This window comes from Petromyzon marinus, chromosome 43, assembly GCF_048934315.1.
Source record: "Petromyzon marinus isolate PM22_M1 ecotype Great Lakes invasive population chromosome 43, UKy_Petmar_22M1.pri1.0, whole genome shotgun sequence".
NCBI lineage: Eukaryota > Metazoa > Chordata > Hyperoartia > Petromyzontiformes > Petromyzontidae > Petromyzon > Petromyzon marinus.
In genome coordinates this window covers 558,005-671,952 of record NC_133709.1, presented here as the reverse complement: position 1 = coordinate 671,952, position 113,948 = coordinate 558,005, and the positions used below count along the sequence as shown (strand labels likewise).

At 45.8% G+C, this 113,948-nt stretch overlaps 4 protein-coding genes across 4 annotated transcripts; 1 reads left to right on the top strand and 3 right to left on the bottom strand.

Moving 5' to 3' along the window:
* Positions 1 to 26,728: 26,728 nt before the first annotated feature.
* Positions 26,729 to 58,517, bottom strand: XPO6 (exportin 6). The gene is made up of 25 exons (XM_032970073.2): positions 58,035 to 58,517; positions 55,276 to 55,366; positions 50,321 to 50,433; positions 48,824 to 49,021; positions 48,489 to 48,648; positions 45,615 to 45,692; positions 43,966 to 44,264; positions 43,338 to 43,516; positions 42,024 to 42,150; positions 41,145 to 41,254; positions 40,457 to 40,565; positions 39,578 to 39,670; positions 38,773 to 38,842; positions 38,056 to 38,215; positions 37,322 to 37,414; positions 36,354 to 36,504; positions 35,383 to 35,529; positions 34,644 to 34,827; positions 34,263 to 34,418; positions 33,581 to 33,695; positions 32,797 to 32,968; positions 31,710 to 31,871; positions 31,338 to 31,436; positions 30,867 to 31,097; positions 26,729 to 29,563 (listed from the first exon to the last, which is right to left on the bottom strand). The coding sequence occupies exons 1-25, from the start codon at positions 58,035 to 58,037 to the stop codon at positions 29,462 to 29,464; spliced, it is 3,402 nt and encodes a 1,133-aa protein (XP_032825964.1). The 5' UTR covers positions 58,038 to 58,517; the 3' UTR covers positions 26,729 to 29,461.
* A 778-nt stretch (positions 58,518 to 59,295) lies between these two features.
* Positions 59,296 to 61,725, top strand: NDUFA6 (NADH:ubiquinone oxidoreductase subunit A6). Its single transcript, XM_032970074.2, has 3 exons — positions 59,296 to 59,459; positions 60,525 to 60,640; positions 61,059 to 61,725. Exons 1-3 carry the CDS (start codon positions 59,327 to 59,329, stop codon positions 61,188 to 61,190), a joined length of 381 nt encoding a protein of 126 aa, XP_032825965.1. The 5' UTR covers positions 59,296 to 59,326; the 3' UTR covers positions 61,191 to 61,725.
* Positions 61,726 to 61,885: 160 nt separating this feature from the next.
* Positions 61,886 to 64,975, bottom strand: SMDT1 (single-pass membrane protein with aspartate rich tail 1). Its single transcript, XM_032970075.2, has 3 exons — positions 64,715 to 64,975; positions 62,966 to 63,104; positions 61,886 to 62,777 (listed from the first exon to the last, which is right to left on the bottom strand). Exons 1-2 carry the CDS (start codon positions 64,922 to 64,924, stop codon positions 62,967 to 62,969), a joined length of 348 nt encoding a protein of 115 aa, XP_032825966.1. The 5' UTR covers positions 64,925 to 64,975; the 3' UTR covers positions 61,886 to 62,777; position 62,966.
* Positions 64,976 to 78,091: 13,116 nt separating this feature from the next.
* On the bottom strand, positions 78,092 to 108,754 carry LOC116951416 (alpha-N-acetylgalactosaminide alpha-2,6-sialyltransferase 2-like). Its single transcript, XM_032969982.2, has 9 exons — positions 108,393 to 108,754; positions 99,139 to 99,382; positions 93,310 to 93,478; positions 90,208 to 90,379; positions 88,768 to 88,906; positions 85,844 to 85,947; positions 84,243 to 84,326; positions 82,684 to 82,783; positions 78,092 to 81,443 (listed from the first exon to the last, which is right to left on the bottom strand). The coding sequence occupies exons 1-9, from the start codon at positions 108,542 to 108,544 to the stop codon at positions 81,270 to 81,272; spliced, it is 1,338 nt and encodes a 445-aa protein (XP_032825873.2). The 5' UTR covers positions 108,545 to 108,754; the 3' UTR covers positions 78,092 to 81,269.
* Between the last annotated feature and the right edge of the window lie 5,194 nt (positions 108,755 to 113,948).

The following is a 113,948-nucleotide window of genomic DNA, read 5'->3' as shown; positions in this document are numbered from 1 at the left end:
TTTTAAGGGAGACCTGACATACAGTTTTTGAGGAAAATTACGATTGTTATTTTAAAATGTTTTCTCTAATATTTCTAAATTTAACAGTGAAAATTGCTTTCACCAGAGGGCTTTAAATGTTTACTCTGAAGCAAATGGCACGCTTTGGTAATCCTCTGCAGAAATTACTGGGCCGCTGTGAGAATTGGGCCATGTGCTTTGCACAAACTGACCCAGTGGTGATTTAAGCACATGCATCATAGCTCACAAGACACGTTCCACTTACGTCAATCATTCTTATCTACATTTTGATGCAGGGTAGAAGCCAACCAATGTGCTAAAAAAATATTTTTACTATAATTCGAAGAAAAAATACTGGAACAATTACATATTCTCATCGCAGATGTTAATTCATTGTGTTTAATTAAATAGATGCCACAAGTAAAACTTCACCTCTAATTTACATTCCCCAAGTGTGTGTTTGAGCGAGTCATGTGCCGCTTACATCCATTTCAAGCCAGATGCTGTTCATAAACAAAAAACAAAAATGTTGGCGCATCCCACCGAGAAATACCGGTTTCAATAACTCTGGTGTAGGTTCGCAACAAGGGCTGCTCGCCCACCAATATGCCAAGAATAACGGCGATACTTTCTCACAGAATGCCCTCAATGGTTCTGCACGCCAATTTAAGTGGCACATTGCACGCAGAAGCACTCCTCTGCACTTGTGCCTCGACAAAATTACCGCGTTTACTGAAGGAATTACATGCATCCATTGTTCCCTGAAGGAATTACATGCATCCATTGTTCACTGAAGAATTTACATGCATCCATTGTTCACTGAAGGAATTACATTCATCCATTGTTCACTGAAGGAATTACATTCATCCATTGTTCACTGAAGGAATTACATGCATCCATTTTTCACTGAAGGAATTGCATTCATCCATTGTTCACTGAAGGAATTACATTAATCCATTGTTCACTGAAGGAATTACATTAATCCATTGTTCACTGAAGGAATTACATTCCATTGTTCACTGAAGGAATTACATTTATCCATTCTTCACTGAAGGAATTACATGCATCCATTGTTCACTGAAGGAATTACATTCATCCATTGTTCTCTGAAGGATTTACATTCATCCATTGTTCACTGAAGAAATTACATTCATCCATTGTTCACTGAAGGAATTACATTCATCCATTGTTCACTGAAGGAATTACATTCATCCATTGTTCTCTGAAGGATTTACATTCATCCATTGTTCACTGAAGAAATTACATTCATCCATTGTTCACTGAAGGAATTACATTCATCCATTGTTCACTGAAGGATTTACATGCATCCATTGTTCACTGAAGGAATTACATTCATCCATTGTTCACTGAAGGAATTACATTCATCCATTGTTCACTGAAGGAATTACATTCATCCATTGTTCACTGAAGGAATTACATGCATCCATTTTTCTCGGAAGGAATAACATGCATCCATTGTTCACTGAAGGAATTGCATTCATCCATTCACTGAAGGAATTACATTCCATTGTTCACTGAAGGAATTACATTAATCCATTGTTCTCTGAAGGAATTACATTCATCCATTGTTCTCTGAAGGAATTACATTAATCCATTGTTCTCTGAAGGAATTACATTCATCCATTGTTCTCTGAAGGAATTACATTCATCCATTCACTGAAGGAATTACATTCCATTGTTCACTGAAGGAATTACATTAATCCATTGTTCTCTGAAGGAATTACATTCATCCATTGTTCTCTGAAGGAATTACATTCATCCATTGTTCACTGAAGGAATTACATTCATCCATTCACTGAAGGAATTACATTCCATTGTTCACTGAAGGAATTACATTAATCCATTGTTCTCTGAAGGAATTACATTCATCCATTGTTCTCTGAAGGAATTACATTAATCCATTGTTCTCTGAAGGAATTACATTCATCCATTGTTCACTGAAAGAATTACATGCATCCATTGTTCACTGAAGGAATTACATGCATCCATTGTTCTCTGAAGGAATTACATCAATCCATTGTTCACTGATGGAATTAAATTCATCCATTCACTGAAGGAATTACATGCATCCATTGTTCTCTGAAGGAATTACATTCATCCATTGTTCACTGAAAGAATTACATTAATCCATTGTTCACGGGCAGTTGAATTTGCACTGCTTTACCCAAACAGGAATTACAATCATCCCGTGTTCATGTACAACATCTCTCACTGTTTACTGATGACATTTTTTGTGGCAAAAAAACTATATATGTATATATTTGCTTGGATTGCTTATGTACCAGGCATAAGCAAACCACACCGATACTGAAACAACCCCAGTGCTGAAAAATGTACCTGCAGATGACTCCATTTTGGTTTACACACAGGAGCAGCATCCTCTCGAACTTTGAACACTTCACAGGACCCTTCTGAAAACAGTCCTGAGACTCGGTGAGGCTCTCCTGGGTAAACCGTAATATATAAATAAACGGATCTCCGTGAGCCATAAACTAAAACTGGCAAATTGCACATTCTACAAGGATAATAGGTATGGCATGGGCTAGACACACGAATGGCATGTTGTAGGCCGCAGGCCGAGTGCAAATGAGGGGTCACCAACAGTGGGATACACTTTTGTGATTCATTTTCTTTTTAACCCTCAACAGCTACAACCAATTCCACAGAATGCAGCGCCTTTGTACGTTTGTACTGCATGCATATGCCAGTTAAGGTCACTTCTTTCATGCACTGTATGATGATGCGTGCGCATTCATATTTCATGAATTTGTATAATTTAGACGCCAGCTCTGGTGCCATGTATAAATTAGAAGACGGTGCAAATCGTCGATGATGTTGCCACGCATGTTGTATGTATGTTGAACTTCTTTTGCACCGTACGTAGCCAAACATGCTAGTCAGAGGTGCATCGCCAACAGTGCTACCACGCTGCATTCCTGATGACGGCTGAGCAGGATGGATTAATTCAGGTGGAACACACCTTGGCCACTCGGCCTCAATGGATCAACCCTTAAAATGTAGGGGGCGGGGGGGGAGGTGACGGTGCGGCTCAGGAAGTCGGAGCACTGAGCTGGCACCCGTTGTGTAGGTCCTGGGTTGTAATCCAGGCAACCATCTACAGTTGGAGCAGGTTTGTCCAGTGCATGAAGTTGATGGTCTCAGCCTGGTCACTAATGACTGCACAATTACAGCTGCTATGTTAATTGAGTTTTGAACTTCTTTTTGTCCATAATAGAGGTTTTTTGGGTTAGATCGCATAAATATAAATGTGTTGTTAAACCCGCCAACACCCAACACAGCCAATGTTGTAAGGTTTGCCACGTAAACAGAACGTACCAATTCGTTACTAGTAACAGCACACCGGTGTGTTGGAGAGCAAATCCACAACATTTACAATTTGAGTACGACGTTTCGCCAGTAAGTAGCATCATCCAGGCGGACGGCCATATTTGTGGAGAAATCCTCCTGTTTCGTTCCTTAAATAAAGGGGTAGATGTGATGGCGTCGCTTGTGAGCCCTTCGCGTGCGATGGGGGGGGGGGGGGGTTAATTAACTTATTTTTGGTTAGATGCCTGCAGACACCGGATAGATAGATCCTTTATTGTCATTGCCACCAGTACAACGAAATTTAAAGTGCTCACCAGTCAGTGCATCATTCATGAATTTAAATAAATAAAACAAGAAATACAAATAAAAGATAATAAATTTTATATATAAAAACTGCCCAAGTATACCCACATACCCACATAAAGGTACATTTTGTCATAACACATCCCTATTTTACAGTCATTTGGTAACAGTATTACCTAATAATTAATTAGCAATATTGAGTGTGGTAATTGCTGTAGGATAAAAGATGTGTTTGAATCTGTTTGTCCTTGTTTTGACTGATCTGAATCGCCTGCCTGATGGCAACAGCTCAAACAGAGAGTGTCCAGGGTGAGAAGAGTCCTTTATAATGTTCTGCGCTTTTTTGATGCAACGGGAGCTGTGTAGTTCTTCCAGTGTGGGGAGAGGGCAGCCTGTGATTTTTTTTGGCCGTGTTGATGACCCTCTGCAGCGCTTTCCTCTGAGCCACTGTGCAGCTGGTGTACCATACACAGATGCAGTATGTAAGAATGCTCTCGATGGAGGCTCGGTAGAAGGACACCAGTAGTTTCTGTGTGATGTTATTCTTCCTGAGTATTCTCAGGAAGTAAAGTCTCTGCTGGGCCTTTTTCAGTAGCTCAGAGGTGTTGGCGCTCCAGGTCAGGCCCTCCCCAATGTGGACTCCCAGGAAGCAGAAGTCTGCCACCCTCTCCACACAGTCCCCGTTGATGGTTAGTGGTTGAGTGTCCGTTTTCTTTCTCCTGTAGTCTACTATGAGCTCCTTGGTCTTTGCGGTGTTAAGGAGCAGGTTGTTGCCCCTGCACCACGCTGTCAGCCGCTCCACCTCGTCCCTGTAGGCAAACTCATCCCCCCCAGAGATGAGCCCCACCACTGTGGTGTCATCAACAAACTTCACAATGGTGTTACTATGGTGGACGGGGGCACAGTCATGTGTGTAGAGGGAGTAGAGCAGGGGGCTCAGTACACAGCCCTGGGGGGAGCCAGTACCAAGGCTCAGGGCTGTGGATGTATGACGGCCCACTCTGACCCTTTGTCTGCGGCCCGAGAGGAAGCTACGTATCCACATGCAGGTGGAATGTGGAAGCCCCAGGTCGCCCAGTTTTACCACCAGTTTGTGTGGGAGGTTGGTGTTGAACGCGGAACTGTAATCCACGAAGAGCATCCGCACATAGCTCCCCTGCTGCTCCAGGTGTGACCGTGCAGCATGTAGTGCTGTGGCCACGGCGTCCTCCGTGGATCGGTTCGCTCTGTAGGCAAACTGGTGGGGGTCAAGGCTTCGGGGCAATGTTGCAATGATGTGACTCCGGACCAGTTTTTCAAAGCACTTCATCACCACTGGCGTCAGTGCTACTGGCCGGTAGTCGTTGAGGCTGAAAATGTGGGGTTTTTTCGGCAGGGGGACTATGGTGGAGGACTTTAGGCAGGGTGGTACCGTGGACTGTTCCAGAGACAGGTTGAAAATCCTTGTGAAGACTCCAGACAGCTCGTCAGCACAGTCCCTCAGCACACGTCCCGGGACGCCATCAGGTCCCGCAGCCTTCCTCGTGTTGACGGCCCGCAGCGTACGCCTCACCTCGTGCTCCTCTACTGTGAGGTTCAAGCTGCTGTAGACCGTGGGGTTTGGTGATGCTGTCCCTGGTGGTGTCACCTCAAAGCAGGCAAAGAAGAGGTTCAACTCCTCTGCCAGAGCGGTGTCACCATCAGCAGCTCCGAGGTTGGCCCCGTAGTTGGTGAGGCGGTGTACTCCCTGCCACACCTGCCTGCTGTCGTTACTGTCCAGGATGGTGATGATGACGACGGTGCACTGCTGTGCGACAGTTCAGAGTACCGCTTCATCTCGTGATGATGATAGCCCACAAGCAGGATTAAATTAGGGGGAAAGATACTTTGTAATGTCTTTATAAAAGCAAAGCCAGACATAAATGTAACATTAGATCAGAATAACATGATATTTTCATGTATTCCTTGCACGTCAGTTTGACGAACTGCACCGAATTTTATTAACAAAATAGGCAAGCAGATAATGTCTCCTAAACACGTCCACCTCGCCACTTAAAAAATACAATACTGGTGAACTGCCAAATGTTACACGCAAGGATCCTCTTTTTTTAGATATGCACCCTAGTTCGCAAAATAGATCAATATCTGGAAAGGCAAAGAGAGAAAAATACATAATTCATAATGACAAAGAATTTCTCAATCTCTCAAGCATTACGGATATGTAATCATTGCTCTAGGAAGCCTAAAGGAAGATTCTGTGCCGATTTCGATGAACACTGCGTACCGTGTAAATTTGTAATGAATTGAGATACCGCAGAGTACGCTTTCTGCATTTTGTAGGCACTGAAATACTTAGGCATGGTCATTATGATCTGACAGACAATATTACATGAGCATATTGAACACCTGGACATTGTAAAGTGGGTAGCCACATGTTTGAGAGTCTCATAGACAGGATTTTGGCCCGCACCATTATTACATTGACAGATTTTTATGATTAGTAGTGAAAGTTCACATTTTTGTTTTGGGATTTTTGCAATGTCACTGTGAGAGTTGCCCTTGTAAGATGTGTCAGCTGTGTAACGAGGGGAAGACCTAAAGTGGTGGTGATTATGGCACTGTAAGAGGAGTGGCCCTTTAGGGTCAGGTGTTGACTGCAACAACTGCTGGGCCTAGCGGGAGAAAGGAAGCAGTGGTGAGATGATGGAGGGGGATTCAGAACGATTGTCCATGATGATCTCTTGAGCATGACTGGGTTTTTTTTCCCCAATATAAATGTAAAATTGCAATGCATGTGGCCAATTATATTTTTGTAGGTGTGAAAACATCCCAGTTCAACACAATGAGCAAACGATTCAAAAGAGTCGCATGCAGTTTAATTAAATTAAGATTATATATCGACAAGTGGCTTCTGTAAAGAAATATAGAATGCTGCACCTAATGAGTAATGCCATTTTAGCGTAAAATGCCGGCACGAAAGAACACAGACTGTGGGCCCGCGATCGATACATCATCCTCGCCAAAATGATCTGTTGGAATTTTAATTTGTTTTGCAAAAAAAGAAAACTTTCCATGGTACATTTTAGTTGTAAATACCGCACGGTGCGTTTTATTTCTTTTGCGATGAAATCCCCTCTCGGTTTCCTCAATGTGTGCTGCGCAGCTATTACAGCTTGTATCAGATTGACACACACACTTAACCACTTTCAAAATCACATTGCAGTAGGGAATGTTCCCCATATTTTGATTTATCAAACACATCTAAAAATTGGGTCTAGATACAACATTTTTGTGAGTCTGAAATTGATTTTTTTTCGGATTGATCCGAAAACGTGACATTGAACTAGCGTCACTTCTGTGGCATTACTTTGTGATTTTCCCACCAAAAGTGATGCCACTCTTGCTTCAATTATTAACATCTCAAAATATTTACATGAAAATTAAAACATGATTTCACTGATGAACCACCTGGACAATCTACTGTGCCGATTGCTGGTGTTTCAGCCGCCCGGCGTTCCGCTCGTTGCGAGCTTCGCTCCTCCATCCTCCACCGTTGTTAGCGTGCGACTGCCTCCGACTGCTCAGTAGTAGCATGCTTCACGAGCCTCCTTCTCAGAGGTGTACCAGTCATCGGCAAGTCCTCTCAGCTTCACATCTTTCTGTACCGCATCATCTGTACCGCACCATCTCTCGAGCCCATCCTTTCCCCGTTTAGCCTCCTCTCTCCGGCCAAACAAAAACTTCTTGGGTGTTCGGTGGTTCTCTTCGGGACATGTGCAGGTGATGTAAGCAGGTGAATTTGTAGAAAAGTCACGCGGTGTGTCACGGCGTGAAATATAATGCAGGGAGAAATCCAGGACCGTACAAGCTTCATGCCCACAGCCCCTTGAGACTCCTCTGCACCTTGAGCCAAGACCCTGTATATTGAGCCAGAGCTGGAGCTGTCTCAAGCGTGAGTTGCCGCCTCCCTCGGGCCGATGTCTTGGATCCACGTTGAGTTCCGCTTTGGAGCCGGGATGTGAATGAATGGAAGAGTAAGGGGAGGAGAGTTGTGAGGCTCGGAATTGGGTTTCAACTTGATCCAGGCAGATTTTAACCCCGTACGAGCATCAATTAATGCCCAATTGATTCACTCTCCGTGTTCAGTGGATGCTCCTTGTGACGCTGAATGTCCAAACCGGTTTGGAGTTTTGCTCGTGTTGAATCAATGCTGCTGAAATGTTGCATTCCCGGAAGGCCGGGGGGTCGATAGACTGTGTAAAAAATATATATATTTTTTTTTTGCGTGGAGGGACATATATGAAGGGGACTTATTGGCTGGTAATATATGACATTAACATTGCCCGGTAAATCTGACTTCACAATCCATATTCGTATTGTGTCTGGCTTTGTCAATGCCGACGTTCCAGGGTCTTCAACATCCTCTGGACATATTCTTAGCTCTTTCGGTAAAGTCACGTTGAAGGGAAACAATAATAAAAAATATATAAAACAATAAAAATTGTCACGACGTTTCGACCATAACACAAACGGTCATCATCAGGTGAACGGTCATCATCAGGTGATGACCGTTTGTGTTATGGTCGAAACGTCGTGAGAATTTTTATTGTTTTATATATATTATTATTTTATTGTTTCCCTTCAACGTGACTTTACCGAAAGAGCTAAGAATATGAATTACTGCAGTCACGAAAGCTTTAAATCAAAATTTTAATCTTCCGGACAGCCACGCAGCCCCACCGCCGCGCTTTGGAGACGGATGAGTTGCACATGTCGCGAGTGACTCTTCTCCAAAACCAGGCCAGAGCAGTGAGCGGACGTCGGGTGACTTTGGTGACCAGCCCCAAAGTTTTGCTTTAAAATTAATGAGGAAAAAGTGTTCGTCTACCAATCCTTAGACTTGGGTTTGTTTACTACGAAGCCGACGGACAGCCCAAGCACACACACACACGTGGCCCGCCATCAATCTCTCGGCGCTCTTCTCGAGTCCTATGACGCCTCCTGCGAGTCGCGCGACGAGTTGCGCTCCGTTTATCGCACACACGAGCCGTGCCGTGCCTCGAGCATGCTTCCAGCAAATGGTGACATCTGCTGTCATGGCCTGGTTCCTGCATTCACTGTTCGTGGTTCACTGTCGCTCTGCAGCACCCAGGGCTCCGTTGATGTGTTCAATTCACTGTTTTGTCTAAATGAGAGCCGCTTATTCCGCTGACAATTTTGATGGATATTAATGTGACAGAACCATTTATATGAGCTCTTTATATTTTTAGATGCTTTTGGCACCATATCAGAAACAGCACTGCTCAGGCACAACCTTTATGTCACAAGGTTGTGCCATCTTGTCACCGTGAGGACCAAATCCAGCCACCAAATCGATCTCCCTGTACAGCAGATTCTCTAATCTCCCCTCCTGCTGTCCTCCCAGCTGGGTACATGGGTACGCTTACAGGTTCGTCGATCGGCAGGTTGCGTGTGGCGGTGGGGTAAAAAGTACAGGCTGCTTAAAAAAAAGAACACTTATATGGGACTATCGTTTTGAATAGGGGGAAAAAAAACGGATAATACACCGTAACATGATAGCAAATGTATGTTAATAGCTTCAAAAAGTCAAAGTCTCCCCTTGTTCGCCATCATTATCAACACGTGCCTGTAATCTTCTCCATCTGGAGGCAGCGGCACATTTCTCGTGGTATTGTTGCAAATTTTCGGAAGTGTGAACATTTGTTTGAAGCACCACCCTTGAACGCGTAGCCGTACCACTTCTAAGGCGTCTCCGAGCCACCGTTGAATGTTTGGCCAAATCTCCTGCGAAGGGGCCGGCCATCTTGAAGCCCCTTTTACTTGAGGCCCTTCCGCCAGCATTGACACGAGCCGGTCCAGTTGCGGGGCCGCACTTCGCCCCTCGCCGGGTGAAACGTGTCGCTGTGGCGATTGAACAATTCTCACGTCTGCCTTCTTGCCGATAGTTCATCAGCCCCTGGGTGGCAGAGTTCGTTTTAATATCATCGGCCCCCGGTGTCATCTGGCACACAGCAGGCGCAAGCTATGACCCTCATTCCAGTTCGTGTTTTTGAGCTCGTCTTTATCCAGGCTGAACTCTTAGACCCCTTTCTGCTCGAATATTGCAATGACCTACATCAATACAACACGGATAGCCAACAGCTTACAGTTCTTCGATTTCTTACGGGGACGTTAACTCCGCGTACGTGCAGTGCTTGATCGGCAGGTGCCGTTTGGAGGGGTGAGGTGTGGGTATTCCTCTTCCAAGACGGATGGGAGGGTAGGCCAGACACCATCCAGAGTGGCTCCACAGCTCCCTTGAGTGGAAGCCTTTCCGCCAGCAGTGGCCCGAGCGAGATATTGCAAGGCTGCACCTTTACCGTTACATATTTTAAACTACTATTCACAATTTTAGTTTTTACGAGGTAACGCTCGCTGAGCTATTTGTCTGAAGCGACCTGGCCACAAATGATAGCTCAACGAGAAGTGGCTTATCACGTGGAAATTTATAGCAGCGAAATACGCACGTCGATTCAAAATCTGGAGGGAAAACGGAGGACCCGGGGAAAAAGCCACGTGACCACAAGGAGAGAGACACGCAAACTCCAAATATACAGCAGGCGTCAGGGTCGGGATCTAGCCCACGACCTCCTGCACACCAGGCGAGGTAGTAAACATGTCGCCACCGCGGCACCCTATTTACTACCCGGAAGGGAGCGGTGGCGCAGTGGTCTTGCCACTGCACTATAAACCCGGTGGCCAGATTTCAAATATCAACACAAAATCGGTGGTATTGGTCCCCCCCCCTCCTCCCTTCACCACCCTGCTGCTGCAACGTGCTGAAGTGAAATCAGCCCCCCCCCCCGCCATGTTCTCCAACGTGCTGTGGGGGGGGGGGGGGGTCGAGTTCCGACAATGGGTTGAGAAAGGGTTCTGCATTGTCGCTGCTGTTATATGTATGATGCGTGTGTGTGTAAATTGTTAAATAGCTGTTTCTAGACTATTGAGTGAAAAGAAGAGAATACGCTGAGAAATGGAACCAAATAGCTTAACAGGCATGATACGTACAAGCATATACACACATCCACCAATTATACAACAACACTTAATCTTGTAAATATTCGCTTACCTTGGCGTTTCTCCCTTTCTATTCCATCAAACGTGGAAGCTGGATTTTACCATTTGCGGTCCGTGGAACTAATGTGGACACGATGGCACGCAGCCAAAGTCAAGCGGCACCCTTCATCTCTCTTGTTCAACGAAACCAGTGGAGCCATCAACCGCATCATCAGAACATCAACACACCGATCCCCACATCTCCGTCATGAATGGATCATGAAAGACAAGCCACTCTTGTAAGATTGTGGTCATGCAAACCGAAATGATGGACCATATAGTAAACCCACTGTAGTCTGTGCTCCTTCAACTGAGGAGGAGGGAGAATTGTCAAAACGACACGAACTCTCTCTGCTGAAGCCCTCTCGTCGTGGCCAGCGGCAGCACTTTACTCCTAAATGCATTGCCACCGTACGCAAGACTGGTATCTCTCGCGCTGTGTTCGACCGTGGAAGTTTTTGTGTATCTGCGTGTGCGGCACGATATAAGTAGTCCATGAGACGGGGAGTAATTATGCATGCACAAGACAAATCTAGCCGATGGGGAGCAATGCCTATTTGATAATACATCTCTCAACATTTGGTCCACGTGATAAAGAAGACTCAATTTGCCCTGGTCCTCGCACTGTCGCTGTACGTGTCTTCGTCGTCGCACAGCTCCGCCTATTGACAATTTGCCCACCTTTGGTTGCCAAATTGTCGGGATGCCTCTTAATTACGGCAGCATGCCGCTGTGACCAAGGCTCAGGTGCAGCTTGTCACTGACAATTTACCACCACTGCAACCCATGACGTTAGTTACATTACGCTACAATTTACATTGTGATGTCATGGAAATTTGTCAAGCGGCATTTATTGGGGGTTGCCCCCCTGCTGTTATAAAGAGAGTTCATATATTGAGCTGTGCAGACTCGGGCAAGAAATCTGATTTACAAAGCCCAGTGTTAATTTAGTGCAAGCTAAAAACTAATTGTCCTACTGGTACTGGCCAACACATGGCAGTGCTAAAAACAACCTTCAAATTAGTCGATGGGAATTACGCAGAGCAGTAGCATCACTCCCAACTGCGACAGACGTGGCAGGACCCTCCTGACAGAATAGTCTAGAGCCTGTGAGGCTTTCCTGGGTAAACATGTTTGGTGCCTGACAATCACAGATATCAATTTAAGAAATAAAGCTGCCAACATTTGACCACTTCAATGAATTCCCAAATAATGACGCTGGTCGAGCTTACCAGCCAGTGTCAGATACGACCACAAAGGAAGCCCCGTGGAGCGTAACTTTAGCGAAGCAGCAGCTTGCGTTCAAAGGCAGGAGGGGAGACCTTCATCTCCTGGGTAAACAAGTGTAATAATAACAACAACAACAACAACGTTAAACGTGACTTTGTTACGTAAAGAAACATGTTGCCTCCCTTCAAATGCCCTGGCACTGGCTGAGCCCTGTGTTTGTAATATTATATACTCCTCATCTCGAGGCCTGCATGTTTACCCTCATTTAAATTATTTCCCCAAAGGCAAATGCAAATCTTCTTTGAGTGGAGGATGACGGAGTCTGGCTCGGACTCATAACAGACGCATGAACACAAACCAGCACGAGACCGCTTGCCGCGATCATACCTAAACGCTTGATTGTGCCGATCATGAAATCGAGTTGTTTATGAAATTCCAACCTCCATTTGGGCTTATTGATTCTAAGGGTTCCATGCTGTACCCCAAGGCTTGCAGAGTCAGATGATTTAGGTGACTTTAGGATGAATGACTGTAAAAGTGAAAGCCATGGTGGGGAGGGAGGGCAAAGAAATCCATAGAAAAACCACTTGACTTCTTCACAAAGTGGTACCTATTTATCGACTCTGCAGGAATGATGGGCCGAGTCAACTGCCAACCAGGATGTGAACTTGCAACCTCCTGATTGCGTTCCGCTCGCTCTACTGCTGAGTCAGCTGGCCAGATAGTGTGTGGCCTGCCTGAAGGGCCTCTGGCACAGTGAAACCCTCGAATATAAATTTGAGTATTAATAACTTGCATCCCTTTTGTGTTCGTCTGCTGCTAGATGAAGGCCTCCTGCCTTTGAACACAAGCTGCTTGGCTAAAGTTTTACACTCCGTGGGTTTTCCTTGTGCTTGTAGATAACGCGCAGCAGGGCTTCCAGTGTTGGTATTTGGGAAATCCTTTTGAGCGGCCACATGTTGGCAGGCTTATTTATTTATTTAATATCTGTAAAACAACAGGTCAAATCGCCTTTGGAGCCAAACAGATTTCCCTTGGGGTTCCCCTGCATATTGGACACACAAAGTCTCATAGGCTGCACAAACATGGACAGATCTCTTTGTCCTTGCATTTATTTTAATACTCTGCAGTGCTGCCTCCCTCGCTCCGTCTCTCTCTCCCCCCCCCCCCCTCTCATTGCCACCTTGTAAGGTGCATCTGGGATCGCACTCCACTCGCAAATTTCAAATTGCTCCCCACAACAAGAGTGGCAGAGTTTTGTGTTTAATTGGTCTGAAGATTAAAACCAAACCGGAAAGCCTGCGTGAATCAAAGGCAATAACTACCTGCACTTTGAGACCTTTTCCATTCTCTTTCCCTTCTAAGTAATTATGATCAAATTTACATGACTTAATTCTTAGAGTTGTAATAATTGTAATAATGCAATTGTTGAGCCAGGATAGCTTTTCCACCTGTGCTTGACTCGGTTCAATGAAATCAAATTCCTGGACACACTTGCAAATGAGATCTTCCATGTCAAGCGATTATGCAGGTAAAATATTGTTAACAAACTATTAAATACTCTACATATTCATAATGGTTACCCTCCATGTGTACCAACATTTCCAGTGTTGATGGGGGATTGGTAATACCAAATACATGCGGGTGAGTAATAATTGTTCTTGTGTCGTTTGGTGTATATTGAATTTCTGGACCATAAAAATAATTGTTAGCATAAGAAAAGTTAAACTATCATTGCACAATCCATCCTCCCGTGTCTCTCCCTGGGAGGGAGACGGCTCATTAATTAACCATCACAGCAATAGCAGTCATCATTGCAAATTACTGTCACTATCTGATGAACCTGGGCCGCCCCCGAGTTTGAACCCCGGTCACGTGACTGACCAGCGTGGTGAAGTATGGCCCAACAAGCCCGAGAGTGGGCAGGCTTTCATTCAGGGAAGCAATATAATTTAAAATACTATAATGTGTTAAAATTAATTTTAATACGGACCAATATGATTTTAAGAACACACATAATTTGGTGATGCTGCTGCTACTCAGTATGCAAAAGCACAAATAACAAACTCCACACGTTCGTCATTAAAACTGCCTAGTGTGTAATAGCCACTTGTATGTAAAGTATATAATAGCTGATGTTTGGAGCAATTGCACTTCTTTACAGCACACAGGTAGTCCAGTGTGATGCTTCAGATTGTACCGAGTTAAGGGCGAGCGTTGCTGGAGGATTATCCTGGGGAACCCAGGACAGGGCGGCAACCCTAGCAATGAACCCAGTTTCCACAGCTGCCTCTTTCTCATTGCCATGACAGCGGCGGCTAAGGTATGACAGGTCCTGGCTTAGGGCCCAAGATGACCTCAATGCGGGCCTGATATACTCTGTATCATCAACAGGAAAATGTAAAAGGTGAGCCGTATAATCGGTCGTGATGTGCAGCTCGTGCACTCGTCTGCGATACGGTTTTTGACATTTTCTGTGTAAGCAAGGAGCGCCGCCGTACAGGCAAGTTGCTTCTGCGTCTTAAGGCCCGGGGCAAGGGAATGCTTTTGAACACCTGCAGAGGGAAGCTCCACGGATCAATGCCGAGGCCTATCAGCGGTTCGTGCACCAGCCATGGGATTGCACGCAACGGCGATCGTCACCCTCCCACTACTTGGAGACGAATGGCCCCACCGGCAGGCCGGGTACCGAGTTGGCTTGTGCCGCACAGGGACAGCTGCTACTGGGGGGTGCCCTTGAGTTCATGCGTAAAGCACCTCTGTCAAACACAAAAAATAATTTGTTGTTTTGAAGTGTATTTTGATTTCAGTAGTTGGCTCAGTGTGAAAAAGGTACTTTTTTCTCGTGATATTTGTGGTTATATCCCTCTCATGATCTCATTCCACCATGCCTGGGTTTTGTCGACTATGAAAATACTTGTTATGCATTGGAAACCGATGCAATCGAATAAGTGTTCACAAACAAAGGCCACATAAGACAATTATAGAGAAATAATGAAATAATTACTCAAGCGTGACGGCCGCAGGTGTGGGAATGATGAGATCGGCTTCATGAACGGGACCAAAACGAATTGTGGCACCCCAGAACAACGTGGGGAGAACCTTTCAGACACCATGATGGTGATGACTCAACAAGTGGTTCACTCAATTCAGCGGTCGTGCACGCAACTGTAACTCGGCGAAGACCCGGGTGATGAAGTGTGGCAGAATTGGCTGGGACGGCGTGCACTTCATTAGAAGCTCTTCCTGCGATGTTTCAATTTTATTGTTGTGTGGGCACCGGCGGTGCACTGTAAGCGGCTCTGGGAGCTAACGCTGCCGTTTGTTGATCATCAGTTTGGGAACAAACCACGGCTCCTTACACAACCAAAAATCGATAGAGTTGCACACCGGTGTGTTGGAGAGCCAAGCCACAACATTACAATCTGAGTGACGTTTCGCCAGTAATTACAACTAGCTTCATCAGGCGACAGCCAGATTTGTGGAGAAGTCTAACTGTTTCGTTCCTTACACACATTCTATTGTGGCTTGTGAGTGTACGCATGCAGACGTGCACGCACGTACACACACACATACAAAAATGTCATGAATTAAAGATGCACCCGAGTGCGATTGTAATTTAGGTCTGCTTGGCATTTCAGCCTGGGGTTCGGGAGCCCTGCCCTGGGAACCTATAAAATATACATGAGAAGGAATTGGTAATTTCTTTCGTTCTGTATTATTCCAGCATCACAAATTTCAGGAAAGAGAGAACGGTTTTAAAATGCGACATCGTTCCCAGAAACTTGCTGCACGTGGTGGGATATATCATCCATCTGGGAGCACTTGCTTAGTAAGAGCATCCGTGTTGTACATGCACACGTGGGTGAGTGCGGGCGTGTGTGGAGGAGCGGTGGCGCAATGGTAAGCGCACTGCGCTACGAACCCGGTGACCCAAGTTTGGTTACCGCTCGTGGCCAATAACAGTGATGATCATCTGAACCGGTCTTGGGCCTACCCTAGGTCTGCGCAGCCCTAAATGAGTACCTGAAGTGTGTAGTAAACCTTCGCCACTAGAGAGACAAAGACGGCCGGGCGTAGTGCTTGCCACCCACCTCGTGTGCCGTTCCGGCCTTCATTGGTGCCACTCGCTAACAGCACTTGCCCCAACAGTCTGTTAAAGGGCATATGGGGGATCTTTCTTCGGTTCCCGCGTACGGCCAACATCAAACATGCGAACTGGTCTTGGGCTACAGCAAGGACATCAAAGCCTCCTGAAGCGACCCTACATTTCAGAATCCTCCGTAACGGGTATACTTGCCCTAAGTGCACAGAATACGTTAAACAATTAATAGACGGCTCCAAAGAAGACCCCAAAAAGTGGTTGGTCCGCCTTAAGATTCCTTCGGAACTCCACCACCGAACGCGGTCCTCCTGTCCCTAGTCTGTATGTAAACGTGCGGTGCGTTTCCAGTGAGAAGAAGAACGCGCGTTGACGCTGTACGAAACCAGCGGTCTCCGTTGTCCCGCTCTCCCACACGCAGCCCTAAATGTTCCGTCCCCCTAAGCTCTTTTACTTCAGAAATTAGAGAAGGAGAAACTGTTCTTGCAATACGCAACACCTACAATGCTGCCGGACCAGGCGGCGTTGCTGCGGGATTTCTAAGCGCAGTGCCAGTGCCCTGACATCCCCAGCACGAGACTGGCTCTGTGCTCGGTCCTCATTCATTCCCAATCTACTAAAAATATACAGCATCAAATATCTCTGCAGTTCAACATTATGCCGACCGTATGATTCTCGACACCCCAGGATCTACATTAGACTCTGAACAAATACATTACGAGATTATTTTATGACCTATTCAAAAGAACGTATTAGCCTTGAATCTCTGCTTGAATGCAAGCCAGTTACAAGGTGTGGTGGCTGTCATGAGGCCCAACTCTGCTGCAGCTGAGAGCCGAAGGCACTTTGTCCAGAGCCACTCTCTCTCTGCAGCACAGCAACTGAAATGTTCCTTCGTACAAGCCTCTTGGCATCCGACTCAAGTGCCATCCCAACTTCAAAGCTCACATCGAAAATTGTAATGCTAAATGAAGAATGACGAGAGGACGTTTTACAGAAACAAATCCTGTTTCTAATCTCATCTACACGGAAACATCGGGTAGCTGCTCCCTCTTTGCCTCTGCTAGACTTTGCTGACAGGTACAAATCAACTTTCAACACCACTTGGGATTTGCTAAATCCCGTTATTCATTCCACCTTACATTTGATTTCACAAACCAACGTCTCCACTCATCACTGTCATCTTTACACCAAGACCGGTTATCACCTCCGCTGTCAACTTGGAGGGTGACTCATTGGGCCAAGTTCATCTCTAATGCACACTGACACACGTTACGAGGTCCTTCACCTATCCACAGTGTTTGTTCAGTCAGAACCAAAACTCTCAAACTCCTAGACGTGCCACACGGAGACCCACAGACTCGCACAGAGACCCACAGACTCGCACGGAGACCCACAGACTCGCACGGAGACCCACAGACTCGCACGGAGACCCACAGACTCGCACGGAGACCCACAGACTCGCACAGAGACCCACAGACTCGCACGGAGATCCACAGACTCGCACGGAGACCTACAGACTCACGCGGAGACCCACAGACTCACACGGAGACCCACAGACTCGCACGGAGACCCACAGACTCGCACGGAGACCCACAGACTCGCACGGAGACCCACAGACTCGCACGGAGACCCACAGACTCGCACGGAGACCCACAGACTCGCACGGAGACCCACAGACTCGCACGGAGATCCACAGACTCGCACGGAGACCCACAGACTCGCACGGAGACCCACAGACTCGCACGGAGACCCACAGACTCGCACGGAGACCCACAGACTCGCACGGAGACCCACAGACTCGCACGGAGACCCACAAACTCGCACGGAGACCCACAAACTCGCACGGAGACCCACAGACTCGCACGGAGACCCACAGACTCGCACGGAGACCCACAGACTGGCACGGAGACCCACAGACTCGCACGGAGACCCACAGACTCGCACAGACTCGCACAGAGACCCACAGACTCGCACGGAGACCCACAGACTCGCACGGAGACCCACAGACTCGCACGGAGACCCACGGAGACCCACAGACTCGCACAGAGACCCGCAGTGCTGGAGTGCGCTGTACCGAGTGCACTCCTCGTGTGGGTCTCACGCCGTCTGTGTGTGGATCCCCAAACTCCATCGCTCCTCGCGTCCTTGTTTCCCTCTCACATCTCAATTGCAGTTTCATGCGACGCTGTGGATATTTTTTATAGCTTCACGTGTAGTTGTATTTGACTCTCGTCGTATATCCTTGCCTGTGTACCCATCCTGGGCTACTCCTCACCAACCTGAAGTATCATGCAACAACACCCATGACAGGTCTACATCCAGCAGTGAATAGACAATGGGCTGAATATGAATTGCTGTCTAAATCTGCACGTGTGTACACTGTCACAGCATTCATTGTCTCGCGCAATGTTGCCATCAGTCTCGGCATTTACAAAGAGGCTTGAGTGTGATTAACTGTTATTCGGGAAGCATGTGTCTACACTGCACACATGTTTAAAGCATTGCCACTCTGCGCTATTTTGCATAATCGTATTTATTTTGGTCATGTCCAGCTTCTTCGTTGACCAGTTTCTCCTGGACGCCACGTGTACACGTTTGGTCTGCCAAGATAAAGGCCAGTTTGAAATATGGCTCGGCAAGAACTCTTAACAACAACAAAAAGCGCTCAAACTAACTCCACGGCGGACGTGTGATGGTGCCTTGGGGCAAAACGAAGGAGGCTTGCCACGGTTCCTCGCGAGAGCCCCCTTTTTTGAGGCACGTGGATGCGGCGCGCGTGAGACGATCAAACGTCTCGTCGACGGGGAACTCTCAGCCGGCACGCGGCACGACGAGGTTCACCGACGTTCAGCTTGGCGAGGCCAAGGTGTGGGCCGTGTCCTCGATTCGTTAGCTAGATGTGAACGGAATTGCGATGGGTGCACACAGTCTGGGTGGGCGTCGTCCGCGTGTGAATTCTGCAAAGATGAAGCAAGTTGTTCGTACGTATGTTGAACTTCTTTCGCACCGTACGTAGCCAACATGCCTCGATTGCCGACCCGTGCAATTGAGGCATCTTGTTACTCCGAACCTTGAGCTTGCACCAGGCCTGGCTGCACGTCTTGGATAGGGGTGGGGGTTAGATCCGTTGTGTGCGGGCCACCGTACACTGTCATTTTGTTTTATTTTACCAGGTGAGGCCCACTGAGCTTTTTCAGAAGTGACCTGGCCACAAATGATAGCTCAGTAGAAGTGGCGACTTATCATGTAGAAACTTACAGCAGCCAAATACTCTAAGCGCATGTTTATAAATGTGGAGGGAAAAACCAGAGGACCCGGAGGAAAATCCACACGACCGCAGGATAGAACCCACATCCTCCTGCATACCAGGCGAGGGAGTTAACATCTCGCCCCTACAGCGCCAACGAGCGTGAACCTGGGTGGGGAGCTAAAGTGACATGGTGGTGGTGCAGTTGCGTAAGCTTCATTAAACCCATATGTTCTACGGTGGCTTTAATAAGATGCGGATCACCCTGAATGAACCCGGGCTCATTGCGCTGTATGTGAGACGCTAATCAGGGTTCATAATCAAGGTGTTAGCGCTAGATCGCGTAAATATAAATGTGTCGTTAAACCCGGCCACTACCCAACAGCCAATTAGTAAAGTTTGTCACGTGAACAGAACATGCCAATTAGTTACTAGTTCAGCACACTTGTGTGTGTTGGAGAGTAAACCCACAACGTTTACAATTCGAGTACGACGTTTTGCAAGTAATTACAACTGGCAACAGCCAGAGTTGTGGAGAAATCCTCCTGTTTCGGTCTGACAATGACGGGGGATGAATGTGATGTCATCACTTGCGAACCAATCAGGTGCGAAGGCGGGTTAATGTCTGCATGTCAATCACAATGGATATCCATTACCTGTTGGGTAATTCCTGCATCATTACCAGGGCTGGAGTTCGGATTGATGGACCCAAAAGGAGTGGTCTCATGTGAGAGGAGGCGTGAGGCTCCCAGATGTGTCCGGGAGAGGGCGGTGTTGAGTGTCGACCCCTTCCTGGGGATTCACTTTATCGGAGTCCTCCCCGTGTTCCTCCTACTCGGAGCACAATTCTATCTTGGTATTGGTCAAACATCATCTGAACAAGAAAGAGTTGTTGCTCCGCGAAGCTTTCCCGGGTAAATTGTCAGTATTGTTAATAAGTTGACGATAGTAAAAACTAAAAGTTCATGCGTACTGCAATGTATGTGTAGACTCTGTCCTACACAGATAGTTAGGACAGATCTTTTGAAACAATGTCACTTGAAGACATTTCAGGAGCGGTTCTGTGCTGCGTGATGACGATGCACCACCGTGAGAGTGCTGCTGGAGGATCATTGTCACGTGACACCAACAGCGCTATTGGCATTGTTCTGGGATTGTGCACCGTTGTGTTAATAAGTTGCACTAAAGTTCACACAAACGGACATTAATTGGCTTGAAAATTACAATGTTCAGTTGTTCCGCGCTCGCACTTCTTTGATTTTCTTGACGTATTTTGTGTTTTTTTTTTAGGCTGTGGTTCTGGCTGTCATCCAAATCAAATAAAATTCCGTGCAGTCCCTGACGATGAAGACAGAACCTTGACATTCGTAGCCGGCTGCTCAGTTTGCAGATTTCGTGAACCCAAGGGGTTTCTATATCTGTCAGTCCGGCTTTTTTTTTGTAAATAGCCGGACTATCTGAGGCGTACAGTGGCCAGAACCGCCTCCTCCACTTGCTTTGCCGACATGCACTCGCAATCTTCACCAACTCTCACAGCTTCAATTCGGTTATAATAATTTACAGCGATTTGTCAATTCACTGCTGTGTAAAGGCAACATCATACCACGTTGATTTTGTGGGTTGTCTGATTACGTTTCACAACACAAACTAATAATGAGCGTCATGGCGGAGAATACCAAACAAATACACGAGCGATGGTCTCCGCATCATCTCTCTCTCTCCACGTACAACATCATCTCTCTCTCTCTCCACGTACAACAACATCTCTCTCTCTCTCCACGTACATCATCTCTCTCTCTCCACGTACAACATCGGCGCATTTCTTGCACGCACCTCCTCGCATTGGCCAAGGCAGGGTGAAAAAACGGGGGGTTGCTTCAAAAAAATGTTAACACTTCGGAGACTTTTCAATAATACCACAAGAAATGTGCTGCTGCCTCCGGGCTCTGGAGACCACCTGAGGAGGATTCCAGGCCACGTGTTAACAACGATGACGAACAAGTGGAGACTCTTTACCTTTTTGAAGCTATTAACATACATTTGTTATCATGTCACAGTGTATGATCCGTTCTTTTTCCTTTCAAAACGATAGCCCCATATAAGTGTTAAAATAAATGTTGAAGCACCCCCAGTATAATAACCCTCGCAACTCCGTTCAGGTGCGTTCTCGTTCACTCGCGGAGAACTCAAAGAGTCCAGGACGAGTTTCATTTGCACGAGTCGCCTTGGCCAGGAATCGAACTCTGATGGCCTGCAGGGTTCAAGCGTGATTGCGCAATCCACTGTCCCATGCCCGTGGTGTTGCTCGTTTGAGCTAAATAAGCCATCGTAAGCTCCATTAAAAGTTTAAACTTGCCGACTTTATTCCCAGGTGGATGCTGGCACAAATTTATTGAGCATTGTGCAATGACGTTTTTTTAGCGAATTAATATTTCAGGAAGGCCATGCCGCATGAGTACTGCAAGCGGAGCAGCTGGCCAAATGCAAACGATTCAAACGGAGTGAGACTCCAAGACTCGGCAACACACTGGGGTCGGTTTTCGTGGGGATTTTATTTGTATGTGGATGAAGGAGTCGAAGGTAAATCAGGTGAGCAGAAAAAAAATCTTAAATGTTTAGACCGCATTGGACTTCACGTGGGTCGAATAGGTTTGAGGAGAGAATTCTTGCTCGTTGTGCATATATACTGCGTACGCGGAGGAGTAGTGGCAAATTGTTTGGGCAGCGCGTGTTGAACAGCCTCGAACCTCAGCGGCGAACAATTTCTGAACCGGTCCATGGCTCCCCCCCTCCCCTGCCCCACTTCACCAACCTGCACTGGCCAAGGTGTCAAGTGTGGCTCAGCGGCATGGGATAGGCCTGCACCATGCAGCAGAGGATTGATACAAATCTGTACATTACAGGTATTTATGTGCGTGCACATAGAGCCAGTGGGCCAAATAACATTGCCCAAAATTTTGCCCGGTCTCGTATGAGAAGCTAAGCAGCTTTGAGCCCGATTCATACTTGAGTTGAACGATTACCAGCAACATTACCAGCAACAATATTACCAGCAACAACATTACCAGCAACAACATTACCAGCAAGAACATGTGTTATAGGCTGCGGGTTTTGCGGTGCTTTAGCACAGCAATGCAGCAAACCCATTGCCGAGTTGTTTATCGATACTCCCGCATCGATGCTTGCCCCCACCGTCACCGACTACAATGCCATTACTCACCAAGGCACCGTCCGACACCAACCACGACTTGCAGAGACGGCAGAACGACCTGTCCACATCGGGCTACGCCATACAGAGTCTTCTGCTGCTTGCGCTAATATCATTGCACTGCCCCCCCCCCCCCCACCTTGGATTTTTGGCTGAACTGCCAGAGCGGTGGTGGGGGCGGACTTGGCATGCGGATAGAGAACACTGTTCCAAAATGGATCGATAGTGTTTGTCGTGGTGAGTAGAGTTGCACTTTGGCTCGTGCACGTGCAGCCCTTTGTCAATGCGGGCCTCCCCATGCCATGTCCGCTACAGGGGGTTGTTTGACCATACCTCACCTTACTGGTCAGTGCCGGTTGAATGGAAGAGGGGAGGGGGTGTGTCAGTGGTGAGTTAATTTGTGCCCCGCGCTAATAATCCGGTGAAGCGAGTTTGTGCTCTGGCCACGGTTAACATCGGTGGCGAGGTGAAATCGAAAGTGGTCTGAGCTCCCTCACCATCCCGCACTGACCAGCCTGGTTCAGGAGAAGATAATCATTGCGCCTTGTGACGTGCACAGCATTCGCTCACTCTGAAAGAGAGAGGGGGAACGACTCGAGAGGCGCGAGGAACCAGACAAGCGGGAAAGGCAGCCACAAGCAGTGAGCTGGGGCTAAATTCTCCCTCCCAAACTCTGCGATCCTCTCTGTATAAGGTGTTATCGGCCTATTAATGAGTGTTCACTAGTATGAAAGACATGGGGTGGCCTTATTTCTTGATTGGATTGACATTTTGTACACGAGGCAGACTAGAGATAAAAAAGAGTAATGTACACCACATTCGTTTTTTTGTATATTAGCTGTGATAATCTGGAGTGGTGCGGAGTTAAACCTCCCTTGCGTGTGGACCACAGCATTTCGGCATTCAGTGCTCCCATCCCTAGGCGAGCCAGCAACCCCTCGTGTCGATTGTCTCAATTCCATTTGCACGCGCGCTCTCACCTGGCGGGAGAGGTCACGTTTAATAGCGTTGCTCACGTTGCTCTAATTCTTCCCCAGTGAATTATTTATGCAGTCAACCTATGCTGCCGCTCTTATTAAATAAATATATGGCGCGTCCACATTTCATAGCACATTCATTTTTTAATCCAAAGGTCTTGGGGTACAACTGCAATATTTTTTTGTTGCAAAAATTATACACGGATAATACGGGCCCACTATATATGTAGCCCATCATCCTGACACGGTCGTAGCAATTGGGATGCGGAGCAGCGGAGTGGATACGGGGTGGCTTTGAGAGCCAGAGGTTGCCACGTATTGTGTGCAGCTCTGCAATTGCCTCACAAAAATAAGCGGAGGCGAAATTGCAAAGCGTCGTCTCCCGGCTGGCTGTGTGTGCGTTCACATCGTGCACCGGGTCCAGGGAACTGGCCTCGAGGCATCATTCCGAGAATGGACAAAATTCACGAAAAGAAAATCGTGCTGTCGGCAATTGTGGTTGCGGAAAACCTCGACGTGTATCCAGAAGCCGAGCTCGGGTCCCAAGACCCCCGTTCAGGAGGGCCCTGCTCGTCTCACGTGCAAGTGGTCTGGATTCACGAAAATGTGTTGCTGGTGCGTGATGCTTAACTAAAGTACTCGCCCTGGACACGTAATGTGACAATACCGGCGTGATGGGAAGGATCTGGCGTCGCTTTGACGCTTCCTTTCAGAGTGGTGGGAACCCATTGCCAGCATGTAGTTCGGTGTCTAAGTAGTGTATTGATTACCTGCAATAAGTTAATCAGATTTTAAATGGCCATAGGGTGATTACTACGGTAATCTTCAGCATAAACAAATCAACATACTGCTGATGATACATTTAAAAATCCACGCATCAAACTGGCTTCGTATGAAAGGACTCCTTTGTAGGTCTCCATGTTTCTTCGCCCGCACCTTCCGATGAGCACGGTTGGCTCCGTACGGTGCGAAAGGTCAACATACATACAGGCTGATCTTGGGCTTGATTATCAGCAGCAATAACTCGCCTTCAAATTAGCCGAGACAAAACATGAGCAGGCCTCCTGTTCAAATGCGAATCCCCGTTCAATTGCTCCTCCTTATCGCCCGCTGCTCAATGAAGCTGAATTAACGCGATCGTTCATGTGAACCAAATACCCCTAATTGAAGAAGTGAAGCATGCCTTTGTAATCAGACCACGAGTCAATTCGAGGACATTGACTCATTAATAAACTGCTCGCGGTGGCCACGCTAGCAATGGATAAATTGCTTTATCCCAGAGCAGCTGTGTTCTCCAGTGTTCAAAAGAATGCTTTAAAAAAATACATTTGAGATGTTTTATATTAAAATAACAATAAAGTTGGTCCTGATCAGTGGTGGAGCAGCACGTGGTGAGCAACCGAAATAACCACGAGCTTCGAAGTCGAGCGGGCCACAGCACACTCAGAACCACTGTCAACGCAGCCAAAGCGACAAACCAATGGGTTTGTTGTAACCCATGTCATCCAGCTGTCTCGTTATCTGCTTTTCAATTGCATAATAATTCCCTTGCAGAGTAATAAATAAGTGAAAAATAATCCAACTTTTCTTTCTTAAGAATGAAGGCACTGTTTCAGTCTGCTAATTCTATTGGAATGTGTTGCCTGTTTAAAACACACGAAAGTGTTTTTTTATCTGTACTTTTATTTTAATTGCGAGGAGCATGCTTAAAAAAAGAACTTGCTTAAATGGCACACAGACATTTGGAAAACTCAAACTTAACCTCATATTACAAAATATTCACAGAACTATTGTGTTAGTACCTTAGGTATTTCACAACATTAAGACGTGAGATGCAAATGTCCAGCACTCGAGGGACATGTCTTCTGATTTTCAGACACAGCCGAGCATTTGCAGCAACGAGCGATTGCGGTCAATGCGATGGAGCAGTGGATATCCGAGCAAGAGAAATAGACGCTGCTGTGCAGCCTTGAGGCCAGGGGAATTATTCCCAACACCAATCACAAACCCAACATAAAAAACCAAGAGTCAAAACATGAATGTGAATGCAGGCTGCGTTACCATTGTCAGGGCCAGATTGTTTGCCCCGTTATGCCGTGAAACTTACGCACGCGATTACAGAGCTGTACATTCCGATAACTCATTTTTTTTCTACCTTACATCGTAAGCTCTTTGAACAAAAGCACTGTAATTACCATGGCATATGAAGACGGCACTTTAATATCAGGATAACTTATTTTGCGAGCTTGTTCTCAGAACTGTTTGCCGCGCGAATGCACGCGTTTCTTCACGCGTTGTGATTTGCAATGGTGTATCCTGCAACATGTCAGCAACCTTGACTCGTGTTCCACATTGTTCGTCGTCTCAACAAACAGTGAACTGGCTACACAGCCTCGTAGATTCATGGGACACATCTGGTAGGGCACTGCGGGCATTTTCCACCAACCTCGGGGACGCTGTCATGTATTTCCTGACATGCGAGCTCAACAGCTGGCATAACTCGAATTATATTTCTCGTTTTACTTCACCCGAAACCATGGAGCACTTTGTGATGACCCATTCAGCCAAATGCATGTTTGTCAAACGATCTGCAGTAGAATTTAGGATATGTTTAGTCATGTTGGCACATTCAATCGGTTTCGAAAAGCCACATCAACAGACATCCTCACGCACAACTGCAAGAGTCTTCCGTACAGCCCCGTGATTTGCTCCGAAGTGACATCAACCACTGTTATTGCTGCACGTGCACAACACTGTGCGAAGTGCCCAAGCCAATTAATGCGACAATTGTCTCGGGGAATACTGGGGATTAAAATGAGCAGATTAAAAATGCTGACTTGCATTTGGCCAATTGCATCTAAGGAAATGGAATCTGCTCAACCAACTAAGTGAACAGACCAAATATAATTTAGTATTTTAATCCTGACATCGTAAAACATTTTATGGTTTGAATGGGGATATTTTTTTCCCCATTCATACGCCTTTTAAATACCAAGTGAAAGTCAGATCCTCCCTGCCATTTCCATTGGCATTCTGCATCACAGGTGGAAAGTCCACATTAACGTAGCCAGTACATCCATATAATGACCACAGCTGACCTGCCACAATGGTACACACATTTCCTTGACCCCAGGATGAATAAGGTGGTTGACTTCCGATTGGGATGTGAACTAATAACCTTCTGATTGTGAGTCTAGCACTCGTGAAAAAAAAACTAAATATCCGAAAGTGGTGAGTTTTATTAAACACGAGCACTTGTTTCATGTACAATTTTCATCCGATTGAACACTCATATTTCCCGCACCTGATTGGCCTCTTGTCACTTAGATACAACGCAATCGAGATTCAAGTGGAACAAACCGGGAGGCGTCTTCCAAGCATAGCCGGCAAGCCATTCCACAGCCCCCTAACACAGGGGGGATCCATTTACAGCTATCCCACTAAAATAGTGAGATATATAGAACATTGATTTCACAGTCTACACATAAGCAGTCCTTAACCTCCCTCATCCATTCCTCTCTCAAAACTTAACCTGTTCTCCATTCTCTTCCCTCCCCTTTCCCAACCCCCACTACTCCACCCCCGATTGTGGTCAGCCATTCCTCATCCTTTGCACGCCCCTACCATCTCAATTTTTTATTTATACCATGTTTTATTATAATCGAATCTATAAATGGATCACCTTGTATTACAAGAATTTCCCCACAGCAACTCATTACCTGATAATACGCCGGGGGGGGGGGGGGAGGGTAGGGGGCGGCTTGATTGACCAAGACATTGAGCGTTGACGATGCGCCCTTTCCGTTCACTGCTCCGTACTCCCGTGTTTTTTGCACCAGTCTTATATTTCTCGTGGCATTTTGGCCTCACAATAACAACAATTTTATTACAGAACTTAATAATTTAAATTATTGCCCAGCTACGTATTACGCTGCAAAATGTTGCGATCGAGTCACAATAAAATATGCAGAATGTACACGTATTATACGTTAAGTGACATAGCAAGCGTAAGACACTACTCTAAATATATGGTTTACCATGGAGACCGTGCTCTTTTTTTTAAAGAAATCAAAATAGAATCCAAAAACACATTCAAACGGCTTCTCTTGGCTTAAGTAAAAAACACAAGTGATCATCGTATAGGTGGTCTGGTATTAAACGGATACACCAAGATGCTTTAGACTGGCTGCCTCTTGCTGTCAAATCCAAGGAAAGTTGCATTATCTTTAAGAATTGATTAATGGGAGAGAAACAAAAGCTCAACTGAAAAAGGGACCTCGCGTTTTAATTCACGTTCTCATTTTGGCCCTCTGCGCACAGACACAAATGACGACGTTAAAGCTAAAATGAGAGAACAAGCCTGAGCCTCGTGAAGCACGCACCGCCCCCCCCTCTCTGCACCAACTCTCCTGGATTTCTGCAAGGAAGTGCAGTGGCCGTACAGTACTTCCCAACAGAAATCGGCACAAAGTTCTTATGGCTCCTCCCGGCTTTATAAATACCTGCGCACAATACGGTCGCTTCTTACTTGGACGTGTGCGCGCAAAATAACCGATGGCCCCTGGCATGGCACACTGGGGGGGAACAGTTGGGAATCTGAGCTCAAAGCAAAGCGTGTTTGCACAACACCAACATCGTTTCCGCCAACAGCTGCATATCCTCGTGCATCATTTCAGTGCTGTTTGGTGCCTTGTGTACAAGTGCTGAACAAAAGTGAACACGTATACAATTCCTCTCAAACACAAATTGCATCACAATCAAGATAATGTTTGTTGGACCCAGTAGACGTAATAAAAAAGAAATAAGCAAACGGCGCTAATTTTACAAAAAAATAAACAATGGCCCCAGTTTGCAACTTCAAATTGTCAGGTGAACTGCTTTTGTAAAATTTTCCACTCATCGCAGTAGCAAGTCCATACAATTATTTGCTAAACTGAATTATCGAAAAATGAGGCCATTTTCATGTCACACTGCTCACTCACATTTTGTTTTCACATTGTGAAGATTTCCCTCCAAATTTTTTTTTTACTTTTTTTAATAATTTTTCCTCAAGTTATTAAAAGGGATTTTATTTTTTTCATATCTCCAGCAACCCAACACTGTCACTCATTTACATATGCTAATGCGTGATAGGCACACACGACCTGGAATGGGGTTTTAGTTTTACAAAACAAAGCGAGAATTAATCAAGTTTTGATACAGGTCTTCATAACACTGGTCTCCCACCATGAACGTAAGCGATCACAAGTTCTTGATTCAGCAAACCGTTTATAAACGCAGAAAATAAGGAATGATAGCAATTCACTGCCGTATTTTTCTGTAGAACTTCTTTTTATAACGTCGACCATCGTGAACATTAGAAGGCTGAATTCCAACGGTGGCGGCTCAGTTGGCATACACGGTGTCTACAGCTTGGTACGGCCCGCAGCACACCATGAGAAAGCGACACGTTCTCAGCGGTTTCGCGTGCAACCTCCTCCCCTCTTCACTTGCGCAGCGGCAACACGAGGAAAACGACAGCCGAAGAAAACCGGCCATGAGCAGCCCTTGCCTCTTCCTCTAACACTGCCAGTTTCTTCCTCCACGCTTGGCAGTTCAGACTTGGCAACTTTTCTGCTACCGATGATCAAAGACGGGCCACTGTCCATCACAAAACGGCACGTTTCCCATCACGAAAAAAAAATCTGTCGCCCCAAATATTTCTCTGCCGCTTTCCGTTTTCATTGTTCTTACCATGTTTTTTTTAATTAAATTTCAAAATACATTGACGAGTGTCTCACCTGCAGTCACATGCAGGGGAGGAGGGGCATTTAAGAGCTGCACCCTCGTGGGTGTTGCTGGATGACGTTCAGTTAATAGCAGGACTGCTGCTTGTGGCTTATTCTGCGCTTCAATTCAAACACATTGTTTGGACGATACTTCTAAGTTTTCATCCTCCCCCCTCGGCATTAAAACTTGACGGTTCCAGCAGGCAAGCTACTATTGCACAGCCTGTAGTAGCGAAGGTCGTTGACAAACCTGTGTACGCATTGCGTGAATGATGGCAAATCCTGCAAACGTTAAACACAGGAAAGCGTTAACATTGATTTAAAGCACCTTCCGAACTCCTAAGTTACAAACTCCTCCGTGATAATTGCCATTTCTCTGAAAGGTCAATAACAAGACAAACACAACTTTGCAAAAATAGCACTCAAAAATGTGATGGAAAATAAACTTTAAAGCCACGCGTTTAAAACTCAAACAATATTTGAAAATTTTAAATATTGTTTTAATTAAAGCAACTAGTATAATTAACACAACTTAGAATTACAATTCTTCAGCTTTATGACCAACAGAATATCCATTAATATAAAAGGCTTTCAGGACCAATATGAAAAAAAATTGTTAGATGGTGTGTGCAATGTTAATCTTCAGCTCCGACCCTCAAGCCACCTGACAAAACCAATCAAATACATATTCTTGGTTCTTTCGGTAAAGTCACGTTGAAGGGAAACAATAAAATAATAAAATATATATAAAACAATAAAATTCTCACGACGTAAATTCTCATAACGTCGTGAGAATTTTATTGTTTTATATATATTTTATTATTGTTTCCCTTCAACGTGACTTTACCGAAAAAACCAAGAATATGAATCACTGCAGTCACGAAAGCTTTAAATCAAAATTAAATCAAATACAGTTATCACGAGGGCAAATAAACCAATTGATTTGGTGTTTCAACAAACAAGAATGGTGAAAGGCAAGCAGCATTTTGCCGTTTCACTCGAGATTACACCCAGCATCAGCAGGTGTGACCAGAAGTTCAGCGCTAGCATAAATGAGCTTCCTGATCAGGGTCCTTAAGTAGGTGATATCAGCACACGCATGCATGTGATACAGTTTAATATTCACTTGTTGATTGGTTGTTTTGCAGGTTAGAATAGTTTAGTAAGCGTTATTTAATATACTCGTTTGTGAAAAGAGGCTATCAAGGGATATTCTGTTGGTCATAAAGCTGAAGAATTGTAATTCTAAGTTAAGTGTTAATTGTAGGTATGAATGTTGAACTTCTTTGGAAAATACACAACCAACCGTGCTAATCAGAGGTGCAGGGGAAGACAAGGCATTAACATAAAAAGCAGTGCTAAAGAAAAGTTTTCCATTTAGATTTAAAAAGTGCATCCTTCCAGTGGCTTCCTAATTTCAGAAGAGTGTTCCAGACGGCCACAAAAGCGCATCTCAAAGCACGCGATGCAGTGACCGTCTTTATTCGCTGATCGCCAAAAGCCGCTGCGAGTTCGGCCGGAGTTTGTCTGATGGGTTATGCTCCTCGACGAGAAAATTGGAGCTGTGCAATGCCAAATAACTCACCCTGTCCATCTTGAAGTTCCCAGCGAGCGTGCCCTTCTGTGCCATGTCCACGCCGTCGCACGTCTCCAGAAAGTGTGGCAAGAAAGAGGCGTAGAAGCCGTCAAAGTCGACCGAGGCCATGTTGTAGAGCGCCACGGCGATCTCATCCTGCAGCAGGTCGTGCGAGCGGTGCAGGAGCACCTGCAGCAGCACGTGCAGGAACTGGAAGAGCATCGACGTGCGGAATATCGTCTGTGTATGCAGGCGGGGAGGGGTAGAGAGACAGATCAGAATTTGCAGGGATACAGACATTCATGTCATAAAACTGGTACCTTCATGATGAAATGGGCCTGTGCCAGACTCAGGAATCACACACAAGCAAGCAATACATAAATAAATCATCATTACTGGTGAATAAACGTGGCTTACACCATTGAACACAGGTCAGAGTAAATGGACAGCATGCGGCTGGTAAGGGTAGAGAGTGTGCACCTTATGGTATAGTTTATGTTTGGCGTTGAGGCTTTCCAGGGCGGCCAGGTTCTGCTTAAAGATGTGGATGTCAGGCTGTAAGAAGGATTGCCCAAACGCCTGAAAAAAGCGACACACGCAAACAAGTAAATACGACTACACATTCACTACCAGTGCATTACAAATTATTTTATTTGCAGTCCACTTTCAAAAGGAAATCCATCTCTGTTAAACATGTAAATGTTTGTAAGAATTGCAAAAAATATTATGCACTGCTACTCGTAACATTTCGTCAATTGCTTTGCAAATGCCAATCGAACGAGGCTTAAAGTGCCGTAACGATGGAACCAATCACGACACCGGGAATCTGGTTGTGCTCTAGGTAGTCGGTACCTGCATGATGGCCACAAATTGTCCCTGGTTTTCCATGGATTCCTCGTGGCCGCCCCTCTGAATGGTGGCGAGCACGGCCGTCTTGAAGAAGTGGCGCCAGTTGTGGTGCAGCAGCTCGAACAGCAGCTCAAACAGCTCGGCCTTGATGTCCGGCGACGAGCGCTGTCGAGGGGGAGAGGAGGAACCACACGAGGCTGCGAGTTACACATCCACCCTGGACGGCGCACACGACGCGCTCAACCGGTCCACTCTGCTACACCAATTTAACCCTTTCCCATTCCGAGACGTCTGCAAGTTGCAGGGTGGGTCCCGTTCACCGTTGAATTCTCGGAACGTGAAAGAAGTTGAGCATTTTGATTTAAAGCTTTCGTGACTGCAGTAATTCATATTCTTAGTTTTTTCGGTAAAGTCACGTTGAAGAGAAACAACAAAATAATAAAATATATATAAAATTCTCACGACGTTTCGAAACGTGAGAATTTTTTTATTGTTTTATATATATTTTATTATTTAGTTGTTTCTCTTCAACGTGACTTTACCGAAAAAACTAAGAATAAGTTGAGCATTGCGCCATTTTTTCAAGACCGCAGAGAACTGTAGCGACACGACCGCACTATTATAACGTGCGTCAAACTGTGTCACATGCCCTCGCGCATAGCATTGTGGGAGCCTCGGTACCGATAAAGTTATTTTAGTTTTCTTCCCAATCGGAAGAAAACGTCATTGGAATGGGAAAAGGTAAAATAAGGCAGAAATAACAAAATACTCGCACGTAACATTGTGGCCTTAAGTATATAATGTGACGTTTTGGGCAGTGGCCCTTTTTTATAGCGCATAAACATTTGTTTTAAATGTACATGGTGTGAAGGACCCGAGTTATTGATTTGTGTTTTGAGTTTTACAATATTGCGCTTCTGCAACCACTGGCAATGCAGTGTCCATCATATGGTGGTGCAGCCGTGCAGAATGACACGGGACGAACTCTGCAAGCAGTGCGTAAAGCCCTGCCGCGAATGGGCCACAACCATTTGGGCTGGGAGACTAATGCAGGAAATGAATCATTTAGCGGCAGAGGAGGGTGACTCACCGCAGCCACAATAGGGTACAGCTGATCCATGCAGAGTGAGATAATGCTGGGCAGGAAGGCCTTGAAGGCAGCGCCAGGCTCCTGGGCCACCAGCTGTAGGATCTTGAGGAACTTCTCCACCACACAGCAGCCTGCGCTCCCGTCGTGCAGGATGCTGTCGGCCAGCTGATCCCTGCAGACGATGGAATAGAAATCTACAATAGTCACCTCAACTCCTCATTGGCCTCAGATTATCGGAGCAAAGCAGGGGGGGGGGTGGAGCAGTGATTGCTTTAACTGGCAACCCTCCCGGCTTTTCAGCCATCAACAACTGTTCCCTCTAAACTGAGCAACAATAATCTGGATACTTGCCAACTTGCGTGCTATTGAAAAACAGACTTAATTGTTTATTGAGCACTCTTTTTCTTTAGTTTGTTGTCCTTCCCCCGCACCTCCGATTAGCACAGTGCGAAAGAAGTTCAACATACATACGTACTCATCTGGTTATGTACAACACACTACCACTACTAAGCTGGCTGATTCATCGACACATTAAGTGCTTTCCCAGCACAAGCGTGTCACCATCTAGCTATACAGGATAGCAGCCTAAATGACTATCTAATGCAGGTGGCACTCGCCAGTTGGCAAAAACAATTAGCATCCATGAGTAGGAATCAAATCTCCGTCGCCGTTGAATGCGCTAATATCAGTGTGACAGATAGCTATACAGGCCGGTACACACAAGGTACTCTCTGTACCTGCACGGATTGTGCAAAGGTGGGGTGGGGGATGTGGGATGCTGTACCGTGTAAACATGTTGAGAAAGGTCTGGATGGTTTGTTCTGTGAAGGGCACTCCAATTTGCACCTTGAGCCCTTGGAAGAGGCTCAGGAAAAATGTCAATATATCATCCGTCACATCTGGAGACAAGAGTAGGATAAAAACACGAGTGAGGTTAATCCCATAAGGGTATAACATCGTAGCTGATATTTTCTTAGCACTGCGAAATGAATGCACAGCAAAAAATATAAAAAACGTGAATTATGTCTTTGTGTAATGTTTAACACACTGTATTTGCAATCCAGCAGTTACGGATACATTTCCCGGCATGGAAGTTGAAACAATGGACATATTTATCTTAACACCCCCCCAACCCCCGGGGGGCTCTGTCCACCAAACAGCATCAATGGGTTTAGAGCACAACCAATTGGCGGGATTGCGTGCGGTCATAGCGTGTGTAATCCCATGTCTTCCAAAGACATCTGCCCAGAATGGAAGAGTAGGCCAAAATAGCCTCTAGATGAGGAGCTGCATTTATTGGTGAACCTAGAGCTGTCTCGAGAGATGTGAACAATAAAATGCAGGGCTGCGCTTTCACCCGTAAAATGAATACCAGGACATCAACATTTATTGTTTTAAATTCCCAAATGTGTGTACCCTACCACAGTAACAAAAACCCCCACCGTCAGGACTCATCACAGCTGTACCTGGCTGGCTGATGAAGAGCGGGAAGAGCACAAGGGTGACCTGCACCGACTCCTGAATGGCTTGGTGACAAATCTGCCGAGATTTGGTCACCTCCTCCGATATGCTCTCCACCACGTCCCGCAGAATCGCTAGTGTCCGCCGCACAACCGGCTTGGCTGCACACCAGGCCACACCGACGAGACATTTCAACGGACGATATGCACTTGTAATTACACATTAGGTTGTCTTACCCACAATTGTGTCCGTCTTGGGGACTTCCATCCCAGCATCCCTTCCGTTTCCACATTCCTTTTTCTTGTTCCATACATAATATCCTTGACTCCCTTTCCCATGGTGTGCCACGGGTCAAAGTTGTTATTATATATATGTAAACATCTAACCTGGCTCCAGCAAAAGTTTGTCCTGTTGCAGGCTGTTCTTGAGTGCGCGGTACTGCTGCGTGAGCGTCTGAATCAGACCGCAGAAGTTGGAAGAGCGCACAACCCACTGCTGCTCCCCATCGCCGAGGCTGGGCCAAGGCAGCAGCAGTGCACTCACCAGCGCTCGGCACACCAGCACTTGCGCCTGAGACAACAAACACACGCACACAGAACAGATATTGGAGTCAAGCGCAGAGGCTTGTTGTCAGCTGGGTGACACGGCCCAGCAGGAGAACCGTTCATCCGCTTGCTGCAGAGGGTTCGCGATTCGAATCCAGCAGCCACCCTGGTTAACACTGCCGGTATTTTAATGGTAAAATACACGCCATCTGCTCCACAGTTGAAGTTAAAGATCCTGCGATGTCATTCGAAAAGAGTAGGCCACTGTGTGTCAGTGTGATGGTTCAAATTTGACAGTTGAAAATTCATCCCCAGCTGTGAAACACAGCGCCTTCCTTCACGGTACCCTTGCGCTATATGACACAAATATCCAATGTGCTAAATTATTAATATTCAAAATGCTTCACGACGGATTTAAAACCACCACCATTAACTCCATCCAGTATTTCCAAACAAAATTGTTTCAAATAGGTATAAATTAAACAGGTGATTTCCAAAACTACAGAATGTCAAGATAATTATTAAATACACAAACACTGATATAAAAAAGAAAATGACCTTTTGCACAAAGAATTCATACCTCAGCGTTCAGATGGTACACCGAGCCATCCGACACTTTGGCAAACATTTTCTGAACGGTGGGCAAAGTGGCGAGGAACGGGGGTCGCACGGTCGACGCGATGGACACCAGCAGATGCGCAGACGACAGGAGGATTTTCTCAGGAACCTGTAGCGCACGGTCCACGACGTCAACTGTTACAACCACCAACTACAGCAGCACTCACATTACCATAAAACAAAATGCGCACAGTATAATACTCAGGTGTGCAACATGCTATTATTCTTATTATTGTCATTTTGCTTGTTTGCCCAGGAAAGGCTCACCAAGTGGAGACTCGTTTTAAGGACTGTGGCGCCAGGTTTTCGGTGAGGTTGCGTCATCACAATTGATTAATTTGTAGGCATTTATTTTTAAACGTGCAATCCCAATTGAGTAATTTGTCAGCAAAATATCAGCATTGCGATGTTTGGCCAATACCGCTTACATTGTTTTTATCTATGGAGAAACCTGAGAACCCCGAGGGAAGCCAGGCAGAACAGGGGGAGAACATACAAACTCCAACACAGAAAGGTGCCCATGTCGGGAATCGAACCATGGAACTTCTTGCTGTGAGGCAAGAGTGTTGCCACTGCACCACCCTGCCGCTCCAAATGTTCAATGTCCAGAGTGGTTGTGCATGTGTTGAATACAGATGACTATGCATTGGAGAATCCCAACTATAAAGTGTGTACTTGAATTGGGAAAATGTAGCTCTTACATGAAGCACTCAAGGGGAAAAGCGAATTATTTGGTGATACTGCATTGGCAGTGGCGCACAAGCAAAACAAAATAACTCTACAAACTCGTCAGAGGGAAAAGTGGATTCCCACGACCGCCGACTCTTGTTTCCCGAGTGCCACAAGTGGGAATACCAAATGGGGAAATTATCTTTGAGTCGGCTGGAACGTGACGCCGTTGTGTTTCACACTGCGCAGGTGATCGGCACGCACCTTGTTTTCCAGCAGAGGAGCGACGGCCAGCATGGCGGTGGAGACGAGAGACACAAACTGCTTCTGGTCCTGCCCTTGCCGCCGGAGCTCCGTGCCAAACTGGGCCAGCCAGTGGCTGTAAGCCTGCAGTGCAGCGAGCGACTGAGCATGCCTGCAGTCATCCGACAGTCATTGCAGACGCACACAAGCCAAGGACGGGGTGGGGGGGGGGGACAAACATCAGTGAGTTCAGACCATCTCACCGGAACTGGATTCTGACTTTGTAAAAAAAAATCACAACATGCAGGAATAAAATAATAAATTGATAAAATAACACAATAATATTCTCACGACGTTTCGGCCACAACACACCTGATGAAGGCCGCTTGTGTTGTGGCCGAAACGTCGTGAGAATATTATTGTGTTATTTTATCAATTTATTATTTTATTCTCATTCTACGTGACTTTACCGAAAGAACCAAAGAAGATGATCATTGCAGTCACGAAAGCTTTCAATCGAAATTTTACATGCAGGAAATTTATTACAAACTGTGGAAATTACTGTACTTATTAAAACTGCAGGAAGGGATTTGTACAAAGTCACCGTTTGACAAGCTTTAGCAATGGTTTAGCCACCAAGTACTAAGTCATGTTTTGCAGAGGGGTCAAATACTTATTTCCCTCATTAAAATGCAAATCAATTTATAACATTTTCGTCATGCTTTTTTCTGGATTTTTTTGTTGTTATTCTTTCTCTCACTGTTCAAATAAACCTACCATTAAAATTATAGACTGATCATTTCTTTGTCAGTGGGCAAACATACAAAATCAGTAAGGGATCATTAAATACTTTTTTCCCTCACTGTATGTGATAGCAGTCTAACGAAAATAGTTATTCAAAAGGTGCAAAAGTATCGTGCGAACTGCCACGGCATATTAAGGGAGGTTCCAATACGCTGCGCCATTCACAGAATTCTAGGAGTACTCACACGTCAATGAGGTCTGGTTTAAGGACAGATGGTGCCGCAGTCTCTATGGCAAACAACTTGGTCTGTGTTCCGTACAAAGTCATTTCCACCAGCCTGTGGTAATGACAAGGAGAATAAAATGGGAAGACACACAATCATATTCGAGTTGTTAAATAAGAACCAGTAAACTCCAGCGGAATTTTAATAACGCACGCACGGATTGGCACAAGGCACATGCGACTCTGGTTCGCCGCAGCCATCTTCAAGGCTCCAGTGATGAGCCCAAATCACTGGCGCGTGATACATTTCTCGTTAAGAAAACAACTGCACGCTTGCAATTGCTTGCGCATGCCCCTGCTGGACGGGCTTCCACTAGAGGGAGCTCGAGAGGACATTTGGTCTCTCATATATACTGACCAGGTGTGAAAGGAGAGGTGGGCGTACCCACGCTTAAACCCACCACACAGCAGGACCTCGGGGAAAAGAGGCCAGGGGGGATTTTATAAATGTTCCCAACTGCCGCACCGGGAAATTAAACCGGTAGTCACTGGACTGCAAGTCCAGCGTGCTAACCATTACACCAATCGCTTCACGCGATTGGTACCACGGTCGCTCGCCAGCGAACGCCCGCCTCTGCGCTGAAAAAAAATCACAAAACGCCTCAGGGGTCAAATGCATCACGGCACTGAAATCGGAGGATGCCCTACGCCACACGCAGCTGTTTGCACCAAACGCCGACCTCGAAAGCTCCGTACCTTTCCACGATAGAGAGCGCGTCGCTGACCCTCTCGTTAAACACGTCCCCGATGAAATGCTCCGCCAGGCGGCCCACGGCCTGCAGCAGTGAGCTGAGGTCGCGCAGTGAGCAGTGCAGCCGCCGGCAGTCGTTCTCCGCCGTGATGTTTAGCCTGCCGCCTGCGGGCACAGTAGCGAGATGAGGAGCCTGGCCGAGACTGCATCGCCATCATCATCAGCCGTCATCAATCCAGTGCTGGATGATGGCCTTGCCAAGCCACTGCTATCTCTCAATATTATTGTTGCTACGCTTGTTTACCAAGGAAAGTCTCAAATTAGTCTCAAGACTCGTTTCAAATAAAAGCCAAACGAGTCTCAACTTACTTCAGGAGGTAATTTTGCAGGTATTTATTTTTGCATTGGGACGTTTGGCCAATACAAATTACATTGCGTGTTATTTTAGCCATAGAAGGAAACCGTAGAGCCTGCAGGAAACCCATGGAGAACAAGCGGTGAAGATACAAATTCCACAGAGGCACCCTAGTCTGGAATCAGACCCAGGTCCTTCTCGCTGTGAGAAACAAGGAGTTACCACTGCGCCACCCTGCCTCCCAGCAAAACATCAAGCACTTGAGAATCAAATTAATATAAACTGGAAATGCCTTTTGAAAACAGGTTATACAACCGCCCTGTGACATTGACATCTGATTATTGTAGCACGAAGTGTGATTATTTACCTGCTCCGGAATGCACGATGAACTGCTGCAGTCCCAGATATATCTCAAGATCCTCTTGAAGTATAGGTGACTGAAAAATAACAGAGTTGATGAGTTATTTGAAACCATCACCGTGTAATTGCGAAGTGGGATGAAATTTGTTTTTATCATACATGACAATAATCATGAGCATCGTTGTGGAGAAAATAAGTAACGCACATCTGTCCCTCAACATGACAAATAAAAGTATTACATGTCGATCAGCCGCACGGCCCTCTAGGAGGGCATACTTTCAGCAGCACCAATGCAATACAAGCCAACTCTGAACCGGTTTTGACATAAGTGTCTCATCAGAAGTCTGGCTTGCTTGCACGAATGCTGGTGAACTGCTAAATGTTTATAAAACAGGTGCACTCCATTGAATTTCACTTACAAAGCAAATTCAAAAGGCTGATCTGCACATATGCCTACGGCACAAAGTTCCTTTCAACTAGTGTTACGTGACAGCGATTCATTCCGTTGTAGCGGACTGAACTGCAAGTTTAACAGCCACTTGTAAACGGTACACTCGCACGCAACGCACCTGACCCATTACTCAAGAGGGGTACGAATATATTTCAAGTAATACAACTTTGCTAGCTACCTTTAAACTACACAACTTTGCTCAGCGATCTAATAAACACTACTATCAACCACTGGTATGTGTTCATTGTACTTCTGAAAAGGGTCCAAAGACATTAGCTTCATCTTGGATGAGGCCCATATCCCCCCCCCCCCCCCCCCCCCCCCGCTGCTGCTGCAGAATGCTTCGGAGCTGTGTTCATACCAAGGTACTGAAGGCGTGAGCTGGTAAGAGTTCTGCCACTTTGGCGACCACTTCCAGACTCTGGTGTAAGAAGTGCTGCCATTCAGTCTTATTCTGGAACACAAGAGTGAAAAGCAAGCGAGGAGTATGACCATAGATGTCATGATCTGACCAAATTTTTGTCATTAAGAACCCTCCAGCACCCCTCACAGCAAAACAAATCAAGTCCCACATCACACCAATTGTTATTATTTAGGCTCATCCTCCAGTGAGTTGAAGATCAATCCTCACAACTGAATTTTAGCAGCAATTAGGTACGCGACGTCTCGTTTGAGACCACGTCAAATATCACCGGCACAAGATCCAGGAGGTCAGAACCCAACTGGCTTGCGAGAGAAAAGCAATGGGGCAAGTCGGTGCGCAGAGGCTGAGATTATGTAGTACAGGACGATACGGTATCAACACGCCAAACAGCGACAACATGCTACCTACCGCAGCTCGAGAAGCTTCACCAAAGCTTTGCTTAAAACTAAAATAACAAAACATCTAAACAATGTCTATAAATACAATCATTTAAACTTCAAAAATGTCTATATTAATATGACCAGCTAGATAAATCATTTGGACCAAGTTTCTAAAATAAGAATAAAATCACTGATAGTAAAATCTACAGCATAATTATACAATTTCTAAGCAGATGTAATGCTGCTTATATATATGGAGTAAAGCAAATGTGTTAGGCATAGGAACCACATGAACAGAAAACAGCAACATGTAAATTATGTAAACACAGACTGCTAAAACCCTAAGCAACAGACACCACTGAAGACAGAGGTCAAATTCAATTTAAGAAAATTCGAATTTGACACCGACGTGTAAAATAAAGCCAAAGTCACTTACGTCGTCATCCAACGTTTCGTCATCGAGTTCCTCCAGCTGTGCCTGGTTGTAACGGAACTGCATTCGACGCAAGACTTCGGCGTTCAGCGCAACCAACGCATCCTTGTACCTGAACAGCAACAAGCCTCGTGAGGACTCGTGTACATTGAACGACTCAACACCTCTCTCTCTCTTCACACACAGCAGCAGCCGCAGTACACTTACAGGGTTGATAAGTGTATCTGACGAGAGTAAGCGCCTTTAGCGCGCAGTATTTTGGTCAGAATTAATCTGACACAGTGTTGCTTTGTCACAGAAAACAATGCCTACATTCAATTTTAATAACATTGGTAATTAAGGCAACTAACCAGCGGCAAAGAAAAGACCCCGACACCGCTGCACGTCTCCATCACTGGAACATGCTACACACAGTGGATAACGTATGCTTCGGGTGAGGTTGATTTGCAGTAATCGTCAACACGATTGCGACATAGGACCACAGAGCTTGGGCCACTGCTGGCGCCAGTTCAATTTCCCACTGGTCTGGAGTTTCCCGTTTGCAAGCCGTGCGCGCTACTTATCCTACAACATTTTGAGATGCAATTTACATGACGCTGAAGAAGAATGATTATTTCGCATTGAAACGCAACAAGACTTCCAATTGCTTTATGAGGGCTACATTTTATATGCATGAGACAAAACAACTTACCTTTCAAGAACACCTTTTTTATCGGCCATTCTACTCCGGATCTTTCCACTAAGGTAGTCCAGGAAGACTGACCAAATGTCCAAGCAAGCAAAATAACCTTCATGCGTGGGCTAAGGAAATAAATAACATTTAAAATTACAAACACATACATCGAACAACTCCGAAATGTGCGTTTGTAAGGAAATCAAATCACTATGGTAACAATGGAGGCTCATCATGCAAAAACTGCCACTTTTTAAGCATTACAGTGGAACCATATTTAAAACTATCCTGTGTCTCCAAATGTACAGAAACATTACATTACAAAATAGTATTTTTATAATAAACTTGTATACAGTACTGGTAAAATTCCTTCTCTCCAGTCACTCGCTAAAATCCATGGCACGTAGGCCGAGTGGCACGTGGGCCGAGTGGCACGTGGGCCGAGTGGCACGTGGGGTGAGTGGCACGTGGGGTGAGTGGCACGTGGGGTGAGTGGCACATAGGATGAGTGGCACGTAGGATGAGTGGCACGTAGGATGAGTGGCGTAAAGTTTGAGCGGCTTGTGGCCTTGTTGCCACATATTGAGTGGTACTTTGAGTGGCACGTACACCGGGTGAAACACTGATTAGACGCTGAGCACAATTGTAACTTGCATGTCCTGGTGCCAGGTTTCAAGCCACATGCCAGACTAATAAGACGTATCTCCAACTTTTTCTTTAAAATAACTGAAATAAAAGTGAGTCTTATAATCCGGAGAATATGTTTAGAGCTTGAATATTAATATCTTAACTACGAAATGAATACTCTATTCACACATGCATGCATGTCAAGCCAGAAACCAAATGACTTACCCATACATCCATTCGCTCTTTTACAACGGCACACAGCCCACTCACCTGGTTGAATGTATATCTGAAAAGGAGAGACAGGAACTCTACGACTGGGAAGCGGTAATTGGACTCGATTCTCCGGAGGTGCACGCTCACAAAGAGCCTCAAAAAATCTGTAAACTTCTCCAGGTAGCTGCGCGGAGTGGAGAAGGGGAGAGGCAACACAAGAAGCAGACGTTTTACCAACAGGATACATCCGTACATCAATCTTGAAATAACAATTGTTGTCTTGCAGCGCACTTTCCAAGGGGTATTGCACAACTAGAAACGGTTTGTGGTTTGTTTTCGATTGTCTTTGTTTGGACTGCCGAGCAATGCTGTGGGTAAAAAAGGTTTTTAGCGGAGTTACCTACAGGGGCTGTATGGGTTCTCTTCAGACTCTGAAACAGCAAGAAACAAGCAGTCATCCAGACCTCACGAGTGTCCCCTTGAAGCTGTGGTCAGGTTATTAAATTAAACCCCTAAGCATTGCCAATGCAGTGTGTGCCAAGACTTAGAGGGTGATGGAAAGCTTGAGCCACCACCTAAGTGCGATGTGCATTACAGCAATTATTTAAGTTATCAAACACACCGACAAAATGGAAAGTTGGCTTCAGTCTACTTTTCAACAAAGTGTCAAGAGTGCTCAGATTACTACTAAAAAATGCAACCAATTCAGCCTCGCTTGGCCCCACAAAGGGTCTTGATGGAAATTGGCAATAAGAGATTAACATATTTTTAATGAGGCTAAAACTGTCAGTAGAACGAAATCGCTGAGAATTCCTTGTTAATTTTATGAAAAACATCAAAATCATTGTGCACAGTATACATTTCTTGTGTGGGCACGAGAATTAAACCAGATGATACGATGTCCCATCTCATTTAAGATGCTTCGCCTCATGTAAGGCATTTGTGAGGTTCAATGAAAGCTGCAAAGCATCCTAATTTGAATTGAAAGCAGACTTAACATGTAAAATGTCAAGCACCAAATACTTACCTGTTATTTACACTCCAAACAGACATGTAACGTTGCATTGCACAACAGCAATGCATAACAAACGACAACTTGCCATTCGAAGGAATGTATACCACCTTATGAATTTGTGACCAATGGAATTCGAAATTTCTGCAAGAAAATAAACCTACAGCTGTGTGATTACTAACTCCATAGTACAGCCAAAAAAAGTTGGGTGCTACTTCAGTGAGCAGATACACAACAGAGAAACACAAACACAGCTGTGCTAACTGCCCGAAATGCGTCGCCCACTCCCCCAGCGCCGCGAACGTCTGCAATAGCTACGGAAGATGAGCAAAGTTCTCTGTTGAAGCGAGCGCGCGCACCTCTCGTCCAAGGCGTCGAGCCGAGCACGGACGCCGCACGCCTTATTGTCCTTGGTGATCTTCTGCAGCAGGTAGAAGGTGTGCTGGAACATGCGGAAAAGGTACTCCTCGAACTCAGCCGGCACGCAGTTTTTGGACATAAGCTCGTTGATGCAGGACATGGCCAGGACACCCAGGGACTGCGAGGGGGAAAACATTCAATGCAACGCAAACAACACAATGCATAGTGAGCACAGTAGATTTTCACATTGAGAAAATTGGCACGACGCACGTTAGAACACATTACAACCTAACACAGCAACAACATGCTAAAAATACAACAGGTGAACACATCAGTATGCAAGTGAATATTAGAAAAAAGCAAGAACTTAACAGGGCTATTCCAGTTGGTCTACTTGTGACCACTAAATGCCACACATTGTGGCTTGAATGTGCAGCAGTTTGCCAGCGAAAATTTGGATTAACCATTACTCTGCAATCGGCTCGCACAATACGGGGAATAAAGAACCTGCGAGCTTTGTTTTGGTAAGTTCTAAATTATTGCCAAACGTGGCCATAATCCACGAGCAACTCAAGGGAGCTACTCTACACAACACATGAAACATTAAAACAAAACCAGGGCCATCACCAGCGAGGCTTTTGGCTCGGGCTGATCTCGGTTGCCCTGCCGGTGCGAGCCGCCGTTGGGGGCGTCTCCGCCCGTCACCGTGGGCACGATGGCGTCGCAGCCGAAGCGGGCAAAGTGGAAGATGGTGGCGAGGAGGTGCGGCGTGATGCTCGCCGACAGCGGGATCCAGCTGAAGAGGTGCGCCAGGCACTCGAGCGCCAGCGAGCACACGTGCTCGCTCTCGCGGTCGAGCCGCGGAATGGGCTGGCTGAAGAAGCGCGCGCCGTCCGCCATGCTGAACAGGCTGCCCAGCAGCTCGCCTGCGGGCAAGGTCAGAAAAGTAACAATGGCCGTGATTCAAAAATGCCATCGTTAGAATTATGAATTGTCACATCAGGGTTATAAAATAAAGTCTTGTCCTTATGGAACTTCTTTACTAAGCAGTGCATCAAATTACATCTCAGAATGGCGCCTAGAAGACAAAACTACAAATAGTTCCAGTTTATTCAATAGGCCTGACAGTAATGCTGTGTACGACCAATGGCTTTGGTACACTCGCTGGAAGCAATGTATGTTTTTATATGGATCATAAATTAAAACTAACAATGGAAACCAAAATAATGCAATGCATTCGTCGATGATAAAACAGCACCAAATATGGAGTTGGTGGAACTGAAATTTAATTCAAATTACCAATGCTACCAATCTGTGGATTATTGGACCGGAAGTTGTGCCGCAAAAAAATATATTTAACTGCAGCTACAAGAGCAGGTTTGTGGCTTTCAGGCTAACGAATTCAGGAAGCTGATAGGTGCAAAAATGCTTTATCAGTAACACATACCCAAGGCGCACATGCAAAGTGTGTTATATATGCGCAAGGTGTTAAATTTGCACATTATACTTCAATGCGCCATATAGACATACACCATGAGTGTGGGTGTAACGGTTGTGCAGCGTTTAGCGCACTGGCCGCGGCTAAATGTGGTGGCGAGTGATATCTGGTACAGTCCTGCGGGCGTTCCCCCCTCACCAGCCTGCTCTGACCAGCGTGGTTAAGTCTGGTCAAACAACCCCTATATGCATGGCTGGCATGGCAAGGAGAGGCCTTCATCCATCAGTGGATTGACAAAGAGCTGTACATTATTTTGTACACAAGCATACAAGGTTTCTAAACATGGGCTATAAGATACAGATATATGTGCATATATACAGTAGGCTCCAAACAGGAAGTACCTGGGCAGTACAAGCTCAGTCACCGAGTAGCCAAATGACTCCCCACTCCACCCTCAAATGCCTACAATTCATTTTTATTTTATACTTTCACTTATTTATCCAGAAAATCCTGAGTGTCAAGACCCTTTATCAGGATGGTCCTGCCAATTATTAGCAGGTAAGTTTGCAGAATTGGGATGTTTTACCAACAACCAGTGAAACTGTATTGGCTTTTTTAGCGATCGGAGGAAACTGGAGAACCCAGAGGAAATTCGTGCAGAACAGTGAGAGAACATCAAAACTCCACAGATAAGCACCCGGGTTGAGAATCGAACCCAGGAATTTCTTGCTGCGAGGCACAAGTGTTAACTGCTGCAATGCCACTCCTGGCATCCCTAAATATAATTCCTCAACGCAAACGTCCACAGAAGCACAACCCTCAATGCACAGGCACTTACCCATGCTCACAGTGAATGGTGATGGGGGAGGGGCAGCATCATCTGCTGTGTTCTTATCCCAGATGATCTCCAGAATACCTATAGTATAACACACACACAAACATGTATGCTTAGGGGGGGGAGGCAGGTAGGGGAAAATCCATGGACAATATTGAAGACGGGTTTAGGACTTACAGCACCATTTGAAATAAGGACAGGATAAAACACTTTATTTTTATCTAAATAATGAAACTAAACAATTTTTTTTTAATTTAGGACTGAATTGGGCATTGCTACGGCTCACTGGATTTAAATATTTCAGATATGATAGCAGATGCCAAAAGTACTTCTATTGTTTCTTGAGTCAAATGGCCAACGGTTTGTTTGATGGCAGAGGGCAGCTGTGTATCAGCGAGACAAGGTGCTTCTACAAGAGATATGAACGCAACGCCATTGAACCTTTAAAGTTTGGTCGTGTGTACTCTTTTGTAGTCTCTCCAACAATACCAAAAACATGTTTTACAAAGCATCATAGCACAAAAACAACCAAACAAATCAACATCGTTGCAAACGAATATTTTAACACTTGTTTTGATTTAATCAGAATTATAACACTGGCTGACTATTGCTTCCTAGCTCTCTACTATACACCACAATATAAAAAGGGCAGCATGTTAAACTGTTCCTCTCTTGTTAATAAACTCGACACAGAGACCCCGTGTGTTTTGCAGGAAATGAGTTGTTAAATAGACTTTGACAGATTTAAAATTGCTAGCCCTTTAAAACTGTCATGGGACCTTGAGATCACGTCGCACAATCCGTCCAGTGCACACAAACTGGAAAGCAACTTGGCTTATGTTTTGCATGAAAACAAAGCACGTAGTGCTTCAATTAAAAAAATAAAGCGAACTTTGACGGGTGGGGCAGTGGTCACCAAAATCAAGAGCTCACCACTCCACTCGCCAGCTTTCCCTATTCTCCAAAATTACCCAAATACGAAATTTAAGATACATTGTAGTCTCGTGCTGTTTTGAGAGACCTTTAATTGTAAACCACTTGAAAAGTGCCACTAATTTAAATAATTCACTCCAATCACTTGTCCGTCGGTGGTCAGTCACCTCCTGATCACTCTTCCATCGGTACGACCACGGATGCTGCTCCCATGAACTTCACTCATCGATTCCTCCACCCACATTGAGGACTCGGGTCTACCAGACCGGCAGTTTCGTCTCATCCACACTGTACTCAGCCACCACACTACGGGCCACAAACACCACACACACTCACCCAGTGACTCAGTTAACCACTCACACACCACACTACGGGCCACGACACCACACTCACTCAGTGACTCAGTTGGCCACTCACACACCACACTACGGGCCACGACACCACACTCACCCAGTGACTCAGTTGACCACTCACACACCACACTACGGGCCACGACACCACACTTACTCACCCAGTGACTCAGTTGACCACTCACACACCACACTACGGGCCACAACGCCACACTCACTCACTCAGTGACTCAGTTGACCACTCACAAACCACACTACGGGCCACAACGCCACACTCACTCACTCAGTGACTCAGTTGACCACTCACACACCACACTACGGGTAACAAGGCCACACTCGCTCACCCAGTGACTCAGTTGACCACTCACACACCACACTACGGGCCACAACACCACACTCACTCACCCAGTGACTCAGTTGACCACTCACACACCACACTACAGGCCACGACACCACACTCGCTCACTCACTGACTCAGTTGACCACTCACACACCACACTACGGGCCACAACACCAAACTCACTCACCCAGTGACTCAGTTGACCACTCACACACCACACTACAGGCCACGACACCACACTCGCTCACCCAGTGACTCAGTTGACCACTCACACACCACACTACGGGCCACGACACCACACTCGCTCACCCAGTGACTCAGTTGACCACTCACACACCACACTACGGGCCACGACACCACACTCACTCACTCAGTGACTCAGTTGACCACTCACACACCACACTACGGGCCACAACACCACACTCACTCACCCAGTGACTCAGTTGACCACTCACACACCACACTACGGGCCACAACACCACACTCACTCACCCAGTGACTCAGTTGACCACTCACACACCACACTATGGGCCACAACGCCACACTCACTCACCCAGTGACTCAGTTGACCACTTACACTACGGGCCACAACGCCACACTCACTCACTCAGTGACTCAGTTGACCACTCACACACCACACTACGGGTAACAACGCCACACTCGCTCACCCAGTGACTCAGTTGACCACTCACACACCACACTACGGGCCACGACACCACACTCACTCACCCAGTGACTCAGTTGACCACTCACACACCACACTACGGGCCACAACGCCACACTCACTCACCCATTCACCAAACTGCAGGTCAAAACACTTATCTCTCCGCTTCTTCCCTCGCATCGTTCCACTCTAGAACTGCCCCTAGCCACCGTCTCTTTCCCAATCTCTTATGACCCCGCTCAATTCGAGAAATGAATTCACTATCTAATATAAATCTTGACTTAAAGCTTTCATGACTGCAGGAATTCATATTCTTTGGGTCTTTCGGTAAAGTTACGTAGATAGGTTCAAAGAAAATAACAAAAAACTAAGACGTTTAGATCGCAACACAAGCGGCCGTCATCAGCAAAAGGCCATTGTTATTTTCTTTGAACCTATCTACGTGACTTTACCGAAAGACCCAAAGAATATCTAATATAACTTGAATTGTGCTGTTTGTTGCCGTCTGCTTGACATTTGGGCATTTGAGCGTGTGCGCAAGCTACTGCGTGTATTTGTATATACAGTTTAAATAATAACGGTCGACTCACCAGACAGCAGATTAAGCACGGTGGGAACTTGGTCAAGCAACATCCTCCTCAGCTCTTCCTTCCGCGCCACGCTGAGGTCTTCCCGCGGACATGCCAGCTCCTCTGACGTGGTTTTCAGCATCATGAGGCCGAGCGACACCATTTCTGGCTGCTGGATCAACTACGATAACAAAAAGAGGTGCAAGTGAAATTTCCAAGTTCTCTTCATCGCCGCCACTGCCATCACCAAGACACTGCTCACGGCAATTTCAGAACACGTGACGGTTTTCTGACACCGACTGCAAAGTCATCATCGGCAAATGAACACTAACGAAAAACCCAAGCGTGCGCGGCACCTGCAAGATGTTGGAAAAGAAGTCGTGGTAGAACATTGGCCAGTCCTGCCGCCCGATATCCACGATCACCTTGGCCAGCTTGTTGCGGATGAAGGTGGGCATGCCTTTGTGCTGCGCAAGCAGCAACTTTGGTAGGGAGCTGCGTATTTCTATCTTTTCTTGCGACGGGATGCCCAACCAGAGCTTGTTGATGAGATTCTGGGGACAGGAGAGAATAACAGAGCGGCATGACTTATGGTGCATTGCTAACTGCAGCTGCATTCCTGTGGCGTGCTCCAACTCGTCAACTCGGGCAGCCGTGGCAAGGTGCGTTACAGTCATGACAAGCAAATTTAAGTGCCTATGTGAATATTTTTGTCGCGAATGTATAATATACAATGGCATTACAATTGCTTATTGTTACGGCTACTCAAAACCTTTGTATGGCAAACCACAGCTTAGGTGCAGATTTCTCAGCGCCGTTTTTCGGCTCTTTATTGCTTTAAGCCCACACAAATGTTTGGAAAGTGACTTTGTGTATTTATTTTACCCCATTACTAATCGCTGATGCTGCACAGGCCACTTTGCTTCGCTATAATAAAATATTAAATTAAGGCGAGGAGTTTGCGAGGAGTGATGTCATTGCTCGTGTAAACAAAAACGCAATCAGAGATAATGGAACCATCATCGCTTTAACGAACACACCTGTCACAGGATTAACGTGTGTGTGTGTGAAATGCAGCAGTGGATGCACGCAGTTAAGTACAGTGCCATGACGCTTTCATATTTTAATAGGCTGTTTTCCTGTAAGCGTGGCACTGTGATATGGAATAACAAATGCACTCAGATAAACGAATAACAGACCAAAACGTACAACTACCAATCAGGAGAAACTAAACTTGGTTCAAACTACAAATATGACAAAGCCTTGCCCCTTCCTCCTGCTACTGTATAAGTATACACGTGACCCGATTACAGAGATACAATATTACTACCTAACCACGGAAATATTACAAAAATGTTTAGCCCTTAGTCTATCTACAGCTGGATGAAGTCCTCCTGATGCCCTCTGATCATGGGGGGTGTTTGAACACTAAGTTAGGGTGGGAGTAGAGGTGAAGTGGAGTGCCAAGGCCCGATTAAGATGTCGCCCGCTCACCACCGATCTTAGCCATGGCTAGGAATCAAACTCAAGTCGCAGCTCCCCCCCCCCCCCCACCGTTAAAAAGCTCACTGTACTGGTTTCTAAGCAACGGAACATTCGAAAGCTATCCATCGATGTTTTTGTATTGTTTACCGACAGGGAAATGCATTCAAAATCAGTTGGCTATTAAAACAACCCAACAAAGCAGGGCATCCAGGGCATGTTTGCCATGCGTGTACAAGTGCAACTCCCCGAGGTGTCGGGAATAGATGTGGCACAGGGCTTGCGGTTTTGACCGAGTGGCACAGCTGTTGTGCCCCCCCCCCCAAACTGTAAGTGATGCGGCGTGGCCCCGTGGACCCACCATGACTCACCTCAAACACGGTGAGACTGTACATCATGACGTACTCGTTCCGAGTGTTGGACAGGAAGTAGAAGCAGTGCCGCCATGCTCCGGTCTGTTGTGCAAAGTTATTGAGCAGCTCCTCTGGAGGAAAGAACGAGACCAGGTGGGGGTTGGTTTGGGCTTGCAGAAATATGCAGGAAGACATTCTGTACACAGCGAGTGTGAACATACACGCGAATAGCAGTACTCCATGCGGCGCTTGGGTAGGTTGTGACCGTCAAATTTCCACACGATGTTTTATAGTTTTTGAGACCCTAGAAAATTATACGCTTATTTACTCAGGAAAGCCTCGACGAGTCTCAAGATTAATTATCAGGAGAGTCCTGCCAAGTGTTCGTAGAATGGGCCGATGTTACAACAGTGTGCGTAATCCAAATTGGGTAATCAGCAAGTAATTTTTTGTCAGCATTGGGATATTTTGGCCAACACTGTGTACACTGTATAGGGGTTTTTTAGCTATTGGAGGAAACCAAAGAACCCGGAAGAAACCCATGCAGAATAGGGAGGGTAACCATACAAATTACACACACAGAGGCGCCCAAGTCAGTAATCGAACCCATGTACTTTTTGCTACGAGGCACGACAAGCGTTACCGCTGTACCACCCTATTACCCGAAATAATTTTGAACCAGAAGTATGACTCCAAGCGCACACAACAAGGATATGCAACAAACATGCGCATTACAGTCGTGCACTGTTGACTTTGAACTGGCACGAATGCTGAGCTGCAGTCAGTGCCGCTTCACGACACCCAAGCCTCGCCACGTGCCGCAGTCGCACACCTCACAGTACACAGATACAAACCAATTTCAATATTACACACTCTGCAAAAGCCCTGTACATATTTAATTGTATATTCCACACGGTCACTTTACCACGTTCACATTGTTCATTTCGAATACTATTTTTCAAATATCTTCATTAAGTCCATTGAGAAATATAACTCATTAAAAATAATCTCAGCAATAGGAAAATTTGATTCTAAATTAGTTTTTAGTTTCACTCGCCCACGTACACTCAGCGAAGTACAGTGTATAAAAAGAAAAGTTGTTTGGAACTGGGGTTGGCAATTCCCCGAAGCAAAAGCAACTTTTTGTTTATTCAATAAAAAAAACACATTCCACAAAATGTAGGCACAGTCCACGAAACAAGCAGCATGATAAAGTATATTTTTATTGAAATCTACGTTTAGCGTTCCACTGTTGCCGAGTTGCACTCTCTGGGTCACAATGGTGCCTTGGTGTCTGGCACAAGGCAGACCGGACACCTGAGCAGCATGCAAAATAACTTCCCTGAAGCGACATTCCGGTCATACTTGAAACCAACCTTCCCTCCCGCCCCCCGTGTTTATCAGAGTACAACTTTGACTTTTTCAATTTGCAATGGTCACATATACAGTTCAGAAAAAACATTTAACATTATAGCAAAAGCAGACGTGACTAATGACCTTAAGTGGGTTACTATCATGATGTAGCAGTGTTCTGGCCAAAATAATAAGTTCCATAACGTTTATTTCCTAAGTGTGTCCTTTACACGATGGGGAGCAGGGGTGTAGTGGTTTAACCACCAAGATGGAAGAAGGGAGCGAGAGGTCCTTGTATATCGGGACAAACCAGGTATGAGAACTCAACAACCACGCAAGTGGAGGTCAACCAGTGAGGTCTCAAGTACCTAGCTCTGTCAGCCACGGTAGTTGCGGCAAATGCTAAATGTATACCACAAATGGAAATGAGTAATGCAGAACAAGCTGCCAATTTTGATGGTTCTTATTGTGGAGCAATGTTCTGCGATTGACAAGTCATAAATTTGCATTTGACTATGCATATTTCTCAAAATTAAGATTTCAATCTGACATTATACAGATGGGCATCTACCAGTGCCAGTTCAAAATGTGAGTTTAATACAAAAACGAGGCTGGCTGCAATGCTGGCAACGTCTCGTGTTATTTACACCGAAATACCTATTTCCCATTCCCACATATACACAACATCTCAACAAAAACAATTCAGAAGCAGATTGTGTTAAATTAGGAAGTTCAAAATACAATATGACATTTCAGAACATGTGGAAAAAGGATATACACCCTGAAAATGCTAGTTCAGCACTTAAAGGTCAAAACTCGTGAAAATTCATTATATACTAAAATGATACCGTCATGGGGAAAATTTGATTTTTTAATTCTAGCTTATAACATGGTCCTATACTGCACCAACGACTGTGGACAAAAGCATTTTAGAAGAAAGTTGCTCTGTTAAGATCAACACCATGTTGTACGGGTTAGACTCTTCTGTGGGCCACTAAAACATGTGGGAAAAAAACATCCCTCCAAAACATAATGAACTCGTGTTCATTGGCTCCTCTGAGTCTGCGATATGGTCTGCTTAGACTTAATTTCACTTTAAAAAGTAACGAAACGCAGACGTTTCCATAACACGCCAACAGCACTTTACTCTGCTGTAAACGTTTATCCCCCAGAAGCAAGTACTGTACTGCATTAAGTCATTAAAACATACACGGTTTCAAAAGAATTGAATACACACTCTTAAAACATAAGTCCTGCCAAGTTGCCTTCGTTTAAAGCCACAACACAAAAAAAATGTTTAAAAGCCCTCGCCTGTGCAATGGCCGATTCTGGTTGGCTTATCGATGAAGCCCATCTGACCCACAAGTTGGGTTTCTCAGCAGCTGCTGCATCCTGATATTGGCAGTAACACTCCACCCCAAACCAAGTTGGCACCACCGCAATCTTATTACACGCGTTTACATTTAAAAATGAAGTTCAGCATAGCATACGTGAATAATAGTGCAGCTGATTTTTCCAATACTACTTGATAAACGACACAACATAGGAGGAACATAGAGTAACTTTTATTTAAACCATAAACAGCGCATAAAAAAATTATGATTCTAATCACATGGTAATCTTCATCATTATCAACATTTGAGTTCATGAAGCCTCGACAGTATTGGTTAATATAGTGATTGGCAGACAAATTAGTTTTCTGCATAATTGTATTCAACAACAAAACAATTGGAACACACGTATGTTCATGACATGACAGACCAAGCACATGTAACCTTCAAAATGTTCGTAGGAAAAAAAAAACCTTGCTATTGTTTACAGCAGAATTCACAAAACAGTGTTCAGGAAGTTTAACACGTAGGCTTTCGCGACCAATATTATTCATAATAAAGGTTTTTGGGTAAGATCGCGTTACTTATAAATGTGTCCTAACCCTCCACCATCCGACACGGCCAATCAGCAAAAAAGTGTCACTTTTTTTGCTGATTGGCCATGTAAACGTTTACACAATAACACACATTACAACTAATTACTCATCTACAACTCATTACTAATCATAACCATTGACTGATTACAAATCGATTATATAATTACAATACCCCCCCCCATTCGCCTCAAATCACTGCACCTGAATGAGTTAAATGATCACGTTATTTACTGCTCGAATGAAGACCGGGAACAAGTGAGGGCTTTACCATTCTGGCGAATTGCCCGATGATGCTGGATGTAATTTACCAGCGAAACGTCCTACTCAAACTGTAAATGTTGTGGATTCACTCTTCAACACACCGGTGGGCTAAAGTAGTGAACTATTTGTCTTTTGTCAACCTGACACTTTTTTTCTGATTGGCCGTGTCGGGTGGTGGAGGGTTATGACACATTTATAAATAACGCGATCTAACCCAAAACCTTTATTATGAGTGTTCAGGAAGTGAGTAGTTGTGTAGATTGCCATCAGCTGACCCCACACAGAACTGTAGTTGGACAGTGTAATTATTGCAATTGAGTTTGCATCAAGCAAGATAACAGGTGAACTCTCACAGCCATACTAGTACATTGCATGAACTCTGATTTGGGAACAAAAATTACACTGTTAGTTCACATGCCCACATGTCAATCAATTCACAGCCTTGACTGATGAAGTTGTATCATGTGACGTGTTTTAATTTTCCTCCAATTGCATCCTGATTGTGTAATTTGGCATCACGTCATGCGGCGAAGTATCCATTTAAATCTCTGGCAATGCTGCGCAACTTCCGTGTTCGAGAATGGCCCATGGAGGAAACTGTCATCACAGAGCTACCTTCAAGCAATGTCTGTTAAAACACTGTAAGGGGGCAGCAATTTTCACCCAATTACACCATTCAGTAAAATGACCATCACACGACAGTCAAACCAGTTGAAACTTAGCCGAATTAGGCACAGAAACTAATTTAATGTTGATGGTTTTATTATGCAATCATTGGCGACCAGGCTGAGACCATCAACTCACTGCACCGGTTTTTACTCACAGGCGCCTTTGCTTTCTGGATTCGAACCCAGAATCTCGAGCACAGCGTTCTCACCTCTCAGCCGCGAAGTCACCTCAAGGGAGTGGATTTTTATTGTACAGTAGGTAAGAACCGCTGATCAATATTGACCTATGTGAATGTGTTTTTAAGCAGACTATTAAAAAATGTGTGTGAAAGCAACACAATGCACTGAATATGCCACTTCAAATAAAACACAGTTTGGTGGCATTTCAAAAATAAATAAACTAGCCGGCAGCAACTCAGCCATGTGCATCTCTTTTATCATGAACGTTTAATTATAAAAATGTTCTACCTTCTTAAATGTCCCAGCGAACTTCTTTATAAACCTAGCATGCATCAATGCACGTAAACTTACTTTCAGTCAAATCCAACGCATTACTCAACAAGAGGGGTGGGATGCAGGAAACGTTACACTCACAATAAAAAAAAAACATTTAACAGCTTTATTTAGATGCCACACAATCCATGCAGAGTTGGGGTTTTGGGTGTTATATGCGCTCATATTGGAACTGCTGTGTTCTGCAAGCACCGCCCTGGGACGCATGCACTTAAAGTTGAGACAAACAAAAACGTGCAACAATGACTCACCTATCTCTCTTTTCCTTTCATTCGTGGTAGAATTGTGAAAAAATTCAGTCATGATGTTTTCCAGAGCCCGTAAGGACGATTCGTCGGAAGCCTGAAAGAGACACGGTAATACACACGATGTCATGTATGCTTGCACTGACATTTGCAACACACGTGCGCAAGCACAAACACCAGAGAACATGAGAACAAGCAAAGGCCATTCAGCCTATAATACATACTCGTGTGACTCGATGATGCTGCTGGACCCACGCACACTGTTTACTCATAGTCAGCAAGCTGCCATTCACTGTGCACAAAGACACGAACGCATGCCTGCAATTCGGTCAGATTCAGTTGATGCCTAATATAACCACAATGTTATTGCATTAATCTACAGCACTACGTTGCATTACGTTCGCACTATAGCACCATATCTTGTGAGTCGAATAAGGTGTTATAATACCTTGCAATCTGTATGTTGAGCTATATAGCCATTAGGTAATGTTTTCTGGCAACGGATAGCGGGATCAGCAGTGGTAGTATACCCGTAAATAATTTCCTTCATTCAAAGCAGTTATGTAGATTCTCCTTAACCAAGCACAATACGTAACGGCTTGCAATCATTCGTACAAACAATTCGGTATACCTGAACGTTTCTACATGCGTGCATGTGCGTGCACAGCCCTTTTGTGAGTTATTTGACAATACATCACCACGCTGCTTAGTGCGGGTTGGTCCAGTCAGTGCGCATAGACGTATGGAGCACAGTACAGGATAACAATGTGTTCGCTGCATTTCCCTTTGCTGCATGTTGAACTTCTTTCGCACTATACGTAGCCAACCGTGCTAATTGGATGTGCTGACAACATAGCCCCTACAGCAGCCAACAACAACGAACATATATGCAAAGCCGTCACCCACCAGGGAACTATCTGGGCTCAAACCTGCTTCACTTCCGAGATTGACAATATCAGGCAAATTCAAAATAATTTGGTCATATGAAATAACACGTTTACAAAAACAAAGATTTAGCATATGAGTTTTATTATTGGAGCTAATACTTGTTTAAAACACTCATTCTAACGTAAAAGAGACAAACTGCTAGACGTTGGATAAGAGCCTAACTGGTATGAACACGTAGGTTCATATACTTAGTCACAGCTCGGATGAGGTTTGGCTCGTGTGAGCCGGCTCTACGCGTGGGTCCCAGGATTTCCTTGAGCCGAGCCTGGGCCAAGCCATGAACGAGCCGCTCAGGCGTCTTGAGAAGCAAGCGAGCAGCGTTAGAGGCCGAGCCAGGGCCGAGATGTGACTAAGAATACGGCCCTGAAGGGATATCAGTAAAATTAGAGGTACTGAAATTAGGGCCCTCATTAACGCATTCCTGGCAAATGCGTGCTGTAATTTTTCTACGTTATATGCAATAGCCTGTTACAACACTTCACTGTGAATGTGCAATATGCTTCATTGGATGTACATTATTACTTTAGTTTAAATGACGTTTCTAGTGATGCTATGGCCCCATGAAATTTTCAATGTCGTCCAAAAAAGTGCGGCATCAGCAACAAAACCCAACCCATCCAACAGACACCACCAATTCTTTACACAAGCCCAGCAAGGGGGAATGGCGTTGTCAGTGTTGCCCCAGGAGCACGAATAAACGAACACCTCCGATTAGCACGCATGGTTACGTACGGTGCGAAAGAAGTTCAACATACAAAACAATACATGGTGAAGGGCGCTCGCTGTGCTCTCGACTTCATTAATGAAGTATCCGCGACTACTCTGCCACTGCCTCAAAACACGAACCTGCTTCATGTTGACGTTACAAAGCGTAGCAGATTTGCAAATTATGTACTTACGCCGTCGTTTTCAACGACGATTAAATATATTTAGAGGAAAACACCGCTGGATTGCAATTAGGGGGCTGAAGTGGAATGGTTGGCAAATTCCTTTCAAAGGAGTGTTTTTCTCAGCTCCTCGTACTGTGTAGTATGTTCGTGCAATACAGTATCTGTATACTGCTACACGGAATACGATGTAGTGTATGCATATAAAACACGGCCATGTATAGTTTGTGTGGACAATGTGTATGCAATTTAGCATGTCATATGAGTCGATGGGTGTGTATACGTCGATGTGCGAGTCGATGTGTAAGTCGATGTATGTGTATTCCATGTGTGTAAGTCGATATGTGTGCGTGTAAGTCGATGTGCGTGTAAGTCCATGTGTGTGTGAGTCGATGTGTGTGAGTTGATGTGTGTGCGAGTCGATGTGTGTGTGAGTCGATGTGTTTGTGTGTGTGGGTCCATGTCTGTAAGTCGATGTGTCTTTTTCGCCCGGGCAACGGACGAAAAACACACTTCCCGCTAATATCATATAATGTAAGGTGGACACGTAAAATTAAAATGAGTGCTAACGTACACGATACAACGGTAGTGGGCCGTGGCTCGCAATCGTAAGGGTTGGGAGTTCAAATCCTGGTCGACTCAACCCATCATTCCTTCGGGGTCGATAAAATTAAAATCTGTGGCCAAGTCAACGGTGGCTTGTCCATGGAACTGGTCATAGACTCGCCCCCGCCGCAATGCTCATTTGAGCAGGAAATCACTTAGACCTTGACCTGACACAGTATAACGCGCGACAGTCCACAAAGTAAATCAACAACACCACCACCACAGTGCCACACGAATTAGAAAAACAAGACAGGGGCGGACACTCGAGGCTGCCGAGGGGCTTATAGGCCTCGCGAGCCAGCCGGGCGAGCGGGCGGCACTCACCATTCTCAAGCGCCTTCCTCGCTCCCTCTACCGCCTCCAGACCCCACTGCTCATCCCTGCGCGACAAACACCTCGCGGGAAACCTTTTATTTTAGCTTTAAGGGGAAATTAAAAACGAAAGCTCAATCGGGGCGCCGTGAGCGGCTCGGGTGAAGGCAGCCTTAATGGAGGCGGCCGCGCCTGCCGAGAACACACGCAGCTCGGGACACCGCGATCACAGCGAAACCTTCAGCTTCCCGAGAGACTAAACTTGGCCGGACGTCGCCCCGAATCTCCCCCGCCACCCCGCTGTGACGAGGCCGCTACAGAGGCAAGCCGTTAGTCGCTGCTGCACCCGCGCCGTACGCTCTGAGGGGCGAGCGGGGACCACTCCCACAGCCAGGGTCCTCTCACGCTCGCACGGATGGGAGCGGCCAGGCCTGGGCGTGCGCCGTGGCGTCACACAATACGCGGTGACGTCACGCCCGTGCGTGGTGACGCCAACGAGGTAACAGAAGCGTGCGCGTTCTGACGTCACGCCCTTGCCGTCGGTGTCGGGGAGCGGGTTGCGCGATGACGTCAGAAACAAATGCCCTAAAGCGGAGTTGCGGGGTGGATGACGCAATTAAAGAGAGTGGGGGGGTGACCTCACGTGGTGACGTCATCATATCGCGACTGCTGGGACTGCGAGGGAGGTGCCCCCATTGGCTGTGGGGGTTTCCTCCTCCTCCCTGTTGACTGCATCCACCGTGAAGCCGCGTGACTCGTGTCCTCTGCTCGCTCGTGAGTCACCCAGCCTTGTTAGGAGTTCAGTATCTGCCGATGGCCCTTCTCATCGTACAGTGATGAAGAAGAGCCATATGAGAAATCCATGCCCGAAATGGTTTTGTTCATAGCCGCTCACGTCTGATCCCTACTGCATATGCATTGCCCGAAACGTCGCCAATGATATGCTTTTCCCTTTAAGACAGTAGTTAATGACGAATGCGTTGAGTGTTTTTGTATATTCGTGCTCATGCACTCCTGCCAACTCGCTATCGCCAAACAATGCTGTTACAAAAACACACGCGCGCGAACTTGTCACAGCTGTACCTGTCTGTGTGGGAGGTGCCGTAATTTCACATAATTTATCATTCAGTCGCGCATTCGTATATCCCGTTTCAGCGCACTCCCGCCAACAGGCCATTGCAGGGCTGCGCCTTCACTATCCCCACATAAGATGGCCGCCGTATTTGCACGTGGGTGACGCGCGGGGGCTTATGGGGCTTACTCAGCGGGGGGCAGGGGGGAGGAGTCCGCGCTTCCACTGGAAGATGGCGGCAGTACACAAGGCGGCGAGCGTCGCGGTCAAAACCGTGAAGCCCATCCTGTCCCGGGACGTGGACGAGGCCAAGCGCAGGGCCCGGGACCTTTACAGGGCGTGGTACAGGCAGGCGCCCGTCGCGGGTGAGTAACGGAGTGCGCTGGGGCCGGCGATGGGAACGACCGGGCCCTGGTCTAAGGTCACCCTGGTTCATAATAAGCGGCTCTCTCACCTTGTGTCGCCCGTCTCGTTTATGAAGCAGCTCCTACACCTCGCCTCCCCGCGCCCCTTGTCTGTTACTTTCACTTCTCATGTCTTGCGTCTCTGAAGTGCCACGTCTCCTGCGCCTTTAAGCAAAACCCCAATCTTGTGTCTAGTGCCTCTCTTACCTTACCTTGTCTGAAATCCCATATCTCTTGTATCTGTTATGGCAAGTGCCTCAATACCCCGTTTGGCACATGCCTTTGAGGTTTGCTTATAGCCACTCATGCCTGATCCGTGATGCATGATACATGAGCAGCAGTGACTGGGGTAAGTTGTCCTAGTGGATGGAGGCGCCTAAATAGTCCATGGGCCAGAGCTGAATATGGTACAGTACCACTCACTACTAGAGGCTGGCCAATGTTTAATGGTACTGGGTTTTTTATATAGACTAAATGTGATATCTACACATTTGAAAGTTGCCACTTTAATTGAGAACGTACACAATTGTTACCGTTAACATTTTGCCACATCAAGTGTTGCCAATAGGTGAGATATATGGCGTGGTTCCATGAAACATAAGTCATAGGTGTAATATCTGGAGGTATTAGGATGGCCACAGGGAATCTGGTATCGAATTCTATTAATTTCCGGTTCCCGGCGGAATTTTTCGGGCGGTTGGGACTACGTGTAATTCCGCGTCCTCAGACTTGGGGCAAGTGCCGTTAGCAAGCAGCACCGATGAAGGACAGCACGGCACACGAGGGGGTGGGTGGCCAGCTCCACGCCCGGTACTCATTTGAGGTGGAATCGACTTCGGGGAGGTTTTGCTAACTTTTTCAGTACTCATGCCCCTGGCGCGATGGGCCAATGTGGGTTTGGCAATGCACTCATTGTATGCCACTGAGCGTATAGGACAATTTGTGGACATATATATAACTGGAGTTGAGAAATGCTGTATTGAAATTAATGTTACGTACTAAATCTTACATTCATATTCCCCACAGTGCATTGTTTCCAGCTGGACATCACCACAAAGCAAGCAAGAGATAAAGTGCGCGAGATGTTCAACAAAAATGCTCTCGTGTCCGACACACGAGTCATTGACATGCTGGTCATCAAGGTATATGTTCATACCCTTCATTGTACTGTTGAACTTATTTCGCACCGTACGAATCCAACCGCACGAATAGGTGTAATTAGCGATGGGACAATCACTCTCCTTCATCTTGCCTAAAATAAAACCCTTGGTTAACCATTTTTTTGTAACAGAACGTGTGCGGTTGTATGAATGCCTAGGATATTACTCGGTTTGTAATATTCAAACAAAGTTGGTTGCACAGGTTAAAACAGTGAGATGTTATCATTCCTTATAGTTTTTTCCCCAACCATTTATTTCTGCAGGTAACAGTTGGTTTGTCTGCTCTCCTTAAAAAAAACACATTGAACTTTAACTACTGAAATCGTTTTGCATGCTTCGTGGATGTTCAGACCCGACCAGCAGCTCTCTGAATGCGGTGTTTGCGTTCCCCCCACCTTAGGGAAAGATGGAGTTGGATGAGACCATCAATGTGTGGAAGCAGAGGACGCACATTATGCGATACTTCAAAGAGTCTGAGAAACCGCGACCGACTGACTTTTTGTCCAAGTTCCTTGCGGGACACAACCCTTGACAGCAAGATACCACCTTTTACACAAGAGCTAAGAGACCCGTGCACAGTATGGGCCGTGGATATGATTTGAGAAGCAACATTAAACGTTACTTCATTAGCAAGGATGAGCCATCACAAATGTTACAAAGTGCTAATGTATCTGATATGGCCCATACATTCACAAGTTAATTTGTTCATGCAAGACATTCACTATATGTTATAAGTCTGCCTGTAAGATGTAAACACTACTTGTTATTTTTGAAATTAAGGTAAAAACACCCTTGTTTTTTTCCTGAAATAAGCAATACATAAATTGAAATTGGTGTTTCTAGGCTGATAGGAAAACAAATACCACACCAACATGCAACATTTTTACTATTTACTCATTCTAAACTTCAGTTTGAATATCTTGAGCACTTTGTGATAACTGTTATGACTAACACTTGTTACCTGTTAATAGCATGCCATACACTGGGTTAATGTATGTGTTGCAAAACCTTCCTGCATTGTGTCGTTGTGGATATAATGCCAAGCATGAATAAAACTCTGAAAATGACTGCAATTTTTTTTTATTGCAGTGTGTGCCTTAGCCAAGGTGCTATGGTCCTTATTACCGACCATGGTGCCAATGACACCATTAACCATTTGCCATCAAAGGCTTGTGAAAAATGTCTAATACCCAAGTCCTAAGCAATTAAAATACAGATAAAAGGCAATGAAACTTAAAATTTGATTTATTGCTTTTCCTTTATGTACATCCATTAGGCTTGGTCACATAATAAATATACTTGGGATGCAGTACATTTTTGTATGTATAATTGGACACTGAAATTATTAAATTTATTTTCCATTGCCCATTACTATGATTGTCTGGTTGACAGTAACAATGTTAACATTCCAGAGCGTTAATGCAAAACAACTATGGTATTTTTAGTTGCAGCCTAAAAACAAGTCAGACGAATGTAGAGTGACAGTGTATGATGCTCCCAATCTCCAGGTTTTAAATTAAGTGGACATCGCAAACATTGGAATACAGCAAGATGTATAGTAGAGAACAAGATACAACCAGTGGCTCGTATCCAGAGGGGAAGAAAATACACAACACTTCTGTGATATACACTTACCAAATATTCTATACCATGAATTAGGCATGTATTCTCGCCCCAAAGCTTACCAATTTGTGTAATAAAGTTTGGTAGATGTTAACCAATCGCCTTCGTAGCAAGCAGTACTCGTCATGCACAATGTGAAACGGGAATTTAACGGAGCTGCACTACCTATTGGAATGCAAATCCTTTTGCAATGTATACGTGTACATTTTCCTAATTACGTAATTGGTTTGAACCACAGCTTGTTCAGTCCTCTGAAGATTGTTGCCATATAGAATATCAAGGAGTGTTTCACACCATTTGTGTACGGAGCAAGACCTTAATGTATTTGAGCTCAAGGTGGCAGCATTGCACAAGAGCTTCCCATAGACCAGCCACTGGTGGAGGACATGCAGAAAACACAACACGTCGTGAAACCATCCTGTCATTCATGCAGGTACGAGTAAGGCCATCGGGAGGTTCCACTTGTGAAGACATTCAATGCCAACTTTGCACTGCCCTAAAAAAACAACCAAGGATTGAGATGTCAGTTGCCAGCTTTGTAATTAGTATTAACAAATAAAACCATGTTGATGCAAACTAAAGAAGCATGTACACACGGTGTCTAAACAATACTACGTATATCAGTGAAACAGCTAAAAGGTGTTGATAATGGGCTCGAGGTTTAAGAGTAATTATTGTGCATACGTTAATCGTCGTCGTCGTCATCGTCTGGCACAAATATGTCGTGTTCTTCCAGCAGCTCGGCTCCTTTCTTGCTCGCGATGGCTCCGAGGATAAGAAATGGGATCACCACCGTGAACACCTTTGTCAGTCCCAGTGAGACCTGGCAGCCAACCACAGGAGAGACAAAGCGCACACACACAAACGTCACCTTGTGCGAATCGATAAAGTTGGATTGTCGTTAATACATTCATAATTGTGATCCTGCTGATGTAAGGATATTTGTTGCTGCTTAAGATGCCGATGATGTGGCCGAGTCGACCGTGCTAGCATTTGCAGCATTCACAAAGTCGCATTTGTAGGACTCCTGCACGACACACTGAGCGATATAGCAATAGGTTTGACCCTTTTTGGCATAAAACAGGTGTTGAGATGTTAAAAAACACAAAACAATCCTTTTTCAAGGAATCCTGTCTGCAATAACCACACGTACTTGTGGTGAACAGGCAAACAGACAGCTTTCAAAGACTGCATATATTATACTGGTTTTTTTTCGGTAAAGCCATGTGGGTAAAATAAAATAAATGAAAACAAGGCAATTCAATCACAACGTTTCGGAGGCAACACAAGCTTCCGTCTTCAGGTGGAAACCGTCACAGCAAAATTGCTGTATCAAGTGATACAAGTGATACAGCAATTTTGCTGTGACGGTTTCCACCTGAAGACGGAAGCTTGTGTTGCCTCCGAAACGTCGTGATTTAATTTAATTGTTTTCATTTCTTTTATTTTACCTACGTGACTTTACCGAAAAAAACAGAGTATGAATCCATGCAGTCACGAAAGCTTCAAATCTAGAATGCATATATTATCAGAGCATGTTATTTGTTCGCATGTTCACCACAAGTTCGTGTGGTTAATGCAGACAGGATTCCTTAACACCCGTTTCATTGCCAGAAAGGGTAAACCCTATTATAGTTTGACAGCCAAGAAAGGTGTCCCACATTGTCGCTGCACACTTAGCCATCACCGCAGCTGTGAATACAGAATGCAGTTGCAGTGCTGCGGATCCACCGGAGGCGGCCCCCACTGCTCTCAAAGCGGAGCGAATTGCGTCTCATTCTCCCGACCAATCCTGCACATCGTCAGCATTGAATGCAATAAATACAAATGTGAATGCACTGCTGTTTGCTCGTGTTGAGTACATAGATCCTAAACAACGATTAAATTATAACAATGTGATAAACATGTCACCCCTAACTCTTTACTTCGAATTGAATAATCAACAAAACACGGCCACTGCCCTGGATAATGTATTCTATAGAATGGACACCACACATCCTTCTGGTTAATCACCGTAAGTACACCAACACGACACCCTTGTCACCGTGAAACAAAGTATTGATGTCACATCTCTTTGACCGCATCTCGGCGAGTACATTGTTCTTGAGAATCTGACTCCGCACTTTGCTGTAAATTGCCCTGAATCAAACATTAATAGTGGTGTTAGGCAACATAATAAAAATGTGAATTATTAATCGTGACTTTACACGTCAAGTTTGACAGCCATGTTATACCGAACCCCATCGCGTCGCTATCCGGTGTCACTTTCACGCCTCGTAAACAAACCACGTGGATTGCAATGCTTTGGGAAATCCTACACCACGATTACTCGCCTTCAACAAAGCAAGTGGCGAACACAAACAAACAAAACCAACAATATGAAGAGGACCCCACGACTACCAACTCCCCTCCCTCCCACACCGCCGCCGCCACCTTCTCCGGCTTGGGCAGAATGGCTCCCGTGGTCGTCTCCGCGAGACCCCTGGTCGGGATCGCTGTGCCACCGGCGCAGCGTGGCGAGGCCGAAACGATCCGCTTGAGGAAGCCGGAGCGACTGGTTGCGAACGCGCCCGCTGTAGCCCCGGCCCGGGCCGTCACACGGAGCCCGAGCACCGCGCCCAGAGACGCCGCCGCTGCCGCCATCTCCTCCTCCTGCTGGCTCCTCCACACGAAACCTAAGAATCGCGCCCGCGCACCCTCCACTTACATTCCCCAGCGCGCATCGGGGCCCGGCCGCCCCTGATTGGTCTTCGCCGCGGCTCGCCGCCAGTGACCGGCGACCAATCGGAGCCCGCGACACGGACGCCGGGCGGCTTATGCGTTGTGGGAAATCCAATGCGGGGAATCCCGGAAGTTAAGATTTATCGCCATTCGCTGCGTGCGAAAGCGCGGATTATAAGACGCAGCTACGCAACCTTCGCGTTCCAAGATCAGGGTTTCAGTTTCATTTATTTTGTATAGCCCTGTGAGCCATTCGGCTCTTGAATCGGGTGCAACCGTAACAAACAAAAAACATGAACAAGAAAACATCTTAAAGTGACGATGCGCAAACAGGAAAAAAACAGCAAAATCTTCCAGAAAAAGCACCGTACACCAACGCTGTGTGCAAAAATCCCAGTGAGATGCAAGTCAAATAACAACCACAAGACACTTAAATTAAAGCCATCAGTCTAACGCCGTACTACAACAAACAAACATGGCCAAACCAAAACACGTTTTCGAATTCACTAAAATAAAGCCATAAAAGCAATGTAATAGTGATCATAGGAACTGTGACCGAAATTTCACAATAAACGACAAACAACATGTAACACCAAACCCTGTAGCCATAGCTGGCTGTGCATGAGTCACTTCACAACAGCAGGAGCATCAGTCGGAGTATCAAAATGTTTCAATGCACCTTTAAAGATCAGCACACTAAATCAAAACACAAGATCATATTCTTTGGTTCTTTCGGTAAAGTGACGTAGAATGAGAATAAAATAATAAATTGATAAATAAAATAATAACATTCTCACGACGTTTCGGCCACAACACATGCGGCCTTCATCAGGTGAAGGGACGAGACTGTCTGGAGGACAATCTTGTGTTTCGATTGAGTGCAAGTGTTGATATTCTGCACCCACGCCTTCATAGGTGCTCGCTAACAGCACTTGCCCCAATAGTCTATTAAGGCTACATGGGGGATCTTTGTATGTGTTTTTTAACCTTTCACCCTTTGGCTTCCCAAGATATCTCAGCGCGATTGCGCTGTTGGCGTCACGCATGGCACGAGATGAGGAATGCATTTGGATCTTGTGCAACACTTCCTGTTACAAACCCAGCATGGTCGTCAATAATGGCCCTTATTCATAGCGCAAAGAATCCAGAGGTAGTCTCTACCATTCTGGCCTGGCACTCGTGAAAACGTAAACTTCTTTAGCACCGTACGTAGCCAACCGCGCTAATCGGAGGTGAAGGGGAAAGGATAACAACCTAAACACGACAAGTAGTTCTAAAGAAATTAGTTTTCACTCTAGATTTCAAAGTGCATAGCTCCAGTGGGCTCCGAATATCGGAAGAGCGTTCCAGACGGCCGCAGAAGCGCATCTGAAAGCGCGCCTGTGCTGTGAAGGGCCATTGCTCCGAAACGTCACCTGTTATATAAATGTTAAGTTTGCTGCCGTTCGTGTATTACTGCTTGCACACGACTGCCAATGCAGCGTTGTCGCCAACGTCTCGAGAGCGGTCCGCAGGATCGGACACCGCACGAGGGAGCCCGCACGACCCCTGGCAGCTGCCGCGCCACGTGCGCCCTGGGACGGCGCAGCCCGCGGGTGACACACCCCAAACGTGTGCCGGTGTCAACACTGACTCGTTCGACGAATCTGGCTGCGTACCCACCGGATTATAAGACGCAGCTCCTCCCAGCCTTTTGCAGGGGGTGGGGGCGGTGCGTCTTATAATCCGGACTAATACAATACCACAGATCGGATTATAAGATGCACCCCCCCCCCCCCCACTTTCACTTGAAATTAGACAGGCGGTGGGGGGGGGGGAGTGTGTCGGATCATTCCGATAACTGGCATTGTTTGGGGAACGGGCTGCTCACGCAAAGTATGATCTTGTGTTTCGATTGTCCTCCATATAGCCTTAATAGACTATTAGGGCAAGTGCTGTTAGCGAGCACCTATGAAGGCGTGGGTGCAGCATATCAACACTTGCACTCAATTCCAACTACAGGGATTTGAGCAGTGAGGTGTGTAACGTGGGGTCGATTGGTGTGCATCTGGTCATAATTACAGATGCACACGTGCTGCTCAGAACACTTTGGAATAAAGAGTTGCGGCTTCACAACCCTCTGTGGAGTAACTCGATCCTCAAGAGGAGGGCAGAACACTACACAGAGAGTATCCCACTCGTCGCCTCCGACCTTTATTATTGTTGTTGTCTTCACAAACAGGCCTGGACCCTCGTTACGATCACGGGAGGAGAGGGATAGGGCGAGCCGGTTACACGTGCATCATCTCCATATATATAAAAGGCAAAGTTGTGAATGTGTGTCTGTTCAAAATGTTTAGCGTACTTCCCGACATGCACAAACTTAAAATTTGCCATGTGGGTACTTTCCAGACTGTACACCATGCAAAAATTATACAAATACACTTGTTGTTTTTTTTGGGGGGGGGCGGGGCGTGAGCTCAATAATGCATATATGAGCTGTGACGTCAAATCTGTCATGTGACCCGCACATGTGGAAGCGTAACGCATTGTAGTGTAGTAGGTAGCGCGCTGTCTGTGTGTGTGTCTGTGTGGGGGGAGCGGTAGTGTAGTGGGTAGCGCGCTGCGCTACGGCCACCACCGGTGACGATTATTTGAACCGGTCCTGGGCCTCCCCTAGGTCGACTCAGCCTCAAACGAGTAACTGGTGTGGTGTGTGAACATTGCCACTGGGTAGACAAAGGCGGCCGGGCGTGGTGAATCCAAGTCCCGGGCGAAGCCGGGTAGTACAGCTAGTACAGTATATATTTAAGATTTCACCAAATCAAATATAACCAGTCCGTCAACAAATGTATGACGGATGTACATCAAATCTATATACAGAAATAATACACTCACTTTCTGTCTTAAGGCTCTTACATTACCAGCCCCTAATTATCTAGGCAGGGAGCATACCAATTAATCTTAACTTGAACCTTAAGAGCCACAAACTCTAAATAATAATATATTTTTTTATTCTTAGCTCTTTCGGTAAAAAGAGTAGCGCGCTGCGCTACGGCCACCACTGGTGACGATTATTTGAACCGGTCCTGGGCCTCCCCTAGGTCGACTCAGCCTCAAACGAGTAACTGGTGTGGTGTGTGAACATTGCCACTGGGGAGACAAAGGCGGCCGGGCGTGGTGAATCCAAGTCCCGGGCGAAGCCGGGTAGTACAGCTAGTACAGTATATATTTAAGATTTCACCAAATCAAATATAACCAGTCCGTCAACAAATGTAGAACGGATGTACATCAAATCTATATACAGAAATAATACACTCACTTTCTGTCTTAAGGCTCTTACATTACCTGCCCCAAATTAGCTAGGCAGGGAGCATACCAATTAATCTTAACTTGAACCTTAAGAGCCACAAACTCTAAATAATAATATATTTTTTATCCTTAGCTCTTTCGGTAAAGTCACGTTGAAGGGAAACAATATATTATTGTTATATATTTTATTATTTTATTGTTTCCCTTCAACGTGACTTTACCGAAAGAGCTAAGAATATGAATTACTGCAGTCACGAAAGCTTTAAATCAAAATTTAATCATCTTTTCTTATAACAATAATAATAATTTCTTATATTTCTGCCACTTATTGGCTTTCTTGAGCTTTCTCTTTATCTTATCCGTATACTTTCATGCTGCTTCTTGTAACAGAGCTTTTTAAAAGTCGCTCTAGTGTGCTGAACTTCGTTTTAACACACACACACGACAGACTGAACTGTTGGAGTCTGGCATGGTTTTGATAATTCTTCTGGCTGAAGCGGATTAGGTCGATCTCAGCCTAGGTCCAATGTTCCACTGTAAGCAGTTCCTTTTGCAGTGTTGCTTTGAGTTTCTGCATGCACTGCTTGAGAAGTATCTTCTGCCTCTCGGGGTTACTTTCAGCCTGACTGATTGTAGCTCGATACTCTTTTATTTTAATTCTCAAATGCAGCAGAATTACTTTCAGTTGGAAAAACCATACCATTGCTCTCTTCAGATGATACCAACTTGAGTAGTGATTGACAAGTCTGTTCACTGGATTAGAGTTATCTTTGATACTGAGGAGATTGACTGTTACCGACTTCTTGATCTCATCATTATCTGAGTTTTGACTCATTTGAATTGGCCGTTCTGGCCATTCACTTGGAGCCATCCACAGGAATTTGGGTTCCTGAATCCATTTTTCAATTTTTATGAAGTTATCAGCTTTCAAACCTCTTGAAGCATGATCTGCTGGGTTTACAAAGCTTTTGATATACTTCCAATGGGTCGGTTCTGTCGCCTCACGGATTGTAGCGATCCTGTTTGCCAAAAAGGTCTTGAAACGAGTGGTTTCATTCTCTATGTACTTCAGCACTGTAGTGCTATCCGTCCAAAAGGTAGACTCTTCGAGCGGCACTTGATGTTCTTGCCCGAGCATCTTATCCACCTTTATGGCTCTTTGTTCTTCTGTGATAGACGGTATGACAACTCTGCTGTTGCTTACCCACTTTGTCAAGTTGAATCCCCCACTAGAACACAAAGTTCAGAGATCTCTTGACAGGATAACAACACGGTCTTCAGATGACACAGGCTTCAAGCAGTCGTCGTTGTAGAAGTTTCTGCATACTGTGTCAACCACCTCTGGTGTTGACTCGGTTTTTCCATCTTCGGCTGTTCTTCTTAGTGCATAGGATGCACAGCTGGGTGATGACGTGGCTCCAAACAGGTGCGCAGTCATTCTGTACTCCTCTGTGGCTTGACTCAGGTCGCCATCGGGCCACCACTCGATGTCCGCCATCACACCCCAAAGTTCCTTTCCAAATCTGGTCAACACACCATTGAGAGTGTTGGCGAGATTGGGTCTTTGGAGAAACTGCTCATTCAATGAGGTTCCTTGGTATGTTGCAGTGCAGTCGAAGACTACACGGATCTTCTTTTTCTTCGGGTGGTACACCCCATGATGAGGAATACACCACACTCTTCCATCTTCTCGTTCCAGCTGCCTTTTAGGAACTTTCACAGCAAAGCCCTTTGCAATGTCTCTCATGAAGCCTTTTAGGTCCTCATGGAAATCTGGGTTCTTGCTTGGCCATCTCTTGAGACTGGTGACAATGACAATAAAGGATCTATCTATCTATCTGATGCGCTGCCTTGCAACACAGCGGTTGTTCAGCATTTCCATCTTCTCACTTCTCAATGGCAAACCAGTGGTATAGTGTCCATTGACCAGCTCAGCTGACCTGGTCACAGATTGCATGAACTGATGGTCATCTTGTGACGTCTCTGGTTTGTCCTCGCAACTGCATTCTGAGAAGTCTGTGTTGTATTGTTGGACTAACAGTTCTTCAATGTTTGAGATGGAGATACGGTTTTGCTGTGAAACGTTGCCGTTTTCCATTGGCGTCTCCTGTTCTCATAGGTCCGTCCACTACCCAGCCAAGAGTGGTCTTGCTTGCGTAGGGTCCATCACCTTCACTATTTATCACCTTCCATGGTTCCAATGCTGTGTGCATTAGTTCCTATCAGCAGGCCTATCTCTGCCTCAATGGATGGGAGGTGCACTTCTCCCAGACAGGGCCATCGCTCGACATCATGCTGTAGTGGTTTGTTTTCTTTCTTCACTGGAATGTCACTGTGGGTGAAGACCTTTGGCAGGTCAATATAATCTCCCTCCTCAAGTCCACTCACTTGCAGGTCTGACAGGATATAACTGTGTACCAACTTCTCCTGACCTATGGTTCGCAGAAGGATTTCAGTCTTCCTGCCTCTGACGTTGAGTTGTTTCCTCACGGCTTCAGTACAAAACGTCACTGAACTCCCTGGATCCATGAATGCGTATGTCTCCACAGGCGCAGCTTTCTTGTACCGGAAAATAAGCTACGCCCTTAAGTTGTCGGAGCAAAAAGTCTGACGCGTGTTTGAGGTGTCTTAAATCAAACTGTTTCTTTATTTCTTAGTTGCACAAAAACGAGCGTTTTCTAAAGTTATATCTTCGCCTGTTCACGTACTGTATCACTTCGTTGCACGTACTGTATCACCCTGTCGCACAGTCAAAAAACTGTATCCACTCGCTCCCCATCGGCTCTTCTCGTACCCCCCATTTATACTGTAAAAACCGGAAGTGACGTCATGGGTTCAACCAACGGAGCGTCTAACCACAGGGGGGTTTCTACACAGTTGGGATATTCCCAATCAAATATAACCAAATTTTGATTTAAAGCTTTCGTGACTGCAGTAATTCATATTCTTAGCTCTTTCGGTAAAGTCACGTTGAAGGGAAACACTAAAATAATAAAAAAATATATATAAAACAATAAAAATTCTCACGACGTTTCGACCATAACACAAACGGTCATCATCAGGTGTGAAAAAAGCAACGGCAAGAAACATTTGAAATAAGTGGCGGTTTGCATTTATTTATTTTCAAACGGTGTTTGTATTTATTTATTAAAAAAAAACGTTAGCACCACGGGCAGCGATTTGGCAGTTTATTTAGAAGGACGAGTCCATCTATGTTCTGAAAAGAGGAGGGGGGAGACTAAAAATTACTGTACGCTGTCTGAAAGCCACCGTAAGCGTGAACAATCAATTAAGACCTGAAATGGTTTATCAAATCCTTCCAATGATTGCTAAGCCAGAATCCATCTAGCAATCATTGTAAGGATTTGATAAACCATTTCAGGTCTTAATTGATTGTTCACGTTTTTTATTTAAAGCTTTCGTGACTGCAGTAATTCATATTCTTAGCTCTTTCGGTAAAGTCACGCTTACGGTAGCTTTCAGACAGCATACATTAATTTTTCGTCTCCCCCCTCCTCTTTTCAGAACATAGATGGACTCGTCCTTCTAAATAAACTGCCAAATCGCTGCCCGTGGTGCTAACGTTTTTTCAAATAAATAAATGCAAACACCGTTTGAAAATAAATAAATAAATGCTAACCGCCACTTCTTTCAAATGTTTCTTGCCGTTGCTTTTTTCACACCTGATGATGACCGTTTGTGTTATGGTCGAAACGTCGTGAGACTTTTTATTGTTTTATATTCTTTTTATTATTTTATTGTTTCCCTTCAACGTGACTTTACCGAAAGAGCTAAGAATACAAATATAACCAGTCCGTCAACAAATGTATGACGGATGTACATCAAAGATATATAGAAATAATACACTCACTTTCTGTCTTATGGCTCTTACAGTACAGCTAGTACAGTATATATTTAAGATTTCACCTTTGCAGGCCTATTCAAATCCAAAATGTGTCACATCCCAAATTTCTCTGGGTGGCCAACCACGTTGAAATGCGTACACGCTACAATGTCACGATGAATTTCGATTTAAAGCTTTCGTGACTGCAAGGATTCATCTTCTTTGGTTCTTTCGGTAAAGTCACGTAGAATGAGAATAAAATAATAAATTGATAAAATAAAATAACACAATAAAATTCTCACGACGTTTCGGCCACAACACAAGCGGCCTTCATCTTGATGACGTTTCGGCCACAACACAAGCGGCCTTCATCTTGATGAAGGCCGCTTGTGTTGTGGCGAAGGCCGCTTGTGTTGTGGCCGAAACGTGATAATTTTATTGTGTTATTTTATTTTATCAATTTATTATTTTATTCTCATTCTACGTGACTTTACCGAAAGAACCAAAGAAGAATGTCACGATGGCTCAATATACACACTTGTCCAGAACAATAAAGTGAGTGGTGGTGTGTTCAAAGTTATAACAGAACCTGAGTAATACTGCCGAGGTTTTATCCAGGAGAGTATTTGCACAGATGCTACTTGGCCAAGTGGCACATGTTGTTTTTTCCAGCACTTTTGCAAATAAGCTGCATTACACGCCCCAAACTCGTAACCGTGTCCTTAACCCCAAACTTCAGCTGAGCCCTTATCCGGGTACACAACATATTAAACATACTACTTATGGCATGACCATGGTCAAGGAGATAAACATCATTGTTCATATCCTAAACTATTGACAATTAAAAGTGCACCAGTGTTGGTATATCCAAGATTGACTGTCATCAAATGCACTTTTCCACGCAACGCTTTCGAATTTCCAAATAGAACATTTTGATTTGCTTGAATACATTTACACTCAATGGGAAGATGAATGCTCACATCCTCTGATGTTGCCGCTGGAGTGTGGAACTCGCTTCCATCCCCCGCCCCGCAATTAGTGATGTTAATTCCCTGCTCCTGTCCAAGCCCAGGCACCAAGACATTTTTTTCCCCACACCAACAAAAAAAACTGTTGTACGAGCTTAGGTGCTGTCACTTATATAATAATCGTCATCGCTTGTGTTGTAATCGAAGCGTCGTAGTTTTGAATTTGTATTTTATTTACTTTATTTTTTTTCTATCTACGTGACTTTACCGAAAGAACCAAATAATACTGTTTGCCTGTTACTGTTAACATTTGTGTGGGTACCTTTCTCCATCTTGGTGATCCCTTCGCCCCTTTACTCCCCTGGGAGTTTTTTTTTAATTCTTCTTCAACCCCTCCTCCTCCCCTGCACGACGACACTGGACTGTGCCGCACTCATGGACAATGCACGGCACACAACAGGGCTCACGGCGGATCGCCTCACTTTATGGCTGTCACCAGAGGACACAGAGATCCCCCCCCCAACTCCCTGAGTCAGGACTCACTACGCAGCCCGCCATAGAAACTCCAGGTCAAGCACGAAAGCGTACGCCTTTGCACTCGACGGGGAGAAGGCTTTCGATTCGGTACAGTGGGGGTTTCTTTTTGGCACCATGCAGAGTCTAGCCTTCCCCCCCGGTTAATCGAAATATGCAGACTCCTTTATGATCATCTGACTGCGACATGTACTACTAATGGGTTTGTCTCAGAGGTTCCCTCTCACTAGAGGCACGAGACAGAGATGCCCCCTGTCCTGCCCCCCCCCCCCACCTCTTTGCAATTACAATGAGCCTCAGGCAGCCAGGATACGAAGTAGCCAGGAGATATTAGGTATTCATATTAGGTATACGCTACGGGCAAGCCGAAAAAAAAGTAAATTTATACACTGATGATCTGCTTACAATCACAAAAATGGACTCCTCAATACCTGCCCTCCTGAAGCTTATTGCGGTGCAGTCTCAGGCTATAAACTCAACATTCCAAAGTCAGAAATCATGCCTCTGTACCCCATTTCGGGAACACCTCCGCCCAACGTCTCCTGCTTCAGATTGTGCCCCTCCCAAATCAGGTATCTCGGGGTGAATATTACTTCCAACCAAGCGTACCTCTTCAAACAGAACTTCCTCCCGCCCCCCTTCTTCTGGAGATTGAGGCCTCCCTAACCGTTTGGAACGATATCCCACAATCACTCCCCAATCGGGTCCACTTGGTCAAAATTATTACCTATCCTAAGGCCCTCTACCATCTCGGGATGATTCCAACAAAGCTACCTCAGACATTAAGTAAGCTCCACCGCCTCATATCCTCCTTTGTCTGGGGACACAAGGTGGCCAAGATTGACAACCATACGCTAACTCAGGGGAATAAATGCGGCGGGCTGGCGCTACCTGATTTTGCGAAGTACTACTTATCGGGAGGCCTCCTTATGGTCAAGCATTGGGTCAACAAGAAGAGACAGCTCCTGAAAGAAGTAGGAAGAGGCATCATTATCCCTCTGGAGCCTTGAGGCAATAGTCCACTTGCACCCTAGAGATAAGCCCTCGGATTTTAAACCACGATCCTCAGTCAACACAACCCTCTGGACCCTGAGAAATGAACTGATCCATATCACCTTTGGCCTCCAGCGACTCTCCCCTGTGGGATAATTGGGGGCAAGGATTTCAGCTGGCCGGCTTGGAAAAGAGTGGGAATCAGGAGGGTGGTTGATCACTCGTCTGACTAAGAGGGGATGGACACTCTCCAAAACATTAGAAAGCGATGACATCCCTAATAGCGATTTTTTTTATTTATCCAGATCAGGGACTCTATTAACAAGGCAAGGGGTGTTGACCTCGGAAAGATACCCTCCCTGAAATGGGTATGGCTGACGGAGGAGAGGGTCCACTATAAAATCTTCGAGGCATACCAACTCCTACTCCTGGGCCCTACCGAGGTGAGAGCAAAGAAAAGGGCACGTTGGGAGGGGACGCTGGGCCACCCAATCCCATCATAGTCTTAGAAACTAATTTGGCACAACCCCCGGCAAGGTCTAAGATCCCTCCCTCTCAGGACGATTCAATTTCAGTTCCTTCATGGCACATATCTCACTAACCAACGGAGGGCTAAATTGTCCCAGACCATATCCCCAAACTGGCCAAGGTGCCCTCCGGGCACCATCCAAATGTAAATTTACGCCTTCTGGGATTGTCCCACCATCAGGATATTCTATGAAAAAATTACGGATCTGTACAACGTGATGTCTGGCACCGAAATACTAGCTGGCATTGAATCATCCCTCCTGGTCCTTAAACCCCAAAGTATCACCAGGCACCAACACACCCTTCTCCAAGCATTTAAAATGTCGGTTAGAGACGACCACCCTGAGCTCCTGGAAGAATCATGGGACCGCCTCATTCACCCTCTTGCATAACGCCCTATTCGCTCTAGCAGTTTTAGAACACCTGAGTCTGAAACTGAGGAATAGGGGAAGGGGAGTTCACACAGATCTGGGGCCCCCTAGTAAATGCCACTCCAAATACCCTGACTTTACTCAATTGAACTTACAATGAGACTGACTTCCCCCCCCCTCCCCTTTCCCCCTTCACGAAAGAAAAGGGATTTGACGCATGTACCACATGACGCTATGGTCCTACACGTCTGCGTTGGTTGTCTGTCTGAGCCGCTTATACCACTATGCACCACTCACCTGTCGCGGAAGACATACCCCCCCGTGGTTGGATCAATGAAAATCATTTACAAAAAAATAACCAAGTTGCCTACCAATACAGCTAGTGTGCATCTGTGTCATGGACCCTATTGACGTCACATGAATGGGAGTGCAAATGTAAAGGGTAAGAAACACCTGAACATCGTCATGCTGTATCTAAGGGAAATATGGACACCAGCTGCCAAGGAGCACAATTTACAAGCTGCCTGTCAACGTTTACGTTTTACTCATAGTGCTGAAGTGTAATTTACTTTGAGGCTGCCACTGGCCTGAGGTGCCAGTGGGTAATGTGTGGAGCCCCTCCGAGGCCACTGCCCATACACACACTGCGAAGGAGCGGCTACACCTGTATTGTTGAGGCCACAAACCAAACTATGTCAATGACAAAAGAAAAACACTCCCTAAGCCGACTGAAATGTCATCCGGAAAAACGAGCTTTGGGCAATCCACTCGGACACCGTGGTGGCTGTGAACAGTCAGCTGGCGAGCCCAGCCACCCCAGCTACAGAATCAGTGTTGGGTTCCTGCTACTGCAGCATAATATGTAAAAACAAGAGGAAAGTAGATCGAAGAGCTCAGTGGCAAAAAAAGACTGATGGGATACTGCAATATCAGAACATTTCACCAATAATGGAAGCCAGAAATGTATGTATACGTAGGTATAAAATAAAATAAATGTATTTTATTTTTAAATAAATGTATTTTATTTTATACCTATGTAACTTTACCGAAAGAACCAAAGAGTATGGATCCCTGCAGTCACGAAAACTTCAAATCTAGATTGTGTGTATGTTGAACTTTCGCACCATTACGTAGCCAACCGTGCTATGCGGAGGTGCGGGGAAGGGCAAATTAAACACAAAAGGCTGTTCTAAAGAAATGACTTTTCAATTAGAGATGCTGCTACATTCAAGTCAGGCCAAATCGAGTTCCTGCTCAAGTGAGCATTGAGGCAGTGCTCCGCCTCCCGTGTCTTCGAGTTCCTGTCGGCCCCGGGTGTGTGATGACACGGCCAGGAGACGGTAGCTTTCTCGCAGTGGCCCGCCTGCTACGGTGTTTTCGCGTTACCTTTAAATCACACACAATAGCGTCATCGAAGGAAAATGGTCGTCGTTAATCCGGATCGAGGGATGCCCTGCTAGGACAGCAGCCGGAGGAGATCTAGCAGCAGCCGTGGTGTCTGGAAGAGCGAAAGCGTTGGCAAGGTGTGGGAGTGGCGTCCAACACAGCTTTGGCCACGGTGACATCTGGACCCTGACGCTTCTGATGCACGTGGAGAAAACTCAAGCATCGACAATTCTTTATATGCAAGTAAAATAAACTTTATTTTTTTTGTTAAATTTGGCCCATTAATCATTGTACAATATTTACACGTGATAATAACTACTTAAATCATTTTATCTAAAATGTTTACGTACGATTCAGTTTAAAACGACACTTTCTATTCGTGGATTATCCGGAAACCCGTCAGCATTTGCGACAGACTTCACTGTCCACGTGAAAAACCCACACCGGACATTTTTCCCACAGGAAGTTTAATTTTTCCAGGTGTAAAATGCGCATCATCACCACCGTCGCCAAATCGCCATGGCCTTCACGAAACACCACCAGCGTGTGATACAAACACGACCTCTAATTTGCTCCATCTACCCAGCGTATACATCAGTTTACATACAAATGAGCGCCAGGACTTGTGAAGTGCTATTAGAATCAGGGTTGGTGTCGCACCGTCCTGCATTCCTCATTAGTGTACCAACACAATTAGGTAACTGTATTTCACAAGCCCAGGCAAGTGGGAAAGTTGAAGGCTGAAAAATCGTCCAGGGACTCGCACTCCACAGTACTGCAACGAGCGCAGATGCATAAAGAGGTGAACGACTCGTCAATCCACTGCGAGATGAAGCCCCCCTCTCCACATCGTATTTGTTTGAGCTGCATGAAAAGCAGAAGGAATTGCACAACGTGCCTTTTGTTGTAATGCCTGTGGCGATGAAAATTAAGTGGGGCTTAGAACATCACTGGTTCAGTATTTACAAACCTGTCTTTATCGCTTGCCAGTTTCCAACGGTTATCTACTACAATACACGATCAAAGAGAACATGTACAGAACAACTTTCACAATGTTGATACGCCGTCGATAATAAATTCAAGCGTACAGTACTTACAAATACTGGACAAGGACTGGCACTGCAAGCTCGTGAACCACGATGCAACGGCAATCCAGAAATCTTTCAGTGTCATGCCATTTTCAATTCATATTTTATTTATATTCTTGAGTCTTTCGGTAAAGTCACGTAGATAGGTTCAAAGAAAATAACAGCATAACACAAAAAAAATGTTTATTTTTACTGTATCTTTTTGCCACAATTGATGTACACATGTGTATCTGGCTGTGCTCATGACGACTTCATGGGTATGTAACAATTCACCACTTCCCTCAAGTTCATGATTCAATCCAAAGTTTCCCATTTACAGAACTCCTCTTATGCGTTACCATGCTACCCACAACTCCTATTGTCCGTGGAAACTCTTGGAGTGCAATCTTCTAAATCAGCAGCGCTATTCTTCCACGTACCCACGACGTACACCAAGGCTCACTGTGGTACCCCTTGCCATTATGCGCGCATTTTATGTTTGTGCACTTGAGTCGAGTGGCAAATTCCGCAAATATCCACAAATCATTATCATTCAGGATTGTTGAGTAAATACGTGGTAATAGGATCTGCAATATTATTCCCTCATTACTGTAAGATTTGCTCATAATGGACACGCACAACAATACTGTGCACGAGAATTGATACCTTCACACTTGCACGTGTGTTAAAATTATGTTTCACCATACGTAGCCAACCGTGCTCATCGGAGGTGCGTGGATGAAAAATTATTACACGTCGAGTAATTACCCAGAGGAAATCGATTGTTCGCTTCTCCCAAAGTCATAACGGGTTGCACGAGAACGGTGTAAACCCATGAGGCAGTGGGTTTAGTGCACCCTTATGCAATATACAGCACTGACATATTCAACATTTGAAATTCCAGGACCATCAATAGAAAACGGTCTTTGGTTTTCTGGCAAGGCTCATGAACGCATGCATTAAAATACAGCATTCTGTAAACATAATTCCTTTTGGAATAACACCAGTAACAAAGCAAAAACATCTGACATTAAGATTGTCTACAGCTGTGGTTCATTTGAACGACTCTACTGTTGGACAATGTTAATATCAATTCACCATTTGCCTTCTATCCTTAACAAAACGGTCGATTCTGACGTTCAAAAAAGTACCGAAAAAACTCCGCATCAGTCTCGATACACGCGGCGTTGTACCCCGCTGTGAGCCTTTTTAACTATCAGGAAAAACACCTCGACAATGTTTCATTGTCATGCCTTATTTCACCCACCTCTGCACCAATGCCATTCATTTATCATTTAAAAGCAAACTCACTTGGAGGCTTCTATAACAAAGTACCATGGGTGTGCCCTACCCCACCCAGTCATTCAATTGCCTCGTCACAATGCAGGGTGACGAAGCAAGAAACAACGCTTCGTCTAAGTTGACCGGTTTGTGCAATTCTGTGTTCTCCATTACCCGAAATGCAACATTCGCTTGGATGCAATTTCCACACATCTTACACGTGTAATAATTATCATTACAATCGGTTAATGCACAGTGAAATTAACAAACGACTTTCATTAGTTAATCGACGCATCCATCGTCGCGCCCCTAAAAGGCCTTGCGGCATTCCAGCCAATTACAACTCAGCAACAAACGAACCAACATTGTTGAATGACCTCAATTTGGCATGCGCCGCACAACAACGCCCAGTCCCTCTAAATACATCCAGATCACAACAACAGCACCTTGCTTCAAATTTTTAAACGAGCACGAAGAGACCAAAACAATTACAAATATATACTTTTGCATTCAGCAGGTACACACACATCAAATCACTGCTTTGACCAGGCAAGAACCGGACACATTACTGGAATTCCACCCCATGTCTTAACAGTACACGATGTCACATTTATACAACCACTCGCCCACATCTTACCCTGTAGAACCAACAAACAAGCACGCGCAACATAACTTGAATAACAGAACTCCTTATCCGTGAACCGATTACCCATTATCCGCTGCCATCCCGCAAATATTCCCAACGTTCTTAGATGCTTCCAATTAGCCGCGATGTGTTCTAAAATGCGTGGAGTCACGTGCTAATGTACTCTTATTCTCCACAATATTTTCTCCGCAGACAAGTGGCGGTAGTTGCTTGTGGAGAGCCCCACAGGGGATGAGAGCATCCGCGACATTGGACCCCTGCGTTGCCAAGCACACCGGTTTAATAATCATGTTACCATTACACAAGTGTATTTATACAGTCCTTTGAACGAGCATAGGCTGTACTGAAGACGGTGGTGGTGGTGTTCAGTGGTTGGTGTGACACACATATGGCTCTCAGTGCTCCAAAGGCCCGCAAACCTGGCAGCGATTTAAATGTATACAAAATCAGAGATTTGATTTATAGAACAGTAAGTTTATAGTACAGTAGTATCAAAAACCTAACCCTTGTCCGACCATGTCTCTCCTCATCAGAAAGTTATACAAATGCTGCAAAGTATGGTACAATGCCTTGACGATCCTTTGAGAATTAAAATCAGCAAGACGATTGGTGCGAGAAACACCTCGATCCACTCAATTCACTCCAAATTTTAAACGGCAAATGTCATTTTCACTGCATACAAAATCTGCTTGCCATAATGACTACAGCCGGATATAAGGACACTTAAGATAATTATTTCCTCAAACGGGAACTGGTGAATAATGGGCAAAAAAATTATTCGGCATCAATGCCACTTGGTATCAGATGGGTCACCAACGCTAGACTTTCACAGTGCCAAGTTACTGGGGGCATACACTCGACATTCAATTTATCTGTTACATTTGTATTTGCTTTACTACATCATAACCATAAGCTCGTAAGAGCGCATTAGAGGCTTCCGTTACAGTATGACCTCTATCGTAAAACCGTATTGTTACCACGAGTAGTCTGGAAGGCCGATATATACACAAATAAAGAAATATTTTGTGTGTTCAGATAGGGAACAGAAGCTGACCTATTTAATGTACTGTGTTTACCCACAATGCTCCACTACAGCACTGCGTGAGGTTTCACACAACAGTGTGATGGATCGTGTCAACAGTGGATACTGTGGCACACCGTCGTTATGCAACTCACCACATATCTGTGTGATGGGTGGATGTTTTTTGTACTTTTTTTATTTTCTCCACAGTAAATAAAAAACAATATATAAAGTGAGGTATTCCACAGGAACAAGTGTGGCCATTGCTTTTGATAGAGAATGGGGATCTACAGTTCTTGGCACAGCGGCAGCATACCAAACCAATCCATCGCCGAACCTAGGCCATTTTCCGCCGGTAAAGCTTCATGATGTCCAGCTGATTTAGCTTTCTCCATAATTTCTTCTCGAGGGACAGATCGTGGTTGATGTAAAAGACAAGCTTCTGGTTTTTGTCAAAATAATGGTCTGGAAATTTCCTGAAGTTGCTGGTAATGAAGCCATATGCAGAGACCTGCAAGAAACAGAAAGTAATCAGTTACTGCCCTCTGTCAATCCCCTGCAGGATGAAGGCCTCCCTATGCTGTGTCACTCTTGGGAATTGTATCACCATACTTCACCAATACTGGTCAGTGCGGATTGCTCCTTTGGGGTGCTACGCAGGACTAGTTCAGATAGCACTCATCACTGATGTTAGCCATGTTCCATAATCAAACCCAGGTTGTTGGGTTCACAAGAGTGCCCTAACCACCATCACTCACCACAGTAATGAATACTGTTGATTCATATTCTTTCATTCATGTTGGTGGAGGGTCTTAAAGAAAAACATTTGGCCAGATCTTTTTTTTGCCTAGGCCAATACACATTTGTGCATCTCCATACAGTTTAACAGAAAATACAGACATTTAAAAAATCATATTTACAAATTTGCAAGTGCTCCCGTTGTGATGGGATCCATGCCCGTGGCCTTGTCAGGGTATAACTCACAGCCCACATCACAATCCTCCCTCACATCAGCGCTCCTCTAGTTGCTTAACAAGGCACAGAATTCTGCACCTGGAACTAATGCCATCTTTTGGCTGATTAACGTTCAAAAAAGTCTCACGCAGGTTCAACGAATCCCGGGATAACCAGTTGCCAAGAACGAAGTCTCGGACACACACAGCCCGGTAGCTCACCACTAGTGCCCCTGGGGGACCTTAGCTGTAAGTGGCTTTGGGCAGGACACAATACGAACAGGGATGATGAACGGTAGTCAATTCATCGCATCACCCACAGGCTATCCGCAGGTTATGGGCATCATACCTGGACTCCCCTCATTTGTAATTTCCTCTCAAGCAATGGTCATCCTATTATCCGCGGTTATCACGATTTTACCCCCGTGGATAAGTGAAGTGAAAATGGCGGATAATAGGATCCATCATACAGGTCCACCATGTCGCTGTGCATAAGAAAAGTGCTACTGAAGTTTTGTGACATCACTTTCCCGGCTGTTCCCTGACACAGGGTGATGTACTGCGTGATGCAGGGTTCTCCAAGGAGATTCGGATACGATTACGATTGCGCACTTGGAACATAGTTGGGATAAAGCAACGAGATAAAAAAAATACCACAAAGACTCAACATGCCATCTCATCTGGTACAACTGCCATTCCCACTGGAATCCTCAACTCCCTCTCGTTCATAAGTAAAGTTGCTGTCATCAATCCATGGCTCCGCCTCCAAGTCTCTTTTGAACATGTATCCAGGATTACCTCGTCACAGGTGTGCAGAGCGGTTAGCAGAGCTATTGCGCCTGTGCTGGGCCTGTAGAAGTTTCTGAAGTCCGTTTGAAGGATCCCCGAAGGCAGGAAACTGAAAGAAATAAAACAAGGAGATGAATTCGTGTTGAACAAACCATTATTGTGCCTCGTGCTAGATGAGCCAAATTAAATGCACAACCAATTTCATTACGTGATGGTGTTTTTGAGCAGACATTTTGACCAGGCTGAGGCCAGCATCTGACTAAATCAAAGGCAACCGTCTGCATTCGAATCCAGGCCCTTCAGCGTTGCCAGCTCAGCACGCAGTCCTCCGAGCTCTGCGGCCACCTGTCAGCGCTCGAGTGGCCTCGCTCCTTTTGTTTTGTTACCGATCTGCTCTTTTCACCAGCTCAGCTGTACACAGTGAGGGCTCACACCCTTGACACGGAGAACGTGGAGAGATTAACTTCACTGGCCAACAAGGGCACTCTGCGTCCCCAACGCCGGAGTTGAGAGCCAATTATCCGTCTGGATTACGCACGGGTGACGTCCGCTGGGCACTAGGCAGAGACAAGGGAGGGAATTTTCCGGAAGCAGGGAGTTTTTCAAGTGTGTGGCTTCCAGTGCACCACCACTTGATGTTTTCACTCCGTACCATGCTTGGAATTCCTGGCTCGCGGTTTCTAGAGATAGTTTTAACCTCTCATTCTTCCAAATGCGTCCCTTTTTGTGCGATGCTTTACACATGAGCATTTTTTACTCGTTAAAATTTTTCCCATTTCAAACATTGGAAGGAAATCAAGTTTAGTGTTTGTGCGCGCACGTAGAACAATAATGCAGTGCAGTGGTCAGCAGCGCACTGCTCTTTGAACCCAGCAACCCAAGTTTTATTCCCACCCACAGCTAACATCGGCAGAGGAATATTATTATGCCAATCTCCACAGTGAAGAAATCCAATTCCACGAGTAAACGATGATTTCTCAGGAGGAGGGTGACGACGTTCAGGACATAACACCTAAGGAAGGAACCATTACCCCCTTCACAGTAGGAGAAACAGGAAAGCTCCTGGATCAGGTGAAATAACTGTGGGCATCATCAATGTAGAGGGATCAGAAATCAAATGTGCTGACCGATTTACTAAGCATTTAGACAAAAGTGAATGACCTCAATCACATGGAAAATCACGCCTCAAATTGCAATTAATTTCAAAAACAGAGAAAAAACTGATTTGAGGAGTCAGACTCCTCAGACTAAAATCACACGTGGGTGAATCACTGACAAAGGTCTTGGGGAACCAAATAATGGACGTTTGAGAATCCAACCAACCGCGTGACAAAGTGGGAGCTTGGGAAGCCTCTTCCATCATTGGCCACACAGCCCTCAACCAACACGTATAAGAGGCTAATGGACATGATTTGTCCCGACTAACTGTCTTGCCACGTATCAAACTATGAAGGGCTATCGTTCTGATGCTCGTGTCAGCTGCTTGACTGCTCTGGCTGCAGGTTGCTCTTTCGAGGTCTCCAGGCTGCTCCTTGACCTCGTTCCGTGCGCCAGCAGAGTGAACTTACTTGTTTTTCAGGTACCGTAGAAAATCCGGATGAAGCATTTTAATCTTCTTTCCAACATTCTCTTTTCCAAAGTATGTCCAAGGCCTGAAAAACAAAAAACAAGCTGCATTTGCTGACAAAATTCACATTTTTTCAAAATGTTGTTTAGGATATACAACACTCTACACGCACACAAGGTATACAGTTCTGTTAATGTTATCATCAGTAATGGTCTGCACCAGCGCATATATATATAAATACTTGAGATGAGTTTGGGATTTTAATGTTTAGGATTTTTGGGGACAAATACAGATAAATCATGGGACCTCCTTTGCCACTACCAAAATATGAGAATCGGATATAAAAAAAAAAACTCTTCTCAAATATAGATAAGTTATTAGATGTTCAGGTCGTTTATTTTATGGAGTAATTTGACGTATCTTTGTGCTAACAAAGGTGGTGTCACCTAACACCACGCGACTTCACTGTTGGCAATGTGCAGTCAGCCGTCACTCTAAACCTCCCTCGGTCACGCATGTGCATTTGGGCAAATAGACATGGACACACAAAAACACACGCGGAGACACACACAGATGCAGAGATAGAGAGCCGCACACAGAGACACAGGCACTAAAACAAAGACACGAACACACACAGAATCACAATATTTATTCTTGAGGAATCGGATGAGCTATGAAGGTAGTTTCCCAGATGTCCATAAGGGGCGGGTAAGAACGTTAAAACAACAAACAATACAAAGACATGCCAAGAGCACAACGTATAGGAAAGGTAAACAAATCACTTTTAAAAATAAACAAATAACACTATTTTTAATATTCTTGGTTCTTTTGGTAAAGTCACGTAGAAGAGAAACAATAAAATACTAAAAATATAAAACAATAAAATTCTCACGACGTTTCGACTGCAACACAAGCAATCGTCATCAGGTGTTGCTTGTGTTGCAGTCGAAACGTCGTGAGAATTTTATTGTGTTATATTTTTATTATTTTATTTTGTCCCTTCTACGTGACTTTACCGAAAGAACCAAGAATATGAATCCCTGCAGTCACAAAAGCTTTAAATCACTATTTTTAATCTTACCATATAAAGCCCACTGAGCTATTAACTTATTTTTCAGAAGTGATCTGGCCACAAATGAAAGCTCAACAAAGTGACTTACCATGTGGAAATTTATAGCCCCACACACAAACACGGAAACACACACGCAGAGTGACACGGAGACACGGATAGAGACACGGAAACACCCACAAACACGCTCAGGTTGTTGCGTAAATCCTCGTCACAGATTTTGGCACCACTCGATATCCTTGCACTCCGTAAGTACCTCGAATTTTTCTCGCACCAAGTGCGTTAAGAAAGAAGTTCAACATACATACATACAGCCGTGCTAATCGAAGGTGCGATTATCACGGTGAAGTCAGTATAAACAGGTTTGTAAATGCATTCTCATCTACAATGCATTCCCACTCAACCCACCCACTGTGATTAGTCATGTGCAGAAATCGAACTCGGGTCACCGGGTTCAGAGCACAGTGCAGCACCAAGCACTGCGCCACCACTCCCCACCACGCACACACAAACACATCCCAGCCATCGCTTACCGGTCATTCTTGTCGTCCCCTTTGTGGACGAGGCTTCCTCTCGCTGCAGCAGTCACCATGTAGTAGTCCTGGTGGCCGCAAGGGATGAAGATGTAGCGTGTCTCCTGCGAGGCACAGCGTAAGGAAGGACATGAACACTCGTGCCACACAGCGACAAGCCGCCTGGGTTCGATCCCCGACCCGGGAACCTTTCTACGTGGACTTTGTACGGTCAGCCCCTGTTCTGCATGGGTTTCCCCCCATATCTTCAAACACAGACGTTGCAACTGCTGTTGGCCCAATCATCTCAATGCTGCAAATGTTAACTGCAAATTATTCAACTGGAATCGCACACACCAGAAACATCGCAACCTACTGCGGTAACTTGACAGGACCCTCCTGCAACAACCTCGAGGCTTTCCAGGGTAAAATTAACATTAAAAAAAATAATAATAAAATTATCGCTCACTTCCTCTTGGACCCCCCCCCCCTTGCCCCACTCCGCTCGCATTCCTCGTTGAGAAAATACATTTTATATATTTTTACTACAACTTAAAAGTTCTTACTTTATCTAAGCCACGTGAAATTAAAGGTGCAGCCATGCAATAGCTCGTTCACTCCACTGCTGGCGGAAGGGCCTCGATGAAGGAGAGCGCCAAGAGAACCCCTCTCGAGGGTATTGGGCCTACTCTTCCATGCTGGCCAGGCGTTATGGAAGAGGCGGGAATATCCCCATTGTACCTCACTACACGCAACCTGTCCCACGGACTAACTGTGGTGAACCCATTCGAACTGCTGGGTGGACAGGGTGGGAGGTTGTTCCAACTACACCCGCCAGGAGATCGAACTGGCGACCTCTGGAGTGTAATGTTCCTAGTTACACATGCAAACCTGTCCACAACATACATAAATGAAACCAGACGATACAACCAAAGTAACAAGAACATTCGCTCCGAAGCGGGGAAGTGACAATAAGCAGGGCACGCTGCTTATCGTTTCCGGCTTTAAGCAACTTAATTTGACTACTGGATCTAAGTGGAGCATGTTGTCGCGGATGATTGTGTGGCTACTTTTCCGCTTACAAAATGCCGATTTGCACACAGAAGAAGATAAAACAGCCACGTAAGATTCACAATGCTGCAGGTGTGTTTTATTTCTCTCCGCAGATTTGACGAACGCGCAGGTATCACAGGTATGGAGTGAGAGGCAACGCCTGGGAGCAGCCACAGTCATGCCTGCGTATGTTTCTAAGTTGCGACGCTGACGTTCGTCACTCGGCACATTGTTTACGTTATCACTGTATCATGGTTTTAATTTATTTATCTTGCTCCTAATAAGTTAGCTTGAGCACCACTTTGCAGCCTTCATTACCAAGTCCTCTCATTTCCATTGGTTATGAATCCTACATCATCAATCGATGTTCGATGGTCAATCTATCCCTTTGTTTCACAAATCCCATTTTGGGAAAACACCTGCTAACGCCGTGGGGAAAAGCTCTGGCGAAAGCGCGTCTCTACGTCCGATCCGCTAATGCCTTGACGGACTCCCAGCAACATTTCCTCATGATGCACCACTGTAAGCTGAGCAGAGTCACAGATGGAATGCATGGGAAAAGAGGAATGCGAGAGGGAAGGGAGAAGATAAAGACTTGAGAAGAGGAAAAGGTTGTTAAAGGGGCGGATAATCGGGAACAAGGGGTCAGGAGAGGTGAGGGAGGAGGAGGCTACATCAGGGCCTTGACGTTGCTGCTGCTGCATGGAGAGGCAGCGTCTGTCCTCACAGGGAGCGGTGGGGAGGGGCTCTGAGTGGGGGTGGCCACACACCAGTCACGTGATTTACGGGAAGCTTGAGCCGATTTAGAGATATAGATCTGAAGGCATTTTGACTGTGAAAACGGATACAGTCATCCAAATGCTCATAACCCAGGACCAAAGAAATACAATAGCTACATTGATTGTGGAAAAATATATATAGCTCTCGATGAAATACTTTATATTTGGCGTTGGTTGTGATTCACGCCCGAATTGGGCCGTTCACATATTGCTTCTATAGATTACACAATGCACCAACCACATGGTGTGTGCGCTGCAAGTCAACCACAAATATGCACAGGCAATGGGACAAAGAGAGAAGAGCAGCGTAGAGCTTCTAAGGCCTGGACACTGGTGGGAGAGCAAGTGGCTCACAATCAAAAGGTCGCAAGGTCAAGTGCTGGTTGGGAGTTAACTCAGCCCATCATCCCTCGGAGGTCAATAACATAAGTGCCACTTTGTGGGGAAGATTAAACTCGCCCCTGCCATAGGAATGAGGAATTTACACTACTGGCTCATGGCTGTAAACAGGATACGAGCACCCCCTTAGTGTTCATCCGAGCAGGAAGTGACCTTGACTTGAACAGTAAATACGAGTAGCCGCTGAAAAGTGGTAGTAGCAAATTAAACGTTCTCTAAGAATATTAGAAAAATCCTATTATCTGTATGCAGTTATCTATAGAATCATCTGTACTTTACACAATTATGTATATACATGAACATACAAATATATTAATTCTGAAGCCCGAATGTTATAATTAGCATAAGGCCTAGGTTTTTACAGAGCCAACATAAAACACATACAATACGTGACACGTATAAATGAAATAGTAAAAATAATTCTAAATATGCAATTGTTTCTTCATGCCGGGACAGCATTTCAGAGTGCTTTCCACGCAATCAGCGACTTACAGGGCATCTCATCTTAATACATTTACAAGGGAACTTCGAGTGGCAGCTGTCCCTGTGTGGCACAAGGCGACTCGGAACCTGGCCTGCAAGCAGCGAGCGACAATTGCCGCTACGTGCGATCGCAATCGAGGAGTTTACAGACATAGAATGCATAGGCACTGTGGTGCATACGCTGTTACAATTCAATGTCACTGATCGCGGTACTGACAATGGGTTTGTTACCGGGGACCACGAAGGATGCTGAAAGCCAAACTCCTGGTACGCGAGCCTCGAGTTCTTCATCGTGTTTGTGGAGAACATGTAGAAAGAGGTTCTCGTGCCAACGTCACTTTCAAATCCGTCAGTGATGGCTCCGTTCATCCTGAAACGAGGAAGAAAAATAATCATGCACACGCATGGATTGTGTAACACTGTCAAGCAGGGTGGCAGCAAAGTGGTCTTAACACTCATGTGCCTCACGGCAAGAAGAGCCTTGGTTCAATTTCTGACTCGGGCACCTTTCTGTGCGGGGTTTGTATGATTCTCCCCCTGTTCTGCACGGGATTCCTCTGTATGCTCTGGTTTCCTCCCATAGCTAAACACGCACGAGGAATGAGGCCCCAAAAAAGGGTCCAAAATGACACATGCATCCTCCTCAACAAGAGGGTCTGAAATGACAACATGTACAATACCGGAATGCAGCGGTAAAGATTCTTGAGAACGGGCGCTTAGTTTTAAAGTTCATGAAAAGAGGAACTTTGTCATAAATAGTTAAGCATCAGAAAGCCATTTGGTGCACACTTCCAAACAAGAGCCAAGAGCAATGCCCATACCAGGGTGACATTGCCACTTGTTGCACAAGATTTATAATGCTAACTATTTTCAGCAATAAAGTAATATCCATACATCTGACAAATACTGATGAGAAGCAATATGTAATTTTTTCCAACCCAAGTAGCTGAAACAACTCTGTAGTTTTAGAAATTCCTGAACATAAATTAATTGTGCCTGGCCTGTGAAGATGACTCAAAAGCATTCGAATCGGTAGAAATCGGTGCAGTTTACAGAGCTCTCACAAAAGCCTCATTGTTTTTTTTTTCGATGAAAACCATTCAGAGATATGGAACGGCCAGACTGAGATGGCAAAAAAAGAGTTCAAAAAGACCTTGTTAGACAAGGCGCTGGCATCAGACTTACGGCGAAGGAGGAGCGAGTTTACTCGGCGTGCGGTGCCGGCTTTGAAATGGGTACGGAAAGATGGGCATATGTAGAACTTCTTTCGCACCATACATCGCCAATCGTGATATTTGGAGGTGCGGGGGAAGGACAAGAAACTAAACACAAAAAGCAGTTCTAAAGAAATGAGCTTTCAATATAAATTTTAAAGTGCATAGCTCCAATGCCTTCCTAATATAGGAAGGAAGAGCATTCCAGATGGCCGCAGAAGCACATCTGAAAGCGCGCGATGCGGCGACCGTCGATGGTTAGCTAAGAGCCGCTGTGATGATGAGCAGAGTCAGTGCGATGATTTATGCTTCTTGACGAGCTCAGTGAGGTATAGCGGTTCATTTGTGGCAAGCACTTTGTGTGTGTAATGAGAGCGACCTTGTAACGCGTTTGTTCGGCAACCAAAAGCCAATGCAGCCCGGCGAGCACCGGGCGAACACGGTCCGCGGCCCTTACCTGAACACGTAGTCGTGAGCGTCGATTTCCTTCCCCATGCCGGCCCCGCTGAGAATTCCTCCGTTCCCCACCACAGCGCAGCGCACGCAACTCCCGCTCTCCTTCCCCATGCGGTCGTCGAAGAGCTCTCGGTTTTCCGGTGCGCCGAGGGATTCCATAGCATCCACCATGTCTGCACACACCAGGAAATGAGTCCAGTTTGAGTTTTATTTGGTCACACGGATGACCCCGATTAGGCAGTACCCCGGCTCTTTTACAAAGGGAAGGGCGTGGAGCGTGAGCATGGGGGTAACAAGAAAACGAAGACAAAAACTGTCGATAATGCAGATATTAGGTTCGTGGAACGAAGTTGTGCGTGGCATCTGCGTGCGTTTAATAACGCAACTGGAATATTGATAAACAAAGAACTAAACTGTGTTTTTGCAGCATACATTTGCATTACAAATTCTGTGTTACGATGTCAGAAATTCCACAAGCCTAGGGTGGAACCACGAAAACACAACATCGCACAACTCACTGGTATAAAGTTATATCTTTCTCCACTTCCATGGTGAATTTGATGGCGGGATGTCTGGAATTCACCATGGAAGTGGAGAAAGATGGCAAGCTACCATTCTTAGATGTTCTGTTTGAGAGGAGACCTGATGGCTCATTGGGGCATTCTGTCTACAGGAAACCCACCCACACAGATTCCTACTTGAAACCCGATTCCCACCACCACCCAGCCCAAAAGAATTATCTCATCAAAACTTTATACCATAGGGCTTATTGCATTTCGGACCAACACCACCTGACCAGTGAATTAAAACATGTACACCTGGCCCTCAAAAGGAATGGATACTCTGACCGTACCATCCGCCAAGCTGTTTCTCCCTCCATACAGAAACAACCACTTGATACTCCGGTCAAAACCATCACACTACCATATATAGCAGGCGTTACTAAAAAGATTTCCAAAATTCTAAACAAACACAAGATCCAGGTCCGGTTCAACACAGTACACAAAATTCGTGATCTGATCCCATCTGTGAAGGATGTCATTCCTGACTTACAGTACCCCGGGGTTTACAAATTGAGTTGTACCTGCGGTGATTGCTATATCGGGGAGACAAAGCGACATGTCTCCGACCGAATTCGCGAGCACAAATCAGATTTGAAACATGGCAGAACGAATTCTTCTGCCGTAGCTGATCACTGTTACAACGCTGTGGGTGATCACGATATCATTTTCTCCGATACCAAGGTTATTTGCAAACCCACGGGTTTTTATTAGAGATTTGTTTACGAGGCAATTCAGATCTACAAACACAATTTCAACCGAGAAGATGATTTCAAATTAAACAACCATTGGAAAGATGTTCTAAATCGAACCAAACATTAATTTTCAATGGTACAGTATATTTTTCAAGTAGTGGTACCCCAAACTTTCACAGCTCTTAAAAATTCCCTTTTCACACCATCAATAGGTAAACTCCCCCTCCCCCCCTCGCCAACCGGCATGTACACCACCTCTACACCGTTCATCATGCTAAGTCGGCCAATCAAATGCTAATTGTTATGCTAATTCCTTTGTCAAGGCACCTTGTTTCCTCGCACACAGCTTAAAGGTCGCGGTCTGAGCGTGGCTGTGTTTCACTCCAGCGCTGTCCTCAAGACAGTCTGCTCCCTTCACCTGATGAAGGCCGCTTGTGTTGTGGCCGAAACGTCGTGATTTTTGTTGTTTTATTTTTTACCTACGTGACTTTACCGAATAGAACCAAAGAGTATGGATCCTTGCAGCCACGAAAGCTTTAAATCTAGAATATTAGATCATATTCGTTTAAGGCCACAGCGTTTATTGACGAATGAGTGCCGTTCCAGGTGGGTGGGCACATGGCAGAGCCACGGGGGTTGCTGACAACTCGGGGACGGCCTTCATCCAGCAGTGGATTGATGTCAAAAGCAGTTTGTAAATGATGATGCAGCTGAAAGTAAAATGTGAACAGTGTAAGCTACACCCTAGCTGCAAGGTAGAGTGCCTATCCCAGCCATGCGAGTGTAATGGCGACTCGTACGTACGCGTAATGACAACACTAAACGCACAGCCACACACACTGGTGACCCCCCCCCCCCCCCCCATTGCTGAAATGTCTCCACAAGGGTCAGAATGATGCAGTAAATATCGATTCCAAACCCAGAAAATTTCAAATCACTGCTCGCCTACTTTGGCCAAGGATACATTGTTTTTCGTTCAAGCAAATAATATGCAAATATTTATTCTTTTTTTTTAAACAGCTTTTGAGCACAAGCTAAAAACATCGAGTGACCAGAAATAAACAGCACTGTCAATGTTGTAGCAAACTGCAGCCAATTCCTGTATTTACTTGCTAGGGGAATTACTTTATAGTAGTTTGTATGAATGATTGTTGCGATTAATGAGATCACAGAATCGTTACGAACAAATGTAACTCCCCATTTTACAGTGAGAAAAAAAAACACCACTTCTATAAAAAGTAAAATGTCAATTCATTGCCGTGTTCTCCGTGCGTCTCGCACGAGTGAGCGTCAGGGATTTTCTTGGCGTGTCTCCAAACCACCCTCAACTCCCGTGGGCGGAGATCGCACAGTGCTTTCGCCACCGCAAAGATAATATTCCAGGCGGTGCGCGCCCACCACACTCGCAGGCCCAAATGTGCGAGCACTTGCCATAAACGGCGCCCACCGCTCTTAAATAATCTACTGCAAGTTGCTACAAGGAAAAACACCCCCCTCGTCCCCCCCTCCCCCCTCTCCCACCGCCCCCCCCCCCCCCCCCAGAGTTGGCCGTCGCGCCGGTTCGGCAGGCAACACAGGTTGGCATCTCCTGGTTTGTCTCCAAGTTCTTGGCCTCGCGAGTTCTTGCTCCCTCCTATTGGGGCCAAAGGGTCTCTACTCGGAGGAACTCCAGAGAGCCCCTCCGCTCTTCAACACTGGCCAGAGGTCTTGGAAGAGGTGGGAGTACCTACACTACACCCCACCGCACGCGAACCTGCAATTTGGTTGTCCTTCACAAGGTGCAAGTTTATTCCAAACCGTGCGCGACCCTCGACGAGTCCCACGCGTCCACGGGACGGGCGGACGTACCGGTCCAGTTCATGCCTCTCCAGCCGTAGGGGAGGCGGTACTTGATGAGTCTCTGCCACTCGTTGAAGTTGAGGTGGCTCTTCGACAGCAGCACCGGCAGGTCGAACTGGAACAGTCTGCGCAACTCCGCGTTCGCCATCACCCTTTTTCGCAGGCTTTGTGGGCAGCTCTAAATCGCATCATCAGAGCATCAAATCGTTAGTCCAGTCGGCATCAGTTCCTTCCAACAGTTTGCCAGGCACAGGGACCCAAAAAGGCCCAAAACGTAATGTAGCCAGCAACAAACAGCACCATCAAATTATATATATTCTTAGTTTTTTCGGTAAAGTCACGTTGAAGGGAAACAACAAAATAATAAATATATAAAACAATAAATAAAAATCTCACGACGTTTCGACCATAACTCAAACCTGAAGACGACCGTTTGAGTTATGGTCGAAACGTCGTGAGAATTTTTTTTATTGTTTTATATATATTTTATTATTTTGTTGTTTCCCTTCAACGTGACTTTACCGAAAAAAACTAAGAATATGAATTACTGCAGTCACGAAAGCTTTAAAGCACCATCAAAGTTGTGATGGACAGGGTCGAACAATGTTTGTGGAGTTGAACAAAGTCATAGGAGCCTGCGAAATGAGACGATGCGAGGAGAGAATTCCCAAGTGGAGCGGTGCGAGGGAAGAAGCATCAAGAGAAGCGAGGTGCCCTGCGGTGTGGGTGAGTGAGTGAGTAAGTGTGTTGTGTCCTGTGGTATTAGGGAATGAGTGAGTGGGTAGGTGAGCGAGTGTGTTGTGCCCTCGGGTGTGTCCTGTGGTATTAGGGAATGAGTGAGTGATTGGGTGAGCGAGTGTATTGTGCCCTGCGGTGTGATGAGTTGAACACAGCATGGATAAGAGACGAAACGCAGCCTGGTCCGATCTTTGACTCTTCGTTGTTACATTCGAACGTAATGCAAATGTGGTCAGGAGAGAAAAATGTAACCTTGGCTTTCTCTACCAAAATAAGCATCGTCTCCCAAACCGTAAACAAATCGTTTATGCTCCCATATTGCCAACTGTTCACTTACTATGATGTGGCTACAAAAACGATTATGCGACCGTGCTTTCTAAGACAACTCCAGTGTTTCACCGTGGATTGAGGTTGGTCTTAGATGGACCATTTACAAAACCCATCCCTGGTAGACTGCATCACCCGGCCACACTTGAATATCCCCAGCGACAATCATTGGGCCATGTTCAAATATATATCAATCACAAACAGGTATGCTTGTCATCTACCAAAGTCATTAACTTTGCTGCCAAACTCATAACACATGTCATGCCCCAACCCGTTTACTGCCTCTGCCTGGAGGCAGAACTCAACGTCGGCGCAACAATTTATCGCAACTGCTCAAACTCGTACCACAACCGTTATCGCCATGTGATGACTCATTCGTGGATTTGCGTCGCTCCGTATCGATTTGTTTCGCAAGGCTACGCCTTCACCTGCAGTGAACAGAAACGGATTCTCCATGCGTGCGGACGTGGCAAGGATGCGCATGCATGCACCGTAGCTCGGTTGCTAAACCGTACACAGTGCGTGACGACGTCTCAATACAGAGACTGGAAACTCAATTCGACTTTAAAATCCTACAAAAACAAACGCAATGCGTCACTGCAAAATAACGATGCCATGCACAACATCACGGTGAAAGGTTTCACTGTGGAAGCGACCATGTGCAACTGGATTTACGCTACTAATCGCAAAAGAAAACACCACTAAGTAATACAGTGCCAGGAGACCTTTATTCACAGCCCTATTATCCGTTACCTCCATTATGCAAAACAGCTCCTATTATCCAGGACCCTATTTCTTGCGATTATCAGTGAAGCATGGGTTTTCACGGATAAGAGGTGCTGAATGGCAAATTCACCCCATTACCCACGGGGTTATTCGCGAATTTTTATCCCGCAGATAAGAGGAGTAAATCGTTGATAACCACGTGAATAATAGGATTCGTGACACTGATCCCCCATATCATCGTGGAGTTATACAGTACAGCAATCCTTCGCAACCGTGGACTTGCCAACCGCGAAATTCAAATACACATGGTTTATTATTACCTGTATACCAATTTACCAAACGCAACTTGGACATTTTGGATATCTGTGGGTAAGCACGGGTTCGCAACACGCAGTTATAAATTTCGCAGGGCCACGTTTCTCCACCGCACCGCCACGCCACCCATGGCACTGCGTAGCTGATCGGCTGTCAGTCTGTTTTGTTGCGATTTTTGCAGCGTACGGACCGCGTCACGTCGTAACCATATGGGAAGGTCTATCTGGAACTTATAGAAACAAATGATGCAGCAGCCATCCATCCATCCTAACCTTTCAAAAAATAAAAGAAACAGCACCACCATTCCAGCCACCAGCGCCACGGATCCAGCCAGCAGCGCCTCTGTGCCCGCCCCCGCCTCCTTGCCTGCCCACTCGTTTGCCATTGATGACCGGAGGAAGAGGGGGAACCCTCCCCTCCTTCTAACCACCCCTCCCCCATAATCTCATTGGTTTTATTCGTTAAAGTCACGCAGAATAGAACCAAAGAGTATGGATGGATCCTTGCAGTCACGAAAGCTTCAAATCTACAATCTCATTGGTTGTCGTCGTCATCATGGACTTCTACCCTCAATATCAAAAGGTAAAGTTATTTTAACGTTTATTTACGTGATATTTCGTTATTGTGTAATGCACTGTATTTTGTTCGTGTTTAGTGAAGAAATCCCCTATTTCCCATAGGCCCTGAACTTTACCAACCGTGGATTCGCCTACCACGGCATTTTCCAGGAACCTCACCCCTGCGGATGGCGAGGAATTGCCATCTTGGCTTTTAATTGGCAAGCCACGTGAATTCAAATATCCTTAAGTACTAAATGTTTCGCTTTGCCTCGCAAAACAAGAAAGGTGATTCAAGTGGAAAGTAAAGATATTTTTAATAAATACCATTATGACATTGAACATTTGAACTCGTGGGGTTTTCACAGCCGCTCGTAATGCTCGTGTGGTTTCCCGGATTGGGCTACATGTTCAGAACGTTTGCCCAACGTTGAAATGCAGGAGTTAAAAATGCCTGCAGTAGTCTGTAGCCAAAGCTTGACAAAATTTTGCTCAACAAGTAGCCCACCCGGAAAACCGCACTTGTGTTACCGGTTGAATTAATTGTGAACATTCTTGTATCTATGTATGCTGAATGTCTTTTGTAGCCAACTGTGCGAATCAGAGGTACGGGGGAAGGACGACACACGAAAAACATGAAGCAGTTCTAAAGCTCCAGTGGCTTCCTAACAATCGGAGGGAAGAGCGATCCAGATAGCCACAGAAGCGCATCTGAAAGCGCGCGGTAGCCATCTTTGTTCGATGGCTAGCCAAAAGCCGCTGGCTGCGAGGGTGAGCGGCGTTGGCGTGACGGCAACTTGTACAATACTCAAGAGAAACAGCCCGACGAGCTGGAAGGGGGTCAGCTGAACGTGACCGGCCACGCAATTAAATTAGCCATCAGCGTCCGAGGTGTTACGTTTCACACCGAGTCTAATGAGAGCAAGCCCCATGGAAACTAGAGGAGGCGTCAAAAGGTTGTCAAACGACACCCGTTCTGGAAAAAGAGATGCGTGCAAATAGCTATTATTGTTATACATTGCCAAAGAGCTATAACGATGACGCAGCTGTAACGTGTGTAACCATATCGTACGTACGAGATATGTTTGTGTATGTTGACTTCCCCCTACCATGCTGCGGCAATGGCATTGAACGGCTCATTGCCTTCGGCAGCAAAAGCGACGCTGCGCTGATGCTGCCGACGACGACAATGCAAAGAAAACGGTACTTGCCGGACGGTACATGGCTGGCCGACCCCGTGAGCTGGCGAGCCGGGTTGCCTCCGGGTGCTCTGTGGGTGGCCAAGGTCAGGGGTCGCCCGCTCGCTATTTGACCGAGAGCCGGGCGACGTTGACCGGGATCGTTTACAACGACATTGACGTCGCCTCGCGAGCTCACGATGTTAAAATTATGCCGACCTCGACCGCCCAATCGGCCGATGCCAGGACCGCTCTTTTTTTGGCTTAGGTCATCGTAGCCGGAAATATAATTTCAAAACGAATTTCTTCAGAACTTTTTTTTGCGTTTAGTTTGTTGTCCTTCCTCCACGCCTCCAATTAGCACAGTTGGCTATGTACGGTGCGAAAGAAGTTCCACGTACGTACAGACAATGTGCGCCCTCCTACGAATGGGAGTCCTGCTTCTGTGCCGGTTAACAGTGTTGAACGTGAATATCGCAGAGGGCCAAGTCAGACAGCCTCGTTAGCAATGAGCACGCAGGGCGAGCGCGTCCCGGTCCCGCCGGAGAGCAGCCGTTTCCAGATGCTTCACGGCTCCCCGTGGTGCGCCATCGACCCCATGTTGGAGTGCCACTGTGGCCTTGAGTAATGCCACTTTACATTCATCGCACTCACGGCTTGTCACCAAGGGCTCGACTCGAACGTCAGGGCTCAAGCGAATCACTCGTTCGCACGTTGATCATAGATGGGCGGCCACGGCTTAACGTCTGTCGCAAGTCAACCAAACATTTTACTTTACGTGACACTGCTTCATTTGCTTAAACTGATATTAGACTTATTATTTTTAGGTGCTAAATATGCAGATATTTCATCACAATGTTCTTCTCAATATCTGTACACGGCCTACGAACATATTAGGGTAATATCAAACGACTAGGAGTAAGTTGTATATCGTACTGCAGTACCCGAGGTACCGCGTTAGCAGGTTAATAAACAAAATACTCCGTTGTAAGTTGTTGGGGTTTTTTGTTTAAACAGTCGCTGAGAATAGATCTAAAGGCCCAAAACGTCAAGCGCCAGCAATATAGAGATCTATGAAAGTTGCAATGTATAATTGTTAAACATGTTAATTGAACCGAGAATTTAAAAAGCAAAAATTATCAAATTATTATTTTATAAAACTATCATTTAAAAAAATGTGCATGGGAACCGACACGGGGCCCGCCGCTGTAGCCCCGGCAGCGAATTGGCGAGTCGCCGCTTGCACGCAGCCCAAATGTGAGAACGAGCCCTTAAACCAACAACACCGCCGCAAACAGCAGCAAAAGAACATTTGCTTGAGGGGAAAGAGCCCGGGTTACATTTACATTTTGAGGCAAGTGGTTTATGGCCATCGTAAGATGGTGGGCGTTGCTTGTTTCCCGAAATATCCGCCCCGCACCATCTACGTTGAAGTCAATGCGCGTGCAATGACCAGTGCGATGTATGCCAAGTCAAACATAGCATACGAGTCTACGGGTCTCTGTACGAGTCTGTGGGTCTCTGTGCGAGTTGCGAGTCCTCGGTGCAGTGCACGCCAGTGCTGTGGAGCATCTTGGAGTTTTGCCAATTTTGGTCTTGAACAAACACTGTGGGTAGGCAAGGGAATGTGCGCGCGCGTTGAAGGTGAACTTGGCTCAATAAACCTCGCTGTGACTTGAAGGGGAAGGCGAAACTGGTCTTGCAACCAAAGGTCACCGATGAGTGGAGCAGTTTGCAAGATAAAGGGTGGAATGACAAATATGCCTGACCACTCACTCGGAGCGAGTATTTTCCTCCCCTGTCTCTGGACCATACCAGTTCCATCAACTCATGCAGAGTGTCAGCCGAAAATAATTTTCTGCTTATCCAATAAAACACGCAACGTTTACCCAACGTTGCCAAGGAGGTTGGAACCGTTGGCCTCAGGGCGCAACGTTCCACGTTTGCTGGGCAGGGCCCCTAACGGGCCCGGCACCGCGTCCACTGGGGCCACTCACCGAGGGCGCCGCTTTGGCCTCGCGGAAGTAGTCGTTGTCGTTTCCGATTTTGATGCTTTCGTTGACGTTCTGCTGCAGCCATTCGTGCACGCCTTCCTCTTCGTCGTCTCTGTAGTCAGTCTCCGTCGTCGTGACGACGTCCTCCATCACCGCGACAACGTCCCCCGCTGCCGGTGCTGCGGTGTTGCCCACCTTGAGTTTTTGAAAGAGCGTCTGAGCCCTTTTCCACAAAATGTCCTGGCAGCTGGGTGGGGGGGGGATTGTCACAGTGACAGGGGGTAGGGTTATATGACAGCCGCACGTCTATCGACATTATTTGTCCGAGGCATATGATGCTAAGCATCACAATACTAATTTACAGCCCTTACAGTTAATTCACTGCTGATTGAGGGTTCTTGAGCAAATCTAAATCGGCATACAAACTAACATTCATCAATAACACTGCCTATACAATAAGTGGCATTTCATGCAATGGCCGTTCTTTACAGCATGGGTCTCCCTCTGTGGCCTCTCGCTCTGTAACTCTCTCTGACCTATGTGCTGCGAAGAAGAGTCATTTATTAAATGTTGCTTCTTGTAAGAACATTTATATTTTAAGGTAGTGCTTTTTGTGAATTGTGCACCACTGACTGTGAACAAAGCAGCATCGCCAAATAATTTGTATAATTAATCATCAGATTACATTCAGTGTAAATTAACAAAAGTTATTGACTGTACATCACAAACGGGCAGTTGGAGCTTTGCTTTATGTGACCAAATTAAATTAATCTGTCATAAATTACTCATTTTGTAGGTGGAAATCCCAATTCTGTGTCTGTGCATATCCAAGCATTTGTGAATGTACACGTGAGATGTATGGACATACAAAGCACAGCCATGCAAGTGTAGTGTCATCGCGCTGGCTGGTGGACAGCAGCGGCAACTGTGGTGGACAGACAGCACACACGCCGGTGAGGGCGGGCACGGGGTGTGGGCAGAGCGGAGGAACTGGGGCAAGGGTCACAAAGGACCCCGTCTGGAGGCCCCTGGAACCTGCTGGAGGGTTCGAGAAGGGAGGCGCGGTCAGGGCGGAGCCAGGCCGCGCTGGGAGTATAAAAGGAGCCGAGAGTGGGTGGGGGGGCTCAAGGGTGCCGGTTCTAGGAATGGAGTCGTCTCGTCGCCGCTAAACGTCTCCGTTAGATGTTGCGCTATGAAGGATAGTAGTTGGCTATCTCAGTCAGCGCCGTCAGTGTTTGATGGCTAGTGTTGTGTACAGACTAGGCTGAGCTACTGTGGAGTGTGAGGACGAGACCGTGAAAGTTGTTAATAAAGAAAGTGCCTCCTAGAAACTCTGTCTCTGAATCATTGACACTACACTCCTCTCACAGCTAGTGGCAGATCCCAGGGGGAGCGATAGGGTGGATGAGGGGTGGATGAGGAGGGGTGGATGAGAAGACGAGGTGGATGAGGAGGGGTGGATTAGATGGCCCTACCCCTTGGGGCCCAAAGTAACCGCTTAACATTACGGGAGCAGCCCCCACCCCACACACCTTGGGAAGTTTCTCAACCCACTTATGTACAAACACACCTGTTCTTTCTAATGTTATCAACGTGACATTTCAACGGCTCTCAGAACATTTCATTAAGTTCACTCAATTATCTCAGATTTCTCCGACCAGCATGGTGAAACGTGGCCAAATAACCCCCCACGTCTCCACGCGGCGAGGGTAGGCCCTCATCCACCGGTGGGTTGACAAATAGGGCTGTTACAGTACAAGTACCATAGTGGTACAGTGCAAGCACACCAATGCCTGCCCCTTGACCATGGGAAGAGGTTTGTTCATCGACTTGTTGTTAATTTCAACTCTTTTGCCCCTACGCAGTACCGTACTGCATACACATCATAGCAGGCAGCCCCAATAAACACGGAATGTTGACCCAACGTTGGCATGTTTACTGGAAAGAGCACAATGACATCAGAAATCCAGGTTTTAAAAAAAAAACCTGGATTGCAAAAATACAATCGGAGCACCAGAGGTGTGGTGACTATTACACGGAATTAAATATTACAAATAGCAAATGTCTGCCCAGTTTTGATACCAACAGTTTTATGAAACGTCAAGCCTGTAAATGACAGGGAAAACCCCACCATAACAGAGCAATAGTGCAGGCTGGAAAACGACCAGCTTCAAACAACAGCCCACCAAAACGTGTATGAAGCACTCTACCTCTGAGCATTACGCAAACACCATCAGTATTTCTTGCAGTGCTTTCACAATGTGAGCAAATGTGACCGACTGACAGGGAGCAGTGATGCAGTGATAGACAGCCGAGGACCGCTTTCATCACAATTAGGTGTCATCAGCAGTGAGCATTGGTGACCATCCTGTGCCGATGAGTCCTAAGTATGACAAAACCATTCCAGCTGTGTCTTGTTTGAGACATTGTGTAATTTCCTACACGCAAGGGTATTGTGTAATTTCTTACACGCAAGTGTATTCTGTAATTTCTTACAGGCAAGGGTATACTCTGCGTGTCCAATGGTTGTTGTTGGATTTTGTTCTGCCAAAGATGCTCAGATAAGAGCCACACTGTCGGAATGTGTTCACTTATCAAAGAAATCGCCTTCAAACAATACACATTCGTGAGTGTATGCAAATGTATTTAAGGGTCATCGCTACATTGCAGCTTGGTTCAGACTGGGAGACAATTTCCTGTAGAAATAATTCCTACAAACAAGCCAGGACAGGTTTCTCTTTTCAGACAGGCAGTATCGTTCACATCCCCATTGAAAACAGCACAGTGTATGGAACTAAAACTTTTTGCAGTCTGAATACAGAACTCTTCTTACTCCCACGTAATAAGGCGGACCTATATGACAATTCTTATGATCGTGGCCTTATCCACAATGTTACGCCTCTTATCCACGGGGAACAACAAGTCGCAGATTACCCCGCTCATAATCTGAATAATTCGCGGTGCACAACTCCTCTTATCTTTTTATTATGAAGCCACTGGAGCTATGCACTTTAAAATCCAAATTGAAAACTCCTTATTTTAGAGATGCTCTTTGTGTTTAGTTTGTGGTGCTTCCTCCACACCTACGATTAGCGCAGTTGGCTACAAACGGTCCAAAAGAAGTTCAACATACATTCATATACATACAAAAAACCATGGCTAACAGGAGTAATGACACAACATTCGATACCCGTGGATCCCCCTGCGTATAAGAGCATGAATTTGTCGCCCCGAGACTCCTCTTACCCGTGGACATACCACGCGTATTAGAAGCTTCTCTGCGATGCATTATGGGTAACATTGCAGATACTGACAGATAATAGGCAATAGGCCCGTGGCGTTTTGAGGGATCCTTCAGCTGCCATGGATAATAAGGGTCACAGGCAATCGACCGCAGATAAGAGGAGTTCTCCTGTAATGAAAGGCTACAGACTGGGTGCATTAATAACACGTCAAGCTCAAAGTTGTCATCTTGATTAGAACGTGTTGTGTTTAATGAAGAGTAAGAGTATACATGCGCCTTGAAGGAATAAAGTGTTCGTCGTTGAGTCTCACAATGCCTGCTGTGGACATGAAGTTCAGTAACGCGGTCATCATGAAAAGCACAACACGATGACCACCTACATCACAAACGTGATGCCGAGTTGTTGATTCTGTGCAATAACTGCGACTATATTCGAGTCTCATCACATCGTCTATTTACACATTAATGTTGTGCAATAATCACCCTAAGTTCGCCGTTTCTGACACTTAAATTGTACTGCACTATAGCGTTTAATATCCTGCAGTAATTTATCCGAGCAAACTGTTGTTACAGTATTGTTTTTTTATTGAATATTATGTTTGTGCAGTATATTCGAGTCCTGTATTGCATCGATTTCTATTTTGTTGTTTTGGCGTCGATTTCTATTTGCTTCATTGAAGTACAGAATTTTTGTTGTTGTTGTTTGCTTGTCATTTTGGAGACCCAGGTCACTCGTGACAATTCGACTATCATCCACGGTCCCTTGAGGTCTCGGCTGGTTAAACAAACTAAAACTGAACTTGACAGTTTGGTGAGGCCTTCATCTAGCAGTGGACTGAGCATTGCTGGTGTTGATGAAGAATAGTTTGTCCTAAATTCCCAATTTTCTTTGGCAATATTGAAGACGTAGTTAAGTAAAACTAGGCCTAGGCACAGGAAATAAGTGTGCTTTTTGTACAGTATCTTGTATATAGGGCTGTGACGATTCAGTGGCCAAGTAAATAAATGAAACCATTGTTATCATCAATTACATTCTTGTAGTAAGATTACTCAGGCCTCTAAAACATGGCGACCACCCTGTAGTGTCGCTGCCCGAAGGCAGGAAACCCCCCCCCCACAAGCCACGCCCAGCGTGTCGCATCCGACGATGGAGAATGCGTTACACACGGTGAGCAGCTGTCATCCCCGCGTCATACTGCCTGGTTACGCTGCGAGAAGTTCAATGTTGATGCCTTCATTTGCTTGCTCTACACGGTTGTAATCATTCACAATGGCAAAACCGTTTGGCCTCGAATAACGAAGCTTGGTGGGGGGGTAGCTGCTGGAGAGCCAAGCCTGAGTTTCGTCACAACTGCACCTCAACTCGCCTCGCGTCATTAAAATATTTTTGATTTTATTGAACCATGACGAGAACTCCGTTGTTTGGCTTTTCCTTAAGGAGGTTTCTCAATCCAGAACGTACGTTTGGAAAGAAAAAAAACAGCACTGTCCAAAACGTGAGGTCAGCTGCGAGTACTGTAGTTGAATACTGTAGGTGTGCTTGGTTTTTGTTGCTAAGAAGAACATCCGGTACAATGAAGACAGGAAAGTCGAGGATCGGGATGGTGGAGGATCTCAAGGAAGGGGCATTTGTGGGAATGAAGAGGGCAGAGAACAGATACGAATGGAGATTGCAGCCAACCCGGTAAACATGGAACGTTGAGCCAACGGTTCTCACCATATGCCAACATTGGCGCAACGTTGGGAGGTTTACTTGGCCAGGAGGTAATGGTGCACTGCGTGTGTTCACAATACACCAAACTAAACCAGCTTCTACCGTGCTTTAATGCTACAACGACCACTGCACACAAAGTCCTCTTAGCATGGAAGTATCAAGAGTCGTCAGCGGAGTTCTGGACAACAAGTAGGTTACTGACAACAGTCAACGCTACATCAGCAACCTGCAATGCCCCAAAAAGCGTTGCCTCTGTGATCGTTATCATCCTAAACAGCACCTACCCACTGCTGCGACGTGGCTTATGGCTCATGTTCACACCCAGAAGGGATTGTATTCCTTGTAGGACTCACGCCACAATGGCATTTGGAAAACAGGTGATCATCAACTTGTCCGAGAGCGATCACCTTCCCTCATACAGCGGTGGGTTATCAAGCGTCTCGATATGGTGCCCCCCCCCGCCCCAATCAAGACACCTGGTCATCGTGGCCCCCCCACACCTCAGATCCACTGATGGCAACTAAAAAAGGGTACAGAGCCCTTTATTAGTAATCTCCTGCACAGTATCCATGCCGCAGCCCTCCAACCCACCTTCCTCATTAATGGCCCTTGGACTCTCCGATTATATGAGCAATAATCTACTCTACCAATTAATTGCTCAAGTAATAAAATCAAATGGATACCACCTAAAAGTTGGGAGTCGAGACTGATCTCGCCGCCCCATGGCAGCCGATGAGTGGGGCCAGTCAGCCCCACTCATCGGCATCATTAGACGCGTAGAGGTTCCATCTCCGCAACGCTGACGGTCGTGACGTACATTGTCCACGCAAGCACCAAATGTACCGAAGCACTCTTATTGTTGATACGACGATGAATGTGGACGACGGTGGAAAGCAACGCGCCTCTCGCATACCAGCCGAGGTATTAAAATGCTGACCAAGAATCCACCCACATCTAAAACTCGAAGCGACGGAATTTCTTTGGCAAGGTGTTTTACGACGAATTGACAAATTCAACAAATCACGCTTCTACAATAGTATATATCCTCTCGTGTTTAGTTTGTGCCACAAACATTTGTAGTGTTTACTAATTAAGTGCTGCAAGTACAATTACATTGTGATTATAATTTATTCTTGTCTTTCCAGTAGCATTGTTAATTTGATTTAACGATATCTGTTGCTAAACTGCAAACGTAATAATAAGAATACAAGTCTTTTTTCCACGTGTAATCGCTGGCGAAGCTAACAGAGCGGAATGCAGATTGCTTGAAACAAGTACCAACCGTCTGTGTTTTGATTACGCAATGAATACCTGACACCAGGCTTTACGTGTAAGGACATGCGTATGTGGTTTGCAAAATGCGTACATGACAAATATCAAAGTGTCAACAAAGAATATGTTGAATAATAATAAAAAAACTGGTCTAACCATTTCTGGTATAAATACAGATGTGTAGATGTTCAAGCACCAAATAGACACCTATTATACAAGGTATTAAGTCTGCATTAACCACACGCACCTGTGGTAAAAATGTCTAACGCGTAGACTTTCACGACCAATATTATCCATAAGAGGTTTTTGGGCAGGGTACTTTTCTTCAAACCAAAAATTGGAGAAGCTCCAAATCAAGCGAATGAAGCGGATGTCTTCGTCACCAAAATAGGTTATTTCCACAACTCTGACTGTTGCCTGATGATGCAAGTTGTAAATACTGGTGAAAAGTCCTACTTGAAATATAAATGTTATGGGTTTACTCTCCAACACACAGGTGTGCTGTACTAGTAACGAATTGACAGGTTTTGTTTACGTGACAAACATTACTAATTGGCTGTGTCAGGTGGTAGCGGATTTAACAAACAAATATGCTTTGATAATTACATATTCACTCCTGGAAAATGATTGGGCGACACCAGAGAAAGCCTCACCATTGACAAATTTGTCTCACCAGTGCTGGACCAAAGGCAGCCAAAAGGCGACCAGTACAGGGACAATGCAATGGCAGCATTTGGTCTCGCATTGGTGACACAAAGCCATGACAGAGGATGCCTCCCTGTGTCAGACATCGGCCGCTGCCCTGGCACTCTCAACCACAGAGCACTGCACCCACAGTGGAAGCAAAAATCTGTCACCATTTACTCATCAATACCGAAACGTACATCGCAATTCAAACTATTGCAGGAACTTTAAACCAAGTCAGGAACTTTAAACTCTACACCCTCGGATTCCTGTGCTGTCAAATATCAATTTTGACTTGTCAAATATCGCACCACTGGATATTCGTTGCGGTGCTGCCACACGCCATGAACGGAACCGATTGGAAACCGACACAAACCTCCTGCCCATCGACGTCGACTTCTGACTAACATCCCACAGTCACGCCCAGAACCGTCCCGAGGGTTATGGCGAATCGGGGCGACCGCCCCTGGCCCCGCGCTTTGGGGGGGGGGGGGGCGCGTTTCGACGTCACGGTGTCAGGTGTAGTTTGAAGGCGTCGGTTGTGACTTGTCCCGGGCCCCGCAACCGCCGTGGGACGGCCCTGTGACCACGGCTGAGATGCAGAACACGGAAACACGTTGGCGCAAACTCCCTGTGACCGGAATTTCAACATCAAACCTGTGTTCGTGGCCAGCCACCACTACACTGCCCCGGTTCCAACTTGAAAGAAAACAACGGGCAGCACGGGAACAGAATCCGCATCCATCACGGAAGATGCCGAGTGGAAAGTTAAACTCCCAGTGCAGGAGAAGTGTGACAGGAGTATGAAACATGGCAGCGGTTTTTTTTATTTTCTGTTGCAGATAATCTGGCTCGCTACTGGCAGCCAAATAATATACTGTTTGGAAAAAAAACAGGAAATAGCAATGGACCCAATCTCTCAGAATCCAAGTTCTTAATCGTATTAATACTCTATAGCATCTATTTATCAAGACCAACAAAAAAATAGGAACAGCCACATTGAGACAGCGTGCAGGTCGTGGCAAATTCCCCAGGTAGATATTATTTGGCTCTTTCGGTAAAGTCACGTAGAAAGGTTCAACGAAAGTAACAAAAAAACTAAGACGTTTCGATCGCAACACAAGCGGTCGTCGTCATGTGTTGCGATCGAAACGTCGTAGTTTTCTGTTACTTTCTTTGAACCCATCTACGTGACTTTACCGAAAGACCCAAATAATATGAATTCCTGCAGTCACGAAAGCTTCAAGTCAAAATTTCCCCAAGTAGAGCCTGGCAATCGGATGCGCTATCGCCCAATATTATTCGCGTAAAATACAGCCCAATTTTTCAAGCCACCGCTTGATGAAGGCCACCCCACGCCGTATCGGTTTGAAGGTTGTATGACCATACTTCACCACTCTGGTCAGTGCGGGTTGGTAAAGGGAGTGCGGGGGCCAGCCCCGTCACGCATGTCAGTCGTGACCGGTAATCGACCCCATATCGCCGGGTTCAGAGTGCTCGAGGACACTGGGGCACACAAGGAGGCGGTCTCTGCTGCACTCCAGCCAGGTGCCCGGGCCTCGTTGTTCGCCACGACGAGGCGGGCGGGCATCGTGGCATCGCTCGCCACGACGCACGGCTAGCACGTTCCGTGCGGAACCAGAGCGCACGCGAATGGCACGACCACGCGCGCGCGGTGCCAGGCAGGAGGTGGGTGGTGGTGGCCCCGCGTGCCGTCCAAGGCGGTGAGCGCCCTTGGCGCGACGAGCCCGACCACCCGACTTGCATTCCCGCTCACGGCCAACACCGGTGAAAGCGATTGTATTATCTGATGAAGCGGTCCTGGGCCTCCCCTAGGTTGACTCGGCGTCAACAGAGTACCTGGTGCGGTGTGTAAACGTCGCCACTGGGGAGACAAAGGCGGCCGAGCGTGGTGCTGGCCACTCACCCCCTCATGTGCTGTGCCGGCCTTTACAGGTGCTACTCGCTAAGAGCACTTGCCCCAACAGTCTGTTAAGGCTACACGGGGGTCTTCTTAAAACACACAAATACACACGAAGCGGCTTCATGTACACACTACCGCACACACACACATCTCTTCACCAACCCGCACTGACCAACATGGTGAAGTATGGTCAAACACCTCACTCACGTCCCCCTCCACACCCACGAACGACACACCGCAAGCCACTCTCCCTCCCCCAGCCGCCCCTATACCCCCGGTAGCTGTGGAAGCAACCATCACGCAAGGCGTGGGCTGGGGCAAGTGTAGCAGCGGTAACAGCGAAGTTGGTAGTAGTGACGATGATGATGCAGCACATGGACACGCGTGGAACTGTGGGGAGAACACAGCAGCATCCTCACCTCGCATCGTTGCGCACACACAAGCTCTTGTGCACGGTGACGTGAAAGCCGAAGAGGATCCCGGCTCCCAGCACACACAGCACCACGAAGCTTTTAATGGCCAGAGTCTTAGGCAACACCGCACGGATGATGCCGCTCACCAACAGCGCCATGGCGCTTACACCCGGATCGCTTGGTTCGCCGAACTCTGCGAGTCGCCTCGTACTTTTAACACGACCGTAGTAGCCCTTTACTGGGGGGGAAGACTTGTTGGAATGTGCGGCTTTGTGATTGTTGAGGCCAGCAGGTCTCGGGGAGAAGCGCGTTGCAGAGGGGGGTTTTATTCGTGGCCAATGCCGGCGGGCGGGCGGGCGGGCGGACGGGCGGACGGGCGGGCGGTTCCGTTCGCGTGTGCGCCGATTGGCTCCGGGCTGGTGCGAGGGCTCATTGTGCTCATTGTGCTCAGGTGTCCGGCCGCTCTCAACCTGGCTGCTGCCTTCGACGTGCCCCGGCTCGGCCGGTTTCATTGTTCCCCCTCTCTCCCTCTTAAAAGTTGCTCCACAGAGCGGACAGAATGTGAAGTTCAGTGAACGCAACGCTGAGCTGGCATTACTCATGGCGAGTGGCGTGTGTGTATATAAGGCGCTACGGAAAGTAAGACGCACCCCAAATGCGTGCCCGGTGTCAATAAAGTTATACGACAACAAAACTCACAATAAAATAGTTTTTTTTTAAACGCAGTCGTCAATAACAGTGGCCTGAAAATGCAAACATAATAGGCGACTTCTAGATTTGAAGTTTTCGTGACTCCAAGAATCCATACTCTTTGGTTTTATTCGGTAAAGTCACGTAGGTGAAAAAAATATAATACAATGAAAATGAAAACAACTTAATTTTTCATTTTTATTTTATTTTTTACCGAATAAAACCAAAGCGTATAATAGGCGACGTTTCGGGCAATGACCATTCTTCATAGTACTTCAATAGATGGGAGACAGTGGACGATGATGAGAGTTGGAGACTCGCTCTCGTTTACATCACGAGGCCCTGATGAGAACTACATTTTTAAAATGTTCCGTGATGCACAGTTTCATAAACAGGCACAGGAAGTTAGACTATTAGTATCTATGGAATAAAAGACATGCAGACGACCTCTTCAATAATGACAAAGTATTGCAAAATAAACTCATTCACATTATAAAGCAAAATTGCTCAATTATAAAGTGAAATAAAGTTATACAAATCTGGTTACACACACACCCCTACCGGATTATAAGACGCACTCCTACCTTTTCCTTTAAAATTCACAAGGGGGGGGGGGGTGGAAGTACATTTAATAATCCTGAGAATACGGTAGTTGGGTTTTATATTGTGTGTGGAGTACCCCCACCCTGAGTATCCCCCTCCCCAGGTACCCCCCAAGGCACCCCCTCCTCCAGGCACCCCCCCACCCACCCACGAGGTACTCCTCCCCGCACCACGAGGAGGGGCGTGCGGGCTCTTATTGACCTCCGGCGAATCAAAGCGCTGGGAACAATGCCAGGTGAAGCTGGAAGCATTATTTAGAACAATAAATCAAATCAAGGTTCAAATCAAGATTGAACGATTAATTGGTTCTGCTGCATTCTTTCTCATGACTAGGGAGATGTAATTAAATATCATAACAATGTAATGAGACTATAATTGAGCGGTGTAATATTGGAACTGAGCCAGTATTGATGAGTACCACACAAAGGGGAGCGGTGGCGCAGTGGTTAGCGCACTGCGATATGACCCCAGCGGCGTGAGATTAAAACCCACGCCACGGGTGACATTGGACAGGCGGTGGTGACGCACGCATGGACGCCACGACTGCGGAGGCCAGGGTGGGTGAATCACCGCTCAAATCACACAATTTTTATGAAACTCCCTAGCCGTGGGCACCGAGGTGCCATTATACCCTGGCTCGCCATCAGAACGCAGCGCAGCAAACTGTGGACTGATATAATTTGCTCCTTCTGTGTGGGATATAGCGTTGCACCCTCACACGCGTCGGGGTTTTTTTTTTACGGGTGCTCCAGTTTTCTCACACACGTAGTATAAAAAAAGCACTCACCAGTTTAACACGTAGGCTTTCGCGACAAATATCTTCCATAATACAGGTTTTTGGATTAGATTGCTTAAGCAATGGGCTCGCATAATGCGCAAGGATAATGTACGTTGATTACCATATCAATAACCAAAATGTCAATGGATACCCATAGTCATTGATATGCATTCATTTAGCCTCCACTTCGCGCAAGAAGGCCACACAAGTGACGTCATCACATCTCTCCCTCGAAGGAACGAAACGAGAGGAGGATGTCTCCACAAATCTGGCTGTCGCCTGATGAAGCTGGTTGTAATCACTGGCGAAACTTCGTACTCAGATTGTTAATGTTGTGGCTTTGCTCTCCAACACACCGGTGTGCCTGTACTGGTAACGAATTGGCACGTTCTGTTCACGTGACAAACCTTACTAGTTGGCTGTGTCGGGTGGTGGCGGATTTGTCGAGGCTTACAAAGCAATCGTCTGCACCGGCTCACCGCTTGGCAGCTTTCCAGCTTAGTCTGTGGTTCCGTGGCGACTGTGAGATGCAACGATCACGAACGACAACACTATATAACATCATTAGTCTTGATTAAAAGTGATATCCAACCTCCTCCAGGGGCCACCCCCTTCACCAACCCACAACGACCAGCGCGGTGAAGTATGGTCAAACAACTCCCACGTGTCTCTTCTGCATTTAGCAGTGGAATGACAAACGGCTGCACTTTGTCACATTTTTATTTCTGAATCCCTACGCGGAGAGGGCGATGAGCGAGCCAGGCCAGTGGGGGGCGAGAGAAAACGGGGGCCGAGCGAGGCCGTGGGGACTCCGTTTGAGACCAGGGCCGCGCACCCCCTCGCCCGGGCTCAGAGGGCGATGTCGGCCCTGGAGCGGGCGGCGTTCGTTTCACGCGGAATTCGCGGCACCCCGGAGCGCAGCCACCAGTTAATCAATCGAACAGCTCGAGGAAGAACACAAACAAGCAGACAACACCCTCCCCCCCCCATCTTCCCACATGTGTCCCTCCACAGTCAAACTAAACGCTTCTTTACACGATTCCCATCGACCACACGGCCTTCTGGAAGTGATTCTTTTCAGCAGCAACCTCTGCACCGGTTTCGATGTTCCGTGTCTCACTGGCGGAGCGAAGTTTGCTGAAACCCACGCGGCTTCTCCCGCCGTTCTGTGCGCCTCTCATCCTGACTCTCCGGTTTCCTCCCATAGCAAAGCACATACACACACACACAACCTAACTGGTTTTTCACCAAACATCCCAATGCTGAAAAGTTATCCGCAAATTAACCAACTGGGATTGCACAGCTGCAACATCGCCCTCACACCCTCCCTATTACTGCGACAAACGTGGCAGGACCCTGTGGAAAAAACCTTGGGATTCAGTTGAGTCTTTTTTAAGATAAGAAGCAAAATTAAAAATACATAATCTTTATTGATACGGGAAGGTAGGTTTAAACTCAAACAATTCTATCAACCTATTTTTATTTTACCAGGTAAGGCCCACTGAGATATCTACACAGCTCTTTTTCAGGCACGACCTGGCTATCACAAATGATGGCTCAACGAAGTGGCTAATCATGTGGACATTGATAGCAAACAAATACTCTAAATGCACTTTTCTAAATTTTGAAGAAAAACCGGAAGACCCGGAGAAAATTTCACGCGACCACGAGAACATGTAGTCTCCAAAAATATACATCAGCAGGCGTCAGGACTGGGATCGAACCCATGCCCTCCACTAGACCAGGCGAGGTAGTTAACATCTCGTCAGCGTGGCGGTCAGATAATGGTGGTGGTGCTCGTTACTGGACATTGCTGGATGTGGACAACCCGGGAAGGCGTTTGTAGTGGGAGTGTTGTTGCGGTTACAAGTGGTGCAATGAATATGATTTAAAACCACGACTTACAGTCAACACGTGTTTTGCCCCGTCACGAGTGTATGTCCGTGACGGTGTTTGAACGCACGTGACGATCTTATTTGTCGTCGTTGGTTAGTGGGGAGGTGGATCGTAACACGTTTGGGGGAACCATTGCGTGACGGAACTCACACATCGATTGCCCTTCACAATATTGCCGACAAAACATTATACCTTGAATTTACTTGAGGTCTCTATCCACACTCGGAGCGCCTTGTTGAATTCCGCCTTGCCCGTGCACTATACAAACAGGCCACCTCAGCCTGTAAAGCGGATTGCGAGCTGATCGAGGAGTTCACGAGCCACACGGGAAAGCACACAGATTATTACATTATTACCACGACCGCGCACGTCTCGAGATGTCTCGACGTCTTTGGCCTGACAAAGCGCGCGCGCGCGCCGATTGCACAATCTGATCCATTTCGGTGAACCCGGATGGCTGAGAATTGGGTTGGCTTTGTACTTGAACGAAACTGTTTGTATTACAATATCGACATTTTGTAATGCAACCAGAGAACACGGGAACACGTCCGACTCGGAATGAGTCAGCACAAATTGCAATGGTAATTCAAATGTTCAGGTGACGAGAAAAACCCATCACGCAAAAGCAACATTTGCGCTAGTTGGTGGGAACAAATGTATTTAACAACACAGAGAGGCGTGCGGTGATGCACGTACAAACGGTTTTAGCCAGACTACCAGCTCTACATAACAACGTATGGTCATTCATAATAAAGGTTTTTGGGTTAGATCGCGTTATTTATAAATATGTCGTAACCCTCCACCAGCCGACACGGCCAATCAGCAAAAAAGTGTCAGGTTGACAAAAGACAAATAAATTTCGATTTAAAGCTTTCGTGACTGCAAGGATTCATCTTCTTTGGTTCTTTCGGTAAAGTCACGTAGAATGAGAATAAAATAATAAATTGATAAAATAAAATAACACAATAATATTCTCACGACGTTTCGGCCACAACACAAGCGGCCTTCATCAGGTGAAGGGACGAGACTGTCTGGTAGGACAGCGCTGGAGTGAAAAAAGCCACGTTCAGATCACGACCTTTAAGCTGTGTCAGAAGAAACAAAGCGCCTTAACAAAGGAATTAGCATAGAATTTAGCATTGAAATAGCTGAGTGATTAGCTTGTGACTGGTCACAGAAATAGCTATGTTAAAGTCAGAGCATACACATTCACAGAGGCACCTAGTACAAATCAAACAGAAGAATTTAGCATTGAAATAACTAGGAGAATTTAGCATTGAAATAACTGAGTGATTAGCTTGTGACTGGTCACAGAAATGGCTATGTTGAAGTCAAAGCCTACACATCTGAGCTATTCACAGTAACTGGGTATACACTACAATATATAATGAATACTATATAGTGAACCAATAAAAAACTAAAATATAAAATCAGCTAGCTGATTGGAGAATATATAGAGTTTATTGATAACATTGAGGTAATTTATATTTTAGTTTTTTATTGGTTCACTATATAGTATTCATTATATATTGTAGTGTATACCCAGTTACTGTGAATAGCTCAGATGTGTAGGCTTTGACTTCAACATAGCCATT

Excerpts from the sequence above, each read along its gene's own strand:
- XPO6 (XM_032970073.2), bottom strand. Across the intron at positions 40,566-41,144 it reads AAAAAAGGTGTTCTTGAAAG|GTACAAGGATGCGTTGGTTG; the intron begins GTAAGTTGTTTT and ends GTTGCTGTTCAG. Across the intron at positions 33,696-34,262 it reads GCTCTTCATCAGCCAGCCAG|ATGTGACGGATGATATATTG; the intron begins GTACAGCTGTGA and ends TCTTGTCTCCAG.
- SMDT1 (XM_032970075.2), bottom strand. The coding sequence starts at position 64,924 with ATGGCGGCAGCGGCGGCGTCTCTGGGCGCGGTGCTCGGGCTCCGTGTG. Across the intron at positions 63,105-64,714 it reads TTCTGCCCAAGCCGGAGAAG|GTCTCACTGGGACTGACAAA; the intron begins GTGGCGGCGGCG and ends GTTGGCTGCCAG.
- LOC116951416 (XM_032969982.2), bottom strand. The coding sequence starts at position 108,544 with ATGGCGCTGTTGGTGAGCGGCATCATCCGTGCGGTGTTGCCTAAGACT. Across the intron at positions 90,380-93,309 it reads GAGAGGCATGAACTGGACCG|ACATGGTGGATGCTATGGAA; the intron begins GTACGTCCGCCC and ends TGGTGTGTGCAG. Across the intron at positions 84,327-85,843 it reads GGGGACGACAAGAATGACCG|GCCTTGGACATACTTTGGAA; the intron begins GTAAGCGATGGC and ends TTTGTTTTTCAG.
- NDUFA6 (XM_032970074.2), top strand. The coding sequence starts at position 59,327 with ATGGCGGCAGTACACAAGGCGGCGAGCGTCGCGGTCAAAACCGTGAAG. Across the intron at positions 59,460-60,524 it reads CAGGCAGGCGCCCGTCGCGG|TGCATTGTTTCCAGCTGGAC; the intron begins GTGAGTAACGGA and ends TATTCCCCACAG. Across the intron at positions 60,641-61,058 it reads TTGACATGCTGGTCATCAAG|GGAAAGATGGAGTTGGATGA; the intron begins GTATATGTTCAT and ends CCCCCACCTTAG.